This window comes from Furipterus horrens, unplaced genomic scaffold, assembly GCF_987537825.1.
Source record: "Furipterus horrens unplaced genomic scaffold, mFurHor1.1.pri manual_scaffold_13, whole genome shotgun sequence".
NCBI classification, from domain to species: Eukaryota; Metazoa; Chordata; class Mammalia; order Chiroptera; family Furipteridae; genus Furipterus; species Furipterus horrens.
The window spans coordinates 1,568,988-1,704,335 of NW_028327183.1; the positions used below are offsets into that span (position 1 = coordinate 1,568,988).

The following is a 135,348-nucleotide window of genomic DNA, read 5'->3' on the forward strand; positions in this document are numbered from 1 at the left end:
TCCTGCCCAGGAGCCCATCTCCGTTTGTCCGCCCGGGTGGACCAGAGCTACCGTTTTTACCCCATGTCTGTTCAGTGTCTCCCGGCCTCAGCCAGGTCTCACTGAGTCACAGAACAAAAGCAACTTGGCACATGGGCACCTGGGGCCGACCCACGAGGGGCTCAAGGTGGGAGGAAGCTCCTTGGAGAGGGGAACCGCCATGATTTACCAGGGGCTCTGCCACAGAAAATATTGATTACCATAAATTGCACTTACCCATCAGGACTTACCCTTTACAGGCAAATGATTTAAGAGCTGCCCGTGGCAACACTGTAATTTAAAGAAAATACCGATTTCCAGAAACGCAGAATTCCGACGATTTTGTACATAAGACCGTCTCGTTCCATCATGGCCAATAAGACCCTACAAGGTGACAGCTTGCCAAACGGTCGATAAATCAGTGTTCACCTCAAGCACGCGCTCAGCCAGTGCGACCTCACATTTGTCAGGCTCTGACTTCTACAGCTTGGGAAATGGAAATGCTTTTAGCGCCATCCTTTTGCATGGAGAATGCCAAACATAAATCAATCACCTCTAGGACATTTTGCAAGTGACCAGCATTAAAAGTTCACTCCTTTTTGAGGCAAGAGCACCTCTGTCTGCAAAGGGAGAACTCACTCGTCAGGAGGTCATGGGCAGCAGAACAGCATAGCATGGGGGTTCAGAATCATTTTTATCGGAAAACCACATGAAACCGCCTTTGTTGAGGCCAGAACCATGACATCACCGTGTGAAAAATATGATCACTCACTTCATATACATATGACACACTTAAAATGGCCATTTCTCTGAGTATCTCAGATTTTTTACAGAATGAGATAAACACCAAGTTGAACATAAGTTTATATGCTCATTCACCCTCCCTTTTATGGACCCATACACAGACCAAAGCGTTGTGAGGAGGAACACGAGAACAGACAAGCCCTCCACGTTGAGAGCGTCACAAACCCACGAAGTGAAATGCCCGCGTCAGGCCTTCACGGGACAGATGTCCTCCAGGAGCCAGACATGAGGCAACCCCAGCAGTGACTGGGGTCAGACCGTGCTCCAACATCATGGCCATGGGCTGCACCCAGCTTCACTTTGCATGTGTCATGTTCCCCAAGCAGACTTCCTCAGGGTGGGCGAGTCTGTGCGGGGGCACTGAGGGAGACGGGCCAAGGGGAGCCTCCCTCTCGGGGCCCCAGGAGACAGGCATGGCCATGCCCGAAGCTCTTCCCCAAAATTTTGTAAAGTGTGAGCTTCAGGAAGCAGGCAGTTAACACCGAGAACTCGGCATAGCCGCATCACAGTGGACGTACACCTTAAATGACCAGACATGGCTCATGAAACCAGCTGTCTCAAAGACACCGTCACCTTTATTAAAAAAGACAGACGTAGCAGCACTTAGAAACGACAGTTCATAAAAGGAAATGGACACAGTCAAAGGTAACAAGGAAGGCAGGCCCTGTGCCCACACCGGCCCACGCAGCACCGCGCACCATGACACCCGCAGGAGGCCGCAACCCTGCCCACGCCCCAGCTCCCAGCCCCGTGCCCCAGGTGGCTGTGGGTCAGGTCAAGCAGCACCCTCCGTAGCAGCATCGGGAGCACTCATTGGTGTCTGGAGGTGGCTGGTGTACTTGACCCACTCAGGACCCAATCTAAGTGTCCTGTGGAAACGCTCCTCCCACCCGAGACGTCCACAGAACACCCGTGCTCCGGAAGAGAGCACCCTCCCGTGGCACGTCTGGCAGCTGAGGTGGCTCCGGGGCGCGGACCCGCAGGGACTGGAGCAAGCACGTGGGCCCGGCTGTCTTTGGTGGAGGCTGGAGTGTCAGGCTGTTCCCTTCTTGCCGGTCCGCTTCTTAACGCTCTGCGGAGGGGTGAGGAGCCCCGACGGGAGAGGAGAGGCCCTGTTTTGTTCAGACAGCGTGGCTTTCTTTGCTTGGGCTTGGTCCTGTCGGTAAGAAGAGGTGAGGCGTGTTACCACAGAAGAACATGTCCCGTGGGCGCAGCTTACTGCGTGCTTTTCTCCACGGAGGGGAGTGAGGGGACATAGCAAGAACAATCTAGAAGTCTACGCTGCGCCGCACCACGCTTAGACATGCATCTACCGAGCACAACGTTCCCTCCTTAAGGAGTGAAAGGGGGCAGAGCCCGACGTGAGGGAGCTGCAGCATCGCGTGCGGGACACGGCAGAGGACTGACCAGCAGGTCCAAGCTCTTCGAATGGGTCTGGATGTTGTGGGCGTCTTCAGTAGGAACGCCGCGGAACTGTATCAGCTTTGAACTTCCCGTCTCCCTGATGACGACGGCGAAGGGGACCATCCACTTCACGCACTTCTCTATGTCGCCCCACTGGTAGCCTGCAACGGACGTGCACTTCAGGCTCCGGCTGAGGCCACCCCGTCCGGGAGCCCGGCACCCTGTGACGCACCGGCACACAGACGTACCTGAGACCTTTTGCATCAGCTCGGACGAAGAGAAATGGTACAGCGCAGAGGCAGCAAGGACGCCGTAGGAGAACTCTAGGCAGCCGACATCCAGGACGCAGAGATCCAAAAGCTGCAGAGAAGAAAGGACGCTGAGCAGACGGCCGACACACACCGTGCCCGGCGACAGACTGGCAGGGCAGGCACCCCCAGGCTCGGGCACTGACCTGCATGATCTGGACGAAGACGTCCGGGGGATACTGAGGCAAGAGCACTTCGTACAGGTTATTCAGGTAGGCCACCTGCATGTACACGTTCAGCCAGGACACAATGGTCAAGGGACTTAAACGCCACTTGAGAGCCTGAGGGAAACAGAGAAAAGAGACCCGCGGTTGAGGAAGGAAAGACGTTTCCAGAGCAGCTGACGACAGCCCGAGCCAGGCCACAGTGTCCCACGGGCCGCACCCAGCCAGGGACGCCCCGCAGGGGGGCGGGGGGGCACACAGCTGAGACGGCAGCTCGGCCTACCTTCATGATGATCAGCTCCATGGTGAGGATGTCGTCGCCCGAACACGCCCCGTCCGTGACGTACGCAAACTGGTGCAGCTTGGGAGGGTAGATCTCCTGCAGGGAGGAAGCGGGAGCGCTGACCTGCAGAGTCCGCCTCTGCCGCTGGGACCTGCGGGAGCCCCTGACGTTCCTCTTCACGTGCCGGCACGGAGGGCGGGGGGCACACGGACGATGGACGAGCCCCAGGGCTGCCCCAGCGGTGCCCACGGGGCCAAGTGGGAAGAGGGAAACCGCCGCCCTCTCCAGGCAGCCACGCACACTCTGACTTGTGGGGAACAGTGCGAAATTTTCATCTTGCCCAAGGCCTTTGGCAACATCTTTGAAAGCTGGGCCCTTGTAATGACACCAAACTGTGCCTCTGAGGTCACGGCATAAGTTTTGCTTCAAGTGACTGCAGTCACCTAAGCATTTTATATGCTCACTGCTTTCCACTCCTGGTTAATTTTTAGCATTTTGTGTCTGTGTGTGTGTGTATATCCGTGTGTCTTTAGAAGGCATCCCAAGGAGGAAACCGTGGGGCACACAGGAGAAACAAAGAGCTGACTTCCCCCCGACCCCCGCGGAGCCTGAGGAGCAGCATGCGCCGCGTCGCCACTTGCCTCGAGCTTGGCGGCAATGAACAACGACGAGATGCCCACGAGCTGTAGGAGCGTCTTCACGATGTCCTGCTGGGTCGCCATGTACCGATCGAAGAAGTCCTGCGCCAGGTAAAACGTCTCCCTGTGAAGTTTGTAGACTTCGCACACCTGCAAAAGCACCGAGCGTGCGTCAGAACAGCTGCTTGAGGAATAAAGAAAGAGAAAGGCTTGCCCTGCGTCTGGTAAAGAACAGTATTAATCAATCGAGTTGGCTTTGCGCAAAGACACTCACGTTGCTGGTCGCTGAGCACAGGCCCCGTGAAAACGGACTCGGACAGACTGTGCACCGCGCTCGGTAGCGACCCGGCAGACACAGCATTTTCACGGAAAAGCTAGGATTTTCTCGGAGTGCTGCCCCCCGGCAGTTTCATCCTGCCGAGGACATCGCTACCGCGCGCCCTCGCAGCTGGGCAACACCAGTAACGAGGGGAAGCCGGAGCACGCCTACAGAAGGACCACAGCACACCCCAACTCTCCACCAGCACAGGCAAAGCTTTCTAAAGAGCAGAGGCTGCGGCTCGGGCTGTCACGTGGACAGAGGCTACGGGGCGGCAAGCCCGGGACAGTGCCAGCCTCGCGTCCTCCCAGGGCGGCCCAGTCCTGAGTGTGTGCATGGACCTGCTGCTCCCGAACAGGCCGTCAACCTGTACGGGCGCCTCCCGGGGTTCACCCATGTAGGAGGCGCCCAGAGCAAGTGAAACGGCACAGGCGGTGTGGGCGTTTTCCGGGGCGAGTGAAGAAAAGCCAATGGAGCAGATAAGCCAGCCGCCTTTTCTTGCCTGCTGCAGAAGCTGTGTTCCCCACACTACTCCCAATCCACACAATCCACGCAAGGAAAAGACTGCGGGGAGAGGTCACGGGTGAGGAAAGGAAGGCCTGCAGCGGAGGGCCCGGCCTGACACAGTGGGGTCACTGAAAGTGTGAGCAGTACGCTTTGTTAGGACAGGCTTCTGTGGGGAAGGAGAAATGGGTCCCAAGGTGTGACAGAGAAACAACGTACGGTTTCTGACCGTTAAAAGCCTGTTCATAGTTTTAAAACCGTGGCAGAGGCTATCACGCGGCTGTTACCTGCGTCGCACGGGACACGCCTGGAAGTAAGTTCACCAGCAAAGACAAAACAGCAGCGTTTACAGTGAACTGAAGAAGAGCGTCTTTGGGGCTGTTGGAACCTTGATGCCAAAAACTGGACGCCCGTTACACTGGATGCCAAATACAGAAACGAGGCAGGAGGCAAGACCCCGACCATGACAGTGCCCGGGGCCAGGCGACCCAGCGCTCGTCACAGGCAGGCCACACGGCTCGTGCCTCCACTCTCCTGCCCTTCCCTCCGTGTTTGGGAAAACTCGGCCTCAGCTCCGGTCCCATGGTCATGTGTCACCGCATCCCCTGCGGCCAACAGGACAATGACAGCACTGAGACTTCCTAGGAACGAGCCTTCCTAGCGCTGAGACCACACTTTCCGACCAAAAGCCTGGTCATCGACGCTCCCTCTGATTGATTTATAGCCAAGAGGGGGAACTGTGGGCGAAACAGGGGTTTACAGAAAGCAGGCTCGGGGGCGGTCTGATCGTCGCCCCTGACTGCAGGTGGCGGTGGGCGGCCTCGCCCAGGCTCGTCACTGCCGCAGTGAAGGGTGACCAGCCGGCCCTGCCCCTGTCTCTGTGCATCCGGGTGAACAGCCCCGGGAAACGCCGGAAGCAGCACCCCTCAGAGTGGGGTGGGGTGTTAATCTGCCCAAGGGCCCCTCATCTCGGCCCCCGCGACCACAGCCCTCCTGGCTTCCTCCTGCCCTGTGCGATCTTCCTCCCACTCACTCCTTGACTCCAAATGCATAAAAGCTGCAAAGCTGTAAAGAGACTTCAGAAATTCCTATAAGGAAGCACGCCGGCCAACGAGAAGAGAGCGAGACCACGGCAGTGAGGGAGCGCCCAGCAGAGACTGAGACCGCGCGGACGGGACCAGCCCACGGAGGTCGGGGAGGCTCGGAGGCTCGAGAAAGGGCTGTGCTGCCAGCAGCCGGGGGCCCAGCTCACCTCCATCAGCCAGTCCAGGAGAATCGCCCGCATTCTCGGCTGCAGGAGAGGGTGCTGCTGCAGAAAGTGCTTGTCCCTCAAGTACATCTTCTCCTTGTTCAACATGATTTTCCAGACCTCCTCTCCACTTGCCCAGCTACGGAAAATGGCAACAAGACAACAGACAGGGGTCAGGGTGCGCCCGCGGCCGCCGGGCTGCAGCGGTGCGGGTGGGTGGCACTCACTTCAGGACAGGCAGGGGCGATGCTCTGGCCGGCCTGGGGACAGGGGCCTTGTGCGCGGAGCTCGGGCTCCCCGGCGCATCCTCGTCTTTGTCCGGGGTGGGCATCAGGGAGCACGGGTTCTCGACGGCTGCACGGCCGTCGCAAGGCTGCAAAGGGAAAACACGGTTTTCCATGTTGATGGAAACCAGCTACTTTTACATTCAGTGATTTGTAGAAGAGCCAGTAATTCGAAACATGTCTTCACCCGGGAGAGCAGTCTCCAGGCCGGAGCCAGGATGGAGACACACAGCCGCAGGAGTGACCCCGAGCTGCCATTCCACTGCGGTCCCAGCTCCGGAGTCCAGGGGAGAGAAGTGAGCGCGCTCAGCAGCACTTCCCCCTCCACTCGGGGTTCTCACAGGAGAGGCGGGCGGCACCGCGGGGCAGGAGGGTGAGGCACTGCCCACAGCGACGGCTCTCACATCATCACCAAACCCAGAGCACAGGTCGTGGGCAGCTTGGCACCATGCTGCGCACCACGACTGCAGTGCATTGTGGGATGATGGCTCGGTCACGATTTGTTTTTTAACAAGTACGCCGCAGCTGCAAACATTTCTTAAAAGCGGAAGGCAGAATTCCCAATAGAAGTACTTACATTCTCAAGTATGAAAGATCAAAAGCACACATCGCCATCTGTAACTGTCTCCACATCTTAAAACACAGTGTCACATCTAATGTGACATCTTCCTTGGGCCGCAGACCGGCCAGATATATTACGTAATGGGGACCTCCTGTTTTCCCTAACTCGGAACAGAAAGAATATCTGCCCAGGTGGAACCAAATCGACCCGTGGCCACAGCTTAGGCTAGAAAGTCTGTGGGGACAGATGAGCCCAGGTCCCATGACCTTTGACTCCTGTCCTGAAGCCTTGCACTGCAGAGCTAGACGCAAATAACTCATAAGTGAATACACCGTCATTAAACACCCAAAGCAGGAGGCTTACCTTTGAAAGGCCCCAGATACTTAATCGCGTTCAATCTGCAGTATCTGGAAACACTAAGCTCGCTCTGCCATTTAGGGAGTTTTCTTTTTAAAGCTGCTGTTTATTGCCCTACTCTGAAAAGAAGCCCACAAGTGATTTTCAAAAAGCGTTCCTCCGCCCACCCCCTTCCCCTCTGGTACCACCACTGTGCTGTCTGTAGAGGACTCATTTTTTAAATTCTTAAGATGGTGGTTCTGTTGGCAATATGGCAGGTGACCGTCTGCTGGCACAGAAGCCTATGGGAGTCTCATACTGTGGCACTGTTTTAGAAATTCAAGGTCATCAGCATTGCCCAGAGAAGGCAAGAGACAACTGAGATGACATAAATGAACCTGGAGCTGGGGCTCTAGGTCACCTGTCACAGCTCCAAGCGGCTTCCGGAGGAGCCCGGGCACCCTGGGGCACCATGGGGAGCAAGGCAGACAGAGCCAGGCTGCCCCGGGCACAGAACCGGGCATGCAAATGGCCCGGCAGCTCTCACGACACCTGCCAGAGGGCAGCCTCCTCTCCCCGTCCTGGTCTAGCTCCTCGACTCAAATCAGGTTTAGTTGCTGTTCAGGAACGGACCCCAGTCTGAAGGCGAGGGCTGGGAGCCGCCGAGGCTGCGGGGCTGGGACGGCCCAGGGCAGGCCTTCGGACACAAACTGGCCACAGTTCCCGATCTGCGGCTCTGAACTGGGTGACAAGCAGACATGCGGTCCCCAAGGTGGGCCTTTTAGGGGCCCTGTAACTTCAGTGCACACCCAGCTTCAGAGGAAGCAAGGCCAGCCTGACATGAGCAAGAAACGGGACAGGAGCAGCAACAGACCGTCTCCTACGCCACTTTTAGTGGAGAACAGAGCTACCTCGGACAAAGTTACGACCTGAGAAATAACAAAACTCCGGGGTTCCACTTCTAGAAAGAGGGAAGCTGCGTCACACACAACAACGGGGACATGCTGAGCAGCATGCGGTCCCACGGGAGCAGCTGCACAGGGTCAGCATGACGGCTCTGGTGCCAAGCGGGGCAACTTGTAATTCTGTGTCATTCACAGGCTGAAGAGTCCCGTGTCACCCCAAAGTTCTAGCTTCATGAATCGACACAGAGAAATAGCAAGGCACCGACTGCTCCATAAAGAGCTGGATAGCAGCCTAGCTGTCCAGGCCACGAAACGTACGCAAACGTGTCATCATTGACCTCTGGGCGGCCATGACAGTGCCTTCTGCGGGGCGTCGGAGGGGTAACAGGGCTATTCCCATATGACAACTCTTGACTGTCCGCGGTGCGGGATGTCACCCTAGGCAACGCTCCAGTGATCCTTCTACACAGAAATCCCTCCGAACGCCGAGAAGTCAGTATGGACACCTCTGCTGCATCCTCAGTTGGAAATTCAATTCAAGCACAGCCGGGAAAATAACCACACTTGAGTTTCACAGAGCAGAGCTACATTTGTAATAACCGCAAAAACCCACTTGCGTGGTTTGAAGATTTGTTTTAAGGAGAGAAAAAGAACAGAAAGGAGAGAACTTGGGATGCACCGTCTTATTTCCTGATCTCAAGTGAAACAGTTTTTGCAGCAGAGAAGGAAGCCACCGTCCCCTGTTCACCATTCAGTGGCACTGGCCCAGAAACGCTAACTCCCAGGGTCCCTGGGCAGGGACGCTGACTGCACACGGTGTGGCCCGCTGCTCTGAGGCCCTCTGCTCGCCCACACCCAGCGGCCATGGCTAGTCTCACGGCCCCAGAGCAGCGCGCTGCCCACTGCGCCGCTGGCCCGGCTCAGACAGCCTTCCTGCTCAGGGCTGTCGGGGAGGGGGCCAGGCCGGCCAGCCACGGGTAGGCAGCTTCCCGCTGCAGCCGTAACTACCGTCTGCAGCCATTCCTGGAGGTTGGGAGATAGTGCCAGCTTTCCTGCCATGGACTCCTGATGTTACAGTGGCAACAGGGGCACACGGGGGTTTGGCAGGGGGTCCGCGAAGGAGGGGCGACAGGGCCGGCTGGTCAGCAGAAAGTGTGTGACACACACGTATCATTACACAGCGCACGCAGCGGCCGAGTCCGGGGCAGTGGTCACGGGGGGCAGCTGCCAGGTGGGCTGGAAGGACTTCCAGAAGCGGGGGGTTCAAGGTTTAAGCATGACCTGAAGACCGGAGAAGGGGTGAGGAGAGCCTTAAGCTTCTGTGAGCGGGGGCGGCCGCTGTGAACGCACACAGCCCCGTTATTAGTCACCCGAGGAGCCATGCGTCCCAGCCCTCCCCCAGGGCACCGGCCCAGGATGAGGCTGGAGGCTGGAGGCCGGACTCCGCCCCTGGCCACTGAGTCCCTTCCTCCGAGGCTCAGTTTCCTCAAGGGCAAAGGGAAAGGACTGAGTTACTTCACGGCCACTCCGGTTCTCCACGACCCTGCACATGTTTGGGACACACGACCTTCCTGGGGACCGGAGGCTGGCAGAGGTCCGCGTCCTAGGACAGGGCAGCGCTTGGCCATGGGACGCGGCCGCCGAGAAAGAGCCTTCGGCAAGGGGCAACACAGCGCGGGACCCCATGCCCCCCCCCCCGACTTAGGCCTAATCAGCAAGTGAACCCACCTCGCTGCCACGCTGGCCTCCCACGGCCCCCTCGATTTTGGCAGCTTCTTCATCCGGATCCTGCAGAAACTAACGCACAACAGCCCCCAACATCACACGGACACACGGAGCAGCCCAAAGACAAAAAAGAGGAGAAAAAGCAAGGTGGTTAGGTGGTGAACAGACTTTCCGCAATCGCGCGCGGCCCCCTCACATGCCCCCCATCGAAGGTCGCTTGGGCAGACCCCAGCCTGGTACCCGGGTCCGGCGGGGGCCGTCCCCCCTCACCTGCCTCCTTTGTACTCACCACGGCCACGTTTGCCTTCCTCTTCCTGGAGTGAGCCGAGACATCGGGGCCGCTCTCCTCCTTGCCGCTGTCGGGCTCCTTGGCATCCCTGCGGGGCCAGGCCGGCACGGAGGTGAGGGTGAGCGCCCCGTGCGGGCCGCCCCTCCCCCACCGCGGCCCCCTCCCTCCCCGCAGGGGCGGGCCGCTCACCTCTCGTTCCTCTCCCTCGGCATGGCGTGGGGCGCGGGGTCACACCTGAGGCCTGGGGGCCGCGGAGCGGGAAACGGGGTGAGGACGGCACACGGAGGGGACCAGGGCCCGGCGGCCCGCCCCGGACACCCCTCCCCCTCCCGCGCGGCGGCGGCGGGAGCCTCCCGGGCCGGTCGGGAAAATGGCCGATGGGCCCGGGGTGGCTTGTCACCCGCGGCGCCGCCAACAGCTCGCGATACCGGGTCCGAACCCGGGGTGGGGGGGGCCCCGACGCCCCCCGAAAGCTCTGCCGGCCCATCGCCGTCCTCGGGGCCCGGGCTGCCTCAGTCTCCCCCTCAACACCTCTCCTGGCCCCCTCTGAGCCACCCCGCTCGGGCACCCCGCGCTGACGCCCCCGGGGACTCGGTGACCTGGGCTCGCCCCACCCCCACCCCACCCAACCCCGGCCGGCCGGACCCGGGAGTCCTCGCCCGCTGCGCCGTTCGCAGCCGCGCGGGGCCTCACCCGAAGCCGGGTCGCGACAGGCAGGCAGCACGCGCAGAGGCCGGAGGCAGGCGGGCGGCGGGGCGAGCGGGAGGCCGGGAGCGGGGAAGCGGTGGCGGCGAGCGCGCGGCGGTGGCGGGATCCGCGCCTGCCCCCTACACCGTGCTGGCGGTCGAGCCGGCTGCTCCTGCGCCCGGCGGAGAGCGGGACATTTAAAAATCTCAGCGCGCGGAACCGGCCCCCGGCCCGCCCCCGCGCCCTCCCGCCACCCTCGGCCCCGCCCCCGCTGGCCCTGGGACAGCCCCGCGCGGCGCTCAGGACCGCCCTCCGCGGCGCCGATTGGCCGAGACGCCGGACCGCTGGGGGCGGAGTCGCCTCAGGGCCGGACTGGGGGCGGGGCTATAGCCGTCGGGGCGGGGCTAGGCGCAGGCGTCAGCGCCGCAGGAGGGGCGGGGCCAGTGGGGTGGGAGGGGCTAAGTGACAGGGCCTGCGCGCCGGAGGGGCGGGGCCCGGTGACAGGGCCTGCGCGGGGCGGGACGCGGGATGCTGCCTGGCGCGCGCCGTGGAGGGCGGGGCCGCGCGGGGGAGAAGCGGTCGAAAGCCGCGTGGCCGGCGCTGGGGGAATGTAAACACGGCGGGCGCCGAGGGTCCGGGCCTGGTGGTGGTCCGGCCGCGACGGGCCATGGTTCGGCCCGAGGTCTGGTCTGGAGGACCCGCCGTCCGTCCCCCCTTTCCCTGCGCGCGCACTATCCCTCCTTGCACGTCCTCCCCGCCCCCGAGACGCAGGGTTCCGGGGCAGGGAGGTGCCCAAGGTCACGGCGCCAGGTCGCTGGGCCTAGCGCCAGGACCTCCAGCAGGCCGCTGGGTCTGGGGCCCCCCGTGGGTCAGCTGTTGTTTCTGGACACCCGTCCGCCAGCCCATGCCTGCGTTCATTCATTCACTGGACTAGCAGCCCAGCACCTTCCCCGCGTGCCCCTGCCCGCCAGCGCTGGGCATCGGAAGCCCTGATCACGCGGGGTTCCACGTGGCCGTTTCTAGCCTAAAGCACCGCGTGTCCCACCAGCCTTAGAAGGCCTCCACGACGCCACAGGGGCTGCCGCGCGACCCCTCTGAGACCTCCCCTTCAACGCCGTCCTCACAGCTCCAGCCACGCTCCGTCCTTTCTCTCCTCAGGGCCACGGAGCTTGTCACCTGTTCTGCCCCTGTTGGGGTCCCTTCCTTCCTGAGAACTTCAAGGTCTCCTTGAGCGTCTAATTACTCTGGAGCGCCCCTCTGCCCAATTCTCTGCCTCTCAAGGTCCTATTCCTGAACTCCCGACCCTGTGCCTTTAGTAATAATAACAGGTATCATAAAACGGATTCCCAAAGAGCTAAATCCTTCACAGCGCTGTCTCGTTTCAATGTCACCGTAATCCTGTAACATGGATGCCATGATGGGCCTATTTCAGATTCGCCATCTCCTTCCTAGGGTGGTTGGGAGGCTTAAGTGAGATAATGCAGATGAATCACTTAGCGCTGGGCCTGGCGCATAGTAAATGCTCAATAAATGACAGTTGCAACAAGGATACAGGACAGCGTTTTCGCAGCAATTTACACTCCCACAAGCAAAGAATGGAGTTCCAGGTGTTTCACATCCAGGCCGCATGCTCCTCCACGGCATCAGGGGGAAATAAGTGTGGCACATTCATCCCATGGCATAGTCCACAGGAATAAAAAGGGAAGCCACAGAAACGGGCACAGTGTGAATGGATCTCACAAACACAACGTTGAGCAAGAAGCCAGACACAGAAGCGTATTACCATGTGCTTCCATTTAATTGAAGATTCATAAAGGGCAAAACTGGGGTGACAGTAGTCGGAACTACCTCTGGGTGGGGATAACGACTGGCAGAGGACCAGGGAACCTTCTGGATACTTACAACACACATTCTCGTTCTTGATCCGATTGATGATGACATGGCTGTGTATAGACATAAAAATTCGTCACGTTATCCATATGTTAAACTTCGATAAACAAATCTTTTCCCCAGGAGAATAATTAAAACAGAGTAAAGCAACACTTCAGTAACCCCTGCCCACTGGGAGCGTCCAGTCTGGCAGGGAAAATTCTGGGGGATATGACTTCCCATGGAGCTGTGGGGGGCAGGAGGAGGCATCCAACCTACTCCTGGAGGCCAAGAAGGCTGCACGGAGGAAGTGGCATCTAGGCTGCAAGGATGAATGAGTTTTGTGGAAGCAAGAGAAATTATCTGTCCGGGGCAGCGGAAGGAGCCTGCTCAAAGGCTTGGCGTCTTCAGAAGTTACCAATGGCCTCCCGTTAGGGGCAGCTCACCTTTGGCTGTTTGGGTTCAGAGTGTCCCTGGCCGAGCCTTGGGAGGGGGCCTTGGGAGGCTGCAGGCTGGAACACGAGAGGGAGAGGGGCCACACTGGCTGCACCAGGGCGAGCTGCGAGGTGGGGGCCTGAGACCCCGAGTTCTGGAACCCTATGTGCACGGCCCCCAAACCGATGGGTGGTCCCGGCCCCGGCCAAACACCCTTTACCCTGGAGAGCAAGTCCAGTCGATATTCGCTCAGAGGCTGTGATCAATTTAAAAACCGCAGTGAGAACGAGAACCGACCTTTAAACTCGGAAGGTGACAAAGCAGGGGGCTGACATTTATGGACTGCACGCTCAGCTCAGGGCTGCCGGGCGCAGAGGCCGATGCAGACATTTCAAGGAGTGGGAGGTGCCACGGCGTTGGGGGGCAAGCCAGTCCCGCCACATGGGCTACGACACGGGAGGGGCCCAGCCTTCTCCCACATGTCCCTCTTGGGGGTTTCTGGAAGCAGGCACCGCTCCGAGACATGGACGGCGGGGTTGGGAGGTTCGCAGAGAGGGCGCCTTGGCACCGCCCTGCTGGTCGGGGACCCACAGCCGCCTTTGGGCACCACTCCGTGCTCTTTGACGGACAGGGGCTCTTGGCCAGTCAGAGCACCACATTCCTGACCCTGCCATTGGGTCAGGGGCGGCACATGACCCAGGCCGGACCAATGAAAATCCCCCGGTGTTGCTAAGCGGACAAGAAGGGGACCTGGGGCCAGGGGGCCATCTTGCCACTCAGGGTGACCCTCCTTGGAGGGAAGCTGGCTCCTGATTGGTTGAGTTGCTCTTCAACTCAGGACCTGATTCCTAGGAAGGTTCCAGATGCTGGAGCCCACGAGTTACTTCCACGTACTGATTTGGCCTGTTGGGGTTGGCAGGGGTCTCATCGCTTACACCCGAGAGAACCGTGGGTGACAGGGCGGTGAGCATCCGCCTTCGACCTCCACGCCCAGGCGCGCCCAGGCGCGCCCAGGCGGGGTCATCGGCTCCGTTGCCCCGAATCCCGACTTCCCCCAGCGACACTCCTCTGTCACGTGGGGAGGCACTCGTCAACCAGCCACGTCTTCGGGTGCGGCGGCTTCCATAGGCGTCAACCCGGCCACCCGCAGTCGGAGCCGGGGACCCGGCCTGGGCGCTCAGAGCGCCGAGGCCTGCAGCGCGGCCTACGGTTACGCAGCAGGAAGGAGGGGATGGCGGGGCGCGACCCGGGGCCCGGGGCCTGCGACCTCCCGCAGCGGCGCGCAGGGAGGGCCGCCGGGTCTGCCGGGTGAGTCGGCGGGTGGGTGGGTGGGTGCGGGGGGCCGAGGTGAGAGGCCCCGGAAGCCGCTCCCAGACGGCGGCCGGAAGCTGGGGGGCGGGGCGTGCGGTGGCGGGCGCAGCCCTTGGCCGAGGCGCATGCGGGCTGGTGCACGGGGCCGGAGCGGCCGGGCCCCGGAGCGTCGGAGCCTCGGAGCCTCGGAGCCTCGGAGCCCCGGGCCGGCCTTCCCCACCTCGCCCCCCTCTGCTCCGCCCGACAGCCTCTCCTTCAGCCTTTCGGGACAAACTGCGTGTCCCCTTCCACCTGTTGGTTTGAGACCCGAGCTGGGAAAGCGGCGTCACAGCCCCGATGGGAAGGGGAGCGTCGAGGTATGTGGCCGCCGACAGGACAGCCGGGACGGGCTGGAGCCAGGCCGGGCCCTTCCCGTCTGACCCCACTCTGACGGGCGCCCGGGACGGCCGAGTCCGTGGGGACACAAAGTGGATGGCCATAGTCAGTGCTGGGGGGGCCTTTTGGGGGGACCCCGTGCACGTGGCCCAGCGGGCAAGGCCGGCCGTCTTCCAGGCGTCTGTGCCCCTGGCTCTGATCAGGTCTCTGGGTCAGATCGAGGCCCCTGGCTCCGACTGAGGTCCCTGGGTCACGTCCTTCGTGGTGACGCGGCCGCGGCCCTGGGCCCACCAGGCGCCCTTCGCACAGGGGTGCCGCGCTGGGGGATGAAGTCCGCCCCCCGGGCCTGCAGCCGGGCCGGAGGTGCTGGGCTGGGCCCTCACCCTGTCCCCTGAGCCTACTGCCAGCAGGGTCGGGGCGACAGCTTCACCCCTGCATTGTTGAGTCCCCCACGGCCCCTCACCCGACCCCGTCACCCCTGGATGAGGGTTTCCTGGGTTTGCTTTGGGATCAGGGTTCACAAAGGGATGAGTGAGTCTCTGTGTCCTTCACCTTCCCGGCCGGAGGCCCGCGGGGCCAGGGTGCGGGTAGGGTGGGACAGGGTGGCGCCGTCCACCCTGCTGCGGGCCGGAGAGGCTGTGTTGTCTGTAAACAGCCGAAAACAAGGATCAAGTGGGCCAGAGGTCCTCAGCTCTGCGTCACGGCGCCCTGGGCGCTCTGCAGGGCGCGCCCGCCCACGGGCCCCTCTGCGGGGGGAGGCCCCTCAAAGAACGTTCCCGCGTCAGCTCGGGCTGTTTGGCGGGCTAACCGCTTAGTTCTCCGCTCTGAATTAAGCCCCGTGTTCCCATTGTGCCCAGTGCTGGGGACATTCCTCATTCTGCATTTGCCCACTGGGTTGGGGCCTGCGGAAGGAAGCTGCCCAGGGGCCCAGGCACTCAGACCCCGGCCAGAGAGTCCGAACCAGGGCCCCAGGGCGGGGGGCAGCAGCGGGCCGAGGTGGGGGACAGCAGAGCAGGGGGCCCTGGGCAGGGGCCCAGAGAAGCAGCCCCGGCTGTGCCTCCTGCGGAGCTGGACGCTGGCTCCCTGGCTGCTGTGCTTTCCTCGCCCTTGGCAAGTGCTTGGCGAGGGCCGCCGTGCGTTCTGTGTGAGGGTACACAGCAAACAGAGTGCATGGAAAGCTCGGTCCCTGCTTTCTGATACTAACACAAAAGCAGGAAGGCTCCAAGGCAGAGCATCTGCGGCTGGGCCCGGGACAGGGCCCGCGCCCACCATCTGCACCCCCACCCAGCCGTCCATCCCGCCCATCGTCACGGAACCCCTGCTGATGCCAGGACTGCCCCCTTGCCAGGGATCGGGGAACCCAGACAGGCGCAGGCGTGTCCCCGGGGTGGGCGAGGGCCCCGGACAGGAGCGAAGCAACACTCCCCGGAGAGGGGAGGGTGCTCTGCGGGTTGAGCCGTCTCAGGAAAGGAGCCGAGGGTGCCCTAGGCCGGAGCAGGGCAGAGCTTATCGCTGCAGATGAGGTTGCTGAGCCTTTAAGACCCAAAGCACGACAACCATCCGGCACTCGGGGCCGTAGGGAAAGTACCCGCAGCGCGTGCCAAGGCCCAGAGGGGCAGCGCAAACGCGCTCAGGGCTGGGAGGGCCGGGCGCCCGCCTGCGGGGGTCCTGCGGGCTCTGGCCGGGGGCTTGGGTTGTCCTCTGCTGCTGCTGGCTGCCCTTGGGGGGCTCGGGTTGGACAGTGACGGGTCGGGGCGTGTGGCTGTGGGAAGCGGGAGTGTCCTGCAGGAGGATGGGCCAGTGGCCCGAGCCGGGCAGGAGAGCGGCTTGGCCAGAGCTGAGGCCACGTGGGGAGTCACAGGGGTCAGGCGTGGTTGCAGATAAAGTGAGGGCAGCTGCCTGTCGCCTGCTAAGAATGCGGACCCCGGCCGGGCAGCGCCAGGCACGGGTGGCCGGGCAGAGCATGAACTGGACATACAGCTCCCCTACCCCACAGGCGAACTGCCCTGCCTGTGTCTTCCCACAGAAGGCCTAGTGTACCGTTCTCTCTCCTCCACGGTCATGAGTGCTGTGACATGTCCTGGACACGTGTCATTCTGCTCAGTGAAAGCCTGGAGAGGAGAAGTCACTGCCTGAGCCACACAGGGGCACCTCGGAGGACCCTTCTCCAGAGGCGGCGCCGTGCCCTGGGGTGCCGGCCGGCCTTCCCGGGCAGCCTGGTCGGGCTGCATTCCAGCCGGCCTGCGAGGGCCTGCGATGTCCGCCCTGGCAGGGAGCCCCAGGCACGCATAGCCCGCAGCAGCGGGGTCTGTTCGTTGGGAGTGCGCCTCTGCCTCCTCCAGGGATCCAGGCAAAGGGTCTCTGGAAGCAGAGCAGGCGCAGCAGTAGGGGGGGTGGGGGGGGCAGGCGTCACCGGTCACTGCAGAGGGCCACCCCAACAGGGCTGCTCTGTGACTGAGGTCACCAAGGAGACCAGCAGCCAGAGGCCGGGGCCGGCTCAGCCGCTGGGCCATGGGCGCCTCTTCTGTGGCTTCCTGGGTGGCGCGCGCCTGTGTGTCCGTCACCTTCACTCACCCAGGCAGGGCCAACTGTGCTGAAGCCACAGCTTCCTTTTCCTAAAGCAGGACTAGCCAGAGGTCCAAGGCCACCAGCCGTCAGGTGCGCGGCGCGGTGGGAACCCATGCAGACCCCAACATCAGCATGGACCGCAACCTACCCAGGGCCCGGATGTGCAGGGCACCCCGGCTGTCCTGCCCCGTGGAGTCCACAGGCAGGTGGGGCAGGGAGACGCCAACCCAGTGATGACACCCAGGAGCACGTCATGCACCCTCATTTCCTCTTTTGGGGCCTCAGAGGCACATTGGAGCGGGTGTGAAGCATAACCCCACTGTCCTCAGCTCCCCGGGGCCGCCGGCGCTGGCGCTGGCCTCGCCTCCATCATGATGCGGCCACGGAGAGGTCCCAGCAGCCGGCAAGCTCCCCAGCAAGGACGCCGCCACGTGGGCACGGGCTCTGGGGGCAGACAGAGCGCCTGGGAAGCTGGCCTGGGCTTGGGGGGCGGGCGGGAGGGGGCAGGAGCTGAGAGGGGAGAGGGACATGCTCCCCTTGGAGGTGAGGGGGCGTGAGGAAGGCCAGGCCAGGCAAGACACGGCTCGTTTGAGGAACCAGGAGGTGGGAGGGGGGGGGGGACTGGGAGGCTCCGGCTGTGGGGCTGGCCGCCCTGAGAGCCCCAGGAGGCAGTGGGGTGCATCCTGGAAAGAGTCCTCAGGCTCCACATGGCAGCCGGGCCCGCAGGGCCTTGAGGGGAGCAAAGCACTGGGGCTGTGCTGTCTGGAGGGAGGTTACCCTGGCAGGGGGGGCAGGCTCTGGGTGGCACCCAGAGACCCAGTGAGTTTCTGGACTACAGAGCTGGACTCCAATGACACCCTCAGCAGGGCGAAAACCCAGGGACTTCCTACGTCTTCAGAAGAACACTAAGGCAAAGTGACATATTTCTCTGTGTGTCAAACAGATCAGACGTCAGAAGAATAGTACCTGAACATCTAGAATCCCCAGCTGTTCATGTTGTGCTTTTTGCTTTTTCTTACTTCTTCCACACACACGCGCACACCCACACACACTTTCTGCTGTGTAATTGCACACATACTTCTGTATGTGTCCCCAAGAGTGAAGACATTCTCCTCAAACAGCACAGCGTTTCTGCAGGTAAAGATATTAACAATGATCCCATAAGGCCATCTGATAGCTAACCCATGTCAAGTCCCTCCAATTGTCCCCACATTTTTTCTTTTTGTTACAGGACCCACTCAAAGTCCCTGCTTCGGCTGCTGCTCTGTGGGCTCTTCCAAAGAGAGCCGCACCCCACCGCCCCTGACCCGTAACATGGCTTTGGGGCAAGTCCAGCCCCGTTATCTTGTGAGGCATCTTCTGCTCTGGGTTTGCCTGATAGTTGCAATTCTTTGGCTTTTTCTTCTGTTTTATAAACAGCTGCATTGAAACACAAGTTGCATACCAGAGAGTTTACCCATCCCAACTGAGCAATTTAATGACTGTTTAAAAAATATATGTTTATTGATGATTTGAGAGAAAGAGAAAGGGGGAAGGAGAGAGAGAAAGAGAAAAAGGGAGGCAGAGAAACATGTGAAACATCAGTTGGTTGCCTCCCATTCACGCCCCGACCGAGGGTTAAATCTGCAACCCCGGAATGCGCCCCGGCCTGGAATCGATCCCCCAGCCTCTTTACAGGACGACGCTCCAGCTGCCTGAGCCCCCGGCCAGGGCCCGTGCCTGCAGTGTGTTCACGGGTGTGCACAGCCCTCTCCACTGTCCCTTTAAAGCACTCCCACCGCCTCAGAAGGAGACATGTCAGCCCTCACTCACTACGCCTCCTAACTGCCCGAGCCATCGCTAATCTCTCCCGTCGCCCTGGCCTGGACTGTCGCACAAACGGAATCACGGAGCGCGGGGGGCCCCCTTCCCGCAGAGTCCGAGCAGCATTCCTTCCTGGGACAGAATAATATGCTGTGGTCTGGGTACAGCGAGCTCCGTTTCCCACCTGTCCGTGGGCGGGCGTTCGGGGGGGTCCCCACCCTGTGGCGGTGAGGAACGCTGCCGCTCTGAACATAAGGGTGTGTGTTTCGGTGGGGACATAGGTCTTCACTTCTCCCGGGTACATGCCTAGGAGTGGAATTGCTGGGTCCTGCGGGAGCTCCATGTTTAGTCACGCTCCCCGCTTGTTTGCTCACTGTCTCTGCCCACCCTCCCACACCCATGAGCCCATCAGCTGCGAGCCAGCAGGTCTTGCTACCTGCCCCGTCCTGGGCTGGCACAGGGCGCACCCCAAAGGCACCCGGTACAGTCATTAAATGGGTGAGCCCCAGGACCCTCCCCATGGACCCACATTTGGGAAGAACTCACAGCTCCTGGGTTCAGGGGGCTGGTACCAAACTGGAGGGGGTTCCACTAGGCCCAGTGGTCCTTTCCGCCCCATGTCTGCCCCAGAGCCCAAGCCTTCGGGTGGCCAAGGCTGGTCCGGAGAGATGAGAAATGGTTCATTCCAAGTCGGGCATTTCAAGCCCCAGTTCTCAGCTGACCACCAGTGACGCCAAAGCAGAAGAACCGGCAGGTGGCACTGGCAAGAGCTGAGCTCGCCGGGGTCCTGCCTGCCCTTTAGCTGACCTTCCACCTGCTCACAGCCCCCCCCCCCCCAACCACACCACCCTGCCTGTGTAGCCTTGGGCCTCCCGTTCCTTTCTGCTCTGCTCTCTCCCCCCTCCCCTGTCTCCTAGCACCTTCCCTGCCGCCGCACAGCAGGTGGCACACAGTAGGTGCGCAGCTGCTATGTGCTGGCTGGTTCGGTTTATAACATTTCCCCTGATTGGAAGGGAGATGGAGATGCCCCTCCTAGCCCTTTCCCATCATCTTCCTTCATCCCCACGGTCCCTGATGCAGGTGCCCGTCTGTCCCTTCTGTCTTACTTGGCTCATCTGTCTGTCCACCTGTCCACTCATACACTTATCCATCCAGCCAGCCACCCATTTATCAATCCACCCATCCATCTGCCCATTTATCAATCAATCCACCCACCCACCTATCCATCTACCTATCTATATCTATCCATCCAACCATCAGTCAGTTCATCCACCCACCCATTTGTCAATATGCCCATCCATTTACTCATCCATCTACCCATTTATCAATTAATCCATCTACCCACTCATCCATCCATCCTTCCATCCAGTGGGCATGGACTGGTCCTGGAGGTCTGACTCAGTAGACAGGGCAGGGCTGGAGGCATAAGACAAAGCCCACCCAGAGGTACTTCGAGGCAGGGACCACAGACGGAGGTGCTGGCATGAGAGAAGTGGGCTGAGTGTAGGACAGCGAGGCGTGGCGCCTGCACAGAAATACAGGCCGTTTTGTCCCATTCGGCTGGTACCAAACATCTCTTCAGCCTGCTCACGGCCTGCCGGCTGCCAGTCTGTGCATCTAATACAGAGCTGCTGGCAGGACGCTCGGCCGGGGGCGGCGCTCTCGTGTGGCTGGGGGTGCGAGGCACTACGTAGCACCTGCAAGAGGAGGAGATGCTTTCAGTGGGCCTGAAGGGTGAGAAGTCCACAAGCCCAGCACAAGGGGCTCTGCAGGGAGGGGGAGTGGCCTACTGTCACACATTTCTTGGCCAGTACTTCGTGGTTTTTGGATGCTCAGGGGCGCTTTACTCCCTGCCTTCCTCCTCCCCCGCCCTTCAACTCAAGGGCGAAGGACAGTACCTGCCCATCGTGCCTCTCCCGGCTCTCCAGGTGCCCAGGGGGATGCACAGGAGGCGCGTGCACAGATGGGGTCTCCTGGGCAGGGGACTTGCCTGTGTGTTCACGCCTGCGGCCTGCACCCCAGAGTGGGCGCTCAGTAAAGACCTGTTGAGTGAACATGTGACAGCAGAACGGCACCTACTGAGTGAGTGAGTCAGGTGGGCTGGGCTGCCCCGTCTCAGCCTGCAGTCGGGAAGGTGTGAGCAGGAACCAGCCTCTTTAAGGAATTATTAATTTTTAATTGCAGAGGCATGCATACCACATGCACCTGGCGAGAAGAATGCAAACATTACAGATAAGGCTGACGCCCCCTTCTCTCAGCTCCAGACCCCTCTCCTTCCGGGGCGGGCGTGGCTGGCAGTATGGAGTGCTCCCTTCCGTGGCCATCTCTGGGCATTTGACACAGCTGTGCGCGTGCGTGCGTGCACATGTGTGTGTGAGTGCGCCTGGTCACAGTATATAGCATGGTTTTGTGACATTAAAAACAAGTAGGTGGCATGACATCGTGTGTGTTGTTTTTCTCAGGAACAGCGGCTCCTGGAGCTCCATGCACGGGGGCTCACCTCATGCTCCGTCCTCACTGCTGTGTCGTGCCAGGTGCCCGGTGCCCGAGTCCCATTCAGCCACGCCTACCCGCTCTCCCTTCCCGATGTCCCTGAGTGTTTGTTCCCACAGAGAAAGTCTCAGTGAGCATTCCTGTGTCCACCACCTCATGTCCCCGTGCCACTGCCGGTTCAGCGATTGGGGTGACTACTTCCTGGACGACCCTGGGGAGGAAGCCGCCGTCCGTCCTGCCTCTGCCCGCGACCCGCCTATCCTCCGAGCCTCGTGTCAACGAGGCCAGGGGTCCGCACAGGGCCAGGCGTGGTGGGAGGGGCCCGCTCCCTGGAGGAGGCGTCCTCTGCCCAGCCTGGGCTCCGCCTTGGGGTCCTTCCCCAGCACCCACCATGCTCCCGGCCGGCCCTGCGCGAGGCACCGAGAGACGCTGGCAGCCTCGTTCCTGCTCCTGGGGCTCCCAGGTGGCCCCATGTTGGCGTTGGTACTGGGCTGCAGCCCCGAGGGAATGCTGGCTAAGTGGCTGCCACCCGGGATGGTGGCTGGAATGAGTGACTTCTTAGGAAGCGGAGACTGCAGGTGACGGTGACGAGGTGCGTGATCACCTGGCCCCCCCCGCCAGCACTGCAGAGCGCCTGGACAGCTGGGTCCGGCCCTCCCAAGCGCACCCTCTGCCCTCCGCCGCGCCTTCCCCCGGCGCTGGGAAGCGGCTCCGGTTCCGTGGGTGGGTGCCACAGTGCGCAGCGCCTCTCCCGCAGCCGGGCACCTGCAGAGCCCCCGTCGGAGCCCTGGGCGGCGAGGGCTGCGGCTGCGTGCGCTGCCCCGCATGGGCCACGTGCAGCCGGCGCGGCTTGCGAGGGCCACTGGGGACATTTCCAGCACAAAGACCGTGCGCCTGGGAGTGAGGGGAATCGCTCAGCAAACTTCAGAAGCGATCAAAACGTCCCTCCCACAAAGTCCTGGCTTGACAAACGTTAGCAGGTGCGCGCACAATAGCGGTCAGTTGGGGAGGGTTACTACAGAACACTTCCGCTCGTTCCAGACGAAAATTCAGAGCGTAATTTTCTGGAAATTGTCATTCTTGTTGGGTAAGGAAAGCTCATTTTTCCCGCACGTGGAAACAAACACCGCCGCCATCCTGAACGCTGCTCCCTGGAACCCAGCCTGCTGGCGTGCCCACCTCCCTGCAGGGACACCTGGGTGGCTGAGGCCAGCGGCTGCAGGAGGCATTTTATTCCCGGGGGGCCAGGGGCCAGTGATGAGAGGGCTCTGGGGAAGGAAAGGCACTCAATCCCAGGAGCGGGGCCTTCCCTGGAGGGTGGGCAGAGGTGAGGGTGGCCGCTCTGGATGAGGTGCCGGTAACAGGAGGGGTGGAAGGTCATGGCTAGGCCTGGGAGCTGTACTCATTCATCCACTCAGTCATTGATTCAACAAGTGTTTATCAAGTGCCCAGGGTGTGGGGCCCTTTGCAGACCCTGTGGTCACAGTGGCATTAAAATCTTCTGTTCCCATGGGGAGAAGTAAGTGATAAACCGGGGGCAGAGGGAAGGCAGGCACCACGGTGACTGAGGGGCTGGGGGAAGGCCCCGGGGAGGTCGCTTTTGCTCTGAGCAACAGGAAGAGGCGCCGCTGGGAGGAGCCCATGGGCGAGCTGGGCGAGTGGCATTCCCGTTGAGCTAAGTGAGAGGCCAGGAGGTGAAGCCAGCCAGCTCCTTTCTAGATAAGAGCACCGGCCCGAGAGGCTGCAGGCGGGGCAGGAGGGGAGAGAGGCCAGGCCCGGGCGGGCACCACCTCAGGGCACGGGAAGACACTGGGTGCTTTAGAGCAAGGGACAGACGTGACAGGTCCTTATGAGATCCCCGCTGGACCTCTGCTCCTGACTGTAGTCTGCCGGGTGCCTCCGAGGTGGGGGCAGGGCGGCTCTGGGCCAGCTGCCACCTCCTCTCCAGATGGAACTCCAGGTCGGCCCCTCCAGTGTGGGAGCCGCCCTGCCTACCACCCTGAGGTCCGGAGGATGCTCGCTTGTTCTAGAAGGAGCTACATTCGCCAGATTCATGCAGACAAAGGGGACAGAAACCCAAGTTGACAGCCTCAAGTGAACCCCGTAATAGCACGAACCAACCATTGGCTCTTGCTATAAAAACATCCAGGGGCTTCAGGCCTGACTGTATCCAGGGGCTGGAACAAGGTCGACAGGAGTTTTTCTCTGTCTCTGCTTTGCTTTGTGTTGACTTCATTCTCAGGCAGATGGTCCCCAAGTGGGGTCCCCTCTGAGCTCACCCTGGTCTCCACAGTGTGAAGGGGCAGCAAGCAGCAGGCAAAGGGGGTGACCCTCTTCCCAAGACTATACACATGAGGTACAAGGGGGGAGACTGGAACCCAACCTCATACATGTAAACATGCTTTAAACATCATGCTTGTGAGCCCCATGCAGCTCACGCTGGCGGGTGGGGAGCCTGAGGCTCGTGTCCCCACCTGCCGCGGAGCTCAGGGCAGGGCCCCCCTGGCCCTGGGCCGTGGCCACCGCGCAGGACTGTGGGACAGGGCCAGCGGCGGGCCCGCCCGCCCGCATGCAAGGAGCCAGAGCTCCTACCTTGCCCCTGGAATGTCTGGAATCTGGGGCAGAGGCACAGAGGCGGTCCCTCCAGCGGACGGCTTTCTCCTTCCCATCTGCAAAATGGGGGCGGCGGGCTCCCCATGAGCACCCTGACGCCGCAGCTGGCCCCGTGCCCAAGGCAGCCACGGTGTCATTACCGTCATTACGGACCACAACACGCGACCAGTGAAGGCCAGGCTGCAGGCCAGGGGGCGCCCCCTTCCCGGGGAGACATCGGGCCCCTTAGGAGTCGTTTAGAGCCTCAGACCCAGCTGAGGGGACGGGCTCCACAGAGCCTTCGGGAGCAGAGCCGCGCGGGGCCAGGAAGCCTTTGATTACCTACATCTGTTTTTGTGGAAACTTCTGGGAGGCTCGGGAGGGAAAGGGAGGATGAACAGCCAGGCCGGGTGGGGAAGGGCTGCGGCTGCCGGTGCCCCGCAGCTGGGCCCTCGGTGCTCGGCAGGAGCTGGTCAGCGGGACGAGCACCGGGTGGGTCGGGACATGGGCGGAATCAGGATTTTATGCCCCTCGGTTCTGCACAGTAAAAGGAACTACCCCTTAGTGAGCATTAATTGGCTCCTGTAATTGGCGCCTGGTGCTGCCTCTGGCCTCTTGTTGGGGGTGGGGTGAGGCCTGTTCCCTGGCGGCAGAAGCCTGAGGCCACGAGCAGGTGGGCGTCCACGCAGCCCACCTGGCTGACGGATGGCCCCCCGCACCCCCCTTCAGCCCGCGTGCAGTTCTCTGGCCCCCAGCTGTGGGGCTACCCCCTCATTCCTGGTTGCATCTGCTACGGGAGGCTGGGTCCCGGTCAGGCAGATGGGACACCCTGTTCTTCAGCTCCAGATAAACAAGGGCTGGCAGGTCCGCACGGCCCGGCCCTAACGTCCTGGTCAGAGTGCGGCCCCATCCGGCCGAAGCCACTCCTCACTCCATCCACCACGCGGTGAGCCGGACCGCTGGCGACCCAGCTGTTTGAACTGGAGGACGAGGCCTTTAAAATGCTGTTATAAGCACATCAACTAGCTTAGGGGGAAAGACGGGCAAAAGTGGGGGAAAGAGGAGGCCTTTCATGAGACGTTAATTTGCACCCGCATGTAATCACGGGTCAGGCACCTCGGGCCTGTTTTAGGCTCCCTGCTGGGTCCTGGGGCTCAGCACAGAGGCCAGCCTGGGGGCGGGGCCGTGTCCCAGGAGGGGGCGTGTGGGCAGAGGGAGCAGCCGGACCTGGGCTGGGCGGGGGTGGAGCCGGGGTGGTGGTGGGGTGCTGGGACCCCCTGAGAAGCCAGAGCTTAGCGAGCCAGCGGGCAGGAGGCCGGGGTCCTGCGGGGCCCTGCGGGCTGTGCTGGGGCCACAGGGACCCCCAAGGAGCGCTCAGAAAGCCACTCGCCACCGAGCGAGCTGCTGGCCGTGCCCACGTGTGTTTTCTGAGGCTCCTGACAAACGACCACAACCTGGTGGCTCAGAACAACAGAGACGTGTCCTCTGGGGCCCAGAGGCCGGCAATCCTCAGGGCAGCGCTGCCCTGAAGGCTCCAGGGGACATCCTTCCCAGGCTCTGCCACTCGCTCCCGGTGGCTCCTGGCTGGTCTCTGCCTCTGTCTGCACGTGGTGATCTGCTGCGTGACGTCCCCTCTTCTGTCTCTTAGGAGGCCGTGTATCCGGGTCTTTAGGGCGCACCGCGGTGAAGCAGGATCAGCGCCTCCTCCCGAGAGCCTTGCCTTGATCACATCTGCCCAGGCCGTTTGGACAAACAGAGTCACAGGGTCTGGAACCCGTTCCTGTCCTTTGGGGGCACCACCATCCCGCTCCCCGCAGGGCCGACAGTCGGGGCCCCCACGTGCTTGGGTGGGGCCAGAGCTCCAGGCAGCAGCAGGCCAGCCCTTGCCCCCGAGCTCTTCGGGCCCAGGTCAGCCGGCCATGGTCCCCAGGGAGGCGGGCCGGCCGCTCGTGGCTGCCAGAGCTTTGGGGTGCCGTTGTCCAGACAGGGAGCACCCTAGGTCTTGAACTGCAATCTCCAGTTTTCCATACGTGAACTTGGAACTGTTTTAAAACACCAAATAACCCCTGCATGGGCCAGCTCTGACTCCTGGGTCCCCAAACTGCCCTCTCTGTTCTGTGTGGGGCCTGATGTCACAGCCCCCCACCGCGTCCCCTGCGCCTGCACGCCGCTCAGGCTCAGCTCCCACAAAGCACTGCCATCCACGCATTTGGGGACCTCACGCCAGCCCTGCTGGAGCGCCTTGTCCTCATTTCTCAGCCATCACAGTGGATGCTCAGAGGGGAGGTCACCTGTCCAAGGTCGGGTCAGGTGGAGCTGGGATTTGAACTTCCGCTGGTGGGAATTCCTTGGCCACTTCCTTCCTGGGCCGTGTGCTTGGTCTGCGCTGCGCCCTGACCCACCTCCTTTCAGCCCTGAGACCGCTGGCCCTCTACTCCCCCCATCTGAGCCTCAGTGTGTCCATCTGCAGGGTGGGGCGAACGCTCATCATCCTGCCCCCCTTAGGGTGCTCTCTGGGGCCTGAGAGAGCCCCCTGAAAATGGCCCTGTGCTGTGCCCGGAGAGGGAGGCCCCCTTCGCGTGCATTTAGGGGGAGTCGGTTCCCACTGCACCTGTTACGAACCCGGGGAGCCGGAGGAGCCCCAATGCTGCTCTTTCCTCATCCGCCCTGATTTTCTCAAACGTCGGGCCTGCGGGGGAAAACCTGCGTTTCCCAATGCAGATTTTTCTCTGAACCACGGAAGCTTTAAAACCACCACGTGAAGTAGAGAAAGCGCCTGACGACGTCTGAGAGCCGGTCCTTCCCTGGGCTAGCACGTCCCGCGTGAGCACCGGCGTGTGTGGCGTGTGTTCGGTCCCGCTGCCACGAGCAGCAGGTCGCCAAATGCCGCTCTCCGAGGTGTTGGTAAAACAGCGTGCGTGCGAGGCCTGGCTTTCCCTGCCATCTGCACCGTGCGACACTGTTTTCCGTACCAGCTTAGTGCCTGCCTTGCACACACATGCTTCCGGGAGACTCTGTGGCTGTAGATGCTGCAGTTGCTCTGGTATTTGTGTTAAAATAGCATCTTCAAACTCTAAAGCACTGCTGTTCATTCCACCCGCGATTCTCTGCCACTTGACAAGCTCGGGGCCAGCGTCTGTCTCCTGAGAACCAAGTTTTCGAGAGTGGTTCTCCGGGCTGGGGGGTGGGGCTGCGGGCTGGGGCCAGGTGCGCCCGGAGCGCACGGGACGGGGTCGAGCTGGGCACGTGTAAGACGCCCACTCATGAACACTGTGGGGCAGACCTGCAGATTATTCAGGGTTATTTTTAACTCCCAGTGAAGAAAAACAAAGACAGTATGGCGGGTGTTCATGAAGCTGAATTTGCTCAGTGTAAAGACCGTTAACTCTGGCCTCTTTCTTTTTTAATCTCAAACTTTCTGTTCTTCAGTGACTGAAGGGGACCATGGGTGAGAGGATTGTTTTCTCCTAAACAGGCTGCTTCTCTTTCTCCCTGTTCTCTTTTAGAAAGAAAACTCATGTTGCCACAGTATGGGGTAGCCAGTGAAGGCACGTCTATCTTGAACGTGTTAGCAAAACAGCCTCCAGTCTGCGCGCTGCGCACAGACTTCTGTAGAGCGGCAGAAGGCTCCATCGACACGCCAGCCGGCTGCCGCGTGGGCACAGCCACGGCGCCCCTGCACCGTGAGGACCCCCATCCAGACCTCACCCCAGCCCCAGCCTCCGCCTCTGCAGAGTGCGGGATCGGCAGCAGGGATCGGCACCCCCAGCTTTGCACAGTGGGCCCCAGATTTGTGGATTTTGCAGGCCAGTAAAACTACCCCTCCTCCAAAACACTCAAGTGAAGAGCCTACGAAGATGCTCAGGGCCGGCCCCAGAGCAGCCCTGGGCGGGGCACCCCCTGATAGTCAATGGCAGCACTGCAGCCCGCCTGGGCCGCACCTGGTGAGGAAGGGCCTCAGAGTGGGGCCAGGTGGAGAGGTGGGCACTTCAGGGTCAGCCCGGGCTGCCCACTGCGGGCCGAAGCCCCCGACGAGCTCCGCCCCGAGCTCCCTGGGGGTGAGAGCCAGTGGCGCCTGCTAACCCGGGCCGGGCTAGGACGAGGGCCCTCAGGGTGGCTTTCTAGTTTACTGACGCGGTCCCTGGACCATTCCGCAGAGATTCCAGAGCTCTGGTATCTGTGAAAGCCTCCCCACCCACGCCCTGCAGGCAGCCCTGGTGGGAGGGCGCCCCGCTGGCGGCCCAGGGAACTGACTGGTCTGGCCCAGCCGGGTTCCTGCCCCTCCCGGCTGCAGGCCTTTTGGGAACGGGGCCTCGCTCTCCTTGTCTGTGAGCTGGGCACAATGATCTCAGAGATGGGTGCTTGTGTGTGGGACGCAGATTCCAGGGGTCCCTGTCCCCAGGGTGACCCGATGACGTGTCAGGCTGGTCTGGAAAGGACAGGCTTTACCTGTGGGCACGGTGGGGAGAAGGGGCCACATGAGGGTGGGAAGGATTCCGTGGGAGGCGGTCTGGACACCACAGAGCCCCCCCTGCCCCCCACGGGGTCGCACTGCACCCACTGTCTCCCTCACGTGCCCCACAAAGGTCAGTGTGGGTGGGTTTGTCAAATGCTGGACTCTGGCTCTAACCCAGAAGCCTCCCTGCACCCAGGGAGTTGCTGGTACAGGTGGGTTCCACCAGCACCCGCTGAATGAGCAGTGCCTCTCAGGAGTCCTGGCCCAGCCCGTGCCCTCAGGGCCCTGCAGGGCCCACCCTGACCCCGCCAGGTCTCGGGTCCTCCTCCCCGGGAGCCAGGGGCTGCGTCCTGCCGCTGCCTTGGTGGGTAGGACGTGGATGCCAAGTTGTAACTGACAAACCTCAGGCACTGGAGTTCTACCTGGTGGGTGGGGGCAGGGGGGCTTGCCCACACTCTCAGCCACCCTCCCCTTACCCTGCACTGTCCCACTTATGCGCAAGGACCCCCGTGTGTTTCCAGAGCTGGCTTTCATGACCAGGACCCACCTGCAGGGCAGAGTGGGGCCTGGCAAACCCACGCATGGAGCATTGCCCCATCCTGGCTGCTCCCCACCGCCCGCTGCCCGCTCTGTGCAGCGCTGTGCCAGCCATGGGGTGCAGACCACTGACGGCACCAGATTTGGGAGAACACAAGAAGTAGGACCAGGCACACACGGACTACGAGGTGGCTGACACCAGCGTGCTCGGGGCTCCAGGGGGTCGGGGGGAGCTCAGCCCAGAGGGAGCTGGTGGTGCCTTATGTGAGTGAGGCCCGCGGCCATGGCTGCGGAGCTCGGGACCCACTCCCTGGAGCCTGGCCCAGCGGCCCCCGACTCCTACTGGAAGTGGCTGTTGGGCACACTGGCTGCGGGAGTGTCATGCCTCCCCAGGAGGTGACAGGAGGCAGGTGTGGCCCTCCCTTCTCTCAGAGGACTGGCCGCTGAGGTGGGCAGGGACCTGCAGGGACACCGCATCCAGGCCCTGGCCTTGTGCTCCAGGGCGACCGAAATCCTGGGGGGACAGCAGGCCTCCTGGGAGGGTGACCCAACTCTGGTTCCTTTGTCCCTGCAAATGGGACATTCGCTGGGGTGTCTGGGCCACCCTCCCACAGTGAGGTCCCCAAGTCCCCTTCCTGTTTCATTGCTGGCTGAGTCAACAAGACCTTCAGTGACCCCTGTCCCCTGTGGGGACTGGCTGGTCCTGAGAATATGCCGGAAGGGAAAAGTGGAGTCACAGCACTGAGTCCAGGGTCCCTCCCAGCACTCCAGGACCGCAGGAAGTCCTGAGACCTGAGTGTGCAGATAAGGAAGGTCCACAGAGCAGGTCTAAAAACTCACAGTTCTCTCCCAGGACCGGGAGGATCCTTGCACGTTAGAGCTGGGCTGGATTATCCTTGGTTAAAACACCTCCATTCAACCAAGAGACACTGAGTGAGAGTGCTGGCCCCTAATGTCCCCAGGGGTTCCCTGAGAGACTGTGCAAGGGTCAGCCATGAATGAAGGGCGGAGGGGCTGGAAAGGGATGTGTCCCAGCCTTGGCTCCAGCTGAGGCAGGAAGAGGCTCCTCTGTGATTTTACTTCCCAGCCCGGCCAGGTGGGGGCACTCCAACCCCACGACCCCGGGCAGAGCCTGCCTGGCCAGCCCTCCCAAGGCTTGTGGTTTCCTGGAAGTCAGCCCCCGGCTTCCCAGCAGCTGGGATGGCAGTAAACAGTCTCCTACCCCAGAGAGTCATTCTGACTTCCTTGTTCCAAAGGTCGATTCCATCCACAGGTAGGCCAGTCCTTGGAATGTTCGGTTTCATTTACTCTCTGGTTGTCACCTTTCAGCTTCACCCTGTCCTGTGAGTGGCAGTGGGTGGCCTGTCCACAGGGTGGCTTTGGAGGCCGGGGTGTGGATTAGTAGCAGGGCGCTGACCTAGGGCCACCATGTCTGAGGGCCTGCAGGGTCCCCGCTCTCCCGGCGCGTGCGTCCAGTCTCCTTACCCCTGCAGACCCCAGCCTGCGGGTGGCTAATCCACCTCCCAGGCAGGAACCTGACACCTGCTGGGGGTCCCAGGGCGGGCAAGGCGGGAGTGAGGCCAGCACAGTGGTCAAGCCCTGGGTTTCCCCCTCCCTGGCTTGGCCTGAGCCCAGATGCCCTGTCACCCGAGAGAACACAGGCTGGGACTTCCCGCACTCTGCCCGGCTTCGCCTCACTCGTAATGAACACAGTCACTTCTTACTCTTTCCCTAATGGGTAGTAATTCAGACAGCAGAGAAGTGGTTCCGCCCACTCTGCTATTTCTGTTTGCTTATTAACTAACCACAGCCCTGCTTTCTCGGTGACAGAGAACTTGTCACATGAGTGGGTGCTGTCCGGACGGCACACAGCGGAGTTACGGTGCTCTCTGGAAATAAGGATCCATCCTCAAAACTCTAGGAAGAGTAACTTTTGGGTGGAAATACTCTGACACTCTTAAAACTCTCCCCTGAAAGGCTATCTCCACAGCCTGCCACCATGCCTGTCGCGGTGAAAGACGTCATGACGCTGCTCTGCTCCATTTCGGAGAAGAAGGAAATGAGAGCGGTTGTCAAACACTCAAAGAGGAGCACCCTGGTCACTGGTGCTGGGGCCCTTATTGGTGGCTTGGTCGGTGGCTCAATGGGACTAGCTGTAGGTAAGTGCAGGTGCCTCGCAGGGGCAGGTGTCCTGCTGGGTGCGGGACAAAGGCCTCAGGTCCACAGACACCCCCGAGCAGTCTGCGTCCTGCGTGAGGAGGGTCCCAGTGAGGTCGCTGCTGTGAAATGACCTCTGTGCGCAGACCGGGTTCCCGTGAAAACAGGCTGCTGTGTCTGTCTCAGACACTCAGGGTCCTCGGGAAATGGCATCTGTGTCTCAGACCTGGAGGACGCCCTGCCCCAGGGGTGTGTCCTGCAGTCTGAAGACTTCAGGGTGTCCCTTGGGTCCCCCGCACCCCCTGTCAGTTCACATGAGCTGCTCAGAGAGGGTGCCCGTTCCCAAGTCACACACTTGACACGGGAGAAGCAGCAGCTCCCGCCCACAGCGTCAGCTCCCCGCTTTGACCACCTGCTTCCACGTGGGAACCGGCTCTGGCATTGGGTGAAGTGGGCTGCTTTTCCCACGGTCCCTCGGAGGGAGGGTGACGTTGCTTCCCCTGGACTAGGAACAGGGAGGGTTCCCGGGGTGCCCCAAGCACGGGCTGTGACCTGAACCTCAGGCTGTGACTCAGTGTGGGCTTGGTGGGGGGGGTGATCTGGCCTGACTTGGGGAGGGGCCCACGATACTCGTTGCCGTCCCGGGCACCTGTGAGCGAACTGGCTGGCACAGGGACTCAGCAGAGCTCGGGCCCTCTCTCTAGATGCTGGGGAGGCGACCACTGTCTGCCCGGGGGCTCCTGATGCCAGGCTCACTGGCCAGCTTCCTGCTCTGCTGTCCCCGTGTTTGCAGGGGTGACATCCTAAGACACTTCACCAAGCTGAGGACACGGTGGAGAGGAAGCAGTGGGCGGAGCCTCGGGCCTTCACTCTCTACGTTTTCTTTCCAGACTCTGAGTGAGGGAGTCCAGACTTCAGCCGTCAGGATGTGGCCGGCGAGGGAGGCCCCACGGCCACGCCTCTGCCTCACGGCCCTCTGCCTCCGGGCCCTGCTCTGATGTGCTCTGGTCAGGGCGGTCCGGCACCCTCGGCCGGGTCGCTGTGCCCAGATGCCATTTGAGGCGCACGTTTTACCAGACTGAGTAGAAGCTGGGGGAGCACAGGAGAACTGGTCATGGGCGGGAGCATCACTGACCCAGAAAACAAAGAATTTTCTCCTCTCCACAGAGTGAGTCGTTGCCGGTCAATGTTCCTGGCGACTCTTCGCATCAAGTGCTGCCCTAAGTCGTGCCCAGGGTCTCCCGGGGGTCAGGCGCCGAGGGGAGCAGGTCCCGGGGGCTGGCCACGCGGCGCCAGGGTCTCGGGGGAACTTCTGGGACACTGGGTTTCATCCGCAGAAGGAAACCTTCCTTCCAGGCAGCAGGGTGCCCGTACAAGGGCCGGGTGCAGCCCCCAGACGTGAGGCTGGCCTCTCCCAACCGAGGACAGGGTGGGGCGCGTCCCGGTGCCTCCCGAGTGGCGCCAGGTTTCGTGCGAGCCTGAGGCCAGCCAGCCCTCGGGCCCTCGCTGCATTCTTGCAGATAAACTTTTTCCCTTTGAACAGTGAGCTTGGTGGGGACGTTACAGAGACAGTGGACAGAACTCCCTCACACCCTGGTTCCGGTGTCCCTGACACTCCTGTCTTATGCTAGCAGGCGCGTTTGTCAAAACCGGGAACTGTCACCGCCACGTCGCTGTTCCCCAGACGTTCTTTGCATGTGGGTTTTGCTGGCTTTTGCGTCGCTGATCCTTTTCTGTCCCAGGACCCAGCTCACGTTACCACGTGGGCTTTCACACCACGTGGGTTCCGGTCTGTGACGGCTTCTCAGGCCTCGTGGGCGCAGAGCGGCAGCGGCCAGGGCTCTGTGGGACGCCTCTGCCTCCGGCTTCTCATCACAGGGCCGGGTGACAGTCCTCGGGCAGGAAACCCACAGAAGTGAGCTCCCTGCCCAGAGCTCCACTTCGGGGACATGTGACGTCCGCAGCACCTCTGTGGCAGTGGTCCCCTGGGTCACCTGGTTAGGGCCGTGTGTCCCCACCATGAAGTCAGGGCCACGCCTCCTGTGCGCTGCTCTCTCCAGGGTCACTCCCACCAGGCTGCCGCTCCAAGGCCATCGTCTGGGATCGGGGCCGCACTCACGGAGCCTTCCTTGTCTCCTAGGAGACGCCGTGGGCAGGCTCCGGGGGCCAGGCTGCAGAGGGACCCCTTTACACCCGCCCACGAGACCCTGACGGGGCTGTTGCGCTCTGAGCAGCAGAAACTGCTCTGCAGAGTTGAGACCCCCCCTCCGGAACCTGGGCTGGGTGAGCGTCGTGGGGCTGCTGGGGCTGGTCATGGGCAGCGAGAAGCTGCAGCACCAGCTCGTGGGCATGCTGGTGGGTTTCTTCAAGGAGGAGCTTCAGGCGGACGTGTAGTTCAGCAAGTAGGCCTGGGAGGGCCGCACGTCGCCTCAGAGCCGCCCTGGCCCCCTGCCTGCACGCGCGCACTGCCTGGTCGGGGTGGTTGGTTCTGGGGCGCACCAGAAAATAAATCAACATGTGCCAATCTGACGATCAAAACAGGTCTCCCTTTCATTCACCGCACACTGGACATCTACTGTGTGGGCTGTTGTCACTGCTTTGTTTGACCATTTAAGGAAAAAGATGTCAGTGCCTCTGACTCAGTAGTCAGGTGTCACACATCTCAAAAATCTTCATGGCGCAGAGGGTGACATCACTGCCGGAAGCCACCGAGAGCCTCCCGTGGGTGGTGGTGCCGGCCCGTGTTCTGGAAATGACTGATGACCACGTCGTGGGGCGTGGCCCCATGGGGCCCGTTTCTGAGTCCACCCTCCTGACACGGAGCCGGGAGGAGGGTCACTCTGTTCAGCTGCTCATCTTCGAAGGTGACTTCTGCCCAAGGCACGTGTTGCAGGACTGGGCACCCCTCTGGGCCCAGGGGCCCGGGACCTGGCAGCCAGCCCACTGGAACCATGGTGACCTCCTGAGTGTGCCCCCCAGCCCCCTCCAGGTGGCCTCTGGGAGGGAAAGGATATCCTCCCCTGCGATGTCCCGCCGGGGTCCTGCTTTGTAAGTGAACTGCATTCAACAAAAGGTGCCCTGCCTGGGTCGGATCACAAACCGTCTCTAGGAAGTTTGCCCCTCAAGTGCCACATGCTGTTTCCCTGCCTCTAGGCCCCCAACGGCACTGTCCTCAGATAGGACACATTTTCTGCACAGTCTCTCTCCCCCACACTTCCTGTTCAGCGTCTCTAACATGGGGGGTCGTCCCCTCCCAAAGTTAGGGGGCAGTGGGGTCTGTGGCTTGTTTTAAAGAAAGATTATTTATTCATTTTTAGAGAAAGGGGAACAGATGGAGAGAGAGAGGGAAAGAAACATCCATGTGTGGTTGCCTCTCATACGTGACCCATCAGGGAGCCAAACCCGCAACCCAGGCCTGTGCCCTGACTGGGAATCTGACCTGTGACCTTTTGCTTTGCAGACGACTCTGAGCCCACTGAGCCGCTGGGGCCAGGGCTCTGGCTGATTGGGGGTCTTTAGGATCAATCCCTGCGAGTGAAATTCTGGGTTAAGAAGTTAGGTATTTTTAAGGCTGTAGTTATACTGGGTGAGGACGCCTTCCCGAGGGCAGGACTGTCCCTCCGTCTCCCAGGGCTCAGGCCGCATCCTGGCCCGGAAGGAGGCAACAGCCCCTGAAGCGGCTCAGGGATCTCGGAGGGGGCTGCGCCCCTTGGAGAAGAGGGTTTGGGCTTCAGTGCCAGCCCTCTGTCTGCGCGTGGACGCAGCTCCTGAGGTCCCGGCCACGTTCTGGACACTGGCCTTTGCCAGGAGAGCTGCGCGGAGTGCAGAGACCGGGTAGCCATTCGTGGGCGGCCGCTGACGCGGGTGCAGGCGTGCAGGTGGCACTCAATAAAGGCTTGCGCTCGGCATTGACACAGGTGACACCAAGGCCCTTGGCTACACGTGGCCTCTGTGACAACGACACCCGAGCACCTCCCAGGGCGTCTGTCTCTGCGCCTGCTGGGCGGCGGGCAGGCGGGTGTCTGAGAACAATCAGGCAGCCGGGGTGCGGCCGGACAGGGCAGACCCTGGACTCCATAGCGAAGGGCCCGGAACAGTGGGCAGGGCCTGGGGCCCCTCACCCGAGCAGGCGAGCACTGCCCGCCTCCCTCTGCCAGACTGCCCGGGCGCCCCTGCTTCCGCCTCACACACGGACACGCTCCGCGGTTCTGCTCCGCCCGGGAAACTTGCAGAGTCGACAGAAAGACATACGTTTCCTCCCGAACACCCATCTGCCTCGCCGAGGACCTGCCCGATCTGAAAGCCGGAGCTCGAGAGGCGGCCAGGTAAGTCAAGCACCTCCCGTCTCCCAAAGGGGCCTGCAGACGCTGGTTTCACCCCACGCCCACGTCTCCGCTTCCACCCACTCGTCCACTTTAAAAGCAATGCCTTGCCCGTGCGTAACGGCACCCCCCAGCGGAGAGCCGTGTGCGCCTGCAAACCCGCGCCTTTCAAAGGCTCCCCCTTCTGCACCCATGACGTAGACGGGTGGAGAGCAAGTTTGTTATTTAATAGGTCTATTCTTTTAAACTGAGCCGATAACCATTACTGTTGACGATTTGGCTTGGGGGGAGGAGGGAGTTCTTATTAATTTATCTGATTTATTTCCACAGCAGATATTTACGTAAAAGGATTCCTCTGGAAACGGGGTTGAATGTGACTTACGGGCTCTGCAGGGTCCCTCGTAACTGGCCCCCAGGGGACCCGCAGGGCGCTCACAGGAGCCAGAAGGGCCTCGGGCGGGAGCGGTGGCCGAGCGAGGAGGCTCTGGGAGCCCACATTTGGACGAAACTTCTCCTACAGGCCAGAATAAGGGGGCACAAATCACACCACTGGAGGGATTAGAAAAGGAAAGGAGGGGGCTGGGAGGAGAGAAAGGAAGGAAGGAAGGAAGGAAGGATGAATCTCAAGAACACCCCCGGATGTTTGGGCCAATTGCAGATGGAAGAGAGTCTGCTCACCGGCCGGCCGTGTAAGCGGGCTCGCTTTTGTGAATCTTGTCTGTGGCTCCGAATGGTGTCGGAGGGAACGCAGACAGGCCCAGCTGGCGCAGACGAGGGGGAGAAATGCTGAATTTTTAGCAGTTCAGGTTTATTTTTAGGCACTTGAGGGTATCTTTAGCTTCGCAGTAAATGAGTCCATCAGAAGGCCATATGTGAAATATTCAGAATGTAAAAATTCAGGAGAGAAATCTGAGGCCCCCTGTTCAAACAGGGCAACACTGGCCCCCCCCTTCCCCCCTCCCCAGCGGCCGGGGCACATGGGGCCCTGGGCTTGCTGCTCACTGTCCTCTAGGGTCTGCCCTGTCTCTGTCCTTGCTTGAGGGGCACTGACCCAGGCCTGGAGGTCGGAGAGCGTGGAGATGGCCCGGAAGGCATGGTCAGCACTGGGCCTTGCTTCGTAGGAAGGAGGGGAGCCTTTGGACTCTGAGGGCCCGAGGCACTGGCCAGCAGAGGCCCTGAGGCCGGGGTCAGAGGCAAGTCATTTCCGGGGCCAGGGTGACGGCCCAGCGCACCCACTCACACAGAGCTTCCGTTTATTCCAGGTACCAGGTTAGACAAGGCAGACCTGCCCCTCACTGTGACATTCCCGAAATGCTGACAAACCCTGTATCAAAGACTTAACCAGTTACGCAGGCGACGGGCTCCATGCCAGCTTTGGGTTGATGTGCCTTTTTCAAACCGTGCTCAGGACCTGCCCTCACCGTGGGCTCCACGTCCCGTGGGAGACAGACAGACTGATGGTGACAAGTGGGAACATGTGTGCCACCAGCTAGCGCTGTCAGGTGCTGGGGAGGCCGGAGCCCTTGGAAGCATCCCCCACCCTTTCTCCTGAGCCCCTGGGGCTGGGCACAGGGTGGGTGGGTCCACGTGTCTCTGAGTGCTGAGTGACAGGCCCAGGGAGGCAGGCAGGGTGAAGAGTGGTGTCCTGTGTCACAGATGTGCAAATGGGGGCATGTCCCCCAAAGGGTATGCACGCCAAGCACTTAAGACACTTGGGCCCTGGCTGGTGGGCTCAGTGGATTGAGCACCAGCCTGAGAACCAGAGGGTCGTCAGTTCGATTCCCAGTCAGGGCACCTGCCTGGGTTGCAGCCCAGGTCCCCAGGTGGGGATGCACAAGGGGCAACCACACATTGATGTCTCTCTCCTTCTCTTTCTTTCCCCCACTTTCTAAAATTTGAGACTCCATGCCACCACAGGGGACAGCTAGAGGATAATGGCATCAGAGCAGAAAGAGCAAAGACGTGGGTCATTTCCAACGGGCAGCGCTCACGGCGGTGGGGGGCGGGGGGCGCGCAGCGGGATGAATGCTCTGTTTGTTGGGCTAAAGACAGGGACCTCCGCTGGCAACGGTCCTGGATTTCCTGACCTCTAGCACCCTCTAGTGTTCCCTGTGACACACGTCCCGAGCTCAGCCGTAGCGCCTGAGATTCCGCCTGGGGAAAACCAGGGTCCTAGCAAAGTGGCTGCAGAAGAGCGTCCTTCCGCTGCCTTTTCTCCAAGGGGACGTCATGGGCAGGTGTTGGAACCTTTGCAGGGTAAGTCTGTGCACCTGTGAATTTAGACTCGCGCATCGTCCTTTTTTAGGCTTCGTGTGTCCTCCAGCAAATAATTGTGGAGCACGCACATGGCCCGTGACGGACGTGTGCAGAGTGCGAGGTTCCCACGGGACGCACATTGATTCCCACAGGTGAACCGGGGAAGGAGGCCGTGAGACCCGCGTCCAGCAGGCGTGAGCCTCAGCCCCACGCCAGGGTCCATCGCCCTGCCCGGCTCAGAGACAGACCCCGGGAGCAGACGCTCTGTGTGTAGTCTGCCCCACGACCGACTTCCGGCCCCTGTGCGGCGTGACATGAACTCTCCACGCGCCTCCTGCCATAAAAGGTGCTGTTGCCCTGATTGGTTTGGTTTTGTGGAGCTTTAGCCCCCTGGGGCGGCAGCTCTGGTGCACGCGGGGTAGTTCGTATGCATGAGAAGACTTCGTTTGGGGTGAAGTTCTGAAAGGAAGCGGTGAGGGCAAAATCTGGATTTCAAGTGAGGAGGAGAGAGGGAAGGTGTGAATTTAGCACCAGACTGCAGAGGATGGAAGAAGTTGTTACATTTTTGTCTGAGACATTGCAAATCGCTCCAGAGCATCCTCGGAACATCCCGCTCAGCCTGCCTGTCCCCAGCGTGGCTGGGGCGCTGTCCCCCGCCCGCCCCTCTGAGAAGCCCTCTCCAGAGCAGACGGTCGCAGAAAGCCCCTCGCCTCCCGCATGGACGACCCGCTGTCCTGTCACGGTGGCGCATCCCACACCAACGGACCTGGAAAGAGACTCACTCAAGACAGGTTTGTTTTCTCAAGATGACATTTCCTTTGTCTTGCAGGCACGTCTGTATATCTCTACAGCAACGATGAGAAACTGCTATTAAATAAAAAACAAACAGCACACGTGCACAAGCACACAGGCGCCCTGGGGACTGTGCCATAATTCACGTTGGAACGGGAGTGACCAGAGCAGACCTGGACGCTCACTGCTTCCCTTCCCAGAGGAGAAGGGGGCGCCTGCCTGGACCCCCATCTGCTCAGGCCTGCATGAATGAGCCTCTCACTGACACTCGCTATGGGAAGGGGGGTCCAGGAAAAGTGGGGGTGGGAGGAGTCAAAGCTGGCCCAGCAGGAAGAGAGAAGCAAGAAGCCGCATAAAGTGGGGCAAACCCGGCTGGGCCCCAGTAGCCCTCCAGAACCGGGGTGTCCCCATGAGTGTTCCTTCTCAGGCCACTGCATGGGTCGTGCTCTGACATCAAACCCTCCCTGGGTCTGGGGCACCCGCCACGGTGGCTTAGGGATGCTCTGGGGATGTCCCAGGGAGGCCTAGAGTTCCCCTGCCTGGGGCCAGGCACACTGAACAGAGGGCCGCTGAGGGGGGAGGCTGGCAGGGGGCCAGGAGGAGTCACGCGTGGGGACCGCGCCTGCGGACGCGGAATCTCACCACCGTATGCGCACTGCCGGACCCAGTGTTCTCCATGAGAGGAAAGGCGGACTTGATGGTAGGTACGTAAGACGAAAACCTGGCCATAATTCTTTTGTTTTTTTAAAGGTCAATGTCATGGTTTTTTTTTTAAATAATTAATTTGTTTATTTATTTATATTTTTAGAGAGAGGGGAAAAGAGAAAGAGAGGGAGAGAAACATCACTGTGTGGTTGCCTCTCACTCACCCTCCAGCTGGGGACCTGACGTGCAACCCAGGCCTATGCCCTGACTGGGAATTGAACCAGCGACACTTGGTTCGCAGGCCGACGCTCAATCCACTGAGCCGCACCAGCCGGGGCTTCATAATTCTTTTTTTGTTGCTGTTGAAATGGCCTGCACAACACTGGCTGAAATGCAGCAGGAAGCAGCGTGTGAAAACCCCGGCCGCGTGGCTGAAACCGCCACAGGCGGGGCTGGGCCTCTGGCTGGCTGGCCGGCTCCGCGGGCTTACCTCCCACCACCCGGGCCCGAGCATTGCCCGAGGTCCCCGCACGGACGGGCACTGATGGGCACACGGGGAGTCTCTGCTTTCCTAGCAGAAAGGTGGCCCAGCAAAGGCAGTCCCTGTCCCCACTGGCTTCCACCCTGAAGCAGGACTGCGCTCCCTCAGAGCCTTGAAGTTTGCAGTGGACGGCTGTGCTTGGGGAGGGCACGGGGCAGGGACAAGGTGGGGCCTGAGACCCCCGCCCCCGAAGGCGCCGGGCCTCCAAAGGAGGCTCTTCCGGGAACCCCAACTGTCCGCTCATGCTTCGTGTTGGAAGCGCCCCGAGCACTGTCCTCTCTGATCATCTGCACACTTAGAGCACACGCACACACGTGTGTGCGTGCCACCCTCACACCCTCCCTGCCTCCACAGCTCCCCCTACCCCCCACCTCGACAGTACCCTCTAGGTCTCCCCCCACCAGCGAGTGTGCTGCGGGCAGAACCTCTTCTGATTCTGCTCCTGACGGCGCAGCCACGGGAAGTCCCTCCCTCCGTCTGGTTCTTGGGGAGCCTAGGAAGCCGCTGGGAGGCGGGCGGTGGGAGAGGGTGCGAGCTCCGTCTGCTGAGAGGCTGTGACTGGGGGCCCTCTGCTCTCCCAGTGCCCAGGACGTGTCCTGCCGCCGGCGGCTCCGGACTCCCAGCTGGGCGTGTATTTGACCAGGGACAGGCGGAAGCAACAGCCCGTCTCACAGCGGGGCTTCTGGCGGCGCCCGCTCCTGCGGGCGGACAGTGGCCGGCATTTCCTGGCCCTTCAGTCCTTCTGACGGGGCCTCCCGCTGGGCCTCACTCCAGGATTGCGGGCGCAGCCGCCGCCCGAGGCGGGGCTGCCCTGAACCGTGGAACTGGACTCACGACATTGGGTGTGGCCCGTGCCAGGCGGGGCTCTGAGGCCCGTGCGTCAACCAAGAGCAACACCAGCCCCCACCCACCCCTACCCCAGGGCGCTACCATCCCAAACAGGGCATCACCTAGTCAGACTGTGCTTGAAGGTTCAAGTTCTCTGTCGTCCCTCTCGCTACTATTATTTATTCCTTCTTGAAATGAAGATCATTGCCTTCAGTGACTACTGGGCCCCTGGGACTGTCTTCAGCAGCAATAAGTTATGCAGCGCTATGGACTGAATTATGCACCCCCCAAGTTCACGTGCTGAAGCCTTAGCTTCTCTGTGCCCACACACACACAGAGAAGACGCGGCAGTGCCCGCGGACGGAGCCCGCCACTGCCGGCACCTTGACCTTGGACGCCTAGCCTCCAGGGCTGCGGGAAATAAAGGTCTGCTGTTTGAGCCCCGTCTGCGGTTTTTGTTACGGCCGCTGAGCAGGCTCACGCCTGCAGATATGGAGAGAGAGCAATGTAGACGGACATGTTAAAGTTTTGCTTGCACCACATGCTAGTAACACGTGAACACACACGGAGAGGGATGGCTCCACCACAGGATGTATGAAGCAAAGGCAACACTGTCATTGAGCAAAATCTCAGACCAAAGTTCAACAACACCCCTCAAAAAACCCCACCAAAACCCCAAAGTGGCGTTAAACTAATAACTACTTGGAAGAAAGAATTTCCAGCCTATGAGCAATTTGAAATAAAAACTTCAGAATCATAAAAGTGACGCTCCCATAATTTTCTGTAATAAAACATCTATTATACTGATATGGCAATACAATAAAAGTCCCATTGTTCCAGAAAGTGTTATGACGGAAACAGGATAATTATAGAAATACTTGCATGAGAATTACATGTTCAACAGAACCACAGAAAATCATTCTTCTCAGACTGGAAATAAGTCTTCTAGGTGCAGGGAGCTCGTCAGCAAGACCCGAAATAGAAGGCAAGGTGGGTTTTTTCCTTTTTTAAAAACAGTTTTATAGCAGCCTGGCCTCGCGGGACCCTCGGGGCCACCTGCCGCCTGGCTCCGGGGCCCGCCCCACTCTGAGCCCCACACTTCATTTGGAACACAGCGGCCCCTCTCTACATCGCGGCCCCCTTATCGCAGCCTCACTGTATTGTGGGGTTTTAAAAAATATTATATTTAATCATTTATCGCGGATTTTTTGCTCTATCGCGGGATTTTGCGGCACGGTACAGTCAATACTAAAATAAAGGTAAGGTTCCTCCTCGGCGGATCTTCACCTATCGCGGGGCGTCCAGAACGTAACACCCGCCATAAGTGAGGGGTCACGGCGCGCGAATCTAACAGCAGGTTTTGAAGCAGGTGTCACTATGTTCTCCCGGCAAACGGACTTAGGGTGGATCTCAGGTCTATCAGGCTCCTTCTCTACAGTCGAGCTTAGAACGTCTAGCTTTCCGGACGGCCGGCCTGGCACCCGGGGGAAGCCCAGTCCCAGTCGCTGGCACGAGGGTGCAGCGCACCTGCCCTGAGGGCCCCAGGGGCGCTCCCCTCCCTCTTCCTCGCTGGGTCCTCGCCCGGGGCCAGGCTGCGGAGGCCTAGGACTGGCCCCCGCGCTGCGGTTGGCGACTCCGAGGCCTGTCTGTGGGGCGGCAGGGGCCAGGGCCGGTCTGGACGCCGCACGTGCAGAGAACACACCGATCTCACGGCCTGCGTAGAGATGTGGCTTTGGGGAAACGGACGGAAATTACAGAGGGGCCGGGGGCCCGAGGGCCTGCGAGCCACCGCTCATCCCCACTGCTGACTCGGAATGTCCCATCCCGGGGACCGGGAGGATGCTCGGCAGCCCCGCAGGCGGCCAAGAGGAAACGATGTATAATGTCAACGAGGAGGCTGCCCCCCGCCCCAGCCCAGCAAACACGCAGCGTGGGGCTAAGTGACGCCTAAAGGGACATGAGAACCGTCTGCAAATATTTGGTGGACGTAAACACCAAGGAAGGAGGGAAATTAATCATTCAAAGCCACCTTGTCCCTCAACACCCGTTTCAGAACTGCTCTCCGCAGATGGGAGACAGGCGGTGGCCGGTCCCCTGCACCCAGCGCCCCGCAAGGCCGCTCAGATGTTCATCCCCGCAAGCGGCACCTGGGGTCCCTGGGTCACGGGTAGAAGCGTGTGGTCCCAGAAGCCACAATGAAGCCCTGACCCCAGGTGCTTGTGACCTTGTGACATTAGTTGGAAGGCGGGTCTTTGCAGATGTGTTTGAGGGGAGGCCGTGGGGGGCCCTTATTGCCATGTGACTATGTCCTTGTAAAAAGAGGGGCCTTTGGGCCCAGACACAGACCCTCAGGACACAATGACGAGGCTGACACCAGCTGCAAGCCCAGGAGGGCCGACCCCCAGGCGTTGGGAGAGGCAGGTCAGGGCTCTCCCGACAGGCCCCACCGACGCCTGGGACATCCAGTCTCCAGAGCTGCAGGATGTCAAGCTGCTTTATGCGCCCCGTTTGGGTACCCTGTTATGGGGCGCCAGCAAACTAACACCCCTGCTATGTGCCCCAAGGAGTGCTGAGCACATGGCAGATGAAAGAAATGGCATGTGTGTGTGTGGGGGGGGGTGACTGGGGACGAGGGGGGCCTCCTCCGCCTTGGGATATGATGGGCTCAGAGGCCCTTTGGAAGGGTGTCCTGGGCTCAGTGCATGGGCTAGGAGCCTCTCCTGACCCCAAACCCCGGCTCTGTGGGTGCCCGGCTGCCAGACTAGGTCATGGTTCCGGGAATCCCTGCACGGTTCCTCCTTAGAGGTGACTTAAAATGAAAAGAACAGTGGCCATCACATTCCAGGTTTCAAAATGATGTTTGCTCGTGTGCTCTTGTTAGGAGGCTGTGTGTGGGTGTGTGTGTGTGTGTGTGCATGTGTGTGCACTGGCCTATGCGTACGCTCGCCCAGCCCGGGTCTGGGTGTGTGTCCTCTGAAGAGCAGCATCAGGCAGGAGCTGGCTCACTCGGTCTCTGGGAAATCGGGGGGGGGGGGGGGGCGGGGGGGGCGGGGCTGCTGGCCTCAGAGGACCCGACTGAGTTCTGGCTGCGGCCGCCTCTGTGAGCACACCCCAGCACTCGGGGTGCTGGGCCCATCGGGAATGCAGTGCGCTGTGAGGGATGAGGGGCGCTGGGTTCCTGGTCCCCTGGGCACGCGAGGCTCATGTGTGGGACTTCACAGCCGCTGGTCATGTTCATGCCTGATGACATGAACAGGAGTCATTTCAATTTCTGCCGGTCACCTCCTGTCTTCAGAGCAGCCCTAGGACACACCAGCGAGGATGGTCATTTCCCAAAGGGGTAGCCCGAGGCACAGAGAGACCCAGCAGAGCCTCCTTAGCCCTGTGAGTGTGACGGCAGCACTGGCTGTGTGCTGGGGACCCCACAGGGCGCCCCGTCCGGGAACCCCGCCCAGGAGACCCCACCTCCACTTGGGGGGCGTGGTGCCAGGCACTGCATGGTTGCGCTTCAAGCTTCAACGTGGGGCGCACTTGGTGACTTCAGACCCGACGGGCGGAAGGTCTGTGTGGCTTCTCACAGCCAGCCTCCTCCAGAGGCCCACCTGGGCGGCTCTGTCCCTCCTCCTGCACCTTCGCCTCGGCTGAGAAGCAGCCTCTCCCATCCCCAAGCCTGGGACACCAGGGGAGGGGGCGGCACGCCCTGGATGGCAGGGCAACGGGCAGGGCTGTCCCAGTGCAGCAGGGCCCGGGGGAGGGTTTGGGCCTCGTCACCAGGGGACAAGGGAAACAAGGAACAAGTGACAGCCAAGAGCCCCAGCATCAGCTCGCAGATCGCACAGCACCCCGCCTGCAGCGACGCTACTGCTCGGTGAACTCAAGCCGACCCAGCGGGTAAACCTCTGTGTCCTTCCCACGCACACACTCGGTAACAACACAAAGGGGCAGGCGGACGCTTGCGGCGGGGACAGGTGTGTCTAAGGCTGGACAGCGGTGATGAGTCCCCAGGTGCGCACCCGTCCCAAGATGAATCGGCTTGCATACACTAAATATAGAGCCAAGTGGTTAAAAACTACATACATGTATATGCGCCGTCAGGCGACCCGGACGACGGGGATACGTCCCTAGAGACGCGTTGTTGGGCAGGAGCACGGCCACTCCTGGTTAGCGTTACCCCACAGTCCTCAGGCCCCGACATCAGCTCCGTCCTGGAACCCTAGAAGGAAAGCCTGCACTTGGTCCCCCCATCCCCCCAAAGCCAGAGGCCCTGTCCCGCTGGGGGAGGGGTGCCCTTGGCCTCTGGCCTGTACCGTCACCAAACACTAGATGAGCCCCTCACTTCCCAGCCCTGCGCTCCCTGGCGTGGGGCTAAGGGAGGAGTGGGCCCCAGGCCGGAGCGTCCACGGGACCAGAGGGAGACAGGGGCTCCGTGGGGGGGGGGGGGTGGCCTTGGGTGACCGGATAGATCCAAACGCCACTCGGGGCCGGTCGGCGGGGCGCGCGCCCTGTCCCGATCCTCCGGCGAGGCGGGCGGCCAGGAGCCGGAGCGCACTGGCGACGCCCCGAGGCCCCGGTTCCGCTGGGTCCCGCTCGGTGACGACCCGGAAGGTCCCCGCGCGGAGCCGGAAGGCGGGGGGGCGGGGCCGACGCTCAGGGCGCCGCCGGGACCGGGTGACTCTCCGGCGGGCGGCGGGCGGCGGGCGGCCCCAGTGTCCCCGGGGGACCGCGGGCGGCGCAGCGGCGGGCGGCCTCCGGCAGGTGAGCGCGGGCGCGGGCGCGGGCGGACCCGGCGGCTCACTCCTTCCCGGATGAAGACGTGGAGCGCGGAGCGCGGGTGGGCCCGGAGGAAGCGGAAGCGGGAGTGGGTGGGACCCGGCGGCGGGCCCTGCCCTGCCCGCGGCGCCCCGCTCACCTGGGGCCCGCACCGCCACCCCCGCAGCAGCCTGGCTGCCGTGCGTGGGCCCTCACCCTCCACTCACCTGTGCGTCCGGCAGTCACACACCTGCGCGTGTTGGGGCGGGGCCGGGGGCCCCTCCGGCAGTCACCCACCTGTGCGTGTCCCCCCGCGGTAGCCCGCGCGCGTCCGTGCAGGGCAGCGACCTGCCGGCCAGGCGAGCCCCAGCGGGACTCCTGGGAAGCGAGCGCACCTGGCCGCGCCCGGGGGCGGGGACCGCAGGTGCCGCTGTGCCGAGGGGGGCGGGGAGGGCAGGCCACCACTTAGGAGGGGAAATGAGCTTTGGGGGGGGCTCCCTTAGCCTTTGAAAAGACACTTTTAGAGGGGCGAGGTGACCTGCCAGGTGGGCAGGAGGCAGGAGCGCCGGCAGGGCCGTGCAGGCCGGTGTGGCTGGGCCTTCAGATGTTTCTAGAGAGACGGCATCTCGGCGGCCCGAGGCCTCTCCTGGGTCTGAGACACCGGCGGCTCTGAGCCTCAGGCGGCCTTTCAGAGTGGCGGCAGCCGGTGTTCTGGGAGCCCGCAGGGCGGCGGCGGGGGCGCAGGGGGCCTGGAAGGGTGTTCTGCTCAGAGACGAGGGCAGGGCTGTTCACAGACGGGAGGGCCAGTTCCATGCAAAGCAGGAAGGCCGTCTCCTGCTGCAGATACCATGACGCACTGACCCTGATTCTCAGCAGGGTTTAAACAGTGGAGTCCCCTCGTCTTCAGTCCGGTTCATAATGCCAGGTTTCTTGTCACTCACAAATAGTTCTTTAGGAAGAAGGTGGCAGGTCATTTCGTTTGCTTCGCTTCCCAGAGGAAGTCAGTTATGCCCTCTTCCCCCATCCAGGGAGGCTTCTGCCACGTGCCATCCTATTATTGTGACATTTGTGTGTCGACAAGTCTTACCCCTAGAGATCTGAAGGGACCCCCTTCCGGGGAGGAGGCGGGGCACGTGCTCTGTCTGCCCATGGTCATCGCTGGGGAGCAGAGGGACCTGCACGCCAGGGGCTGTTTGGGAGAACCAGGACACCTGCGCATCAGAGCGGGGACAGGCACTGAGTCCAGGGTCCGCCCCCTCTGCCCCGCCGCTCCGGGACCGCAGGGAGTCCTGAGACCTGAGTGTGCAGATAAGGAAGGTCCACAGAGCAGGTCTAAAAACTCACTGTTCTCTCCCAGGACCGGGAGGATCCTTGCACGTTAGAGCTGGGCTGGATTATCTTTGTTTAAAAAGCACCCTCGTCCAACCAAGAGACATTGAGCAAGAGTGCTGGCCCCTAATGTCCCCAGGGGTTCCCTGAGAGACTGTGCAAGGGTCAGCCATGAATGAAGGGCGGAGGGGCTGGAAAGGGATGTGTCCCAGCCTTGGCTCCAGCTGAGGCAGGAAGAGGCTCCTCTGTGATTTTACTTCCCAGCCCGGCCAGGTGGGGGCACTCCAACCCCACGACCCCGGGCAGAGCCTGCCTGGCCAGCCCTCCCAAGGCTTGTGGTTTCCTGGAAGTCAGCCCCCGGCTTCCCAGCAGCTGGGATGGCAGTAAACAGTCTCCTACCCCAGAGAGTCATTCTGACTTCCTTGTTCCAAAGGTCGATTCCATCCACAGGTAGGCCAGTCCTTGGAATGTTCGGTTTCGTTTACTCTCTGGTTGTCACCTTGCAGCCTCACCCTGTCCTGTGAGTAGCAGTGGGTGGCCTGTCCACAGGGTGGCTTTGGAGGCCGGGGTGTGGATTAGTAGCAGGGCGCTGACCTAGGGCCACCATGTCTGAGGGCCTGCAGGGTCCCCGCTCTCCCGGCGCGTGCGTCCGATCTCCTTACCCCTGCAGACCCCAGCCTGCGGGCGGCTAATCCACCTCCCAGGCAGGAACCTGACACCTGCTGGGGGTCCCAGGGTGGGCAAGGCGGGAGTGAGGCCAGCACAGTGGTCAAGCCCTGGGTTTCCCCCTCCCTGGCTTGGCCTGAGCCCAGATGCCCTGTCACCCGAGAGAACACAAGCTGGGACTTCCCGCACTCTGCCCGGCTTCGCCTCACTCGTAATGAACACAGTCACTTCTTACTCTGTCCCAGGACAGACGGCATTCAGGTGCCATCTGCTCTGCTGATTCTGTTTGCTTACTAAGCAACTGCAGCCCCACTTTCTCAGTGACAGAGAACTTGTCACATGACTGGGTGCTGTCTGTCCTGCACACAGCGGAACTGCGGTGCTCTCCGGAAATGAGGATCCATTCTTAAAAGTCTAGGATGGGTAACTTTTGGGAGGAAATACTCTAACTCTCTTGAAACCCCCCTGAAAGGCTCCTCCACACCTGCCACCATGCCCGTCTCAGTGCAAGACGTCATGAGGCTGCTGTGCTCCATTTCGGAGAAGAAGGAAATGAAAGCGGCTGTCAAACACTCAGGGAGGGGAGCCCTGGTCACTGGTGCTGTGGCCTTCGTTGGTGGCTTGGTCGGTGGCCCACCAGGACTAGCCATTGGTAAGTGCAGGTGCCTCGCAGGGGCAGGTGTCCTGGTGGGTGCGGGACAAAGGCCTCAGGTCCACAGACACCCCTGAGCAGTCTGCGTCCTGCGTGAGGAGGGTCCCAGTGAGGTCGCTGCTGTGAAATGACCTCTGTGTGCAGACCGGATCCCCGTGAAAACAGGCTGCTGTGTCTGTCTCAGACACTCAGGGTCCTCGGGAAATGGCATCTGTCTCTCGGACCTGGAGGACGCCCTGCCACAGGGGTGTGTCCTGCAGTCTGAAGACCTCAGGGTATCCCTTGGGGGCCCCCTTCCCCCATCATCATCACAGGTCACCTCAGGAGGGCACCCACTTGGAGCATGTACTGTCTGGCTGGTTCACATGAGCTGCTCAGAGAGGGTCCCCGTTCCCAAGTCACACACTTGGCGCAGGAGAAGCAGCAGCTCCTGCCCACAGCGTCACCTCCCCCGCTTTGACCACCTGCTTCCACGTGGGAACCGGCTCTCCCATTGGATGAAGTGGGCTGCTTTTCCCACGGTCCCTCGGAGGGAGGGTGACGTTGCTTCCCCTGGAGTAGGAACAGGGGCCCCAAGCACGGGCTGTGACCTGAACCGTCGCAGAGCTGAGCTGGCTGTGACCGCTCGTGAATGTCCTCACTCTTCATGACAAGGACGAGCTGTCACTGAACTTTCCTTGTCTTCTAGGGGGTGCTGTCGGGGGGCTGTTAGGGGCCTGGATGACGAGTGGCCAGTTTAAGCCTGTCCCTCAGATCCTGATGGAGCTGCCGCCAGCTGAGCAGCAGAAGCTATTCAGTGAGTTCATGGTCATCGTCAGGAACGTGGACTGGACGGACGCCGTGCAGCTGACCGCGCTGGTCATGGGCAGTGAGGCTCTGCAGCAGCGTGTGCTCACCATGCTGGTCGGCTACGTCACCAAGGAGCTGGGGGCCCAGGTGCAGTACGGGGAGTAGCCCCTCAGGCCCAGGGTCTCCCAGGAGGTCACGGGAACGGGGGTGCCCCACACCACCCTGTGTGACCTGAAGTGGTCCAGAGCCTCCCGTGGGTGGTGGTGCCGGCCCGTGTTCTGGAAATGACTGATGACCACGTCGTGGGGCGTGGCCCCATGGGGCCCGTTTTGAGCCCACCCTCCTGACACGGAGCCGGGAGGAGGGTCACTTTGTTCAGCTGCTCATCTTCGAGGGTGACTTCTGCCCGAGGCAGATGTTTCAGGACTGGGCGCCCCTCTGGGCTCAGGGGCTCGGGACCTGGCAGCCAGCCCACTGGAACCATGGTGACCTCCTGAGTGTGCCCCCCAGCCCCCTCCAGGTGGCCTCTGGGAGGGAAAGGATATCCTCCCCTCCGATGTCCCACCGGGGTCCTGCTTTGTAAGTGAACTGCATTCAACAAAAGGTGCCCTGCCTGGGTCGGATCACAAACCGTCTCTAGGAAGTTTGCCCCTCAAGTGCCACATGCTGTTTCCCTGCCTCTAGGCCCCCAACGGCACTGTCCTCAGATAGGACATATTTTCTGCACAGTCTCTCTCCCCCACACTTCCTGTTCAGCGTCTCTAACATGGGGGGTCGTCCCCTCCCAAAGTTAGGGGGCAACCGGGAAGGCACGGTCGGGTGGCCTTTAAGTGTGAAAGGGGGCTCCTGACGCACCCTGACAACCGCTTTTCCTGGCTGCTTCCCTGAGGGTGTGCAGGGGACCCTCCTGCCCAGGCGGGTTGGGCCGGCATCTGTGTGTGTGTAAAGTACACTGGGCGGTGGATTAGAACCTGCGATGCTGAGGAGGGTCCCGCCCGCATCTCAGAGAGAAAGGGCCCTGCAGCCGCCTCACCTGGCCCGGGCCGCACTCCCCGATTGACCGCTGCCTTGATCATGTCTGTGCTGCCGGGGGATGGGCAGGGTGGCCCCTGAGATGGCCCTCCTAACTCAGAGAAGGTGACCGCGAGTTACTCATACGCAGGTCATACTGTCCTGGTCTCAGGGGTCCCAGGGTCCAGCCCAGAGGTCCCGCAGCCACGGCCACTGCAGCCCCTCCTGCGGCCGGCCCGTCCTTCCCTCTGGGAAAGCCCAGGGAGGAAGTGACCCCACGCCTGACCCGTCTGGGCTGCACGTGGCTGGACTTGCGCGAGTCCCCTTGACTGGCGGGGTCCTGGGGTCACTCACAGTGGACTTGGGGCCCGAGAGCCGCCCGGACCTCGGGTCCCCACTCCCTCGGGCTGAAGGCCCTCTCCTTGCTCCTCCGTCAGAGGCCCGCTCAGCCCTGCGCTGTCAGTGTTTGTATTCCAGCGTTTCCTGGTAAAAAACCTTCACTTATTTATTTCTGACGAGTCCACACCAGCCCGGCACAAAGTCAGGCACAGACGTGAAAGGGCTTCTCCCGCCCCCACCCGCGCCCGTGGCCCTCCGCCCACGCAGCCCCTCTGAGCCGTGTTCTGCAGTCACTGTTTTCAAAAAGCCTTCGAAAGGGATTCATTTCCTTTTATTGTCAACGTCACTGCTGAAAACTTAGATAAACCCAGAGGAGTGGAATAAAATAAAAACGGCTACGGATTCCAGCGCTCAGACCACCCTGGTCAAACTTGGCCGATTTCGTGCAAATCCTTCAATGCCGTGCGTGCGTATGTGCAGCGTGTTCGCATCCGAGCCGTTCCGGCCTCGCTGGGGCCTTTCACGGGTCCCGCTGGTGACGTAACTGAGTTGTCGTAGGCGCGCGGCTGAAACATTGTTGCGCGCGGCTGAAACATTGTTGCGCGCGGAGCTGAAACATTGTTGCGCTCGCCTTTGAAGGGCGTTCCTATCCGGCCGCCCGTGAACGTTTTTGTGTTACTGCTCTGCTGTAGTTGGCTTATTATGATGGATGGTCTTTAGGATCCATCCCTCTGAGGGAAATTCTGGGTTAGGAAGTAGCAGGATTTTGGGCTGTAGTTATACTGGGTGAGGACGCCCTCCCGAGGGCGGGACTGTCCCTCCATCTCCCAGGGCTCAGGCCGCTCTGTGCATCCTGGCCCGGAAGGAGGAGGAAAGTGTCTTAGCTTTCTTTTTCGGCGGGTGGTTACCAAGGCCGGGTCTGATTTGCTTTTCTTTGGTTATGCCTTGCCTGGCTCCTAGCCACCACCAGACAGTGCCAGGATGGTCCCGCGCCCACGCAGTCGGGCCCTATTGAAGAGAACGGCATCTACCACCCAACAGCCACAAATCACAGGGTGGGGGGCACTGCTCCTCTCCCCCCACACTCTCTGAGTTCTGCAGGAATACTGCGCCCTGCCAGGCCTGCCTGTCAGTCAGTCCCCAGATGCCCTGAGGTCCCCTCTGTGACTCCCCTTCCCACCTGGGGCACCTTGTCTGGGCTGATTCCAGCAAGGGCGCTTCAGGTGATTGGGGGGGGGGGCAGTGCCCCTCAGGGGCGTGGGCCTGGTCCTCAGACCCTGCCCTTGCCCATCTGTACCTCCCCCTGCACGGGCAAAGCTGCTCCCCACCCCGGGGGCTCACAGCCTCTGCAGGGATGCACAGGCCCTGGCTAGTGGGGCGGGAAGCGGCCTGGGTGTGGACGGGGCACCCGGCTGGCAGGCAGTTGGCTCTCGTGTCCTTGCCAGGCCTTGTGTGCTGATCCCCAGGCGGGTGTGAGGGGCTGGACTCCGGCCAGCGGACCCAGCCACATGGCCAGGCCTCCAGCTTCCTGCTGGGGCAGGGGACATCTGCAGAGGGCAGAGGCAGGGACCCAGTCTGAGGACACCTGGCCTCCAGGGGCTGGAGCAGCGTGGAGGCCTTGGCTCAGGGCAGCTGCAGAGCGGCACTGCTGGGAGGACAGGGCCTGGAAGCAGCCCCTCCGAGGACACACAGGCGGGGGTCAGGGGAAGCAGGGCCTGGCCTGAGCCCTGACCCGAGCTGCTGCTGAGGTCTCTGCAGGGCAGCAAGCCCCACTGTGAGGAGTCAGAGGACTCTCCTGGGCCGCGCCTCCCCCTCCTGGCCCCCACCTCTGTCTGTGCCGTTGGCTGAGGCCCTGCTTCCTGGTGCCCCTTGGCCAGCATCGGACATTTCCCAGAAGAGCCGAGGCAGCCCTGTGAGTGCGGCAGAGGGCAGCAGGCTTGGATCCGCCACCCCTGCCTGGGGCCCTGCACACAGCCGTCAGCACAAGCTCTTCCCAGCAGGGCAGACAGTGCCGTGGGGAAGGTCCCGTGGCCAGACCCCTGCGCGGACGGGTTCTGTGCAGAAGGCCCGCGGCTGGCCTGCCGGGCAGCGGCCCTGCCCCTGAACACACGGTGCCCCTCCTCAGGTCCTGTGCTCTGTCTGGGAGGCCATGTCCCCTGTAGAGTGCTGCCTCACCCCACCCCACGCCACCGTCAGCGCCACCACCAGAGCACGCGCCAGGGCCAACGCCCGCGCTCCGTGCCCCTGACTCCCACTGGGCTGTCAGCTCCTGCAGAGCGGGGACCATGGGCACCTCACCCCCAGCTGTGTCCCTAGCACCTGGCACAGCATCCTGCAAGGTCGGCTCCTGGAGCCCTGGGGTCCTTCCTGACACCCGGGGCCTAGGGAAGCAGCAGCCTTGGTGGGGAAGAGGGGAGCAGGGCCCAGGGTCCCAGGCTGAGGACGAGGCAGCCCGCGGGGTCCTGTGCTTGTGCCCCCTGGCAGGCATCGGCAGGAAAGGCTGGCAGTGCCCGGACTGGCCACGGGCGGTCCTCTCCGCTGCCCTCTGCTGGGCAAGGGGCTGTGACCAAGAGCCCAGTGACCAGCTCCATCCCTGGGGTGAAGGGAGCGGCCGCTGGGCCTCGGTTCTGGGAGGGCACCCTATCTCTCTTGAGGAAGTGGCCCCTCACCCCGCGATCTGTCCCCTCGAGCCCTCTGCTCAGGCAGAACCGCCTGGACCAGTTTGCGTGGCCCAGGGTGGCCAAGGCTGGTAAACAGCCAGTCATTCCTGGAGGCACCTCTGCCCCTGCAGAAGGCCTGAGGCAGGCCTGTGGGCCTCACTCCTCACCCCCCAACCTCTGCCCCTCCCCCACCCGGGGGCCCGCTCCCTGTCAACAGCAGGCTGGAGACTTGCCGCCCCTAGAACCAGACCTGACCCGAAGTCACTCCTTCCCATGGGCAGTGACCCCTGCTCTGCCAAGGCCAGCCAGGGGACGGGCAGACTGCAGAGGCGAACGCCGGAGACTGTCGTCCAGGGCCTACGACTCTGGCCAGCTGTGAGCAGCCCCAGCCTCAACACACTCGCGGCGCCGGCCCCGGGCCCCAGCATGGCTGGGCACACAGCTCCTCCCTCCCTTCACTCACTGCCCACCTGCTCAGAGAACTCGCGGCCAGGTGACAGGTGCGGGGTGGGGGGCATGGTCACGCTGTGGCGCATGCCTGAGCCCCGTGCTGCCCGCGTCCCCAGGAGCACCTGGCCTGGTGGACAGGTGTTGACATCCAGCCCAGCCTGCTGTCAGCCTCTGAGCAAGCGGCGTCTGAAGGGTGCCTGGATTTTTCAACCTCAACAGTCAACAAACTTTCTTTTTATTATTAAGTCAGTCTGGATAAGGGTTCTGTTACTTTAAATTAAAGAGTCCTAACAGAAAACGCTGCTTTCCCAGCCACAGGGAGAGGGGAGGCCTGAGAGAGGCCTCGGCCCCCTGGACGCCTGGAGAGAGGTGAGGCGGGGCGAGAGGCCTCGGCAGGCCGCAGCCCGAGCCTGTGGGCGCCCAGCGTGTGGCCGTCGCTTGCTGGCTCTGGGCGAGCCCGCGGGCATAGCTGACTGGGCAGGCAGGCATCAGCAGGGTGCTCGAAGCCACGGTGTGCCCTGGGGGTGTCCTTGCCTGCGGTTGAAGGCCTCAGAGAAGAGAGGGCCTCACTCCGGGCCTGACTTCCCCCCGGTCCCTAAAGGTGCCTGGGTGGCGCCAGCTCAGGGAGCCGCAGCTCACAGGCCTGAGCAGAGGCCTCTGTTCCCAAGAGCCCTGTTTTGTGCTGGCTAAACGGGAAGATCGTTACCTGGGGTGGAAACAGAAAGATGCCCACGTGCAGAAGAGGCGCTGGGGGTGCAGGGGGTGAGAGCGAGTCCTGCGCACGGGCCACCTGTGGGGGCGGGGCGCCGGCGAGCTGCGGGAACCCGTCCCAGGCTGTGAGAGGAGGAGGCGGAGCCGAGGAGTGGCACCCCCCAGGGCGCGGCGGGGGGTCAGCTGTGGAATGAGGACCAGGAGACGCCTGAGTCGTAGAACCTCACGTGGCCCGGCCAGTCGCCATCCCCGCTGCCCTCCTTGTCCTCGTCCGAGTCGTCTTCGTCCCCGCTGGACGCTCCGCAGCCGGCCCTGGCGGGGGACCCCGTGCGCTGGCCCCCCTCCTCCTCCTCCTCCCTGCGCTTCTGGGCGGCCAGCGCGCGGTAGCAGAGGTTGCAGACGCGCAGCGGCTTGGGCGACAGGCGCGGCAGCAGGAAGCGCGCGCGGGAGCACTCGGCGCAGACGACGAAGCCGCACTGGCGGCAGTGGTGGCGCCGCGTGAGCGCGGAGAAGCGCGTCTGCGTGCAGCGCATGCAGATGTCCGTGGCCTTGTCCGGGACCCAGGGCGCCGCGTGCTCCGTGCTGGGCGGGCGGCCCGTGGCCAGCAGCTGCCGCCGCACGCACTCCTCGATGTGGCTGATCCACTCCTGGCGCTCGGTGGCGGAGGCGGCCGACACCACGAAGGACTTCTTGGCCGTCCGGATCATCCAGCGGTTCTGGGCCTGCAGCGTCTCCGGCAGCGGCTCCAGCGTCACCTCCTCCAGCGGGATGATGTGCTGGCTGCGGTACTTGCGCTTGCTGAGCACGATGCTGCCGTAGACCAGGATGTCGCTGAACAGGAAGAAGACGCGCGGCTTGGCCTTCTTGCGGCACTCCTTGGTCAGCACGCCCTCGCCCAGCAGCACGCGGCCCGGCAGCGCCAGCGGCTGCCCCGACGCCCCGAAGCAGCTCTCCACCTCCGCGATGCGCTGGCTGTTGAGCTCGGTGTTGGCCAGGTGCTCCACCATCTTCTGCGGCTGGGGGTGGGGGGGCGCACACAGGCGTCAGCCCGACGCCGGGGCCACACCACCCTGCCCGCCCCCAGTTCACCCGGCCAAGGAGCTCCTGGAGGTGGGGGTGTCCCCAGGGGGGGGGGGTGTGGAGCCAGCCAGGGACGGAGGGCAGCAGCAAAGACATGTAACAGTACAAGGTCACTGTGGGCGGCAGGAACAACCCCTGGGGAGCCTTGGAAGGTGGGGTAGAACTCACCCCAACGCTGTCCACCCAAGGGAAAAGGATGCTGAGCCCCAACTCCCATCAGGGGCTCCCAGGAGCATTAACTCCCCCTGCACGGTGGCCTGTCCCAGGTGGACGTACCAGGCAATAGGGTGCCCGCACCATCCTCTGGGCCGAACCCTCCCAGACCCTACAGCCCTCACTCAGCCCGAGAGCCCAGCAGCGACCACCGTTGCCTGACACACCACGGGCCAGCTGCTTCCTCCCCACCAAGCACCGCACACCGCACGGAGGTGTCACTCCAGGCCCAGTGGGGAGAAGCCCCTGGACAGGAGGGCAACTCGGGCGCTGCTAGGAAGTCGGGGGCCCGGAGCTTGTGCCTGGGACACGGCACTGTCACGCCTTTGCCCACAAGGATGAAGCCCACGCTGTCCTCCTCGGTCAAGCGTGAGGTGCTGGGGGCCCCGGACCTCACCCAGGCCTGCCTGCCGTGACCACACACACGCGCCCTGACCCAGCTCTGAAGACCACCCGACTGCGGCCGCCTCCCCAGTCCTGGCTCCCACCCTGGGCTGCAGGCATGGATGTCGCCTGCTGATGTGCTCTGCCACCTGCTCACCCGACACTCAGTGTGTCTGGCGGTTCTTTTCCGTGAATGGAACCACCATCCACCCGGCTGTCCAAGCCCCAAACCCAGGACTCAGCCTTGACTCTCCTGTTTCCCGTGCCCCCAACGTCCACCCACGCGAGCGCCACGATCTCCGTCTCACATCCAGCCCAAGTCGGCTGGCGTCCTGCCACGGCCTCCCCATGGGATCCACAGCCCAGTGCCACCTGCCGCGCCTGCATCGGGCTGCGCTCTGTCCCAGAACCAGGCTCAGTTCTCCTGTCCCGCTTGGAGGGCATCAGGCAGCCGCCCCACACGTGGGGCCAATGCGCACGCAATGGCCAGGGGGCGAACCTCGCCTGCAGCCTGCTTTCGGAGATGAAGTTTCACCGGAACACAGCATGCACATGTATGTGCAACGGCCTGCGGCCACTTCCGTGCTGCGGCGCAGAGCTGGGGGTGGCAGCAGAGGCCACAGGGCCACCAGCCCATGGCATTTACTGCCTGGCCCTTCACAGAAGTCTGCCGATCGCTCCTAGGACGTCACACCATTTTATCGTCAGGTGTGGCCTCGTCTGCCCCTGCTTATTTGTGCGTTTGGTCTCCCTCACTCAGATCTCAACTCCGGGAGAGCAGGAGCCTATTCTTGGTCACTGCGGTAGCCCCGGCCCTTGGAGCAGGGCCAGGCACACAGTAGGTGCTTCATAAGTGGCCCGTTGTGACCCTTCCAAAGCTCCCAAGGGCCTGCTGTGCGTGACTCAGCTGTGGCCTGTCAGGGGGCGTGGGTGAGAGCCACCGCCCCTCATGCACAGGCGCACCGCAGCCTGCCAGCGCATCCCACGCGCAGGGCTTCTGGGTCAGCCAGGCCCCCTGAGGGGAGCGGGCCGTGCAGGGCGGGTGACTGCACAGGCGGGGACCCAGCCCCAGCCACAGCCCTTGCCTCCCCCAGACCATGTGGCCCCCTGAGCAGTGCCGCCCACGCCACCGTGCCTACCGGCTACTCCGTTTTGGTTGCTGACCCCGGCTGCGTGCTGCCAGGACCCGTCACGGGTCCCTGCCGTGGACAATCTGGCAGCATTCCAGAGGCCACCGCAGGACCCTTGGGCTAAGTGCTGGGACCCTGGGGTGGGCAGAGGGCGAGACAGAGGGGCCACTCACAGAGCGGAGTCGCGCCTGCTGTCACTGCTGCGCCCAGCCTGCGTGGGCGCGCGAGGACCACAGGGTACCGGATGCTGGGAGGGAAGCAGCCCCGTGCGTGGGCGCCACGGGTGGAGAAACGGTGACATTTAAAAAGGGCTGGAGACCCCTACCCGTGAATGGAGGTGGCGAGGGCGGAACCCCGCCCCTGCGGCGGGGGTGCTACTCCCAGAAGCAGGAAATGACTAGTCCTGGCAGGGGCGTGGGGAGGTGGGAACCCTCGCGCACTGTTGCTGGGGATTAACTTGCAACAGCCGCTCTGGAAAACAGCGTGGAGGTTCCTCAAAAAGGAAAAAAGAAAGAAAGAGAAACCCAACTCTCGTAGGATCCAGCAATCCCACTCCCAAAGAACTAAAAGTGGGGCCTCACAGAGCATCGTCCACAAGAGCCGAGAGAAGGAAGCTGAGGGGCCCTTGGTGCCCGGGCGGCGGAATGCGCTCCATCTGCACAGGGGACTGTCACTCAGCCACAGAACGGAAGGAAACCCTCGCGCAGGCTGCAGCGTGCATGGACCTTGGAGATATTACACTCCGTGAAATAAGCCACCAGAAAAAGAGAAATACTGTATGGTCCCCCCAGTAGGAGGTCTCTGAGGCAGTCAGATTCATAAAGCAGAGCTTAGAAGGCAGGTCTCCGGGGCGGGGGTGGGGCAGGGAGGAAGGCCAGCTCTTAATGAAGGGACTGTCAGGGCCTTCAGGTCTGCGGGACAAAAAGCATCCATTCCGGGGGCCTGTTTCACAGCGGCGGGAAAACCGCACTTCCGAACGGCGGCGGGCTTCCAAAGGTTCAGCTGGTTGATGGCACCGATCAAAGCCAGGAGAAAGTGGCCTGGGGAGGTGACCTGCGTGGATCCCAGAGGGGGGTGCAAGCCGGACTCCTCCTCCAGTGTCGTATTTATAAAAGGCAGCCTCAAACGTGAAGCGCCCCACCACCTGGTTCCGGGAGGTGGGAACACGGGCCGCCTGTTCTTTCTCTTCTAAATGGAAAGTCTCACAAAGAAGCCTCAGAGCCCTGCCTGGTGCGGCTCAGGGGACTGAGCACCGGCCTGCAGACCGTAAGGTTGATAGCTCAGTTCCCAAACAGGGCGCATGCCTGGGTTGTGGGCCGGATCCCCAGTCGGGGGGCATGTGAGAGGCAACCAATGTATCTCTCGCGTATCAGTGTTTCTCTTTCCTTTCTCCTCTCTCTGAAAATAAATAAAATCTTTAAAAAAAAAAAAAGCCTCACAGGACAATGTCCGTGCCAAGAGCTCTGAGCCCTGCTGCTGGGAGTGGGGACACCCTGCAGGCCTGGCATGGCCACTGGTGGGGGGGCTGGGGCCACCTCACAAGCCAGGCGCCCTGAGGGAGGATGGCCACTTTTGTCCCCCTGCACCCTGTGGGTTAGGGGCCTGGCAGACCTGCACGGGGACCCCAGGCTGCGGTCAGAGGCTGAGGCCCAGCTCTGCAGCTGTGGAGGGCAGACTCAGGACTGAGAAGAGCGGGACTAGGCAGCCCCCAAGCCCCAGGGGGTCAGGAGCTCTGGTGGCCAGCTTGCCGGATGCATCTCTGAGAGGATGACAGGGGGAGGGGGGAGGGACAGAGGGACAGAGGGGAGATGCACACCCGGGAGGAGAGCCTTCCGGGCAGGGGTATGGCCTTCAACACCCTCTCCCCATCCCCAGAGGGGCAACCAGGCCAGCCCACATGAGACCCCCATGCTCCTTGGCCCCCAGTCAGTGATTTACAGACTTCCTCCAGGCCTTGGTGGCCCCTGTTCAGCTGCAGGTGGCAGAATGTGGCTCAGGAAGGGTGGAGGGCATCCCTGTTGGTGATGAAAGAGGTCTGGACTCCCAGCTGAACTCAGGCACTGATTGGGGTGTCCAGGGCCTGCGCCCCTCTGCTCCACGGGCCCATAGTGGGTCCCAGGATGGGTGAGGGGCTGGGCAGACAACTTCCTCAGTGGCTCCCTTGATACCTGCCCCCCAACCCCCAACATGACCATAAGTTCACACCCTGGCTGACTTGACCTGAGGTTTTTCTCGGTAAATACAGCTGCCCCCCCCACCCCCCGCCCACCTCCTGCAGCAGATGCAGAAGCCTCTTTTCCACTGTTCTCACCAGAGAAGGGAATCTTCTCCCTCCCTCAGCTCAGGGGAGGACAGAGCTGAGTCACCCCACAACTCTTGGGGCCAGTCTGGGACCCCAATGTGGTCCCAGGGCGCTGACTCCCCAAGGCCAGCATCTGGGAGTGGAGACATGAATGGCCCCACTCTTTGCTGCAGGCCCCTGGGCTCGCCCCCCTGAACCACGTGATCCTGCCACCGGAGCTGGGCCAAAGGGGCCACACCACGAGGGTAGCTGGGCTCCGAGTGGCAGCTGAGGTGTCACACGTGACCTCCAGCAAGTCTGGCCACCGCTGGCTTTTCTCGGTGCCACCGCTGACACGCAACCGCAAGCGCCAGGGACTGCCCGGCAAAGCCAACTGTGCTTCCTGTTGGGCCCTCGGCAGAAGCCTGCTGCCGGCTCGTCTGCGGTCCCACACGCTGTCCACTGCCTGAGGATGCTCCTACCCCAGGGACACACCTGACACCAGGCTGTGTGCTGACGGAACCGCTCGCTCCTCTCCTCCACTCACACGCAGCCTTTGGGGTTCCAGAGACATGTCTGGGACCCTATCCTGGGAGCCTGGAAAGTAGGAGATGAAGGGAGCTCAGGTCCCGCCATCCGTCAGGGGACACCGCTGATCAGAGAGAGCGGTACCTGGCCAGGGTCACAGAGGGAGGGGGTCAGGACTAGCTCCCGACTGGGGCGGGCTGAATTATCATCTGCCCCTCCAGCTCCAGCCAGGCCCATGCTGCCTCCATACCTGCCCGATTCTACCTTCCAAACAGCTCCTGGAGTCCTACTGTGTGCCAGGCACTGCCCTACTGTGCTCCACCCTGAGTTTCAGCAGGGACCTAGGGACAAGGTCAGTCAGTAACAGGGTTCCTGGCAGGAGGAGTTTACTAGCAAGTGCATCAGGCAGGTAATCTCTGAGGGCGAGTGGAATGCCATGAAGAAGGCTGATGTGCTGGGCAGGGCGGGGGTGGGGGTTGGGTTGGTCAGGCAAGACCCGGTGACATAGTGACCCGGCACCAACCTGGATGCTATGCAGGAGCCAGCCATGCCAAGGCCACAGCGAAGAGTGTTCCAGGCCTAGGGAACAGCTCAGAGCCTGACCCTGGGAGGCTGCAGAGGAAGGAGGGACAGGTTAGGTCCAATGGGCTGGCGGAGGCCAGGGTGGCAGGCCCCTAACCACGGTGAGGATTTGAGTTTTTCTCCAAGTGCGTGGGGGGAAGGGCTCTCTCCCCGCAGAGGAGCTGCCTCTCAGCCCCGTCCAGCCCTGTGCCCCCGGGGAAGGCTCTCTGACGTGAAAAGAGTAGGAATATGAGAAACAAACCAGAAGCGCCACCAGCTGAGAGCCTGTAGCTCACCAGGCAAGCACAGCACAGCACAGGTGGGAGCACACTTAGCCCTCCCAGAAGCCCCCTTGGGGAAGTCACCCTTCCATCCTCAAAGTCCCTGCCCATGGTCCCAGCTGACTGACCAGAAGCCCTGAGCTGCCCTTGGCCAAAGACAGAATCAGAAATCCAGGAGGCAGCCCCTTCACCCGCTCTCCCCCCTCCCCCCAGCCAAACGCCTGATCTCCACGCCCCTCCCCTCAGGGCAGCCTGGGCAGGTCCCTTAGCTCAGCTGGGCCACCTGCACGCCTTGGCAGCCCCGAGGGCTGACGTGTGCAGGGACACAGGCCCAAGTCAGTCATCTCTTGGCCTGAGTAGATCCGAGTGGAAATTATGCACCAAGAACACCTCAACTCTAAGTGGAAATTATGCGGCAGGAACGATCGGAGCAGTGAGCCCCCTCCTCTTTCCTGTGGCGGCACAAGAGCTTGTGCAGACTGAGTTTTAGGGGTACCACCATGCCCCCACCTGAGAAGGGCTGCTCACACCTCTCCCCTGCGCAGCTGGCTCTGGCCGAGCTCAGGGAGGAAGGGAAGGGTTTGCCCGGGATACCGGGCTGGGAAGGAACAGCCAGTCTGGGCCCGCGTCGGTTACTTCTGCGACCCGGCAGCCTGGCCCTGTTCCCTTTGACAACTCCCCCCAAAAGTCCCAAACTCAACTGTTTCAGGACCCAGCGGTTCCGACAAGAGAGGCCAGGCTGGCCAAGGCCGCCGGCAAAGCGTGGCCACCCCCAGGGGCGGCTGTCCCAACGCACTTCTCCAGACCCCGCAGACTGGGACCGAGGAATGAGGCCCCGCGAACCATCCCCGACTCCGGGCGCGCTGAGATCCCAGCGGCCCACGGGCGCCTCCGGACGCTCCTCCGCTCGCACGTCGCGCGCCCCGCGGACCCTGCCTCTGCCCGGTGCCCGCTTGCCTGTCCCCAGCCGCTCCCCCCGGAGCCACTGCAGCCGCCTCCAGCCCCGCCGGCCAGTAATAAGCGCCCTTCTCCGCGCCTCCGCTGCGAGCCGGAGTCCGACCCGCCCTGGCCGCGCGCCGGTCCCGCCCGAGCCCAGCGGCGCGGGCAGGGTGGGCGGCCGGCGGAGGGCCCGCCTGCTCCGCGCGCCCCAGCCCGCCCGGGGGTCCCTTACCTTCTCGGCCCCCTAGGGGCCAGCGCACCCGCACTCCGCGCTGCGTCCCACCCGCCTGCCACTGCCCAAACCGAACCGCCCCGCGCGCGATCCAACTCTCCCGGACACGCCCCTCGAGGCGGCTCCGCCAATCGCGGCCCCGGGGCGCGGGTGGGGGCGGGGCCTGGGCGCCCGGCTCCTGGAGCCCGAGTGCCCTAGAGATGCCCGTGGGCGGCGCGCGCGCGCAGCGGGCCCGGCGGCTGGCTGGCAGGCTCCCGGGCAGGTTCCCGGGTCTAAACAACCGTGGCAGGTTCCCTTTGCGCCGCCGCACTCGGCACACTGGCCGCTCTCGTCCCGCCTGGAGATGGGTCCTGGACCCCGGCCTGGCTGCGGGGGCTGCGGGCCAGGGGACGCGGCGGGCGGCGGTGGGACTGCGGGACCTTGCTGCCTCTGGCGGGCCTCCCTGCCCCGCTCAGCAACCCAGGTGCTAATCATCATAATAAAAGCCAGCAGCGTTTTATCTATTTTAAACTTTTTATAGTGGAAACTGTCAAACAGACACAGGAGAGACCAGTTTAATGGACTCCGCGCGCCCATCATCCGTCCCACCACCGCGGCGGGTAGTGCCCCCCACCCTTCTCGCGCCGCTTGGGATGCAAACTCCAAGCCCCACCACCCCGCAAGGCCTGCCCCGGCCTCCCGCTGCCTCCCCCAGCACTTCATCCCACCCTGGCGTCTTCCTGTTCCTCCAAACCGCGACGCTGTTCCCATCTCTGGGACTGCCCTTCCCTTGCCCCCAGGTCTTCCCATGGCTGCATTTTTGGCAGCTGTGGGTCAGTTCAAACTGTCACCTCCTCAGAGAGTTCCCTGCCTCCACCCATCACCTCACCCTGTTTTATTGTTTTGTGACGCATGTCTCCCACCCAGAAATGATCTTGTTCCTCTCTTGTTACGAACTCCTGGCTCGTGTCCCCCACTTCGGCTGGGAGCCCACCTGGACCGTAGCCATCCTATCCATCCTTCGTCCCCAGAGCTGAGACCTGCGTTCAGCACGTAGGCCCTGTCTGTTGTACAGGTGGTGGTTTGTCCCACCAAGTAGGAAGGGCTAGCTCAGTCACTTCAGAGCCTGAGGGGCCAGGAGCAGGCAAGGGACGCAGCAGGAAGGGGAGCCAAGGGGGCAGGGTGGGGCCGAGGGGGGAGGCAGGAGGGAGAGGCAGCCGTGGAGGTGGTGGTGAGTGGGAGACCCCCCTCTGCGGTCTTGGAGCCCCACACCCCAGCAGTGACACCTCCCCACCCCCACCACATCCCTGCTGTTACCTCATTGCCAGGGGCAGACAGCATTTACTCAGCAGCCAGCAGAAACCACAGCCTCACAAAGGCATTTAAACCTTTCTTCATAAAATGCGTTGTTGCCAGCATCTCGTAGAAATCAAGACTCCCAGCAGAGCTGTCCCCTGTAGATGGGGCGCGTCTTCCCCCAGCCACCACAGTCCCCACTGCTCTCTGCATGTCCCTCTATCTCAGTTTTCCTGCTTACGTCCCTGCAGTTGAAGGACCATGTGAATTCCAAAGTCCTGATGAGACCGCCAGGCCTCTACACCACACAGAGGAACAGGCCCTGTGAGCCCAGAGGCTGAGCTACACCGCAGAGGTCAGTTGGGGACATTGAGACTCTGGGAAATGCCACCCCAAGTGGACACATTTTTTGTCACCTGGGGGGTTAGAGGGGACTCTCAGCTGAGCCTTCAGGACCATGTTCCATGACGGCCTCAGTGCCAGAGCCCCCGCCCCCCCACAGGAGGGGCCTCCTTGGGGCAGGTCAGTCCTGCCTTGGGTGAGTGGCCCTGGTCAGGAAGCTGGAAAGCCCTGAGGTCCGCACAGCACCCTGGCACCCACCGCTCTGCCTGGATCAGAGCCGGTGTCCAGGAAAAGGAGGCCTTTTTGTGATTCTGAAAAGCTGGAGAGCGACCGTTGGCCCTGAGGGATCCCAACCAGCCTTGTCTCCCTGCTGACCTGGGGCCCACTCGGGCCTCCGTCCCTTCTTCTGCCCTTGCTTCCAGCTCTGGGCTTGCAGCGCCAGGAAAGGCCCTGGAGGCAGCCACGCTGGATCCTGCAGCTGCTCTGCCGTCCGCACAGGGACCCGCGTGGCTGGAGGAAACCTGGGCGGAGGGCCATGCTCCTCCGAGGAAAGGAAAAACTCGTGACTAGGGACAGGCAGGAGCTGAGTCAGCCAAGCCACAGGCTGTGGAAAAAGTGAGGTCTCCCCGAGGCTCTTTTGCTCCTTGGGTAAGAAGCCCTTTCGGAGGAAAAGCTGCCTCCCAGACTGTGTGAAGGGGGGGCTCAGGGTGGTCAGGATTTGGAAAACAAAAGGAAAGTGGGGAAAAACAAATAAAGGAAAGAGAGTCATCCTGTTTATAACTAGCAGACCTTGAACTTGCCCCCAGATTGGTTGCTTCCGGTGGTTCTCCGCGCTGCGCCCTTTGTCAGGACTGCGCTGGCGGGGAGGTGGGACGTTTGGGGAGGTTTCTGTTCCAGGGGTGACGAAGGTCGTTACAGGGGAGACCCTGAGGTGTGTGCATAGTGTGATTTCAAAAGGGGTTCTCTCGAGCTGTTTGGACTTCAGAGCGCTCAGGTTTGCAAGGGGCTCCGTCCATTCTGCGGCACGGCCCCACCCCACGCCCTGCTTCCATGTGTCAATATTTATTCCTGTCCACGTGTCTGTCTGCCTGTTTGTCATTCCACGGCTGGGCATCCTTGGCATGTTTGCGGGCACCGCGGTGCCGGCTTCCTGTCCCGGGTCTCCCCGCGGTGCTGTGACCAGGCCAAAGGGGGAAACGAGGACAATGGGGACGGAAGCAGTGGCCTTGGAACATGCTGAGGGCGGGGCAATGAGTGCCGCCTGTCAGTGTAGCCTCCGGAGCAAGTGAGGCTCGCCTTGTGCTTCACAGGCCGGGAGCCGGGGCGGTGGCGGCCGCTCCTGGGCTGCGGAGAGCGCACACGGGCCGTCTCTGGGAAACCACGGGCCGCGTCCGCCGGAGCTCAGCAGCCGCTGCCCTGTGCCTGGAAACGCCGCACTGAGGAGCCACCCAAGACCCACGGCCACCAAAATAAATGTGCGACGTGCACGGCAGTCCTAAAAACAGGGCTCAAATGTCCGTCACCAGTGCAGCCACGGGGACCAGGCGGAGGCGTGCCCACGCAGCCGGACTCTCCAGGCCTCTCTGTGACTGGACTTCCCGATCTGTGGGTGGGGACAGTGCCACCGCTGACCTCCTGGGGTGACCAGCGAGTGCTTCGTGAGTGATGCACACCTGTGAGCATGTGTGTCTTCTTAGAAATTACATGTATGTAAACATCTCCACCTCATAGACTTTTTTTTTAAATTTATTTTTCAGAGGGGGGAAGGGAGGGGCCCAACGCAAAGCAAACTTTGCGTTTTGTCCCGTCGCAGCTCGTTGCCCTGGCCCATGGCAGCCGGCCCCAGCCGGGCCCCACCTCCTTGGCGCATCTGCTGGGATTCAGCGACCATCTCGGGGCCCAGCCCTGTGTCCTCCTCTGCCTTCCTCCTCATCACCCCGCGCCTCCCCCGGGAACTCAGGCTAAGGCACCGGGTACAAAGGGGCGGGTCTGCACTCGGGGACTGCGGTGCAGCATCGTCTGTGGGCAAAGCTGACCAGGACACAGGGTGGTTGGACCCCGCTGGGGACGCCAGCTCCCTCACTCCAGCCCGTCTCTGCATCTGTGTCCTTAGCGACGCTCGCCCTTCACAGCTCAGGAAAAATTGCCAAGAATGTTATTGACTCTTAATTTAAATTTGTCTACCCCTCTTGTTAATGATGTCTATTTAAGACATCCATTAAAGGCCCATGAGGTTAATTAAATGGACAATTCCAATACAGTTCTATTAGAACCCCCTTGATTAAATTAATATTATAGACATTTAACAGATGTCCTAATTAGGCATTATAGCTAAGAAATGCAAACTAAATTAGAACTAACGCCGTTGTCCAGAAAGAGAGCTTTTTATTGTTAATTTATGGCGCTTTGAGGGATATTCTTGTTTACTCTTCAGAGCCTGAGAGATAAGCCACGTGACGGTCTCCCCAGCACCCAGATGCCACCCTGAGCGTCCCCATCTGACCCCTCTGCCCAAGCGGCAGAGCTGGAAGGGACGTTAGACACCGTCTGGAGTCGGTGGTCTCCAAGCCTCAGAGATTACAGGGACCAGCTGGGGTCTCAGGGGAACACGCCACCTGGGCCACCTCTGGGGCTGATGGCAGCCCAGGGCCTGGTGGTTGTCATGTGTCCCCTGATGGTTCCAGGACACCCTGATCCAGTCTCATGGCTCCACTGCACAGAGATGACATCAAAGCCCCCGGACTGCAGGACAGGTGAGGGTCCATCGAAATCCCACATCCTGGCCCGTGGATCAGCGCTTCTCCAGCAGCTGCGGAGAGCTCTCCTGCCCACCAAGGGGGCTTGGGACTGGAAGCCAGAGCCCACGCCCTCCCACCTCCCCTCCTCAATGGCCCTGAGTCCTGGTGTGACCACCATGTTCAAGTCCCACAGCTGCTTGGATCCAGAGCCCCTCCTCCAGGAAGTCTCCCCTGCCCACCCATGGGAGCATCTCCCCCCAACCAGGCCATCCCTGGCCCCAGAGGGAGGAGGAGCCCAGCTATCTGCAGAAATGAGGGCAACCTGGCAGTCCCCGGGCTCCTGGTACTGCAGGGAGCAGCTGCGCCTCAGCTTCAGTCTGAGTGGGTCATGGATCCCGTGCTGATGGGGCTCAGGGTCCAGCAGCCGGACTGGGGGACTGGCTGAGGGCGTGTGTGCCCTGAACTGGGGCCGCAGGAGGCCTGACTCACACAGCCCTGCCCGGCCCGCCCGCCCGTGCGCAGCGGGAACCACAGGCTCTGACCCGGAGCCCGAGTCTACACACGTGTTTTATTCTCACATCAGCAACCAGCCTGTCACAGAGCCTGAGACACAGAGTAAGAAATAAAAACCCGGCACCTCACTCTTCAGGCCACGCTGACCCGGGGTTTTCTGTGGGTCTCCTCTCTCCTCGGGAACAATACAAACCCAGGTCCCCGGTCACCACCCCGCTCCCCGACCTCGCTCGGCACAGGTGCTTCCTCCTGGATGGTGAACAGCCGGACGCCCGGGTACTGCTGGCGGGGGTGGCTCCGGCAGGCGTGGCCTGCGCGTCCCTCATGGAGAGCCGGAGGCACGGGGTCTGCGTCCCTGTCCTCAGTGACCACCCGGGGCACTTGGTGCTCACAGGTCGATGGTTCCCTTGGCCTTGAACTTCTTCGCAGACCGCTCGCTGGACCGCAGCTGGAACTTGCTCCCGTAAATGTAGGAGAGGAAGCCGTCGGTTTCCACGGAGAACACGCAGTTGAGTTTGGGGATGACTGAGTGGAAGCAGGAGAGCAAGGGTGAGAAAATCCGGCAGTGAGTCCCTCTCACGCAGATATTACTCCCACGGGGCTCGTCAGAAACGGGCCGAGCGGAGGCTGGGCCACGGGGCTCCAGGGGGCGCTCCGCCCACTCGTCCGCCTGCTGGCGTCCACTCTCCCCCAAGCAGCGCCCGCAGGGCAGTGCCAGTCAGGCCTCTCCGCTGCATTTGCAGAGCGGCTCACAGCCTCAGCCCAGGGGCCGACCCTGCGACCACTTTCCGAGGTTAGAAGCAGAGCCGAAGAACCTACAGGGAAATGGACGGGGCAGCAGGAGGACCCGCTCGGACAAGAAAGGACCAAGCCTGCCAGCGTGGCGGTGCGCTCCGCGGATCCACACGCTGCGCACACGGCCGCTAGAGCACGGCCCCCCTGAACGCACAGGGTCACAGCCCAGGGCACACGCTGGGACCCTCAGGGGCTGGCACTGCCCAGGCCGCCTCCCTGTCCATGCTCAGCTGCGTTCCCCTGGGAGGCGGCAGCTGGGCCCCAGGGCTTTGGGTGTGGCCTCTGCAGGCCCTAAGCCCCTGCAAGAGGACGAGGACGAGGGCAAGGACATGGCCGGGGCCGGGGCCACAGCGCCGACACAGCTACGCACCTTTCAGGCGGTCTTCCTTGGTGATGATTTTGAAAACGTGCTTGGTTTCCTGGAGGAGGATTCCGGTGACGCCCACGTAGGAGGGGCACTTGGACTTGCTGACTGTGGAGGGAAGGCGGTGCTGGGGCACCACAGCCAGGCGGGGTCGGGGACAGGGACCCAGCTGCAAAGGAGCCCGAGCTCCCAGCCCGCCGCCCGGAGCCCAGCAGGCTGCTGAGGTTGGCCCCGGCCGGCAGAGCTGGGAGGGGCCTTCAGAGCACGGCCGGGTCAGCAGTGAGTCAGCAGGGAGACCAGCAGCCTCCGCGTGGTCCAGGGGACGGTGATGGCTCAGACTCAGCGCTAGCAGGTGTGGGGGTGGGGGTGGGGGCGGGGCGGGGCGGGTGGAGGAGACATGGGGGCACCCCAGGCTTTGGCCCGAACAGCCAGCGTAGATGCCAGTTCAGAGCTGACAGCCAAAACCATGGGCCTGGACCGAAGGGGCTTTCTGTTCAAGACGCCAGGCCGTGGGCGAGTGCGGGGAAGGCACACAGACCTGCGCGAGGGCTCAGCGAGGGGCCTGCCTGGCCAGGGTGGCTGCATCGTCTCCGCCCTAGTGCTGACCTGGGGATGAGTGCTCTTAGGCCCCTTACCTGAAACAATGGCGCCGTGAAGATCTGCCTTTAGGAGCTTGGCCTGGATCATCTGCGGCTGCCTGCGAGGCAAACAGAGCCCTCAGTGTGGACGGGCCCCGCCCCTCGAGGTGGGCGGCTGGCGGCACGGAAGCCGGCTGCTCGGCCCTGTGGGTGGTGACCACGAGGCGCGGGGTCTGCCCCAAAGGACAAGGCTGCAGGGATGCCACTCACGTGTCTGGCTTGAGGCCGTTGCACAGGTCCCGGATGTACTGTTTCCAGAGCTCATGCAGCGGGAGAAAGAGATGGTATCTGTGGCCGAGTCAGGAAAAGGTGAAAAGTGAGGCATGAGCTGGGGATTATGATGTCCCCAGTGCGGAGCCTGGCTTCGTGCCAAGGATGGACAGCCTGTATCAGGCCGGGTGCGTCCACCTCTCCAACCTGTCTCCTCACTGTAGAGCCTTCCTGAGGCTGTGTCTCTGCCAAGGAGAGGAGGAGGCACCCTTCCTTTGCTCCTCTTCCTCCCTGCCGGCTGGACGCAGCTGTGACAGCTGGAGCTCAGGCAGCCATTTGAGACCATGAGGCAATATCTAAAGATGCTGGTTCGACAAGGCCACACCGAGGGCCACACTGCCTGGGGCCCCAATGGCTCCTGCCGCACCAGCCCAGCACGCTGCCCATCTGGACCTCTCCTCCTGAGAAACAGACTTCAATCCTGCTTAAGCCACTGTTTCTTTGAGGCTCTGCCTCGCAGGAAGCCGAACTGGGTCAGCCCCCATTCAACGGGAGACGCTGGCTGTCATGCGGGCCCCCCCCCCCCCGGGTAAGGGAACAGGCCTGCCTGGAAGGTGACTGCGTGAGTGGTGGGACCAAGGGGAGGGAGTGGACGAGGGGACCCTAAGGCCTTCTTCTGGGGCCACCAACATGTGTCCCAGAGCCTCGCGGGGAGTCCACATACATAGAACTGTGGGGTGGAGAAATGAGAACCGTGAGCTCCAACCTGAAGGGGGCTCTGCAGGAGGGGGCACCACGAGGCACACCTGGGGCCGGGAGCAGCCCCTCGTGCACCTAAAGCCCAGCTGGTTTCTCGAGGGCCCATGGACAAAGTGACAGACTTTGCCAGTGCACGTGGGAGGCTATTTGGTACAGATCTGGCACGCACTTCCAGAGCCGAGGCCAAGGAGGGTGGAGTGTCAGCAGGCAGAAGGGAAGCGACCTGCCTCCAAGGGCAACCTGTCCCTATCGGGAGCTTCCGAGACATGCGGGCAGCACACTCCTTGGCAGTGAAACCCCAGGGAGTGATTCTGCCTAGCGCTATTAAAAGATATAAAGAGATATATTAAGAAACCCCAGTTCCTCTTTTCCTCAAAAAGCTAAAAGACAAACAGCCTGTTGCCATGGGCAGCAGACTCACTCCAGGCGTGGGCCTTGTGAGTTAGGGCTGGGACAGAAGCCAGCCGGTCTCACCAGCCTCGGTGCCAAAAGCCGAACCCAGCCCCGGCCGTTCGGTGGCTCCCTGGGTTAGAGCGCCGCCGGTTACACCGGAAGGTCACGGGTCAGCTCCCAGCCAGGGCACGTGCGGAGGCTGCAGATTCGGTTCAGGTTGGGGCAACCTGAGAGGCAATCGATCGACGTTTAGCTCCCTCTCTCTCTCCCTCCCGTCCCTTCTACCTAAAATCAAAGCCGATAAATCAAAACCAACAAGCACGCCTTGGGTGAGGGTTAAAAAACAATTACAGAACAGCGGCGCAGCCCAGCGGGGATGGTGAAGGGAGGCTGCCCTCTGGTGGCGGCAGCGGGAGCGGGCCCGCAGCGCAGGCCGGGCAGGGGCTCCCCAGGTCACTCCCAGACCAGGGCACGAGCGCCCCGGGAGAAGGCAGGGGGGCCTGGTACCTCTGCTGCTCCGGTTTAATGTCGAAGAGCCGCAGCGCCCTCCTCTGCCTGGCGGAGAGGCCCCGGGACTTCTTCCTCGTCTCCTTCCGCGGCCGGCGAGGGAAGTACTCCAGAACCACGGCCTTGCGCTGCAGCTGGTCCTCGCGGGCGCCCGCGCTCATGCGGGGCGTGCTGCGCTTCAGGAAGGCCCTCACGAAGGCCTCGGCGCGCTGGGCTCCCACGTGCTGCGTGGGGACAAGGCGGTGTGGGGCTCACTGCTCCGTGAGGCATAGCCTGGGGCCCTCCCACAGGCAGGCTGCCTGCGCCGAAGGGGGCTCACAGCCGCTACCAGGCTGCGTGTCCCCCACCCACAGCTGTCCAAGGCAAGTCACCTTCAAATGCCCGCCCATAGCTGTCACACAAGACAGCCGGGTCAAACTCCAGCTGCCTACCCTGCTCCTCTGAGGCTATTCTGATAACAACAAAAAGTCTCTCTACTTGGAAGAGAAGACTTCCCTGATCTTTGGCAGGGAGACTGGAAAGGTATGGTGATGACATTTAATCTGGAACGACGGACGCAGGCAGGCTCAGAGTGGCAGCCAGCCGTGGTCTCGTGGCAGGTGGTCCGCACACTCGGGACAGCGGTGTGACCAGGGGCTCCGGGCAGCCCGGCCCCAGGGCGTCGGGCCTCCTCAATGCACCACGTCGCGATGCTCTTTACTTGGGCCGCCGGCCGTGTTGGCGCATCGTGGTTCCTCCCCACGTCTGCTCCCACACCGCTCGGGAAGGAACTGTCAGCATGTCTCAGCAGCCCCCCCAAACATACAGCAGAGCGTCACGTGACCGTGACTGAGCACAGGCTCCCAGAGAGGACATCCGGGCGGAGTAACGGTCACACTTGTGTGTAATTCTGCAAAGAACGCCAACCAGCACCACCTCTCAAGCTGCAGCCCCCGCGGCTGCCCCCCCACCCCGCAGGTGCCTCTGCCCCGGCCTGCCCCAGCCCGCAGCACAGTCCGCTGACTCCTGCCATGTCCGGGGCCCCTGCTGCCCTAAGCAGGCTGTGGGCACCCCGGGGCCAGTGCGTCTGTGGTGAAGATGAGCTCTGCACAATCTTCAAGCAGCTCCCAGTAAGGTGAGCTAAAAGTCTCTTACTGCCACGAGTGTCCCCGTGAGAGAACGACTGCTGCGCTGCCTCAGACACCCGAGTGGCCCCTCCACGGAGGAGCCAAAGAAAGGCCTCTCAGTCCTTCAAAGACTCGATGTCCAGGTCTCTCCCGCCTCAGCGGGAGAGTCAGTCACCAGCGCAGTTCTGCGGCCGCAGCACCCAGACACAGCCTGTGCCTCTCGCGCAATGTGACTGCCTGCCCTCTTTGGGAGGGAAGGGGGCAGAGGCACCAGGTCAAGTGTCCACAGGGCAGGTTCCAGGTGGACAGAGCCTGATGTCCCCTACACAGTGGGAGATGGCACGGATCAGGGAGTCCCAGTTAACCAAGCCTGCCTTGGGCACAATGGGAGAGGAGACCAGCACTGGAGACAGGCCTCCAGAACAGACCTGGATGGAGCCCAACACGTCAGGGGACGATGAGGAATGAGACGGGAAAGGACGCCTCAGGCAACACTAGAGGCCGTGAAGCCACCGAGCCATCTTTGTCATCAGCCCCAGTGCTCCCAGACTGCCTGCTGAGCACCTTACCTGAACATCAAGCTCCTTGGCCTCTTTGTGCGAGAGGGCGTGGTAGATTACACCTGGGGGGTTACAAACACAGACAGAAGTGATTCCTGCTGCGCGTGAGACCCAGGGCTTCTTAAACTATGCAAATAACAATGCTTCTCAGAGACAGAAGACGGGGTGGTACAAGAGTAGTTTTGAAGCTTTCTAGGAAGCCCCTTATCCCGTTCCCGCTTATCCTTTGGGACCCATCGTGGGACTCCCAAAGGCTGGGCTTCCCAAACATCAGCGTGCGTGTGAGCCTCTGGGACTTATCACAACGCCTGTCAGCCCCCGCCCACACCCTGCATGCTTAGGAGGTTCTCAGATGGAGCCGCAGGGCAGCGGACCACACTTGGAGTTGCTCTAGTTTAAAACAGCACAGCTCAGGAGCCCGAGGAGTTGCTCAATTTGCAAAGAGGTGACTCATTTAAAAGTTACGTGGAGCAGATGGCTGGACGACATTTGGTTAACTGGAAGATGTTTAAAAAGATTTTTCACAGTTTAGTGGCCATAAAGTTGGAATGTATCACATAACGGATGTTGTCCTCAACTGATACAACACAGCAGGCAGGGCTTTCTGCAAGCTCAATATATAAATATTGACCCAAACGATTTTAACCTCTAAATAAAAACTTCCACACTCCTGTTTCTTCCTTAATTTGTCTGAAGAAGAAACTGGTGGCAGCGGGGACAGGTATGGACACGAACGACATGGGAATAAGACAGAGACCTGGGTTAAGGGCCAGGAGGTTAGGAAATGCAGTTCGCACTCCTCTCTGTACATTTCGTCCCGGGTCCCTCGTGGGTCCCTGCACGCCTCAGCTGTGAGACGGGGTGACAGTGTTTCCAGAGAGCAACTCGCAAGGCCCAGAACCCCAGGAGCGACCGCCTCGCCGGCCACCGGGGCCTGGACTCGGAAGTCTTTTCCGCACCGACTCACATCTAGCGGCTCCTGAGCGCTCGGGACCCGCATGTGCCTATTTACACGTTGCACATATCTTATCTCCTTGGACCTTCTGAACAACCCTTTGTCGTGGTTATTACTCCCACTGCGCACGGTAAGAAGACGGAAGCTCAGGGACGCTGAGACGCTCGCCTGGTCGGTCACACAGGCAGGGACCGGCCGGGGCGGCACTCTGATCCCCACGCAAAGCCCGGCGCCCCGGGGGCTCGCTCCCCGCCCGGCACCTCCGCCCCGCTCCCGCCAGTGCGGTGGGTTGGCGGCGTCGCTGCCCCAAAGGCTCCCAGCGCGCCACACCGCACTCGGGTCGTTCACGGAGCAGCGGGCTGGGCAGGCCTTGACCACGCTCACCCCGGGAGGTCGCGGCCAAGCCGGGCGAAGGCCCCGGGCCGTGCTCCCGCACACACACCGCCGAGCAGCCGCGGAGAGCCGGCCTCCCGCTCTGACATCAACCCCCGGCGCGCACACTGGGGCGGGCCAGCCGCGCCTCTGCACCTCGGCTTCCCCGACGGAAGGCGGGCGATTCCCAGAGCGGCTCCCTGCGCGCCCCGCAGCGACCCTCCTCACCCACCGCCCCCAGCGCCCGACCCTTTGCACCCAGTCCCCGGGGCCCCCAGCCCCGCTTACGCTTCATTCTGGGGCCGCTTCCGGCGCGCGCTGATGACGTCAGCACCGGCCGCGCTCACGCGTCGCCGCTCGCCGGTTTCGTCAGCAGCCCGCGACCACCATGGCCTCTGTCCTGAGAGTCGGCGATGGGAGGCTCCTTGTGCCCGAGCCCGAGCCGCACGCGGAGTCCGCAGAGAGAGACTCTCGCACTGGCAGGTAGGGTCGCAGGCGCTCGGGGCTCCTGGGTGGCGCCGCTCGTGACGTCACGGCGCGCGCCGACGCGGGGGCGCATGCGCCGCTGGAGCGGGCGCCGCTGCGGGGCGAGGCGGGGCGGCCCGGGTGCGCGTCTGCGCGGTGCGCTTTCCCCGCTGCGTGTGCCGTCGGCGGGAGAGGCTGGGCGCGGCCGGGATGCTCCAGTGTTTCTCTCTTCATAGCTGCGAAGATGCACTTCAAACGTGCGCTCGGGGGCTCCCCCGCTCACGGGTTTGTCTGCGTTCCCCGGCGGTCGGCGGCGTGGCCGGTGACCCCCCCCCCACGTGTGCGGGGAAACGGAAGGACCCCGTGGTGCCCAGCGTGTGCGCCCTGAGGTCCCGCGGCCAGCGTGGCCCTGCGTGCGGCGTCGCGCCCGGCGGCTGCTCTGAGACACCAGGCGCCTCGGCGGAGCACTCGGGAGGCTTCGTAGACGAGCTCGGAAGGGCTGAGCCTCCGCCGTTAACGAAGTGCATTTCGGTGCAACGCGGGCCCTTCGAGGGGACGTCCTGCCGTTCCTTTAAGCTGAGAAAAGGCCGTGGCCCGGAGAAATGCCAGCAAGCCTGCAATGGGAGCCTGGGAGGCTTCGCGTCAGTGCAAGCTGTCCCCCTCCGGGTTAGCGGTGTGTGACTGTGTATGTCCCGCGTGTGCATGTATGCGTGCACACACTTACACGCCTGTGTCTGCACGGAGGTCTGCATGTGCACACGGAGAACTTTTCCTCCCGAGTTTATTGTCACTGGCTAACCCGGTGTGTTTGAGAGGCGAGGCCTGCGCCGCTTCTCCACGGCAGGACGGCCCTGCCCGCCCGCGGACGTGACATTGGTGTCTGCTTCCTGCGGGGGCTCGGCGCGCCCCGCGCGATGCCGCTGCGTTAGAGCGGGGCCTGGCGGGGAGCGCCGCCGCCGTCGAATCGTCCCCGAGGCTCAAGACGAGGACTGCCCGGGCCCCGCCTGGCCCCTGAGCTGCAGCTGGTGCAGACGCGGCACAGCGACAAGCAGGGCTGGGGCGGCGCTGGGGGCGGGGGGCGGAGAGGCCTGGACCCAGCAGCCCAGGGGTCATGGCTCGGGCTCAGTGATGCCGCTGCCCGTCCTCATAGAGAGGAGACTGGGCTGCAAGGTGCCGGCGCTAATGTGGGACGGGCCTGCCAGGCTCCCCCTCTGCTGGGGGTGACTGGGTGCTTCGGCTGCAAGAACCAAAGGACCAGCCTTGGCTGGTGTTGCTCGGTGGACCGAGCACCGGCCTGTGAACTGAAGGGTCGCCGGTTCGATTCCCAGTCAGGGCACAGGCCTGGGTTGCGGGCCAGGTCCCCAGTTGGGGGTGCATGAGAGCCAACCACACAGTGATGTTTCTTTCCCTCTCTCCCTCCCTTCCTTTCTCTCTAGAAATAAATAGATAAAACTAAAAAAAAAAAAAAAAAAAGATTCAAAGGGCTGGTACTTTCAGGAGGGCAGCCTAGCAGTGCTGCTCAAGAGGCAGCCCTGGGCTCTAATTAGCTGGAGCCCGGCCCTTTGGAATTCCGAACGGCAGGGCTCGAACACCTGACACCTGTGGCCAGGCCCCACTTCTGAAATCCAGGTGTCTTGTCTTTCAGCCCCCACCCGTGCACGCTTGGAGGCTTTCCTGGCCCCAAGTATCTGAAACACAACTGTAATGGATTCCTCTAGTTCCCCAAAGAGGTTTGACTCTGAGTGGAGCCCACGGAGGAAAGCTTGGTTTTAGTTTCATGATGCAGTGACTGAGTGAACAGGACACTCTGGGCTCCTGAGAGATTTCCTTCCCTGGGTGTTTGCGGCAGCTGCCGAGGACCAGGAAGGGTTTGCAGGGAGGTCACCGCAGGCAGCATAGGCACGCGTGCATGCAACGCACACGCCCCTAGCCTCTTCTTAGCGTGCTCAGTTTCGGGGCAGCAGCCGGTGGTCCGGGGTGAGAGCCGCATGCTCGTGTGTGTATGAGTCCATTCAGGTCCACAGCGTGGGAAAGTGGGAGGGATTAAGGAGCAGACAGAAGTCACCCCACCCTGATATTGGGGCAGGGCTGGACAGCAGAGGGACCTGGCTTGGTGGTGTTTGACCCCCAAAGCCCCGCGGGAGGTAAGGGACAGATATTTGAAGCCGGGGATGGGGGGAACTTGGAACTACGGAAAAGCCTGATTCAGGGAAGAGGTCAGGCCTCAGCCTCGCGGCCTGACAGGGAAAGGTGCACTCTTCTGGGAGGTGGAGACGCATTTCAGTTGTCCCCGTCTCTCCTTTCCTGTTCGACAGCCCACAGAACACTAAAGGTCACCGTATGTGAGGCACGAAGGGGCGGGGACTGTGACCCGTAATCAAGGGAAAAGAACGGTCACCAGAGCCGGACCGCTGGCGACCCAGCTGTTTGAACTGGAGGACGAGGCCTTTAAAATGCTGTTATAAGCACATCAACTAGCTTAGGGGAAAGACGGGCAAAAGTGGGGGAAAGAGGAGGCCTTTCATGAGACGTTAATTTGCACCCGCATGTAATCACGGGTCAGGCACCTCGGGCCTCTTTTAGGCTCCCTGCTGGGTCCTGGGGCTCAGCACAGAGGCCAGCCTGGGGGCGGGGCCGTGTCCCAGGAGGGGGCGTGTGGGCAGAGGGAGCAGCCGGACCTGGGCTGGGCGGGGGTGGAGCCGGGGTGGTGGTGGGGTGCTGGGACCCCCTGAGAAGCCAGAGCTTAGCGAGCCAGCGGGCAGGAGGCCGGGGTCCTGCGGGGCCCTGCGGGCTGTGCTGGGGCCACAGGGACCCCCAAGGAGCGCTCAGAAAGCCACTCGCCACCGAGCGAGCTGCTGGCCGTGCCCACATGTGTTTTCTGAGGCTCCTGACAAACGACCACAACCTGGTGGCTCAGAACAACAGAGACGTGTCCTCTGGGGCCCAGAGGCTGGCAATCCTCAGGGCAGCGCTGCCCTGAAGGCTCCAGGGGACGTCCTTCCCAGGCTCTGCCACTCGCTCCCGGTGGCTCCTGGCTGGTCTCTGCCTCTGTCTGCACGTGGTGATCTGCTGCGTGAAGTCCCCTCTTCTGTCTCTTAGGAGGCCGTGTATCCGGGGCTTTAGGGCGCACCGCGGTGAAGCAGGATCAGCGCCTCCTCCCGAGAGCCTTGCCTTGATCACATCTGCCCAGGCTGTTTGGACAAACAGAGTCACAGGGTCTGGAACCCGTTCCTGTCCTTTGGGGGCACCACCATCCCGCTCCCCGCAGGGCCGACAGTCGGGGCCCCCACGTGCTTGGGTGGGGCCAGAGCTCCAGGCAGCAGCAGGCCAGCCCTTGCCCCCGAGCTCTTCGGGCCCAGGTCAGCCGGCCATGGTCCCCAGGGAGGCGGGCCGGCCGCTCGTGGCTGCCAGAGCTTTGGGGTGCCGTTGTCCAGACAGGAAGCACCCTAGGTCTTGAACTGCAATCTCCAGTTTTCCATACGTGAACTTGGAACTGTTTTAAAACACCAAATAACCCCTGCATGGGCCAGCTCTGACTCCTGGGTCCCCAGACTGCCCTCTCTGTTCTATGTGGGGCCTGATGTCACAGCCCCCCAGGGTGACCCCGATCACATGTCAGGCTGGTCTGGAAAGGACAGGCTTTACCTGTGGGCACGGTGGGGAGAAGGGGCCACATGAGGGTGGGAAGGATTCCGTGGGAGGCGGTCTGGACACCACAGAGCCCCCCCTGCCCCCCACGGGGTCGCACTGCACCCACTGTCTCCCTCACGTGCCCCACAAAGGTCAGTGTGGGTGGGTTTGTCAAATGCTGGACTCTGGCTCTAACCCAGAAGCCTCTCTGCACCCAGGGAGTTGCTGGTACAGGTGGGTTCCACCAGCACCCGCTGAATGAGCAGTGCCTCTCGGGGGTCCCGGCCCAGCCCGTGCCCTCAGGGCCCTGCAGGGCCCACCCTGACCCCGCCAGGTCTCGGGTCCTCCTCCCCGGGAGCCAGGGGCTGCGTCCTGCCGCTGCCTTGGTGGGTAGGACGTGGATGCCAAGTTGTACCTGACAGACCTCAGGCACTGGAGTTCTACCTGGTCGGTGGGGGCAGGGGCAGTGCTGTGACTCCACTGTTCCCTTCTGGCATATTCTCAGGACCAGCCAGTCCCCACAGGGGACAGGGGTCACTGAAGGTCTTCTTGACTCAGCCAGCAATGAAACAGGAAGGGGACATGGGGTTCTTGCCATGGGAGGGTGGCCCAGACACCCCGGTGAATGTCCAATTTGCAGGGACAAAGGAACCAGAGTTGGGTCACCCTCCCAGGAGGGTCCCTCCCAGCACTCCAGGACCGCAGGGAGTCCTGAGACCTGAGTGTGCAGATAAGGAAGGTCCACAGAGCAGGTCTAAAAACTCACAGTTCTCTCCCAGGACCGGGAGGATCCTTGCACGTTAGAGCTGGGCTGGATTATCTTTGGTTAAAAAGCACCCTCGTCCAACCAAGAGACACTGAGTGAGAGTGCTGGCCCCTAATGTCCCCAGGGGTTCCCTGAGAGACTGTGCAAGGGTCAGCCATGAATGAAGGGCGGAGGGGCTGGAAAGGGATGTGTCCCAGCCTTGGCTCCAGCTGAGGCAGGAAGAGGCTCCTCTGTGATTTTACTTCCCAGCCCGGCCAGGTGGGGGCACTCCAACCCCACGACCCCGGGCAGAGCCTGCCTGGCCAGCCCTCCCAAGGCTTGTGGTTTCCTGGAAGTCAGCCCCCGGCTTCCCAGCAGCTGGGATGGCAGTAAACAGTCTCCTACCCCAGAGAGTCATTCTGACTTCCTTGTTCCAAAGGTCGATTCCATCCACAGGTAGGCCAGTCCTTGGAATGTTCGGTTTCGTTTACTCTCTGGTTGTCACCCTCAGCTTCACCCTGTCCTGTGAGTGGCAGTGGGTGGCCTGTCCACAGGGTGGCTTTGGAGGCCGGGGTGTGGATTAGTAGCAGGGCGCTGACCTAGGGCCACCATGTCTGAGGGTCTGCAGGGTCCCTGCTCTCCCGGCGCGTGCGTCCGATCTCCTTACCCCTGCAGACCCCAGCCTGTGGGTGGCTAATCCACCTCCCAGGGAGGAACCTGACACCTATTCGGGGTCCCAGGGCGGGCAAGGCGGGAGTGAGGCCAGCACAGTGGTCAAGCCCTGGGTTTCCCCCTCCCTGGCTTGGCCTGAGCCCAGATGCCCTGTCACCCGAGAGAACACAGGCTGGGACTTCCCGCACTCTGCCCGGCTTCGCCTCACTCGTAATGAACACAGTCACTTCTTACTCTTTCCCTAATGGGTAGTAATTCAGACAGCAGAGAAGTGGTTCCGCCCACTCTGCTTTTTCTGTTTGCTTATTAACTAACCACAGCCCTGCTTTCTCGGTGACAGAGAACTTGTCACATGAGTGGGTGCTGTCCGGACGGCACACAGCGGAGTTACGGTGCTCTCTGGAAATAAGGATCCATCCTCAAAACTCTAGGAAGAGTAACTTTTGGGTGGAAATACTCTGACACTCTTAAAACTCTCCCCTGAAAGGCTATCTCCACAGCCTGCCACCATGCCTGTCGCGGTGAAAGACGTCATGACGCTGCTCTGCTCCATTTCGGAGAAGAAGGAAATGAAAGTGGCCGTCAGACACACAGGGAGGGCAGCACTGGTCACTGGTGCTGGGGCCTTCATTGGTGGCTTGGTCGGTGGCTCAATGGGACTAGCTGTAGGTAAGTGCAGGTGCCTCGCAGGGGCAGGTGTCCTGCTGGGTGCGGGACAAAGGCCTCAGGTCCACAGACACCCCCGAGCAGTCTGTGTCCTGCGTGAGGAGGGTCCCAGTGAGGTCGCTGCTGTGAAATGACCTCTGTGCGCAGACCGGGTCCCCGTGAAAACAGGCTGCTGTGTCTGTCTCAGACACTCAGGGTCCTCGGGAAATGGCATCTGTGTCTCTCAGACCTGGAGGACGCCCTGCCCCAGGGGTGTGTCCTGCAGTCTGAAGACCTCAGGGTGTCCCTTGGGGGCCCCCCGCCCCCCGTCAGTTCACATCAGCTGCTCAGAGAGGGTCCCCGTTCCCAAGTCACACACTTGACACGGGAGAAGCAGCAGCTCCCGCCCACAGCGTCACCTCCCCGCTTTGACCACCTGCTTCCACGTGGGAACTGGCTCTGGCATTGGGTGAAGTGGGCTGCTTTTCCCACGGTCCCTCGGAGGGAGGGTGACGTTGCTTCCCCTGGACTAGGAACAGGGAGGGTTCCCGGGGTGCCCCAAGCACGGGCTGTGACCTGAACCGTCACAGAGCTGAGCCGGCTGTGACCGAGCTGTCACTGAACTTTCCTTGTCTTCTAGGGGGTGCTGCCGGGGGGCTGTTAGGGGCCTGGATGACGAGTGGCCAGTTTAAGCCTGTCCCTCAGATCCTGATGGAGCTGCCGCCAGCTGAGCAGCAGAAGCTATTCAGTGAGTTCATGGTCATCGTCAAGAATCTGAAATGGACGGACGCCGTGCAGCTGACCGTGCTGGTCATGGGCAGTGAGGCTCTGCAGCAGCGTGTGCTCACCATGCTGGTCGGCTACGTCACCAAGGAGCTGGGGGCCAAGGTGCAGTACGGGGAGTAGCCCCTCGGGCCCAGGGTCTCCCAGGAGGTCATGGAGTCCGGAGGAGGGTCACTCTGTTCAGCTGCTCATCTTCGAGGGTGACTTCTGCCCGAGGCAGATGTTGCAGGACTGGGCACCCCTCTGGGCCCAGGGGCTCGGGACCTGGCAGCCAGCCCACTGGAACCATGGTGACCTCCTGAGTGTGCCCCCCAGCCCCCTCCAGGTGGCCTCTGGGAGGAAAAGGATATCCTCCCCTGCGATGTCCCGCCGGGGTCCTGCTTTGTAAGTGAACTGCATTCAATAAAAGGTGCCCTGCCTGGGTTGGATCACAAACCGTCTCTAGGAAGTTTGCCCCTCAAGTGCCACATGCTGTTTCCCTGCCTCTAGGCCCCCAGCGGCACTGTCCTCAGATAGGACATATTTTCTGCACAGTCTCTCTCCCCCACACTTCCTGTTCAGCGTCTCTAACATGGGGGGTCGTCCCCTCCCAAAGTTAGGGGGCAACCGGGAAGGCACGGTCGGGTGGCCTTTAAGTGTGAAAGGGGGCTCCTGACGCACCCTGACAACCGCTTTTCCTGGCTGCTTCCCTGAGGGTGTGCAGGGGACCCTCCTGCCCAGGCGGGTTGGGCCGGCATCTGTGTGTGTGTAAAGTACACTGGGCGGTGGATTAGAACCTGCGATGCTGAGGAGGGTCCCGCCCGCATCTCAGAGAGAAAGGGCCCTGCAGCCGCCTCACCTGGCCCGGGCCGCACTCCCCGATTGACCGCTGCCTTGATCATGTCTGTGCTGCCGGGGGATGGGCAGGGTGGCCCCTGAGATGGCCCTCCTAACTCAGAGAAGGTGACCGCGAGTTACTCATACGCAGGTCATACTGTCCCGGTCTCAGGGGTCCCAGGGTCCAGCCCAGAGGTCCCGCAGCCACGGCCACTGCAGCCCCTCCTGCGGCCGGCCCGTCCTTCCCTCTGGGAAAGCCCAGGGAGGAAGTGACCCCACGCTTGACCCGTCTGGGCTGCACGTGGCTGGACTTGCGCGAGTCCCCTTGACTGGTGGGGTCCTGGGGTCACTCACAGTGGACTTGGGGCCCGAGAGCCGCCCGGACCTCGGGTCCCCGCTCCCTCGGGCTGAAGGCCCTCTCCTTGCTCCTCCGTCAGAGGCCCGCTCAGCCCTGCGCTGTCAGTGTTTGTATTCCAGCGTTTCCTGGTAAAAAACCTTCACTTATTTATTTCTGACGAGTCCACACCAGCCCGGCACAAAGTCAGGCACAGACGTGAAAGGGCTTCTCTCGCCCCCACCCGCGCCCGCGGCCCTCCGCCCACGCAGCCCCTCGGAGCCGTGTCGCTGTTCTCAAAAAGCCTTCGAAAGGGATTCATTTCCTTTTATTGTCAACGTCACTGCTGAAAACTTAGATGAACCCAGAGGAGTGGAATAAAATAAAAACGGCTACGGATTCCAGCGCTCAGACCACCCTGGTCAAACTTGGCCGATTTCGGGCAAATCCTTCAATGCCGTGCGTGCGTATGTGCAGCGTGTTCGCATCCGAGCCGTTCCGGCCTCGCTGGGGCCTTTCACGGGTCCCGCTGGTGACGTAACCGAGTTGTCGTAGGCGCGCGGCTGAAACATTGTTGCGCGCGGAGCTGAAACATTGTTGCGCTCGCCTTTGAAGGGCGTTCCTATCCGGCCCCCCGTGAACGTTTTTGTGTTACTGCTCTGCTGTAGTTGGCTTATTATGATGGATGGTCTTTAGGTTCCATCCCTCTGAGGGAAATTCTGGGTTAGGAAGTAGCAGGATTTTAGTCTGTAGTTATCCTGGATGAGGACGCCTTCCCGAGGGCGGGACTGTCCCTCCATCTCCCAGGGCTCAGGCCGCTCTGTGCATCCTGGCCCTGAAGGAGGAGGAAAGCGTCTTAGCTTTCTTTTTCGGCGGGTGGTTACCAAGGCCGGGTCTGATTTGCTTTTCTTTGGTTATGAGTGGGCCTGGCTCTGGGTAAAGGTGGCTGAGAGGTGCCGTCCAGTGGGCGAGTGGGCCCGTTGTCCAACCTGTGTCCCCGGGCACCAGCCGGGCCGGGACATGGCCCCACAGGGGCAGGTCTGTGAGTTTTCGTGGGCAGCGCTGGGCTTTCCTGAGGGGTCAGTAGGCCTGGGCAGAGCGTCCGCCGTGTCTGCCGCAGCCTCTGCCTGTAAAGCAGGCTGTGTCCTGGCCCCGAGCCACCGGCACAGAGCAGCTGAGACGTGCCAGGGCCGGGAGACCCCATGAGCACAGGACGGCCGATGGCTTCCAGTTCAGGAGGACATGACTCATCGGCCTGTTTTTTCTCAGCCTAACATGCCCCTCTCTGCCCACAGCAATTTCCTGTCCCCAGTTTGCGAGCCTCCAGGGTCCCCTCCCCTGACCCAGGAAGTAGAGGAACAGTTTCAGCCCCGGGCCAAGCCATCACTTGCTAGAATCTCTAGGCCTGGGCTGCAGCTGGTCCCGGAGAGCAGGGGCCCAGGCAGAGGTGCCTGGTGACAGAGAGGGGGCCAGAGGGAGATTCACACCGCCCTGGGCAGGGCCGGGGGCAGGTCATCACCCAGGAGAAGCCCAGGCTCCGCACCCTCCTGCACGAATGCTGCGCCCTCACCCAGTGTTCCCACAGCCGTGCCACCTGTGGTTGGAATGAGCTGGGGGAGAGGCAGCGGGCACTGGGCCCACCCGTGAGTGGCCACACCCTGCTGTTCTCGGGTGTGAGGTGACAGGACACACACACACATCAGTCTCTGCCTCGGGCTCCTGGCCCTGAGCCGCCCAAACCCTTGGCGTCCTGGGTGGCAGGAGCGCCTCCTGCCCTCATGAGGCCACGGCTCGCTCGCACCAGAAGGACCAAGCCAGGATCAGAAGCAGGAAACCTTCCAGGGCACCCTGTCCTCCCGAACTGGGGCAGGGCTGGAGCCCGGGTGGGTGACCAGTCATGGTGAACGAGAAAAAGCATTTCCTCTCGCAAAGGAGGGATTGTGACCAGGGCGGAGACCCAGGCAGCGGCCTGAGCTGAGCTGCGAGGGGAGCGAAGGCCCGTGAAGAGCAGCACCTGCAGCTGTGTCCCCCGGTCCTCCCTCCATGGCCCATCGTGTAGATGCAGGGGGGCATCGTCAAATGGGTGGGCTCCTTGCAGGTGCAGACTGCACACGGCCCGGTCGCCGTAGGAGGAGGCAGTGTGTGTCAGGGGCCCAGGGTGTTTGTCGTCCTGCCCTGGGCACAGGTGGCCACAGGTGAGCACCTTCACCTGGGTCCACGACCGGGGTCACGACACTCCCTCCCGGCCTCCAGCTGCACTTCAGGTGGCCTCTCAGTCAAGCTTACTTCACTTACCTCCTCCCTTGTCCGGGCCATCAAGTCCCACAGGTGCAGGGTTCAGAGAGCTCTCGGGTCGCTAGACACCTGTCAAGGGCGTGGAGGCCCCACCCCCTCCCCGCACACCCATGAGGGCTGCAGGGGTCTACAGCCACCCCCAACCTGAGCAAGAAGGGTGTGGTCCTGCGTCATGTGACAGGGGTGCCCCCCAGCTCTCGGGAGGGTCCAGGGAAAGGGACCTGTGATGACCTTGGGACCAGATTCACCCCCAGAGCGAGGCCATCACCACGGCACTGCTGGGTCCCTGCGCTGCATTCCGTGTGCCCACCCCGTGTGCCCACCCCGTGAGTGCTGTGGCCCAGCCGCCCAACCCAGAATCGCTCCCCTTTTCTGCATCGCAAGCAGCTGGGCTGTGAATGGCTCCATCTTTTTTCCGTGTGGATTATTTTACTCTAAGGTTTTTCCCTGAAGGGAAATCTATTGGCTGGAAAGAATATAGTTTTTTGGTTCTTACAACTTTTTTTCTTTAAATCAACCTCCTAAAAGTCTATCTCCAGTGTATGTGTGTGTACGTGTATGTATGTGTGTGCACATATATGTATGTGTGTGTGTGTGCACATGGTGTATGCGTGTGTATATCTGTATATGTATACATGTGTATATTTATGTATGTGTGGGTAGAGTGATCTAGGTTGTAGGTCCTTGCTTTTCATCACCTTGAATACTTCTTGCCAGTCCCTTCTTGCCTGCAAATTTCTTTTGAGAAATCAGCTGATAGTCTTATAGGCACCCCTTTGTAGGTAGCTCTCTGCTTTTCTCTTGCTGCTTTTAAGATTCTCTCTTTATCTTGATCCTTTGGCATTTTAAAGATGATGTGTCTTGGTGTGGTCCTCTTTGGGTCCAACTTGTTTGGGACTCTCGGTGCTTCCTGGACTTGTATGTCTATTTTCTTAGTCAAATTTGGGAGGTTTTCCTTCATTATTTTTTCAAATAAGTTTTCAATTTCTTGCTTTTCCTCTTCTCCTTATGATTTGGATGTTGGCACTTTTGGAGATGTCCCAGAATCTTCCTGTTCTCTCCTGTTTTTTCGAATTCTTGTTTCTTCTTTCTGTTTTCTTTGAAAGTTTATTTCTTCCTTATGTTGCAATTTGTTGATCTGAATGTCAGCTTCCTCCCCTCCACTGATGGTTCCCTGTATATTTTTCTTTTATTTCCCTTAGTGTAATCTTCATTTCTTCTCTTATGCTTTTGCCACACTCAACAAGTTCTCTGAGCATCCTAATCACCAGTGTTTTGAATTCTGCACCTGATAGGTTGCTTATCTCCATTTTGTTTAGTTGTTTTTCTGGGGTTTTGTTCTGTTCTTTCATTTGGGTCATATTTCTTTGTCTCCTCAATTTGGCAGCCTCCTTACGTTTGTTTCTGTGTGTTAAGTTGAGCTGCTTTGACTCCCTGTGTTAGTGCACCTGTTAAGCTGTATGGGGTGGAGCCTTAGGTATTTGCCAGGGCAGGGCAATCCGCTTCACCGCTTTGTGGCTCTGTGTGAGGTGAGGGCTTGGAGAGGGAACAATGCTGCTGCCTGGCTTCTGGAGGTTTGCCTGGCACTCGCCCCATTTCCAGTCACTTCTCCCACTTCCTGTATGTAAATGTCACTCCTACAGTGCTGCTCTGGTGATGGTTCCCAGGGTGGGTGGGTTTGGGTAGCTTCCAGGTCTGTGCAGTCCCTGTAAATGCACTCCTGAGAGATGGGCCATTTCTTTTGCTGCCTGATCCCCTCTGGTTTTCACAGCCAGTATTTAGGAGGCTTTATCTTCCCGGTGCTGGAACCCTGGGCTGTGCGGTCCGGCCTGGGGCTGAGATCACTCGCTCACAGGGTAACCCTCCCAATTTTTATCCAGCACACGTGAATATGAGACCACCCACTCTGCCGCTGCCACACTGCGTCCTCTCCACCCCGGCTCCCTGCCTCTGCCCCATCTACCCATCTGGATGAATATTTCTTCTCTAAATCCTTGGTTGTCGGACTTCCCTACAATTCGATTTTCTGGAAGTTCTGGGTGTTTTTGTTTTGAGGTCAGTTGTGATCCTCCTTACGGACGTGCGAGGAGGTGAAGCATGTCTGCCTACGCCTCTATCTTGATTGGAAGTACCCAGCTTCAGCATTAATTGGAATGTTTGACTATGACAGGTTCCATTGGCATTTATTATTTATTGGCTCACTCTCATCCCCAGGGAGGTGCTCACCCGTCCAGCAGGAAAGCCTTGGGCCTTCCGAAGCAGGAAGCCCGAGGCTGCCAGCAGGTGGTGCCCTGACACCAGGGCTGAATGGGCGGCCACGCCTGCTCCCACATCTGAAAGCCATTCCCAGCCACTTCCAGGAATCGCAGCCCCGGGAACCGGAACCCAGGCCCTCGGGGAGCCAGGCCAGTTCTCTATAAACAGCGTACCCGGGTTTTGATGAACACCTTCCCTGCCAGAAGGAAGTTATGGAGCCGAATAGTTTAAATAAGACAGAGGAAGATGGAGGTTAAAGGAAGAGCGATTGTGAGAACCTGAGGAAGGGGCGTGAGTGTCGGTGACCTTCAGAAGTTGACAGCGCATCACCATCACCGGGCAGAGGAGAGGGGGACCGGCAGGTGGCCTGTGGCCTGTGGCAGGCGGGGCTACTTCTAGGAAGGTGGAGGGTGGATTCCACTGCTGCCTGGTTTGTTTGCTTTTCGAGGCGCCTTTTCCCTTTTACTGTGAAATGATTTTCTGCCCAGTGACCTTGTTATGTCACCAGGGAAAGAGACAGCCATCCCCGCCGAGTAAATAATTCAATGTTGGGCAATGAAGTATTGACACGGGCTCATGAATTTCATGTGACAAGTGTCCTTTTCTGTGTTTACAGAGGTAGGAGCTGAGACCGTGGAAGCTGAAGTTACTTAGCAAAATTGCTACCAATTAAGCTGTGTTTATTTTTTGATGTTAGAGAGTATCTGGTGACACTTATTCGTGACATCAGGGTCAGGAGCCACTTGATTGCCATTCTCCCTCCTCTTTATCAAGGGACAGCAGAGCTTGGGGTGGAGAGGCCGCGGCAGCCGGCGAGGACCGCTGTCATCACAGCACCGCCTGTCCCACTCCACACCCCCGTGTGGGTGCCCGGGCACGCAGGCACGGACATCTGAAACCACTGGGAGCCACAGAGGGGCTGCCTCATGCTGGGGCAGGAGAGGTGGCCCCCTAAGCAGTGCCCCTCCAGAGTCACCACAGCAGCCCCATGTCCTGTCCCCAGCCTGTAGCCTCTGGCCAGCTCCCCCCGCCAGGGGACCAAGGTGCCTGGAATTCCAACAAAGAGAGTCATTCTTTCAGTGGGAGGTTGCTTTGTCCAGTTTCACTTTCAAATGCAAACACCCCGGTTGAGGGTCAGAAAGAAACCCTGCCAGGTGACAGGTGAGCACACCCTTGTCAGGCAGCCATGACCCAAGGGTGGAGGGGTGGGTGGGGGGCGCACAGAAGGGGAAGACAGGACCAACCACACATTGGATTGATTTCACCCGTTGCCTTCACAGTGAAAACCTGGACTTATAATTTGGTCTGACGTGGACAGAGTCCTGGGTGTACCTGGGCAGGAGGAAGTTGTTTTCCCTTTGCTCACTCCCTGGTCTCCCCTCGGCTGAGAGAGCAATTTCCTAGTCAGGGGCCGATGGGGGTCAGGGTCAGGGGGATCTCTGCTCATCCCCTCTAACAGGCACCAAGTTCTGTCTGCTCCCCCAATCCTACCTATCACCCCCACCCCCACCCCCGGGCTGGGTGCTTCAGGAGGACCCTTATTTCCCCTCCCTCCTGCAGACACAGAAGCCTCCTGCCCCGCCCACCCTCCTCTCTCCTTGTGCTTGGAAGGTTGTCTGTTATTAGTGCAAAATCCTGAGCAGGGACCAGCCCTGAGAGACACAAGTGCCCACAGGAAACACGTAAATCCACTCTGGAGCCAGGAGGCCCTTTCTTTCTTTCTTTATTTTCCCCTTTAATTAGGTAATTAATCAGCAACACAGGTCAGGAAAAATGATGCCTGGTTGGCCATGTTCTCGGATGAAGATCAATGATGTTAATTTTCCAGCATCCAACATGATTAAAAACCCTCAGTAAACTAGAAGTGGGAAGATTTTCCCCACTTGATGCAGTTTCTAGTCTGATAACATCATACGTGCTGGTGAGAACTGAGCTGCTTTTGCCACGAAATCAGAAACAACAGTTACCAGCTCTGTTCTCCTCCATGTTGGAGTGGTAGTTAGTGCAGTAAGACATGACAAGAAAAAAAAAAGACAGCATACAGTTAGTAAAGGAATAAGCAAAACCATTTTTATTTGCTAGCAGCATCTTCATGTAGGAAAATCCTAGAATCTGCAAAAAAGCGACAGGACTTATCAAAGAATTGAGTAAGGTTGTAAGAAAAAGATCAATATGCCTAACGACATTGTGTTTCTATATACTGGCAACAATCATAAGTTTCATGTGAAATAAAGCAGCTGACCTTGGCATCAGAAAATTGGAATACCTAGAGATAAGTTTGGCAAAAGATGCGCAAGTCCCATAGAGGGAAACCTGCCAAACAGTGCCGAGAGAAATTAAAGAAACCTAGGTAAATGGGGAGAGGTGGACCATGTTCATGGATCTGAAGGCTCGGTATTATGAAGATGTCAGTTCTCTTTAACTTGATCTGTAGATTCAACACAAAACCCTCAGAAGTTTATTTTATGTAGAAACTGACACACTAATTGTAAAATGTGTGTGGAAGTGCGAAGGTTCTAGAAGAACTGAAGGAATTTGAAAAGGAAGAACAAGGTTGGAGGATGCATATAAGTTGGCCCAGGTGCCTGGGATTTTATAGCCAGGCCTGGCCTGGCAAACCTCCTTCCTCAGCTTCCCTCTGGGGAGCACTGTTCTCCCACCCTTGGTCCATAGGTCTGGTGCCAGGCTCATGACTCATGCCAGCCAGTGGCGCTGCCATGTCTCCCTGGCCACAACCCAAGCTGGACCAGTAAGAGGTGAGTCTAGGACTTCGCTGGAGTTTTAAGGAAGGAGGTGGTTGCTTTTCACTGGTTGACAGACTGGAGGGACAGACGCTGGGAGGGCGCCACAGTCAGGCATGAAAGCGCACACAATCCCACCTGTCCTGGGGACATCAGCTTCTTACACCCTGGTACGCCCCCTTCCAAATCTGTGCGTGTGTGTGCGCGCGTGTGTGTTTCTCTTCCTCTGTGTAATAAATTTGGGACTCAAATCCTATTTCAAACATGCTACAGGAGCTTGCTACTTAAAAGAATTCAAAATACTTCCTTTTGGGATGTGAATAATCCCCCTGAGATTTATTTGTGCTACTGGCTCAGGGAAAATCTGGAAGTCACAAAGTGTTTATGGCTGGGTGGGTGTGATCTGACAGCCTTTGAAAATTCCTCTCCCTGTCTCGGAGTCCATGTCCATCCATCCATCCATCCCTGCTGCTGTCACCTAGCAGCCTATCATATGTCTCCTATTCAGTGTTGCGAGCAGGACAGGGAGAGACAGGCAGGGAAGCCCGGGCCGCCTGGATCGAGTGCCCACTTATTTACGGTGGTCCCCAGGATGGGGTTATAGGCACGAGGGAACGCCCCTGCCGCACAAATGGGAAGTGCTCTATTAGTGCAGCTGGAGCAGCCCAGCTGAAGACCAGCACCGTCTCTTTGAACATCGTAATTGAATGTCTCTCAGCCTGAGCATTCCGCTGTATTGATCTGAATTAATCATCTGTGCATCTGTAATCTGGCTTCTCCTGCCCAGGAGTGCCCCGCATTGACACGCTGCCTGGTCACCGCTTCCCCAGCGGCCACCCCTGGCCTGGAAGCCCTTTGCAGTTCTAAAGGCAGCCAATCGCTCAGGTGGAATCAGGTCTTGCTGCTAAAGGAGAGACTTCCCTGTGAAGCCGACGGTCCATGTAATGGGCGTTAACGTTCTGGAAAGCGACCGCGGTCTGCTTCAGCGCGAGCTCGCGGTCCCTGGGACCCAGGGCAGCTGTGGGAGGTGGCAGCGGCAGGATCGAACTTTGACCGGTGGGGGTCGCTGCGCTGGGGGGCTAGGACGTCAATAACACGCCTTTTGGTGTTTAGGGGGCAGGGATGCGTTCAGCGGCAAAGCACCCGAGTGTGTTGGTAGAACGTGTTGTAGGCACACTGCAAATTGCCAGAGCAAAATGGAAAATTTTGAATGCTATAACTTACTGAAGAAGAAACCCACACACAGAAAGAAAAAAAAAATCAACATTGCAAGAAAAACAGAACTCAGGTTATCTACAATCCAATTTAACTTCTGTGTTCTTAAATCGAAAACTGGACACGTGTTATTTGGAACGTCGATTACCAGCTTGGGGATGGGAGCCTGGTGCGCGTGCCCCTGCTCCGCCGCCCTCTGCGCTCTGATTGGCGGGGCCTCCTGCAAGGTCAGAGGCTGTGGGGGCGGGGCGGGACGGAGACAGACCCGCCCCGAGTGCTGGTGGGTTTGCCCTGCCCGCAGGTGCTCACAGACTGTGTACCTGCGCGAGGAGGGGCGGCGGGGACCAGGAGTGGTCGGCTTGTCAGGAGGCATGGAGTCTGCACTCTCTGGGGCCAGCTGCTGTGTGCTGCCTGAAAGACCCACGTGGGTCAGCCACACGAAGGGCCGCCCACCGGAAGGGACTGCACCCTGCAGGGCCCTTCCCGTGGGGTGCCTGGCTTACTCCCCAGCACGCTGAGCTCGCCTCCCTCTCGCTCTCGTTGGGCCTGCGGCTGGGGTGGCGTGGGCCCGCGTCATCTCCCCACGCCCCTCCTGCCCCCTGGCTTTGGTGTTGGTGGCAATGCTGATCCACAGCCAGCGGGCCGTCCTCACAGGCTGGGACTGGAGCTTCTGAGCCGCCCACTGTGCACTGCTTTGTCCTTGAACTTCTCTCTGCTGTGGGCCTGGGCCGAGAATAAAATCCAGAGGAAAACGCGCTTTGGGTGGTTAGTTGGAGTCCGTGGCTTTGTTTGTGGGGGGTGCTTGTCCCTCCTGATTTGTGTGCCCCTGACACTCCATGCAGGCTCCCCACTCTTTGTCCTTAACTTGGCGTGCCGCATGGGGGACCCCAGGGAGCATGCGCCCAGGTGCCCAGAAGCCCGCGTGTGGAACCGCAGGTGCGCACCTGGCTGCTTCCTCCTTCAAGTCCACGGCACTGAACCAGCAGGAACGCTGGTCCGTGGGGGTCAGAGGGCTTTGCTGTGGCCTCCTGTGGACCCTAATTGTCCCCGGCCTCAGTCTGACTTCCATGCACTTCTGTTTGAGGGAGTCAAGATCCCACTTAAGGGAACGTGACCAGCCTCATCCACGATTTCCTTCCCGAAATCCCTGGTCCCTAGGAGGAGACCTCAGGATCCGTTCCTCTGTCTGCGCAGAGCCAGGGGCAGCTGGAGAGCCGCACAACACAGCACACCTGCCTCCTCTCCCGGTGGGCGGTGCACCAGGCCCGTGGCTCCTCCCCCCGTGGGCGGTGCACCAGGCCCGTGGCTCCTCCCCCCCGTGGGCGGTGCACCAGGCCCGTGGCTCCTCCCCCCGTGGGCGGTGCACCAGGCCCGTGGCTCCTCCCCCCGTGGGCGGTGCAACGGGGTCCGTGGCTCCTCCCCTCTGTGGGCGGTGCACTGGGGTCTGTGGCTCCTCCCCCCTGTGGGCGGTGCTCCGGGGTCCGTGGCTCCTTCCCCCGTGGGCGGTACACAGGGGCCCATGGCTCCTACCCTGTGGGCGGTGCTCCGGGGTCTGTGGCTCCTCCCTCCCATGGGCGGTGCAACGGGGTCCGTGGCTCCTCCCCTCTGTGGGCGGTACACAGGTGCCCATGGCTCCTCCCCCGTGGGCGGTGCACCGGGTCCCGTGGCTCCTCCCCCCGTGGGCGGTGCACCGGGTCCCATGGCTCCTCCCCCGTGGGCGGTGCACCGCGTCCCGTGGCTCCTCCCCCGTGGGCGGTACACTGAGGTCTGTGGCTCCTCCCACCGTGGGCGGTGCTCCGGGGCCTGTGGCTCCTCCCCCCTGTGGGCGGTGCACCGGGTCCCGTGGCTCCTCCCCCGTGGGCGGTACACAGGGGCCCATGGCTCCTCCCCCGTGGGCGGTGCACCGGGTCCCGTGGCTCCTCCCCCCGTGGGCGGTGCACCGCGTCCCGTGGCTCCTGCCCACCTGAGCAGAGTACCAGCCCGTCGCTCCCGGGCAGAAGCCTGGCTGACCGGCCCGGCTTGTATGAAGGGAAATGGCTCCCCAGCCCCGTCCCTGGCGTGGTCTGGCACAAGGCCAGCCCATCACTGGCACGTGGTCTCCACGCCACCTGGCACCGGTGAAGAGCCTTATTCATTTCAAGCGCAGAGGGCGTGTATTCAACTTGACGTTAGCCCACAGCTGTATTGAGTTAACTATAAAAAGAGATGACCCTTCTGGACAGACCCACCATCACCAGACGAAATGATTAAATTTACAGCTCGATTGGAGCTGATCGATGGAAATGAAACGTGAGACACCGTAATGTGTCCGCCAGAAACAGCCGCCCCGCCGTCAGCTCCACACTGGGGGCCTCTGCGCAGGCGGCACGGTCCAGAGGCACCTGTCTTTTCTCTTTCCCCAGGGGAGTACCGCGGTCCTCGCCGGAGCAGGCAGGCGGGCAGGATTGCGATACTGAGCGGCACCAGGTGCAGCCGCCCCGGGCGCAGCGGATCCCGCAGCCCAGGCGGGTGTGTGCGCGCGCGCCCCGGTGGTGCTGCAGTTCCGGCGCTGGTCAGCAGGGGAGGCTCTGTGCGCCGTGGAAGCGGGACTCGGGCCGCCCAATCCTTACAGCGGTGAACGTTGCTTGTCGCCTGGTCCTATCAGAGAACAAGGAAGCCTGGGTCTTGCACTGGCAGCCAAACGCCTGGACTGGAGTCCCGCCTGCCCATTCTGTGCACAGCTGACGGGCCAGAGCCGACACACGGGCGCCGGGAGGCGCAGTCCTAACCCGGAGCCGGCCCAGGAGGCACGGGTGTTGGAGAGCAAAGCTCAATGACAGGCAGGCGGGTTTCCAAACTCGCTGGCTTTGGAACCAACCCACGGGATCTGGCTATGGAATGCGGCCCTGTCAGGGGATGAAGACTGACAGCCCCCAAGGCGTGTCTGTCCCTTTCAGACGCGTGGCCTGCCCCAAGCACACGCGTTTCAGAGGCTGGAGCAATCTCTAGACGCACCATGTCGGCCCCAAATTTCCCCTCCAGCCAGCCGTGACGTTAGTAACAGTAAATAAATACACCTGATGGAAAACCTCCCCTCGGGCAAATGGGTGGGCTCATTAAAGCGGAAGGGGAAAGGCTCACTCCACTAACATCACCCCTCTTCCCAGCAAACCCTCTCCTTCAGGACCCTGGCTGGGGGTCCTGTCACTCTTGGCTCGCTGAGGTCCCCTGTCCCTAGGGGAGGCCCGGAGCACTCCTGTCTGCAGTGTGGCCTCAGCCAGGTGCCCTGGACTGGCCTCAAGGAAAAGGACGCCCCGAGGCTTACCATCCATGCATGCCTGTGGGAAGCTTATTTCAAAGTCGTTTTTTATTCAACTGTTGTTCAGCAATATACAATACAGTGTATAAACAAGTGTCTGACCTTGTTTCCAATGTTTATTTAAAAATAAATATTATTGACAGTGAATTTTAATTATGATAAGATGTATCTTTTTTTAATCAAAATGTTTCAAAAGAAATAATTTACTTAATAAAAAAGGTAAGCCTTCAAAGACAAAAGGAAATGAAAAGAAATTCCTAAACACAATAATCTACTGAAAATATTTTGCTTTGTCAGAAAGGTTGTGACCCAACATTTTTATGTCGTACCCTAAAGGTAGTGGCTCAACTGTTCGTGCAAAATGAAGACCTGGAGGCGAAGTTGGGAAAAGAAAAGTACGCAGAAGCGGAGACGCGTTGACCCTGGGCTCAGGCGGCGCGGGCCGACCTCCCCCTCCTTTGGAAACTGGATGCATTACTTCAGCTGTTCTACATTTGCATAACTTCCCCCGAAATATGGTTTATTTGTTTTCCACGTGGACTCGGTCATGCTTCTCTGTCTCTCTGCGTCCATCTGGCGACACTGTCCTCGCCCGGGGTGCAGGCAGGCAGTGCGGCCCCGCGGAGGTGCGCACGCTCAGGACGCAGGGCCGGTCAGTGTCCCACCAGCTGGCCGAGGAGCTTATGCAGAACTAACAGGAGCAGGGACAGGAGCGGGTCTGTGGCGTAGGTGGGCCCGGTGCCTGCGGGGACCAGAGAACGGCAGGGTGAGCTAACGCCTGACTCACGAGAACCCGGCAGCCCGCATGTGGGAAGCGGGGCGCGAGGGAGCGGACAGGTGGGGGTCCCTCGGGGCTGGGCGCGGCCCCCGGGCAGCTGGCTCCCGGGGCTGCAGGCAAGCCCCCGGGTGGCCCGTGTCCACCGAGGTCGTGGCTGAGCACGGTGCCCTGGGACTGCAGGCTCTTCCAGTGCTGGATGCTCTTCCTGACCCCACCCCGGGGACAGGGTGCCTGGTCTGTCCCCACACTCCCTCCTGGCCTCCAGGCCTGGCTCATGCTGTCCCCTGGCTAGATGCCCCCTTTGCCCCAGGCCCACCCCTGCCACATCGAGACTCCCCTGGGCAGAGGCCTGTCCGAGGACCTCCAGACCAAGTTCTGTTTCCGGGCCAAATTGGAGCTGCCCTGTGTGTGTCTCCCCTTTGACCCGTGTCTTCCCCGGGGGGTAAGCACAGGAGGGCCCGCATCCCTGCCCCCAAGCTCCCTGCCTGCACCCCGCAATGCTCCGAAACACCTGCAAAATGAGCGGGTGTGAGCCTAGCTCCCACGTCCCCAGGGAGGGCACCGGGCGTCACAGATGAAGCTGATCCCAGATACGAGCCAGCTGTGGGCCCATCGCTGTCACAGCGATGTCACCTTTCACTGTCTCAGACCCTGCGCACACGTCTCCGCATCTAAGCTCTCAAACACATCCCACTATTCCACTTCCATTTCCCCTTCTTGCCCATTTCTTCCCTAAAAAGGCTTGTTTTATTGAGCACGTGCTGCTCTTAAACCATGTCAGATTCTTCCCTCAGAAAGTGGCTTCATATGTATCTTTTTTTAAAAAATAAAAATGTCGTTAGATGCTTTAGGTACTTTGTATACTTAGATATATTTGTATATATATACATATCTAGACTCTTATCGGTTGCTTTTGAATCCAGTGAAGCAGTACAAGCCCCTTTTCAAGCTAACCGCTGCCTGGAACCCCCATATTTGAAACCACTCGGAACAGAAGTGCCCCGTGTGAAGCTGGGGGTGGGGCTGGGGGCCCAGGGTTCCAAAATGCCTCGTTTGGGAACCACTCACAGGAGGCTGTCCAGGGCCTGTTCTGGATCTGAAACTCATGGACCAGGGGGCACTACAGTGCCAGGGTGCCCATCTCACAGACTTTCAAATGCAGGCACCCTGCTCCTCCGTGATAGGCCCATTGATATTCAACTCACCCCCTTACTGGCCTCTGTGTCCCTCAAAGTAAGACGTGCCCCAGATCTCTCCAGTTAGGCAAACAGGGGGCATCACTCAGTGCCTGCTCCATGGAGGCAGCTGGGCGCGCGGTCCAGGCCTCAGGCTGCCGTCCTGCTCGGCAGATCTGCTACCCACCAAGCCTGGTAGGAAAGACAGCCGGAGGCCCGAGGCCCAGGGAGGAATGGCTAGGGTCCCGGCAACCAGCGACCAGCACGCAGCAGCTCTTCTGCCTGGAGGGTGCCTGGATCTTTCTTTCTGTTCCGCACCAAGGACTTGTCTTTAGAAACACAATGTAACTCAAAAGGTGAACATATTTTAATTGCCCAGGGATACTGCTATGATAATTCCATAACATGTGCTCATTAAATAGAATTAGCGCCCAGGAGCATCCTAGGACCAGCCACGCATGACACCGTGACTCTGCAGACTGGGCAGCATTATGAATTATTATTGCCTTGTGTATTCTGGCTACATTAGTCCTTAATGCGAATACAGTGATTCATCTGCCCACCTGGAGACTTAATTTGTTACATGCTTGGAAAAGTGTATCCACACGAACTTTAACACGGATAATCATCATCCAATCTCGGCCCGGCTGCAGTCGCCAGAGTACCCGGTGTCCAGCAGAGAAAGGGGGCCCCTGCTCCCACCCGCACCAGGAGGGATGGGGGGGCCACTGCAAGGCAGGGTAGGGGGTACTTCTGGGGTGAGCCACAGGCCAGGACCTTCCCCCGGGCCTTCTTCCCGGGAGACCTGGGCTGAGCGAGCAGCACACCTGCAGGACCCAGTGCGCACGTCCCACCCCCGTTCCAGCTGCATCCAGCTCACCCTTCTTCTACCCCGTCACCCCTCCCCCACCCGGCCCTCTCAGCCGTCCAATCTCCTCTCCATCCCTTCTCTCACCCGCAGCTATGGATGGATTCTCCTACCCGCCCATCTAGCCAAACAGCGTGCCCATCCTGCCAGCTCTAGGCTGGGGCACTGTCTCTAACTCGAACTCCCCGCAGCCCCTCCCCTCTGGCCCCCTCTCCAATCTCAGCACCACAGCCAAGGGGCCCTCCTCCCCACGGCCACGGCCCCTGCAGAAGGCAGCCCGCTCAGCAGTGCAGGTGACCAGGCCCCACACAGGTACACGCACAGCCAGGCCCACGAGTAGGGTGGTGTTGTTTGCAGGTGGGACACGAGGAGCCAGGACGAACTTGTCCTTGCTCACTGAGTGCCCGACTCATGGCAAACAGCCACCTCCAGGCAAGGACAGGCTGTGGCATCTTCCCCACTTGTTACCCTCCCCCTTGAAATGGCACAGAGAGCCCTGGCCAGTGTGGTCAGTGGGTTGGGCATCGTCCTGCAAAGCAAAAGGCCGCAGGTTCGATTCCTGGGCACGGCACATGCCTGGGTTGCAGGCCCGGTCCCCTGGTTGAGGCACGTGCGGGAGGCAGCTGAGCAATGTCTCTCTCTCTCTCTCTGTCCCTCCCTCCCCCCTCTGTAAAAATGAATACATAAAACCGTAAAGAAGAAATGGCTCAGGGGTGCCCAGCCTTTTGCAGCCTGACATCACTTTCTCTCGGGGAGGCCATCACTTCCTTCCGTGTCCTCATGCTCCACGCTCACAGCACGTGTGGAGCGAGGTCTCAGTGCGACGTCTCAGGCTGAAGCATCGGGAGCGGCCCCCAGCCCCATGAGTGATGCCCACGACGAGAGCCGGCATCTAGTGAGTGTCTCCTGGGCGCCAGGCCCTGTGCAGAGCTCAGCTCCCTCTGTGGCCTGCCTGGTCCTGCCACTTACTCTCTGGTGTGGGCACTGGTGACATTCAGGTGACAACAGATGCAGGAGCTGGTGAAGGGTCAGAGGTCAAATCCGGTTGGATGGTGTGGGAGGTGAGCGGCGTGGTGCCCAGGAAGTCACGGACTGGGTATGATTCTGGGCGGCCGGAGCTCCTGGAAGGCCCAGACGGGGAAGTTCGTTGGCGTTCGGGGCCGGTTCGCTGAGCAGCAAGGAGGACTGGAAACGCCGGGAGGAGAGCGAGCTGGTCGGAAGGGCGGGGAGCCGAGCTCCCTCCCAGACTGTCCTCGGCGTCCCTGGGGTTTGTGCTCTGTCTCCCCCATGCAGTCGGCAGCCCCTGGGAGGACTGGCCTTTCAGGGTTGCTCCCCTGGGCCTCGCCCTTCACTGGGTGCTCTCAGGGGAGACCCTGCAGACAGCTGACCTTCGTAGACATGCCAGCCCTTCTGGCTGAGCGGTCACATCTGAGCTGCATGGGGCAGGGCCCACGGGCCAGCGGATGGTGGGGGAAAGCGCTGAGACCTGCAGGCTCAGGTTCGCACCCTCGCTGGATGGCTGCGCACCCCCCCGGGAGCTACTTCCACGGCTCACTGCCCAGCGGCAGCAAAACCCTAACCCAGAAGAGGCCACATTGGGTCATGTGCCCTGGCATGACTGCAGGCTTCCCAGGAGTGCCGGCGCCGAGGGTTAGCAGGACGAGTGGGGACTGGCAGTTCCTGGTGCTGGCCCGTTTGCCTGTCACCTCACCCTGCCTGCAGCCCTTATGTAAGACAAGGGGAAGCTTCTCGCTGCTTTGGATAAGTTTCCAAGACAAGTCAGCAAGGCACTGGGGACAGAAAAGACACTTTTTCCCTCTGGGCTGCAAAGGTGTTTTAAAGCAAGCCTGCGTCTCCCGTAAAGCTCAGGCGTTTGGGCCACAGCCGAGCCTTTGCCTCTGTCCACACGGGGCAGAACCAATCAATATCGCATTACAGAGGTGCCTGACTACGGCTGTCCCCACGGAGGCCTGGGAAGCCTCCACATTCAGAGCTTTAAAAAGTGCACCTGGCGGGTTTAATGAGACGCTTCTTGCTGGGTCTGGCTCCTGGTGACATTTAGAAAGGCTGGCTCTCCACTCATCTGGTGGGGGCTGCCACCCCGCCAGAAGGGCTCTGAGACCCGGGAGGGCGCTGTGTGATGAACAGGGCAAGAGGGATCAGGTAGGACTGCAGAGAGAGGGAAACTTGCACAGGGCACTCACTAAGTGCTCAGTAAAAGGCAACTTCCGTATCATTATTTATCAGTTACAGTCCATAGAGCAACTGTTTTGTCCTTAATTTGGGGTCTCCCTGCTGCTGAGAGAATGGCTTCGCCGTGACCTGACCACTCAGAGATGGACAAAGGCCACTGTATTTGGTGTGACTTTCTCATTCCATGGGGTACAGGGTTGAGGGGAAGAGGTGAGGCTTTCAGAAACGTTCCCAGGACTGACCTGAGCAGGAAGACAAAGATCCCTGAAATCACACCACCTATAGGAAGCCTCCTCCGATTGCCTCAGCTGGTTAGGGGCTGACACAGATGGCTCTGTCCTGGGTCTGTGGCTGCCGTTCATGGCAGCCCAGATGAGGAGATGGCATGTGGCTGGTAGTCACCCCTGTTGGCTGTTGTCAGGGCTGAGGGCGGCACCTCTCTCCGGTTGTGTGGCCTGGCCGTTTTCTGTATAAAATTATTTCCTTGTTTCCCTCAGGGGCTCTCTTTTCTCGGGCAATTCCTGACAGATTTACTTTCTCTTTAACCACGATCCTCCAATGACATCAGAGTTTGAGGGAAGAACGACTGTTTATTTAAGGCGGTGATTTTCAGGTCCTTGCGGGTCCGGGGAGATGGGGAGGGCAGGTGGCTGTCTGTGCCTGGCGCACTGTACAACGTCCGCTGGGGGCAAGGGTCAGAGTGAGGGCCTTCACCTCGATCGGAGCCCCCTGGGCGCATGGTTTACGGTTGCCATGGTGATGCCCAAGGAGGCTCTCCTTGATGACTCCCACAGTAACAGCTCCTCTAATGCCAGCACCCCCGTGGCCTTGGCCGTCTTTCTCTCATTGTTAATTGAAATACTGAGAACCCATCTCCGTGTGGCACCAGGCAGCCGGTGCCCCATCCAGCGGGCTCCCTGCGGGGGCCCGGGGGCCTCTCCTTGGAGCCAGAGCCCAAGGCTAATTAGAGGTTCGCAAGCCACAGATCTGATCCCAAGCGCCCTGCAGAGGGGGGCGCCTCTTGCCAACACACAGGCCCTTCGGTGGCAAACGGTGTTCTCAGAGGCCGATCTTGGCTTCATCTTGGTGCCTTTCTGGGTTTAAAGGGTTTGTCTGGATGGTACCCTGTTTTGTGTTTTCTCTTTTTTTCCTAGAAATGGTAACCAGCAACAAATTGCTCATGAAAAATAGGTCAGCCTTCAGATTAATTAGGAGCCAGATTTATAGATGCGGAGAAGAAGGGGCCCCATCTCCCGCGCTCGCTCTGCTGTGCTCATCCAGCTCATGTTATTTTTAAGCACAAACATCAAAATGTCTCTTGACAATTGAGATGTGAAATGAATGAGTTTTTGCATATAAACTTTTAGTGCAAAATATGCGCCTAGCTGCTTTTGGCACATTTGGGGCAGAGGAAGGGTTTTCTGGCAGAGCTGAGCAATAGCTGAAGGGTGGGGCCTCATGAAAGCGCCCCCCACCCCAACCCCTGACCCGGCATTACTGAAGCAGCTCACTTGAAAAGCGGAGCAGCAACATAGCCTGGTCCGGGACTTCTGACTTCCTCCCAGGAGCCATCGCTTAACAGGTGACATCTGGGGAGATGGGCTGGGGCTGGCGCGTCCACCTGGCCCAGGCCTGCAACCACCTTGTTCATTAGGAGCTCAGCTCTGGGTTTGGCCCAGAGTTGGGGTGGGATGGAATCTGCCCTCCTTGCTCTGGGAGCTGGGGTGTTCCCTGGTGCTCCCCAGATCCACCATTCACTGTCTTCTATTCCGCCCTGAGCCCTGGGGGCGCCTCCACCACCCAGGTGCCCTTGCCCACAGCTCCCAGAGGGAGGCCAGACAGGGGCAGGAGGGCAGGAGCAGAGTGAGGCCTTCGCTGGGCTGCAGAGGGCTGGCTGTGTCCCTCCACAAGGCCATAGCTCCCAGCAGGCCAGCCTCTCTGGGTTCTGCTACCTCCTTCCTCCCCTTGCTCCCAGCAACAGCTAGCTGCTGGCCGTGGGTGCGCACGCACCTTTTCTGGCCTGTCCTAACTTCGGCCACACCTTTAAAAATGATGCTCATCACCTCTCCCCTGTGACCCTGTTTGAACGTGCCGTCTGCTTGGACGGGTACTCTCTGCAAACACTCTTGTGTGTAAACCAAGTGGCAATGGTCGCCCCTGGTCCTGTCCCCTCTGCACTGCTCAGACCTGGGGCTGGGAGAGGCAAGCCTCCCTGAGCCCCCTCTCTGGCCCAGGGATGCTCAGCAGGACTGGGGCTGCTCACCGACATGGCCCCCTGGAAGGCTTATCAGTGTCACCTGGACGCGGTCTGCAGGCTTCACGCATCAACAGCCCCCAGCCCCGGGCGCCTTTGGGGGCGGGGTGAAACGGGATGCTGAAGAAGGCATTGTTCCTTCCTTGGGTCATGGCCATTCGGGAATGTTTACAGATTAGAAGTCATCAGACCCACTTCTGCACACCCACGGTGGGACGCAGAGGTGCCTCCCAGCACAGTGGCTACCCCAAGGGTGCCACCCAGGAAGCAGAGGGCACAGGCTTTCTGCTCGCCCAGCACAGGGCCTGCCCTCCTGGGCTCCCAGCGGGAGCTGGAGGAAAACCTGGGCTTCTCTCTGAGACAGGTCTGTATGGGTTCTGGCCTATTTAGGAGCTGGAAAGGGTTTTGGGGTGATAGAGACCTTAGAGGCCAGCAAACCCCTCTACCACTGCCCAGTCAGCCCTGGTGACTGGGCAGCTTGCTGCACTTGCTGGAAGGAAGTGAATATGATGTCCCCATTCCAGGGAAGGGCTGGGGCTCTGATCTATGTGTGCAGGAAGGTGCCGCAGCTGCTGGGGGGTCATAGGCCCTGCAGTGTCAGAACTGAGCTACCCTGAGGGATCCCAAGGTCTCTCAGAATGACAGACACTGTCCTGGCCACCCTCCATGGGTGGGATCCCTGTCTCAGGAATGAGCTGCCCCGTGGCCAGCCTGGAGACGGAGATCTGGCCAGCCATGCCAGGGGGCTGGGTCGGTGTGGCTGGGCTCGGGGCTCAAGCTCTGGTTGGAGGAGGGGAGACGCAGCAGGAAGGAGTCCTGACTTTGGCCTCAGGAACACTTTCGTGAGCACCACCAAGTTCCCTCCCCAAGGTCTCTCCATCCCAGAGCACTTCCTTGGTGAAAGCCTTTCTCAGCCCCAGCTGCCGCCACGGCCTGGCCTCCCCTGCCAACCACTCAGCCATATTTCCTTCCCCTGCCCTCTGCCAGCGCAGGCAGTGACCGTGGTGCCAGTAATGCACACTCACACAGCCGCTGCCACCCTGAGCTCCCCACAAGGGCAGGTTCCAGGTGGAGAAGCCCAGTCGGAGACGCGAAGCCACGTGCCCACCGTCACACAGCTGGGAAGGGGTGGAGGCCGCGCTCGCACACCTGCCCTCCAAAGCCTCTGCGTTGCCCACAGGAATGTTCCAGCTGAGGGGCACGTGCGTTTACCTGCTGGGGCCCAAGGGGCCGGCACAGAGGGGCCTGTCCTTCACCAGGCAGCACCAAGTCTGCTAACCACCCTGCCTGTCTCTTAGCACTTTCCAGTGCACCTACTGCGTGCTAAGACGAGATGGCTAACCTCCCCGAAGAGTCACGCTACCTTTTCACCATGACCAGGCGAGGACTACATTTCCCAGCCGGCCTTGCAGCCGCGCAGGCCAAGGTGACTGTGTCCTGGTCAACGAACTAGGGTGGAAGTCACACTGACCACTTTTCAGCCTGGGCCTTAAAAACTCGCCTCACCGTTCACTCATTCTCTGCACCAGCTTTTCCCAGAGGGAGCTGCAGTCCTCCCAGGATGACGGGAGTCGCTGTTCTCTGTCTTCCAAGAATGACACAGGCTTGGAACGCTTCTGAATGTGTAAGAAAGAAATCGACGAACTGTATTCAATGTGGCCTCTCTTCCCCTATCTGTTGGCTGCATGGCGGTGCCCAGAGTGGCCGTGGGAGCCACTTGTTGGAGATGGTAGAGTCTCTGTCAGCCTCCGTCCCTGAATGCCTGCCTGGAACGGAGCCACTGCACCCCCCTGTCCAGAGCAGGAACTTCATTTGTGTTCCGCTACTGGCATTTTGGGGCTTGTTAGTGACGGCAGCTAGTGTTACCTTACGTGAACATGGAGGCTAGAAACTTCCCAGTCGGCTGGGGGAGCCGGGCCCGCACAGACCCCACCGACCCCCGTGGAGCACAGCCTGCGTCTGAGACCCTCGCGCATGCCCACAGAGACAGCAGAGGCCCCCCAGCAGGACCCCTCCATGCTGCTCGGACAGTCTGTTCTGCTGAGTCGGGCAGCAACCAGACACACACCTCCCGCCTCCAGAGACCGCTCGGCACACGCCACCTCCCGCGCCCAGAAACGCAGCTCGTGAATGCGCCTAGCAGCCAAGAGTCAAGGCCGGAAAACAGCGAAGAGAGCCGCAGGGAGGCTGCCGGACACGCGTCTGGGGCACCCAAGCTACCAACTACCACGAGGACGCAGGCGAAGGTGACCGAGCCCAGCCTCCCCGCCCCCCGCAGCGTCATCCCGCATCCACGCCAGCGCGTCTCCTCTCCGCGCCCCCCTTACCGGAGCCGTGCCTCTGGCGCAGAAGGACCGCCTGGCCCGGAGGCAGCGATGCTGACGAAGCAGCAGCGGCAGCGCCCACGGGGGTGGTGGCTGTGTGGGCCGTGGGGGCTGTGGGGGCAGCGGCGGGGCCGCGGGCGGCAGGAGGGCTCTCTGGAGACTGGCTTCTGTCGCCGTGGCTGGGCTCGGAGGTGGTGCGGCCCGCAGAGGAGCGGGTGGCGCCCATGTGGTTGGCGCTGGAGGCGCTGGCGGGGCCGTGGCGACGGGGGCCGCTGCTCTGAATGTGGGACACGGCCTCGGCAGCCTGCAGGTTGGGCGGCGCGAAGCGCGAGAGGACGCGCAGCAGCGCCTGCGCCGCGTGCTCCTGCGTGTCGTCGTCGCCATAGTCGGCCACGCGGCACTCGTACACGCCCTCGTCCTGCTGCCGCACGGCGGAGAGCCGCAGCCGGTGCGAGATGTCATTGCCCTGGACGCGCACGGTCTGCGAGAGAGCGGGCTGGGGTCGGAGGCCGCGAGGCGCAGGCCGCCCACGACCCCCATTGCGCCCCTGCGCCCCTCCGCCTGCCCCGCCGAGCTGTGCCCGGCAACGGGACCCAGCTTTCCTTCCGCCCCTGTATCCCCAGGGGCATGGGGCTCCCAACCGTGACTGGACCCAGGGTGGCCCTTCCCACTGCGTTGTGTCCCGCGTCCCCCGCCATCCTAACGAAGGCCTCACGGGCGGGAACAGAGAGCACGGTCCATCTCCACATGTACACACACTGACAGTCCTTCCTTCTAGAGCCTGGAGCGCCTGAGTGGCGTCCGCAGGTAGCCACCACCGTGCCCTCGGAGGGCGCAGGTTTACCTGCCCGCATCCCCTAGCCCTATATAGCTAACCCTCCACCCTCCCAAGAGGGTAGGGACCCGGGGCTGCAGCTGGCTCCCCCGGCCCTCTGCTACTTATGAACCTGCCCTTGGCGGGGTCAGCCTGATGCTCCCAATCACAAAGTACTCACCCCCGACCTCCCTGGCCTGGGGGAGGGGGGTGCATGGGGAAGCACCCGATTTGTGGCCCTCACCTTGCACCCGGGGAACCCTCACCTCTGAACCTAGCTCAGGAGGGGGCTCTGGAAGTCTCCAGGCCCTGATAATTGCACACGTCCTCTGGGAAAGCTTGGGCGTGTCTCCTCCCTGAAGTACAACCCCCACAACCCCAGCTCTGTGAAGCCTGGCAAGACTGCCTCTGCCCACCCCCCGTGAGCCCCCACAGCACCTGGCACTTCCACCTGAGGCCTGCAACCCCCGCGGGCGAGGGTACTGGGTGTGTGGGGGTTGGGGGCCCAGCCCACCAGCCAGAGCAGGGACCCCACCAGGGAGCAGGTGCCCCAGTTGCGGGGAGAAGTGCCAGAAGAGGGGATGCAGGCAGACAGGCAGGGCCTGAGCGCACCTGGAAGAAGGGGAGTTGTACAGGTGAGTGCAGAGGGGAGGAAGGAGATGCAAGCTAGGGACCCTCGATTTACACAAAAGAGAAACTAATCCCGCTACTGGCAACAGATGGCGCCCGTACACACCAAGCAGCCACCATTGTGAGCAAGAAAGTCCCCACAGAGGTCGGCGCTGAGCCGCTCCAACAGGGAGGACGCTGCGGGGCGCGAGGCGGCCAGCAGGGGTCTCCCGCAGCCCACGCTGGGCTCCACACTTACGCTGATTTTAGTTGCGTCCTTATTCGTTACCTGAAATGCAAAGAGGGAGAGAGGGAGACGTCAGGCTCTCGGCCTTCAGGCTCAGGGAGCTCAGGTGCGCCTCTGGCAAGGGGACCCTCCGCGGGTGGGCTGGGACTTGAAACCACTTGGATGTGGCAGGATTGTTGCGTGCACGGAAGACATCAGGGTTTCCAGGAGAGTTACTGGAAGGAAGCTGGGCGTGCACCGAAGGATGGTGCCTGGCCCAGGAAGGGTTGCCCTAGCGCACCTGCGGGCCGAAGAGGGGAGGCTGGAGCACCACCGTGTGTGTGTGTGTGTGTGTGTGTGTGTGTGTGCGCGCGCGCGCGCGTGCGTGCATCCCCCCGCTATGGCTTTCTAACCCTATGAGAAACAGGATGGAAGGGCTGGCATATCTGGACAGGACTCAGTGGGAGATGTGAGCAGTAACTCCAGGTGGGTAGAGGGGGAAGTGTGTGTGTATGCGTGTGCATGCGTGTGCTAGGGTGTACCTAAGAGACTGTAGGTTACAAGGCACAGTGGCTGTGCCCCCCCCCCCCCGGAGGTGACCTGGGGGCTTTCCTGTACATGGTGCTCTGTTGGCCTCTGGAATCCTGACCCAGAGGAGCATAACCATTTGGCCTGGCACTCTGGGGACCTCAGAGTGGCAGAGGGCAGGGAAAGCCATCTTCCTCCAGCACCCAGCACCCATCAGACTCTGGGCGCGCAGTCAGCCAGCAAGAGCAGACGAGCTGGATGAGGTGTGGCTTTTCAGGGGCTAGGTGTGGACTTCCGGAGTGGTTTTGGAGAAGTGAATGAATGAACAGGATTTTGGGGGTGGCAACTGCTGTTGTTGAAGAGGCCACGGGAATGGAGGTGGGGAGGGTGAGATATGGGCTGCCCCGCAGGGCGTTGTTCTGCTTTCCTGCCCAGGGCCCTGGGGAGCCCGGGTACCTTGCTCCGGGCGCGGGGCACGCTGAGCGCCAGCTCCTGCAGCAGCTCCCGGGGTGGCTCCTTCAGGTACCACCACTGAATCTCCAGCGAATACGAGGTGGCTCCGCTAGCCCGGAATGCACAGGGCATTTCGATGTCGTCTCCCTCCCGTACTGTCACATCTTTGGGGACTTCCGTAAATGTAGCTGGGGGCGGGGGGGGGGGGAGAGGCGTGACCAACTCCGGGGCGGGGGCCTGGGGCAACCCGAAGCGAAAGGCTTGGCTCCAGCTCGAAGGCCTTGTGCTTCCCATCCTGCGGCTTCACGCGTGGCCCAGGCGCCCGCAAAGTTCGCTAGAGCTCTGCCGGGCGGCCGCAGAGACTGGCTACCGCCGCAGGCTGCTTTCCTCCGGGTCGGCTGGGACGCCACCAGCGGCTCATGCTAATCCCCCGCGCCCGCCGCACTACTCGAGCTGGGCTGGGGCGGGCCACCTCCCGCGCCCTGCACGTCGCCTCTCCGCAGTTGGAGTCCTGATCTCGCTCCGAATGACCCGTGCGCACCACGGTGGTGACCCCTCGCCGCTCTCTTCCCCCTACCCTTTCGGCCCGGGCTGCACGCCGGGATGGCTGGAGACCGTGAAGACTTCCCCTTCTCTTCCCCCTCCTGCGCCCTGGAGACCCGTGCGGGCTGGCTCTGGTGACCCTGGCCAGAAACCCGCGCCCCCTCTCCCCCTGCCCCCGAGCCCCCAAGCAGCAAAGTTCCCGCGCTCACCATCGGCCACGAAGAGCAGCAGCAGCGGCGGCAGGTATCCGAGGGCGCCGAGCTGGTTCCGCTGTTCCATCTCCCGCGCGGGGCGCGGCGGCGGGGCCCCGGGCGCGGAGAGGCGGTGACGGCAGCGGGGGCTTGGATCGGGCTGGGGCTTCGGCTAGGACGCCTCGGAACCTGCCATGGCCCCGCGCGGCGCCCCCTTCCCCGGCCGCCAGCGGCCGCCAATCAGCCCCGATCCCTAGCTGGCCTGCCCGGCGCGGTTCCGGCTGGGGGCGTTGCGCTGGGAGCGCAGAACGCGAGGTCCCGCCTGGGTCTACTGGCAATCAGTCCGTGCCTCCCTCTATCGCGGCGTCCAGAGGACGGTGGAGAATCGCAGGTTAGTCTTTGCCGGGCGGGCCGGGCAGGGACTGGGCCGCGCCGGGACCCATCCCTGGCTAAGGGAGCGTGCGCCTCGGAGCCGCGAGCAGAATTCCGCCTCCCAGTCTCCTGGTTTGGCTCCCGCCTGCCACCTCCTCCGGCTCCCGCCGAGCTCTCCCGTCGCCGCCCCCGCTGGTTCCTCCGCGGCTGTTTCCGCCAGGCGAGTGGGCGCTCAGCCGCGGCGCACAGACCTGGTGTCCGACCCAGCGCAGCGCGGTAGAGCGAGCGGGTCCGGCGTGGCGGACCAGAGCCGGAGAGAGGCGGGGAGAGGGGAGGGGGAGGGGGAGGGGCGGGGGCGGTCAGTGGCTCGGTGCCGAGCCGCCTCCACCGCTGCATCACCCCGCCCTCCCCTCCCCTTTCACAGCCAGCACCGCCCCCGCCCCGGGGCGCCCCCTCACCCCCGCGGGGGTCGCTTGCTGAAACCACAGTCCCTCCAGCTGGAGCGCAGCCCCGCCCCGCACCCGCTTAGGCTGGGGGTCCTCCCACCCAAACTCTCCCTGGCTCCTTCCCCATCTCCACCGCCTGAGACGGCCGCTTGTCCCTGCACACCGCGTGTCCCGAGGCCCTCTCTGCAGACCCCCGCCCTTAACTCCTTACCCCGGTTTGGGCAGCGAGCGACACCGCTCTTTGTCCCAGGCCCAGGCCATGGCGGGTGGGTGGGCGCCCGGGTCCCGGCCCGGGGAGAAAGGCGGATCGCTCTGCCGGGCCCGGGACGAGGCCGAGTGACAGCGGCGACGCCGGGAGTCTGCAGTGTGCAAGCGAGAAGGGAGCGCAGGGCGCCGGGCAAGCAGGTGCCCGTGGCGCGGAGAGCGCACGAGTGAGCCGGCGAGCAGAGGCCGTGAGTGACGGCAGAGACAGCCGGGTGGGGTGAAGTGGGGAGCGCCCCGCACGTCTCGGGGCCCCGGAGGTTTCCGGGTGGGGGCGGGATTCCTGCACGCCAGTCTTGGCCCCCGCTAACCGGGTGTAAAGGGGATTCCCGAGGCGAGAGGTCGCTTCCACAGACAGGTCCCGGAGCCCATCCCCCACCCCCGGCGCCCCGGAGCCTTTCCCAGCCCTCACCCAGAGCCGTCCCCGCCCCAGCCCTCTGCAGGAGCGAGGTCTGGGGCCCGAAGGGAAACGTGCCGCGGGCTTGAGGTTCCGATGCGCACGCAGTCGTAAGGGCGAGTCCCAGCGCTCCGCCTGAGTCCCGCTTGCGTCGGTTCCCCATGGGAGTCCTCAGCCAGCGCGTTTCCGCTTCTCTGTCCCTGATCCCCTGCGCCTAAGCTCTCAGCTTTGACCCGAGGCTACGGTGAAAAGACACCCCCCCCCCACCGTGGATTCGCGTGTCTGTTTGCACACTCTCCAGTCTTCCAGAGGCACCGCGGGAGGGCCCCTGAGAGCCGGCCCATGAGAAGGAGACCTGGAGGGCAGACGCTGCCCAGCAGCCCACCTGGTCCAGGCTGCCCGGGCACAGCCTCAGAGCGCAGGCAGCCGCAGGCAGATGCTCTCCCAGCTTCTGCCTCCCCCACGGGGGTGGCCCTGCACAGCGCCCTTTGCGCACCCGCCCCCAAGCCTGGGTTTCAGTTTTCTCCCCGTGAGCAGGTGTCACCCCCCAGCCCCTCAGGCCGTCTCCTGAGCCCTGTCTGCCCAGGTCTCTGGCCTGATGGGAAGGCTGTCCAGAGCCTTCCTCCTCTCCCGCCGTCTCTCTCCAGGGGCCAGCTGCCCTCCTTGATTTCATCCCTCTTCCCTCAGGAAACACTTTGGACAGTGACTGGAAGACCTGCCGGGACCCATTGCTGTCCTCTGCTTCTTGGGGTGGGGGTGGGGGTGGTGGCAGACCTGCACTGTGCTGCCCAGATTTAGGCCCTCAGGGGAGTCTAGCAGATGCATATGGGGACAGGTTCCAAGCAGGGTGCTGGTGGCAGCAGCTGGCCCACTGTGGCCTCCTGTGGTGACAGCAGATCTGAACTAGGGTCGATGGGCCCTAAGAGGGGTGCCCAGGGTTCCTGCACTAGAGGGAGCCCTGCTCACCTTTAAGGCCTGTGAGTCCCCCAAAGCCGAGTTGCACTGCTGGGGGGAGGGGGGAGTTCTCACCTGCTGCAGGGTCCGTGTGGTCATGAGCAGGAGTGACGGGCAGGCTTCTCCACGTGTTGGTCCTAGCGTGACCATGGAGAGAGCCTGCCCACGCAGAATCAGATCCCTCTTCCTCTGCCAAGGGCCTCGCAGTGACTCCCTGCACTCAGGACAAATGCCGGTGGCCTTGCAGTGGCTGACAAGGTCAGACCCTCTGCGTCCCCGCCACCTGCCCTGTCCTCATTGGCGCTTTTGGTCCCGTCTGTGCCCACACTCCTCTGGCCGCCCTGGCCGCCTTCCTGCGCGGGCCACAGCTGTGCCCCCAGTGCAGAGCCTCTGCAGCTGCTGCATCACCTGCCTGGACCCTTATGTCCATCCTGTGCCTCAGCGAGGCCCACGGGACCACCCAGCTGCATGTGCAGGCTGCCCTGCTGCAGCGCAGGCACCCATGCCCTGCAGGCCTGTTCCCCTTCCCTTAGCCCAACCCTCTCTTAACACACGGAACAGCCTCGGGTGTCGGCCTTTCTGTCTGCGGGCCGGGCTCTCGGACTGCTCTGCTCCCCGCGGGTGCATCTCTGGCACCTAGGGCAGGGTCGGGCATGGAGTGGGAACTGCAGTAAATATTCGTGGAGAGAAGGAATGAGCTCATTCGGCCCCACGACAACCCTGTGCGGCGGACGCGGTGATTTTGCCCCATGCTAGAGGGGAGGTGGCTGAAGCTCAGAGAGTGTGGGGACCTTGCCCAGGGCCCAGAGCTAGCTGGTCAGCCTTCACACAGGTCTGTCCTGCTCTTGGGTTCTGTTTCTTAACCCAAACACCCTAGTTTCCCTTACTCCAGGCGAGACTCTGGCCCCTGTGTCTGGGGTGGTCTAGAGAGTGAGGCTCCTCTCCCCTCGAGGGATGGACGGACGGGCGGACCGCAGCCTGCTGCAGCCTGAGCTGGCCTTGTAGGGTCTTCCCTGACTGTTAGCTGGTATCGCAGCAGCTCTGTAGGGACAGGGTCTGTTTGCTCTTCTGTCCCCCCTGGTGGACTGTGAGGGCAGCGGATGCTCCGAATTTCTTCTCTGAGTCTTTTAACGCCCTGCTGGGCCTGACCCATGCTTAGGGCTGAGCACTTTGGGGGGCACGTAGAAAGGGGCTCTTTGCCTCTCTGTTGCTGGGTTTTCCTGGTGGGTGCAGCAGGGACTTCTGCCTCATTGACCTAGCCCTTTGGCCAGTTGGAGGATCAGTGAGCTGATGAAACCAGGCTGCAGTCCCTGCCTGTCCTTGCCAGTGCCTGGCCGGCCCCCTCCTGCAGGGTCCCCATGTCCTGGTGGGGCACGGGTTCGGCGGCAGGTGCCTGTGATGGATCATGTGTGTGGCTTCCCCAAAGGGACACTTCTCTCTGGGGAGATAGCCACTCGGCCCTACACACTGCCTGTGTCACTTGGGCTCCCACAATGGTGGCATATTTAGACTGACGCCAGTTTCCTGCTGGTGGACCTGTGGGAACATTTCAGGACTGGGGGAGTCTCCAGCCCCTAGTGCTCAGCAGAGGTAGTTCAGACAAACCTTTGGGCTGTAAGGTCTCCCCTCCCTCTCTCCATCTAGACTCTGAAATGCCTGTGGGATTGCTGAGCACAGAGACCTGGAGGGGAACCTCTGTAACGTGGTCACCAGCTGCAGGCGACCTGACCCACCCACTCGGCTGCGCTGCCCTTGGCCCTCTCTCCTGCCTGCCGTCACTCCACACCATCGTGATCCGGCTGCGACTGGGGTCTGCACCGCTTGGCAATACCATTTTGTGGGCGGATTCACTGAGCAAAGGCACCTCCAAAGATGCCACTTAGAAAGACCGCCCAGCCTCTTGAGAAAGCACCCTTCAGTGACAGCCCTCAGAACTCACTTCCTAAATTTATTTCTTGTGACGCTGAGGCCTGCTCGGAGTGCCAGCTTCAATCCTCTTTTCTCGGCCCACCTTTCCTGTCCTCTTTGTACCACTTATGGCAACATTGATTTCAGGTAATGTATTTTGATTTTAAGATGCAACCCGTCCATAAACTTTTCTATCAATAATCCTGGCACAGCCTGTGTACCTGACAGCTTAAAGGAAAATACCCGACTTATGAGGTCTTTTATTTTTGGCCAGTTAGTCAGTCCTTCCCTAGCCTCTGTGTCAGGGGATAAAGGTCTGAAGCCGGCCCCAGGAAGACTCCCCTCCAAGGGCCCACACCAGGTAGCTGATCCAGATCGGGGGTGGGGGGTGGCAGAGGCGCGGCCCTGTGTATGCCCTGGATGATGGGGACTGACAAATGGCTGAATGCCCCTAAGCCGTGAGGGAGGCAAGTGGAAAAGCTCACAGATTGGCTTCCTGCTGCCCTCCTCTGCCCTGCCTTCCCTCCGAGGACGACAGCGGACTCCTGCCCCCAAACTGCAGGAGGCAAGAGTGGGCCCCTGTCTCAGGGCGGCCAGGGAGGCCGGCCACCCCCGTGTGTGCACCCCACAGAACAGGCCTGGGTGGCAGCAGTTAGGAACCCGCAGTTGTCGAGCGCAGAGTCTGCCCATCACTGCCGTGTGTGTATGTGTGTGTGTCAGCAGGCCGGTCCCCTGAGCCGGGGGCTGGTCGTTTGCTTGTCGGAGACGGGAGTGATGGGAGACCGTCTGCAGAGCGGGAGACACCGCAGGCAGAGCCCTTTGCACCTCAGACGGTGACTCAGACAGCACATCGCGGGGACCCGCGCGCTCATTGCCCAGCACACACCTGCGGGCCCGATCCGGTGCGCCTGGCGCCGGGGACCGCAGCGGCCCGCGCGCGGCGCACCTGCCTTTCAGCCCGCAGAGGCGGGCACCCCTGTGCAGGCCAAGCAGCCCGAGCCCGGGCGTCTTAGCGCCGCTAACGAGCAGCACGCACACGCATGCGCACACAGACACACGGACTCGCAGATGCGCACAGACGCGCACGTGCCACAGGCCCATGCACACAGACGCACGCGCACAGCACGTGCACACGTGCACGCAGACGCACGCCCACGCACCGATGCGCATGCGCAGCAAAGACGCGCGTGCGCACGGCGCAGGTAGTGGCGTCCCGGGGGCCAGGGGCAGACCTGGGAGAGCCAGCGCGCGTCGGGGCGAAGGCCAAGGCCAGGGTGAGTTCGGCGGCGCTTCGGAGGGAAGAAGGGGGAGCGCGTCCGGAGGGGGGGCTCACGGAGGGGCCAGGGGCCGGGCGGCAGCGAGGGCACGCGGGGCCTCATGGCCGCCGAGGGTTTCCGCGCGCGGAAGAGGGGGCCCCCAGCTGGTCGTGGGGCTCGGAGCCTAAGGGCGGAGCGACCGGGCCCTGGTCAGGCCCTTCAGGGAGACTCCGTCCACGCGGGGCCCGTCAGCGCCGCCCTGAGGACAGAGCGGCGGGGTCCGCAGTGCCCGGGGGGCCGGGGCGGGTGCGCTCGCGTCCCGGGTCAGCGGCTGCCCGTGCGCCCGTGTGCGGGCAGGAGGGTGGGGACTGCGCCCGGTCACAGAGGGGAGTCCAGAGGGGCAGGGCCGCCAAGGGAGCTCGGGGACAGCAAGGGCTGAGGCTTTGCACTTGGGGGTGGCGAGGGGGAGGCCTGACCCTGACGGCAGCGGGGGGCGGGTGGGAGCAGGGGACCTGCGGGTCCGTGGAGGGGCGTGGGCGGGCGCTGGGAGCAGGAGCCAGGCCGTGGCGGCGCGCGCTCCTTATCTGGACCTTCGCGGAGTCCTCGCCTCGGCCTCTCTTCTGTCCACTCAACTTGCCTGTGACCTTGGCTCTGACAATCAGCAGCGCACTCGGCGCAGGGAAAGGGGGAGGGTTTGGGGGCCGGCCCTGTGGAGCCCAAGTCCCAGGGGCAAAGTCCCTCGTGCCGCCCTTCCCGTGTCCCCACCTGCCTGCGGTGCTCGGACTTCTGGGCTCGGCTGGGGAAGCTCTGAGCCTTAGTTTCTCCAACTGCGATGCGGAGTTTGAGTTCCTGCCCTGCCCCCTCCCGTCCCCACCTCCCATGGAGATGCTCAGGGACGCCGAGCCAGGGTTGGCCAAAGCGGCAGATGGGCCCGATACCGTCCCCAATGAGCCTCATAGAGCGAGGTCCTGCCTCGCGTCTCATCTGTGACCCCGAGGACGGGAAGCTCTGCAGAGCCGGGGGTGTCGGGGGCTGTGAGGTCAGATGGGCTTTGGTTCAGACCCCGGTCTCGCCTTGGCCTCTGGAAGCCTCAGGCTCGGCATCTGTGAACAGGGTACCGGCTGCGCCGATGCAGAGGGTGAGGGGAGGCTTGGTCTGGAGGTCCCCTGGGGCAGCCAGGTGCGAACACGGACGCCTTACTGGCCTCGCTGCCGTGAGGGTGGGCGAGGGTGCTGTCGGGCCAGCGTCCCTGAGCCTGAGGGCCTGGGCGGGGCGGTGTTATTCGGGGGGAGGTGACCCGTGGAGCTGAGCGCCCCCGAACGGGTTTTATTACCACCTCTGTGTGTGTTATTTATTTAATCATTTGCCAGAGAAAATCCTACAGACCCACGGAGGGTTTATTTTTTAATTTTTAATATCCTCAGTTCACTCGGGGTTTTACTTCCCACTAGATCTATTTGTTTAATTTAGTAGAGGACAGACTGTATACTTAACCAAAAATTGCTTTGACATTATGGAGAATTAAGAGGCTGGCGCCAGACGGGTCGGAGGGGATCGATCCGCTGGAGATGAAACGCTGTCATGTCCCCTGTGCTTTCCTCACCGTGACATTGGGGATGGTGATTAGGAAACCCGGCTGGCTGAGAACGACAGGGTCAGCCGGGGGTCCGGGTTCTCGCCCTCGTGCCACCCCCAGACACCAGAGAGGCCCCCCCCGATGAGGTGTCATTTGATGGCCCCAGTGGAGATGCTGTGGGGGGCAGAGGCCTCTGTGACTAACGAGTCTTCTGATGAGCTACCTCATTCATGGGGACCGAGGCACCAGGTCTGGGGGTGGTGGAGGTCCTCTGTCAGAGGACACCGGGACCCCACTTCCCGGGGCTGATGTGGGGTCCCATGAGCTGCTGCCCGGGAAGCAGCTTTGTGAATTCTTTCTGGGTGAACTTATACCAGAGGTCCTGGTCCCCTGCATTTCTAGGTCCCAGGAGCCACTTGGAAATGCTGGCAGGGCTGACGGATGGCTCCGGGCCTAGGCCCCAGGATTTGCCACCCTTCCACATCTTCCTGGGCCACCCTGAGGAGCTTCTGAGCAGAGCAGCCCTGCGGGGGCTGGGGCTGGGGGTGGCACTGTGTGTAGGCACCGGTGGCAGGCAGCCGAGGCCCCTGCGGAGTTTCGGGCTGCTTTCTGAGGACCTCTGTCTCTCCTGTTTCATCCTGGATGTTGACCTGTCCCCACTGTGGGGCTACAGTAGGTACAGCATGAGGGGAAGGGGACAGGCTCAACCCCAGGTCTAACATCTCCTTCGCCTTTGAAGCCCAGAGCGCCCGGGAGGTGCTGGAGGTTAGCTTGTCCCCGCGCTGGGGTGGCCCTGGGCATGAGGATGGGCGGGGCTGTAACCCTGGCCTGAGTGATGGGCCCCGGCTGCTAGGCCGCTGCCCCTGGGTGCTCGTGCTGGTCCTGGGGCGGCTCCTGGCATTTCTGTGACCTTCATGCCTCGCCTGCCCCTTTGGACTTCCTGCCGGTAGACTGGCAGCTGCCAGCGCCGCTCAGTCTGTGAAATGTCAGTGGTTTAATATCAATTCTGGAGGCTTGATGGCCTCCCTCCCCCCTTTCCAGTGGGATTTGATCCAATCAAGGCTGCTCCAAGTGACGGTAGATTCGTGTTTCCGTCCGAAGTTAGCAGAAGGTCACTGTGCCCGGGGAGCCGGGGGCTGCCACGGCTTTGCACGCGTGTGCTCACTCAGCCGCCTCCTGGGCCCCGGGTCAGGCCACGCTTTCCCCAGGACCGCAGTTCCAGGTGGGTGTGGGGGCCTCCGGGCTGGGCGGAGGTGCCCGGGGCTAAACTGGGCCATGCCAGCCACAAAAGGCCCTGGTTTTGTTTGCAAAATGTCGCTTAGGCTTCAGAGATAAGTTAATTTTTCACAGTAGTGTTTCAAAATGGTTTCAAAGTGTCATTTCTCCCTTAAAACAAAAAAGCTGTTGAATGAGATTGTGTGCTTGGAAGGGCCCAGGCAGCAGCCACCCTGGGCTGCGCCCCCTCGTCCTTGTCCTCCCTGGGCAGCCGAGGGTGGAGCCTGGCGGCACGGAGCTCTGTTGGGGTTCCATCTTCCCGCTTGGCTTTTAAAGGGGTGACACGCAGAGACTCAGCCCAGCTTGGCGAGCCTCAGGGGTGCCTGCGACCAAGCCTGGACAGAGAGGCGGCTCTAGTGAGTGGGGCAGGAGCTCCCTGGTTGGGGGCCAGTGGGAAGACTGAGCCGAGGAAGGAGGGGCCTGGGGTGCAGCCGTGGCTTCCAGAGCCCACCCAGCTGAGGACGGGTGGAGGGAGACCACGCGGCCAGGTGAGGGGTGGCACCTTTGTGGAAGGTGACAGAGCTGGGCGGTGCTTCGTGGACAGAGAGTGGCAGGTGCACCTGCATAAGTCTGGAGGGTGACGAAGGGGTGCGCCCCCCACCTGCCTGCCGTCGCTGGGCCGGGGGCTCCTTTGCCGCGCCAGCCCTGCTGGTCGCCTGTGTGCGTTGTCTCCTCGGAGACAGCCTGGTGCGGGCACCTGTTCCCACGGTCCCGCCTCCTACTCTGAACCGGTCTTCCCGGGGCTGGAGCTCCAGAGGTGAGCCCTCAGGACACGGAGGGAGGGCATGATGGAGCGTGTTCAGCGCATGTGCAGGGAGGATGTGCACACACATGTACAGGCCATGTACCCATGTGCAGATGGCATGACTACCATGTGTGTGCAAGGCAGCATGTCCATGAGTGTGTGTGCATGAACAGTGGGTGACAGCGGTGAGAGCAGAGGGCAGAGGTGTGTTAACACGTGTGTGCATGGCTGGCATGCCTGCAAGTGGCACCTGCGTGTCCAGGAGCGGATGTACACGCAGAGACAGGAGGCAGCCCTGAGCCTCTTACGGGCAAATGGGAAAGAGGAGACTGCTGTCCCCTGCTTCACTTCCTCCTCCTCCTCCTCACAGTCATCATCGCCGTTTCCCAAGCGCTGACTGTGCCCAGCAGGGAGTGACCCACAGGAACTGTTGCTGGAACCAGTGAGTGAATGGAGGTGTGAACACGTCTGTGCCCCGCAGAGACAGACGTATCCCTCCCACCTTGTGGGGAGAAGTCTGAGTGTGGGAGCGATTTGGTGCTGGTTCTGGGTGCAGCCAAGGCCAGCGAGGTCACCGGCCAGAGATGTCCGGGGTCCCCGCTGAGTTCCTTGTGCCCTGTCCCCTCCATCATCTTCCTCTCTGGGATTTCCCCTCCTGGGGTCTCAAGTTGGAGGCTGGGGAGACACAGGCAGTGGTTGGTCAGCGAAGACTTTGCTGAGCAAATGGCTAATTATTTCCAAAAATATTGACTTGTAACGTAGAGAAAGGTCCTCTCCGCGCTGCCCGGCAGCAGGAAATTGCCTTTGGTATTAACATTCCATCAGCTGCATAATGTGAATGGATGTAAATGCGTCATTATAAATAATAGCCTGAGAGAGCGCACTCTTGTTTATAAAATCGGGCTTGTTAAATTAAAACGAGAGCTAATGACTTGCATCTCACTGCTTCAGCGTATCTGAACGTGTCTGAGGCTCAGCCGCCCTGCTCTGCAGGGGGCGGGGTCACCCTGGGAGGGGACACGGAGGAGAAGACGCGTGGACACCACCTGTCCAAACGGGGGCTCTCTCATTCCTCGAACGGGCTGCTCAGAACAACATCATCATCATGTGACAAGTGACAGCCCCTGGAGAAAGGGGTCTGGGCAGGTTTCCTCAGCCCCTGGTCTTCTTCCAGCATGGAGCTGGCCTTCAGCCCCTCCCCAGTCCTGGGGACGTGGTGGGAAGGTGCCGGGAGTGCCCCGTGTGAGGGATGCGGGCGTGGGTTTGCCGAGGGTCCTGAGAGCAGAAGCCTCGTTGTCGTCCTCACCGTCACAGGCGCCCGTTCAGCTTCACTGCCGCTCGCCTGCCCCGCACCAGCTGCGTGGGGACGCGCAGGCGAGGCTTCTGATCTCTCGGACCTCAACCTCTAAGCGGGAGGAGCAGACTGTACACATTTTTATTATGGTTGCAAGTGAGAGAAAACCAAAAAGGGACAAAGAGGAAAGAAATCCGACTCACGGTGGCGGCGCAGGTTTCAGGCATAGCTTGATCCAGGGACTCCAGTGACTCAATCAGGACTCTTGTTCTGTCTGTCTTTTTCCCTGGGCTCATTCTCTCCACTCCCGCAGCTTGTGCTCCCCACTCCCAGCCCCCCACTCCCATCATGGGGAAGGCGGGTACAGGCGTGCTGTTCCCATCACAGTGAATGGCTGATTTTTAAAGGAAAAGCTTGCAGCTCTCTGGAAATGGACATGACCCTCCCCCCCACACCATGTCCCTATTTCCAGCTTCGGAGATGGACATTTGGCCCGGACCTTGCCAATCAGGATGCTCTGGCCACCGCAGTAGGTCCAGGGGTGCCCAGGGCCCTGACTGGACATGGTGTCTGGGGCACAGTGAGGAGCCCGGCCTGAGTCACTGGCCGCACTGCGCTGCTTGGTCCCCGCATGATGGCTGTGAGGATGGCCAGGGTTGTGATGGCACTGTCTGGGGAGGGGCCAGCGCTGACAGAGAGAGGACCCTGCAGGTGCCTCAGTACAGCCAGTCCCATGGGGAGGTGCCCTCAGGCTCCCCAGCTCCATGGCCTGTGCTCACGTTTTTACTCTCCAGCTGGAGCCCAGTTTTCTGCCGGCTACATCTGGCCGGGTCCCCCGACTCACAGCCTCTTGCAGGGAGCAGCCATCACTGTCTCCGACGAGGCTCAGCCTGCCTGCGCCTCCTCCAGGGAGCCCGCGCTGACCTGCTCATGCTCTCCTCTTCCAGCCCTGCTGGCACATCCTCAGCAACACAGACTACGCCCTGCTGGGGGGCGGAGCCCTGAGCTCTGGGGCCACCCTGTCTTCATCCAGTCCTGAACCTGCAGAGACGCCCAGACATAGGGAGGGCCTGTCCCGCGTCCCGGAGCAGGGGAGGGTCTGGGATAGAGATACATGGGTCTCTCATTTCCGGAGAATAAGGTGCAAGGTTAATGATAAGGCCCTGGGGAGTGGAGACATAAAACAGGACCTTCTTTGGGTATTTTTAGTCCATTTTGGGGGGGCTTCAGGGCTCCCCTATTCTGTGATGATGCATTTGGGCTTCAGGAGCAGGAGGCTCTTGACCCCACCTTCAGCGCCTCCTCTTGGGGGCCACATCATTCCCTGGACCCTGCTTGTCCTCCTTGCAGGCTGACACGGGTCTGCGTGGGGCTATCCCCACCCTCAGCGGCTGTCCTGCTTCCTCTTCTGTGAGGTCCCAGCTTCCTGGGGAGTGGCTCACGCCTGTCCGTGTCTGGGTCTTCGGGGACATTCTCCCACGCCCCCTGGTCTGTGAAACCTGAGGCCAGAGCGGGGAAGGACTGGCCCAGGGCGGCCCAGGGGTCATGGGTGAGGCCGGTCTGGGGCTGCACCGGGGCAGGGCGTCCTCCCCTCCTGCCCCTCCTGCCCCTCCTGTCCCTCCCGCCCCTCCCCTTGTGCTCCTCCCCAGGGACACGGGCTCCCTTCTCACGGGGAAGAAAGCTGACTGCTGGTCTCCAGGAGCAGCTGGGCCTGTCCCTTCCGCTGTGGCCGGGCGCCCGCAGTGGGCGGGACAACCCTGTCTGTGTCCCGACTGACCAGGAGGCACCGGCAGCAGCTTGGCTGTGGCCCAGGAGCCACGTGTGTGTCTGTGGGGGCACGCGGGCCTGGGGGCGGCACCTCGGCTTTCTCACAGCCTCGCAGCCTGGGGCCTGGGCCGCCACAGGGGTCCCCTGGTGCTGAGTGAAGGCTGCGGGGAAGTGCCCACAGGGGCCCCTCACTGGCCTGCCTCCTCGCCCCAGGGGACCTGAGCGGTGGGCCCCTCCCCCTCCAGCGACCTCCCTGGAGCCCAGGCTCTGCAGTGGGGCAGGTTCCAGCCTGGTCTCAGTGGGGGCCTTTGTTTCTGGCTCCCACACCTTCAGCTCCAGGCCGGGGTGGCTCCTCTGGCTGGGCTGTCACCAGGGCAGGGTGGGGCCGTGGGTGGCCAGCACTGACTCCTCTCTCCCACCACGGCCCTGGCCCCGGACGCGCAGGGTCTGCTCTAAACCCACCCTGGCCAGTGTTCTGCAGACACAGCCTCACTCACCCAGGAGGCGGGCCCTGTGCCTGTCCTCTGTCCGAGTGACAGCTGCGTACGGAGTCCTTGCCCTGTGCTTGTTCACGGCCTCACAGCCGAGAGGGGGAGGCAGACACTAAACATGAGTGGAAAGAAGAAAAGCGGAGCCGACGGTGCTCACTGGCTGCAGGGAATCTTGGGAGGTGTGCCCCGGCCCCGATGCTGCTGGGGCGGGGCGGCTCTGAGGGCCTGGAGTCTGGACGCCCAGAGGTGGAGGTCAGGGAAGTCCTGCGGACCCGGAGAAGGGCTGTGCAGAGGCCCCGGGGGGCGCGGGGGTGGCCCAGAGCAACGGCGTGCTGGGGGCGTGGCTGCCGGGCGGCCGGAGCCGCAATATAGGGACACTGGGTGCTTCTGGGGGTGAGGGGAGCCACCGTGTGGCCTTGGCAGTGGACTGAGTTGTGCCATTTGGACCTCCGGTCATAGTCCCCTGCAAACCCGATACCAAAGCTGGAGGGCAGTCGCGGTGACTGGCAGACGTTTCCATGCAAGTGGCTGAAGGGCTGTCACAGGACGAGTGTCAGCTCGCCGTGCGTGGCCCGAGTGCAGAATCTGACCTCTCGCGGCAGACAGGCTTCAGGTGTGTTTCATGTTGTAGACACTCAGGGATTCGGAGAGGCACCTTGCGGGGTGGTGAGTTGCCCGTCACTGGCGGAGTCCGAGGGGGGCTAAGCTTGGAGTCAGATCTGGTGGGACAGCTGTCCTTTGGTACAAAGCAGGTGGGACTAGCTGACCCTGGGGTCTCCTTGGAGGTCTCTGGGGCTTGAGTGTGGAAGCGTGTCGTGCTGGAGAAAGATGGGTGCCCCCCAGATCCTGGCCTTGGACGTCTTGGCTCAGACGGCAGAGCTGGCTCTGAGCTCTGGGCGGGATGCCCCTGGTGCTCGATCAGTTTTGCAGCTTGATTAATTTCATTCTGGCCCTGCAGGGAAGTGAAGGGACGATTTCTTGATTTGAGAAGACCAAATTAGGAACAGATGTCTTGTCAAGCTATTAATAGGCGGTTGGGAGAACAATGAGCCTTATTTTGAAAGAAGCCCGCAGCCTGCCGGTCGCCGCTGTCCATTTGAATGCTTCATGCTGGAGTGTTTCACGTTCTTGGTGGCGGAGAGCCCTTTGCAGTGAATGCCTGAGACCCTCTGGTGCTCTGTCCAGGTCAGGAGACAGTGGGTCTCAGTTTAATCTTTTCCTAAATGTCCAGGAAAGGGCCCCAGAACCTGCCAGGATTCTGAGAAATGGGGACCAAGAATGACTCCCAGAGACAGGGCCGTGGGAGGCTTAAGGCATGCACAGGTGGTCCAAGCGATGTCTTGGTTCTTCAGTGTGGAAGTCAGGGGCTGAGATTTTAGGTGAATGAACACAGACCGCGTGGACGCTCTTAGTAGCGTCGTTTACGGTCACAGCTGTTGGAAGTCCAGGGAGTCCATCACTCTGCGTTTGCGTGTGCACCTGCGATTCAATCTCAATTTAAAAATTAATGCCACTTAGCTCATTAAAAATAATACTAGTGAGGAAAATGGCTTTTCTTTGAAAAACAGTCTCCCACGTTTGTGGTAATGGGCTCCTCTGGAGAAAGTTAATTATGCTGCCAACAAGGCGGCTGCGATTTTGCATGGAGGGTGGAGTCTATGTCTGCCCTGCAGGGAGGGGAGCTCTGTCTGGGGCACATGGCGATTGTGAGCAGCTGCCATCGGCCTGCGGGAGCCTGTGGTCCTAGAAGGTGATGTCCTGGTGAGCTCTCAGCTCCCCTTCTGTGGTCCTGTTCGACCCTACCTGGGAGACGTGACGCGGATCTGGGAGGAAGGGGACCGTGGCGGGGTGCACAGATGTCACTGATACCCAGGGAAGCTGGAGCGTAGAGCTGTGTGGGGCATGGCCTGGTAGGATGGCCCACGACAGTGTCAAGGACCACCGTGGCCTCGAACTCCCCTGGTTTCCGATATGCCCCTTGCTCCCCATTCACACACATCTTGTTGTGGGACCAGGTCCTGATGAGGGCTTTTGGTCACCATAGAGACAAGATGGACAGTGGTTGTCACAGTACCAGGCAGGAAGGGCTGCTGTTCAAGGCTCTGAAGTCTTCAGCGACTCCAGATCAGGAGTGGACACATCACAGCTGCCCACCTAGATGTCCCCGCCCCCCAGCCTGGCAGATGGCAGGTCAGGTGTTTCTCCGCTCCATTTGATGGGCTCTGATACGGTCAGGGAGGTGGAGCCCCCACCGGAGAGCAGTAGGTGAGGAAAAGCGATTCTCAGAAACAAAGCAGTGACTGCAGACGCGTTTTCCGTGGACCGACTAAGAGAAGCCACAGCCAGCTCGTGGGGACAGAACCGTGTGTCTGGTGTCTTCCAGCAAAAGCCCGGCAATGGAATGCCCCCGTTGGCCTCAGCCCCCTGCCCCCCAGGGCACTGGCCTGGAGAGCAGCCGCAGCCCTGGGGACCCACGGAGGGCACAGCTGGCAGTGTCCTACATGTGGAGGGGTCACTGAGCTCAGGCAGCTGCAGAGCCCGCACAGCTGGTCTCTGTCCACATAGAGGTGCCTCCAGCTCTGTCCCTGCCTGCTTTCCTTTCTCTTAAAGGACGAGGGGAGAAAGGACTGTAACAATGTACCCTGAGAGGGGGTGGGGCCTGGCCGCTCACCCACAGCTGGCCTGCCCGTGTCTGTGGGTGTGTGGGTGGGCCGAACCCTTAGTGGGGCTCCCTGGGCCCCTCAGCGGCGGGCACTTCCCTCCCGCCACCCCTGCTCAGGCTGCACAGCGCACTCCCGGGTGTGTGCCAGCTCAGTGCGGGCGCTGGGGCCGGGCCACGCCTGCTTCCTCCATCTCCGTCTCCGTGGTGGGAGGTGGGTTTGCCTGTGAATCTGCAGAAACTCTGAGAGAGGCGGGGGAGCCCCAGAAAGGCCCCTGCGGCTGGGTCCAGGGGCTGGGCTAGCCCTCGGGTTGGCTCCACAGGCCCCCGGCGGCAGCCATGGGAGCCACGCAGCGCCCTGCCTGGGATGCCCTGCCGGGGGCTGTGGCAGGCTTCGGGGGGTGGGAGACATGCCCGTGGGCTCTGGGCAGGTCCTCGCTGCCTTCCATCCTTAACCTGCACGTGACTGTGTGTCCTGTGGGCGCCTCTGTCCCCACAGGAGGCCCGCCGCTGCCCGCAGAAACAGGGCTTATTTGCTATGGGAAGTGACTGGAAGGCCAGGGGTGGAGGGACATGGAGGTGGAAAGCGTCCTACTCCCTGGGTCTCCCAGCCCGCGTCAGCCTCCTGCCTCCCCCGCGTCCCTTCTGCTCCCTTGTTTCCTTACCTGTGCAGCGGGGGCTCTGATGGTGACATGATCTGATTCGAGATAGCAGAGGCCAGGCCCCACTTCACGTCCGCGGGGAGCAGGGCTGGCTCCCCGGAGACGCCCGTTTTGTCAGTGACCGTGCCCTGGGTGTCCGGGGTCTGTCCTGGTGGGGCTGCTGGGCAGGACGGAGCCCTGAGGGCATTCTCTAGTAGCAGCTGGAGTCAGAGTCAGAAGCAGAGCAGCCCAGTCCCGTGTCACCACTGTTACCACTAGTGCACAACGGCAGCAGTTGGGAGTAATGACAGCTGCAGCAGCTGCCGGTCGCCGGGGGCTTCCTCTGCGTCAGCCACTGAGCCCCGTGTCCCCTAACCCACTGTTTCCTGTCATCCTCATAACGTCCCATTTTACACATGACTGGGCGGGGCCGCCTCTCTGTCCCTGCTGATGGCATCACTTGTAAGATACAGTCCAGGGCGTGTGGAGAGGCAGAGGCTTGGCAGCCCGAAGCCTCGGGGTTTAGGCTCAGTCGTGCCGCCGATGCTCCCAGGGACGCAGGCAAGTCATTTCCTGGGACGGTCACTGAGCACTGTCGCGCTTGTCAGCCGAGGTGTGAAAGCTCACAGGGAGCCTCACTGGAAACAGAGCCGGGGGACCTGCCGAGGGAGCTCTGGGCTCTGGGCCGCGTCCTCACGGCTGCGGCCCCAAACAGGACGCTGCCGGGGGTTCCAGCATCAGCTACTCTGGCCACGGAGCCCAACAGGAAGGGAGGAAGCCCTGCTCCCAGACAGAGGGCAGGGACTGTGCCGCCCCGGCAGGAGGAAGGCTTTCCCCGCGCCCAGCAACAGCCCCAGCCAACGAGAAGCCCTCGCCCGGCAAACTCTGACTTTCCTCCAGTGAGCTTCCAGGTTCCCTTGCTGAGGCCTCCTTGTCCCGCCCTCCCTCTGTGAAGGCCCCCCCATAGTGTACAACCTGGAGGTGGCCCTCAGCTGCCTGGAGGAGGTGCTGCCTGATTCACGGGTCGTTTAATAAGGACACAGCTTCCACTCACTTCGCTTTAGTTTCTTGGCGGGTGTTTTTCACATCACCAGGATGCTCTGTTCTGCTCCTTCTCCACCCAGCTTCTGTGACGCGGGACAACCGCAGGGCAGATCACCCCGAGTCTCTGTGGCTGAACGCAATACATGTGTCCTTGCAACGTCCGGAACAAGCTAATGTGGGGACTCCTCCCACTCACCGTACGGTGGCCCCTGAAGGCACGAGGCCTGTTCACATTCTCTTTCTGTTCTGTTGGCCACCACTCCCATGTCCCCCGTGCAGAGGACGGCCAGACAATGTTTGCTGAAGGAGAGTGACTTGAATGTCCGTATGGGAGACCCGTAAGGACAGCCAGAGGCAGGCAGTGCGGACTCTGTGCCTGGGGCCTGGGCGACGGGGCTGTCATTGTCTGGGAGCATGAGGAGCTGGGCCGCCTCCTGGGCTCTTGGCGGGGGGCCTGGACTCAGCACCGTGTGGTCCCTCCTTCTCCCCCAGTTCTTGGCATTCGGAGCCCCTGTCAGGAGGGAACGACACAGCCGCGGTCACCTTGGCCTTGATGGGCCCTGGGGAAGCCAGGGGGCGTTAGCAGCGGCCCCACTGCCCGTGTGTCCCGCTGTGGTCCTCAGAGCTCAGGCATAGCTCGGGGTTGGCCCCCCGCTGGTGGGAAATCCATTTGCATTGGATTCTCGGGGATGCTTCCATGCTGGTATCAGTGGGCCTGGTGACAGGGACATCCCAGCTCAGTCATGTTCTCCCAAACTGGGTGGTGACACTGAGTCCTAAACAAGTCCTGGGTGACAGTGGCTTCCCGGGCCCCAGACCCTGTTCGGTTAAAGGCTGTGGCTGTGTGGCTGTACCTGTGCCGCGTGGACAGAAGCAGGGTCACTACCCTGGCACGACGTGAGGCCCCTGGGCAGCTTGCCGGGGAAGCCTGGTCTGCTCAGGGTCCTGCTATGCCGGGCAAGCTCCATCCAGAGGCCACTTGCCCCCTTCCCCCCCAGAAGGAACTCAGCCCCCCAAATCCCAGTGCAACAGCATCCAGGGGACAGAAGCGGAGCAGCTGCCACTGCCTCAGCTCTTTTACCCGTGGGCGCTGACACCTGCCTCGGGGCCCCGTCGCACTTAGCCCTCGGAACCACCTCGCTCTAGTGGGGGCTGCCATTCTCTGTCACGCAGGGAGGAGCGCAGACAGGACTCTCTCGGGTGTTCAGAGCACCCAGGGACACACCCAGGACTCAAGGGCAGCGCTGTCCCACGGCAGGACCCTGAGCTCTGGCCCTTCTGCTGGGGAGGCAGCAGGCTGGAAGGCCGCTGCTGCTGGAAGAGCATTTGATTGCACTCAGAGGCTCTGCCCGTGGCCTTTCCTGCGTGGCTGTGGCTCCTGTGTCCCCCCACATCCTCAGAACCCGGCAGGTGCTAAGTACCCGGAGGCTGGGCACCCAGTCCCAGCCCAGCAGACCCCTCCGGCGCCCGAGGTGGAAGGGAAGCTTCCCGGCAGTCGGGCCTGCTCCTCGGAAGCCGGGACCGAGGGGACTGACAAACGGAGATCGGTGCTTCCCAGTGACTTCACCGGGCACCGGGATATGCCTTTTCTGAAGCTGAGATGAGTCTTGTTTTATCTCCAGAAACCAATATATTGCCATTAAAAAGAAAAAGTCCTCACTCGAGGATATGCGTATTGATTTTAGAGAGAGGAAGAAAGAGAGAGAAACATAACCCATCGCCTCCTGTACGCACCCTGTACGCACCCTGACTGGGGATTGAACCTGCAACCGAGGCATGTGCCCTGGCCGGGGATTGAACTCACAACCTTTTTGGTTTACAAGACAGTGTTCCACCCAGCTGAGCCATTGACCAGGACTCATCTACCCCATTTTTGTTTGAGCAGTTGAGTTAGTCTTTGGTCATGTGCCACCAAAATAGCTCGACTACTGGGACCTCTGGCAGGCGCTGTACTTGGCTGGAGCCTGGCGCAATCCTCCCAAGGCCACCCCCGGGTCCCGTGCCAGCCCTGGACTCGCTGCTTCCTCTCTGACCATGGAGTGGTGGTGATGCCCCCCCCCCCACCCCGGGCACAGGTGTACACCTGGCTCCAGGGGACAGCACAAGCTGGACTTGGCTGCAGCCATCAGCACCACGCTGAAGGGGCCATTTGTCCCCACACTGTCACCGACGCAGCAGTCCTGTGACCACTGTGGCCGTAAAAGATGAATCTGAAACTGTCATTAAATGACGCACGTGTCCACTGCGCCGGGCGATTAAGTCTTTGGCAAATCAATTCTTTATAGCCTTTTAATCGAGAGCAAATAAGTAAGGAGAAGCGGCTCGTGGCGCACCCCCGTGCTCCCCGCCACCGCCTCCGCACCTGCTGTGGCCTGTCTGGGCGCCCTGCTTTCTGCCTGGCTCCTCCTTCCTCACCTTCCCCATCTCAACTCAGCGTCACCACCTCAGAGAGGCCCTCCCGGACTACCTTGTCTGAAGGAGCCCCACCCTTCTCTAACCCCGTCCCCTGTCCCCTGCCTGACATGACCTAAAACCACGTGCATCTGTCTTCACCCACCTTGTTCACCCATGGGCTCCGTGAAGGCAGCCAGGGCACCTCCGGTGGGCCTCCACCTAACGAGGGTGAGAGGCCGAGGCTGCCATTGCCAGGAAGGTTGGGGTAGGGCCTCTGGAGTCAGGAGGAGGAAGAAGGCCCGCAGCATCGCAGAGGGCAGGGCCCAGAGGGCGTCGGGGCTGAGGGACCACGGCGCTGGCTTCGGAACAACTGGGCCCCACGTGGTGGCCGGGAAGCGGCTGGGGTTTGGGGCCCAGTGTTGCCTCAGTTGCTTTGTTTGCTTTCCTGGCTCTCTTCTGTCCGTCAGGTGAGCGTGTGCACGGGCCAGGCTCCTTTCTAGCGACATCGTCCCTGAGGAACAGGCTCTGTGTCCCCTACGGACTGTTTAAGAACCCGCAGTGTGGGCCGAGACCCAACTTATTGGTGGAGGTTCCCTTCCTTCTGCTTAAGGATTTTTTAAAAAAAAATTTAAGTATACCTAATTCAGGAAAACTTCCAGAGCAGGAGCCTGGGCACGACGGCCTGCAGTCCAGGTGCGGCCCCCGCCTGCGCTTGCACATAAAGTTTTCTTGGAACACAGTCACGCTCACACTCCCTGTCACACTGTCTGTGGCTGCTTCGGGGCGACAGGGCAGAGCTAAGCGGTTTCGACAGCAGACCGTATGGCCTTCAAAGGCAAAATATTTACTCTCTGATCCTTGCAGAAAAAGCAAATAGTTGGCAAGAATGAGTGATTGTTGAGGCTGAGAGAGCCCTCGAGTGGGTCCATGTGGGCGGAGCCTACAGCCTCTGCTCTGCCCACCTGCCCGTGGGCGCTCTGCCCCACGCCGTGCGTGCCGCCCCTGCTTCCACCCGAGGCCCCCTCTGGCCCCCACTCAAGGTCGGGTTGGAAATTGTGCTCGCTGCCCAGCCTGAGACAAGGGTAGGTTTGTCCTGTGGTTCAAGGCATGCAGGGTGGAGCTGGCCTCCCGCAAAGGGAACGGCAAAGAGACAAGGGACCCGTGGGCCCTGCGGAAGTGACCAGTGCTCACGTCCGGCCACCGTGCACTTTTCCACCTGGGCCTTTGGGGGGAGACGGAAGCTCAGTGGGCAAGTCGGTGATGAAACAAAATAACTTTGCAGGCACCGAGCGTGACCACACCTCAGAAAGCAAGTCCCTGGTCCCTGAGGGGAGAGTCCAGGGCAGGCCCGGAGTGAGGCGGCAGGGGGGGCACGGCCCCGGTAAGGCGGCTGGGGGGCCGCAGCCTGCGCACGGGTGGGAGTGGGGCACCGAGCACGGGTGACAGAATAGAGCTCCCAAACGGGCCCCATAGGACTGCCCTGGCACCCTGCGCGCACGAGTCACAGGCAGCGCACAGCAGTAATCAGATTTGAAATATTCCTTTAATAAGCTGTTCGCCAGATCAAAGATTAAAAATAGAAGGTGGGGAAGGAGCAGTCACCTCCCCAGTGGCATCAGATGAGTAAATGTGGCTTCATTAAGCTACCTGCGTGGTTCAAAGGGACGGACTGCAGGCCTGGCCGTGGTCCCCAACTGCCTGCTGTGATGAGGGGGCCCCTCCCGCTCCCTCCCCTCCCTGTGCTGCACAGGCCACCACGGCTCCTGCTGGTGGCCCAAGCCGGCCTGACATCTGCCCGAAGGACGCGTGTTTATTTATTTGGAGCAAAGCCTCCTCTGTGGCTCCCGTCCCAGGCAGCGCCAGGGAATTAATGATGATGGCATTTGACTTTCCTGAGACCTTCCCTGGGCGACACTCACCTCCATCCCTGGCATCTCTGTGAGATCTGGGGCAGGATGGGCAGGGAAGAGGCTCTGCCACCAGCCCAGGCCCAGGGTTTGCAAGAAGGTGGCTCCATGGGACCCCAGGCCCCTGCCAGCCCTGGGCTCCGACCACAAAGGGCCGGGCGAGCTCCCGACTAACTGGTGACGGTTAGCAGAGTGGGGAGAGGGTTGCGCTGCATCTGCATCTCTACCCCATTTCAGGCCACAAATGCTTACTGGTGGGTCCAAGTCTCCAGGCTGAGGAGCAGGCAGAAGAAATGCTTAAAGCTCCATCATCAGAAGCAATTCTTTGAACGTTAGTGAGATGCCCTGTGTAGACCCAGCAAAAAACTGCGAACATGCCAAGTTTCATGGGGAAGTTGCGTTTTACGTCAGGGACCGAGATCAGGAGCTCTCAGAGATGTGGGGTCTTCCTTGTGCCTGTCGGTGAGGCATCTCCACTGTCACGTGTGTGGAAACCAGGTGCCCGAGTTCATGAAGTCTGTCCTTTGCCAGGACGTGGACCTTGGTGGGTGGAGCTCAGATGGGCCCCCAGGTGGCCCCGTGGGAGCCGGTGAGGGCCCCTCACCAGGTGTGCCTGATGGCATGCAGGACACTCAGTTAAATTTGGGCCACAGGGCTGCTGGGTGGCCCTGTCACCCCCGCAAGGTCGTTTTGGTGTTTCTGTCCCCAGATCCCTGCCCCTCAGGGTGGCTCTTCGCTCCATACAGGAGCTGGGGTTTGAAAAGCAGCAACAGACGACGCTTGCTGGCCGAGCACAGCGGGACAAAGAGACCAGGTCCCAGACCTCAACACGGTGCGTGCCGCCCCGCTGGGGGCCCATGGAGGCCACCAAGACACACAGCATTCTGCTGCCGGAGACAGGGAGCGGGGGCGGCTTTCATGTGGGCTGTGGCCACGTGGGGACGGTGTCTGCCACGGTCTCTGTTGTTGGGGTGGCTGGCATCCTGAATCCACGGGGCTCCCCAGTCTCACGCTGTGTGTCCCGTCTGCGTGCACACACCTGTTACGTCTCTGTTCCCGCCGCCAGCAGTGAAGGGCACCACGAGTGTGCCGCATAAACAGTGTTCACCCCACCTCTCCCAGCCCGCCCCCACCTCTCCCAGCCCGTCCCCACCTCTCTTGGTTTGTGGTAGCACCTGCAAGAGATAAACCCGTGCCCGGGGGGGTCTCCAGGGTTTCCCTCGTGTCTCTGGTCTGCGGCTCCTGGTGGCTCGAGGAACCCTATCCCGCTGTCTACATGCCCAGCGGCCATGCCGGAGCCTCTAAGAGCTCTGGCAGGCGACCGAGTGCGTTTAAAGGCCATAGGTAGCGGTCCCCCCGTCAGACTCCCAGTCACTAGCTGTGCGGTTCATGGCTGGGCTTCTCTGGCTCGCTGCTTGGGCTGAAATCTGACATCTGCGTGTGCGGCTCAACAAGAGCCTTGCTTTAAAGAAGGAAGTCTCCATTTTAACTCAGTAAGTTGAGTTAATCCACGTGCAAGCAGGGAAGCAGGAAGGGTGTCTGAGGTGGGGGTGGGGGGGCCGCCTACTGGGTCCCAAGCCCTGAGGACGGAGACACAAATGGAGAAGGAGTGGCCCGCGGCCAGGAGCCACGTGCCGTGGAGGGGCGTGCCCGGCAGTGGGAGGAGTTTCCACACCTCGCGGAGCAGTATGGACGGGAATGGAGGGTAGGGTGCTCGGGGGTTCGAGCAGGGAGAGAGTCCTGTGGTGGCTTGTGACCAGGCACGGTGTGGAGGGGGTGGGGCACGTCTGGAAGCAGAGCGTGTCCTGGGTCAGGGGCTGGGACTCCGTCCTGAGCCACGGGCGGAGGCCCAGCTCAGCACTGCGGTGGGTGGACAAGTCTCATCTGTGCTCAGAGCCCTGGTGTAGAAAAACTGTCCCAATTTTCGCAGCCTGGACTGTCTGGCAGGTCCCGTGCATGTCCCCTGCGCGTCCCCTGTTTGTAGTGGGCAGGAGATTGAATGGGAGGCAGGGAGCCCAGCTGGAGGCTGTTGCAACCGTCCAGGGCACCGGGGTGGGTGGAGGGAGGGAAGGAGGAGGGGGCAGCGGGGGAGGTGGACTTCCCCTCCCGTCCGTCTGTCCGTTCGCACGTGTGCCTGGCGTGGCAGGAGCCTCACTGGGCAGAGGACGCGTGCACCTGACGCTGTGTTTTCTGTACAGAGGACTCCTGGGGCCGCGCGGAGGAGGCAGAATGGATCCCAGCGTCTGCTGGGGGTCCTCAGAGGTCGCTTTGACAGCAATTTTCACCTCCTGTGATGGCTTCAGTATCTAACCGCCACGGGAGACATAACTTTACTGTGTTCCGTGCACTGTCCTGGCGTTATCTGTGCAGAGCGAGAAAGGGCCGTGTCACGTCTGCAGGGCAGGCGGGGGCTGGGGGGGGAGAGGCTTCCTCAAACCCTCCCCACTCCCCCGCCTCGGCCCCCTCCCTGCCTGTGGGCAAACACAACCAGACCCGAATGCACGGCTGGCAGCCAGCTGGTGGAATTACTTAAATTTAGCTTGTCTTTGGTCATTAATCCTCTCAATGTGTCTGTCTGGAGGTGGCCGCAGTGACCAATTTGCTGCTCCTCCTAGCAGTCCCCAGGAGCAGGAAAGATCACCAAGCGGCCCCTGAGAAGACAGGCCTGGGAACTTCCACACTGTTCTCCATGGCATCGGGACGAGGCGTCGGCTGAGCCAGGGGCCTGGCCGGACTTGGGGCACCCAGGTGTCGAGTCGTGGGGGCAGGCACGTCCCTGACGATGAACTCTTAAGAGAATCGATTGTGTTTCAACATTTTATTTATTTTTTAAAGACACGGCTTCCCCGTGGGTAGAAGAGAGGATCAGATGAGATTGGGGGGGGTCCCCCGGTGCCAGCCTGTGGGCTGGGTCACCCCCGTTGTGAAACAGGGGAGCAGGGGCAGGCTGTGTGCAGGTGAAGAGAGCGAAGGACTTGCCTGGAGGGGGGGTGACAGTGGGCGGCAACCCACAAAGCCGCCTTTGATGAGCACACTAACGGGCGTGGACACCCGGACACCCGGCCCCGAGACCCTTGAGCCTCCTCTCCCCGCCCTGCGGCCCCGGTGGGCTCCACGGGGGTCCCAGGCATCGGAGCAGCTTACCTTTCCTGCGCAAACCGGCACTTCCGTGCATTTAAAAGTGGCGTGTTTCTGGGCAGTTCCCCACTGGTATGCTCTCCTGTGTAAGGCGAAGGGGCCTTCACATGCCCACATTCCTAATTTTCTCTTGTTTCCTCTTCCCACCCCTCCCCCACCCCAACCATCGCTCTGCTTCCCTCCAGAGAGACAGCGCCCATGGCTGGCAGAGCCCCAGGGTAACCAGGTCCATTACAGATGAAGGTAAGTTATTTTCAGCACGCATGTGTTGGGCCGGTCTGCCTCTTTCCCTGCTGTGTGACCTTAGGCAGGTCCCTGAGCCACTCTGAGCTTGGTTTCCTTGTTTGGAAGTGAGAACAATTGTAAGGCTATTGACGCAATGGGCGCGCGGTGCCCGGTGCGTAGCTGGTGCTTGGCGGGCGGACACCGTGTGTGTCCTGCGCCGTGAAGGACGTGGGTGGAGGGAGGTCCCAGCCGAGTGCTCTCTGGCCGCGGGGAAGGACCGCTGATGGAACGCGGCTGCTCCCCTCCCCCTCGCCTGCACCCTTAATCAGGGACCTCCGTGCAGCCCAGCTGTTGGCCGGGGCCTGTTGGGTTAGCGCCCTTGTTCTGCCTCCAGACTGAGGCCGGCGCTGGCTGTGGTGCTGACCGGCCCGTCCAGGGCGATCCACGGGGCGGGCAGAGCACACCCCCCCCTCCGACTGCGCTGGCCTCTGGGTCCCCCCTGTGAGCCCGGCCGGGCGGCTCTGCTGTGCTGAGCCACCAGGAGAACCTCCCTCCCAGCTCTGAAATGTCGTCACTGTCAACAGAGAGAAGAGCGTCACGATGGGCATCGGCTGCGCCGTGGGCGAGCGGAGTGAGAGTGGTTGGTTTTCCTCCACGGTTCCGTCGTCGCTGTCCTCTCCCCCACTCTTCGGGCGGTTAGTCCTGGCCCCCTGGCCCTCAGCCACCGTCAGACAAGCTCTGCTCCCAGGACAGGCAGGTGGAGGGCACTCCCGGGGAGAGCCATGGGCCCACCCGGCTGAGGGCGTGGGACCTGCCCGTCAGGGCCTGTTCAGACCACCGCCCCTGCCCCAGGACTTTCAGTCGGCCTTCCTGGCCTGCCTTGTCCCCCACGCCCTGACTCTTCGGCTGTGAGCTGAGCAAGAGCTGGCAGCCTGTCCCTGGAGTGCCCGGCCCCGACCCTGGGCCCAGGGAGGGATGAAGGGTACCTGCATGTCTGGTTGCCACTCTGCAAAGGAGACAGATGTATTCCAAGTGGCCGATCGTTGGGAAACCACTGAATTGCACCTGGTTAGAGGTGTTTCTGCAGGACCCTAAGCGCCCACGGGCCAGCCACCTTGTACTCGGTCGTTTAGCCTGGAGCAGGAGAAGTGAGTTCCCACAGAGGCTGGGCTGGGCACACGTGAGCGGCACAGGGTGCTCTCACGCCCCTGGCAGCTGCGGGGACTGTGCAGGCTGGGCTGCTGGAGGGCCGGCCCCCTCGGCCCGGGGGATGCAGCGTCGGGGCAGGGACTTAACTTTCTGAAAGACGTTGGAAATCAGACTTTGGATCTCCCCCAACTTCTAAATGTTGGGAGTTAGGTGTAAACATTGTGGAGGGAGTCAAATTGTTGGCTCGTGGGCCACCAGGCTGTTGTGACTGAGCTGAGGATGAGGAGGTGCGCACAGGAGGCGAGGGGGCTCCCGAGCCCCCGAGTCAGAATTCTCAGATGATTCTGGGCAATTGCCGGTCTCTTCCAGGAAAGGGACCGAGGCGTTCAGCTCCTGGCTCCGCGCTGGCCCCTGGGTGGTGGGACTGCCCCTCGCGTCCCCTCTCTCTGCTAGCTCATGACAGCAGGGACACTGTCCCATTCCACACCTGGCACAGAGTGAAGAGTCGCTTATCAGACACTGAAATACTGTCCCACGTGGCGCTGGACCTGGGGATTGCCTGGGTCAGCGCTCCGAGGTGGGTCATGGGAGGTCGTGCAGGGAGTTTATTCTGAACAAAGCAAAGGAGGCATCTGAGAAACGGCCCCAGGGTGGGGAGACCCAGCCAGAGCCTCCCGCACGCAACGTCGGAGCCCCCACGTTTGCAAAACCTGCGGTCCATTCCCCGAGGTGCCTTTGCGCAGGTTTCCTGGGCAGTACCTCTGGCACCTGGCGGTGGAGGCGATGTCTGCCTAGTGGACCTCCATGCTATTACCGCCATTCCTACAATTCACCCAATTTCCCCGCCCCCGCCTCCCGTCCTGCCTGCCCGGGCCCCCCCGCCTGTGCTGGCCGCAGAGCGCTGTCTCCTCCGGGGCCCCTTGGTTAATTCTTTGCAGGTTTCAATCGGCAATTATTATGCGTCCCATTAGCCATCTCTCCTCTGGGCCGCACAAGTGTGTTCTGATGGCGATGAGTCACGGGACGAAGTGCTCATGTGCGGGACGCGCCAGCTCCTTCAATCACTCGGTTTTTATAATAGCTCATTGCCGGTGTCCTCAGCAGCTCTCTGCTCTGAATGTTAAATCCAAAGCTCTAAAGAGGCGGGTCCGTCTCCCCCGCGCTCTGCCTCCTCCCACGCGTGAGGTCTCCAGGACCTAGTGTGGGGAGGGGGCTGGACCCGCCTGGTGCCCGAGCCAGGTGGGGGAGCAGATCCAGATTCACGGAGAGCTGACAAAAATGGGTCGTAATGACCCAATTTACATGGAAGAGACTCATTACCAAGCAAGTAACCAACCTGTTGGGTTGCTGGGTTGCTGCCAATAGGTTGGCTCTCCCGCAGCGAGCGTTTTTTTCACCAGCTTGGGGGAACTCTCTGCAGCTTGAAAATGCTTCAGGGACAGGATCTCTACCAGGAAAGAGACCAGGGAGCCTGGTCGTGCATGTGTCCATGTGGGGGTGGCCCACAGGGATGCTGAAGGTGCCCCCGACGCGGTCCCCACCGCGTGGACCCCGGTGTCTTGCAGCATCAACACTTCCCTGCTCTCGCTTTGTCCTTGGAGGGATTGAAGGGGGCAGGTTCCCCTGCATTTAGAGCAGTGCCTGGCTCAGAGCAAGCCCTCAATGACCATCCCCGTGAAGCCGGGGAAGAGGAAATCCTTGATGAAGTAATACCAATGATTACTTTTATTTTCAAAACGTGAACGCTTCAGAGCTGCTCAAAGCCCTCCAGGGGGGCCGCTCCACTCCGTGGGAGGAGACGCTGAAGGTGGAGGCAGGGAGAGGTGGGGACGTTCTTCCCTCCACAGGGCAGGGACCGTCGTCCTGGCCTGGAATCGCTCTCCCAGCCCATTTCGGGGCTCCCTCCGCCCCCAGGACCGGGGTCTCCTCATCTGTGCTGTGTGGAAGTGAGTGATGGCCCAGTGTCCCTGTGCTCCTGGGACACATGCCAGCTTGGTCCCAGCAGGTGGCTTTGGTGCCCACAGTCTCTGTCTTTGGCCACTCCTGGGACCTTCGGCCGTCAGCTATGTCGGGGTGTCAGGGCTGCCCAGCACAGAGACCCTGGGAAGGAGTCCCAGGAGGCCAGTCAGAGAGAGGAGGCCGGGCATGCGAGGAAGAGGCGAAGGAGGTGGCCGTCCAGTTCCCTGTGCTGGAACGTGAGGCCACTCAGCGCTTCCTGTGGGACAGAGCCTGTGAGCTTGTAAACAGGAAGTGGGCCCCGGGAAGCGTGCAACATAAACACACCTAACTCGTCCTTTGCAAGACATGCCAGGCACTGCCCCCCCGCCCCCCCACCCCCCCGTGCCTTAGGCCCTAGCAGGGGTCCAGGAACGCCATCATGCATCTAAATTAGTGGTTCCGTGTCCCCGTCCTTCTGAGCCTCTTGGCAGAGCGGGCGCACACCAGAGACAAAGGCTGCTGGACTGGTGTCAGTGACAAGGCCCCGCCCTGGCCTGCTGCAGGTCTCTCCCACTGGACTGAGACTCTTGTGGGTGAACCCTGCTTTCCTGGTCACTGCACCTCCCAGAGAATGGGAGCGGGCAGCCCCTCCCCATGCAGGAGCCCATCCCAGTGGCCTTTGCTCTCACCTCTGGGCTGCCTCGGGCTGGACTTGGACTTGGCTGGACTTGGACTTGGCTGCTCTCTGGGAGAAACTTCCCAGTTCACAGCAGACATTTGTCACTCCTGGGGACACTATTCAAACACAATATGTGCCCTTCAAGTGTTTGCCAGTAGAGTGGCGCCATGGGAGTTCTGATGGCCGATGCCACAAGCCATTGCTTGTTTGGAGAGAGATGCAGATGGGGACAGCTTCTAGGGTCACACCCTGGTTGGTCCTAGTTCATCCTCTCCAAAGTCAGCTTCGTCACCTGCAAGTGGGAGGGGGAGCACGATTTTCACCATGTCGGTCAAGGGCAGGTAGGAGGAATGAGCCGTGAGTGGAAACTGTGTTTTCTTCCTCCGATGCCCCAGCAGCGTGATCGGAGCCCCAGCCTGCTCCTGTCTCAGCGGCCCCCCTGGCTGTGTGAAGCTGGTCCCCCAGAGGGTCATGGGTGGAGAGGCTGGTGGGCGAGGCTCCTGGTTCTGAGAAGATCCCGGGCTCACTCCTTTGCCTTGTCCTCCTGTGTCTGAGCACTGACGTCCACCTGAGGTGACGAGTGAGGTGGCAGGGACCGTCCCTGTGGGTCCACGCACTAGCAGATGCCTCGTGTCAGAGAGGGATAGCCCTTTGCTCCTGCCGGGGGCCCCATGAGGTGGGGGGGCTCAGCTGGGCCCCCTCCCATAGGAGCCGGGATGCAGGCTCCCCGGCTGTGGACATCTATCTACGTATCCATCCATCCCTGTGAAGTCAGGGCTAGGTCGCTGTCTCTCTTCACCAGAATAAATGGAAAATACGGATACAAATGTAAGGAGGGCTGCAGACAGAAGGCATTTTAATGAAATCTGTAAAGTTCTTTTTTTTCACAAAAATTATTTTTAGCAAAATCGAGAGTGTGTTTTCTCTTGCTAATCATGGGTGGCAGGCACATGGTTGTTTATCCCATGATCCTGCTACAGTTGGGGTTTTGGAAGCTGAAGGAAAGGATG

General features: G+C 61.4%; 7 protein-coding genes and 1 long non-coding RNA gene across 12 annotated transcripts; 3 read left to right on the forward strand and 5 right to left on the reverse strand.

Moving 5' to 3' along the window:
• Window positions 1–1,379: 1,379 nt before the first annotated feature.
• On the reverse strand, window positions 1,380–10,671 carry CCNE1 (cyclin E1). The gene is made up of 12 exons (XM_090259349.1): window positions 10,486–10,671; window positions 9,982–10,040; window positions 9,793–9,880; window positions 9,507–9,575; window positions 5,919–6,064; window positions 5,695–5,830; window positions 3,623–3,769; window positions 2,982–3,077; window positions 2,681–2,815; window positions 2,475–2,586; window positions 2,230–2,387; window positions 1,380–1,978 (listed from the first exon to the last, which is right to left on the reverse strand). The coding sequence occupies exons 2-12, from the start codon at window positions 10,002–10,004 to the stop codon at window positions 1,856–1,858; spliced, it is 1,233 nt and encodes a 410-aa protein (XP_090115475.1). The 5' UTR covers window positions 10,005–10,040; window positions 10,486–10,671; the 3' UTR covers window positions 1,380–1,855.
• A 19,747-nt stretch (window positions 10,672–30,418) lies between these two features.
• Window positions 30,419–33,517, forward strand: LOC149993902 (protein C19orf12 homolog). Its single transcript, XM_090260914.1, has 3 exons — window positions 30,419–31,077; window positions 32,818–32,919; window positions 33,300–33,517. Exons 1-3 carry the CDS (start codon window positions 30,918–30,920, stop codon window positions 33,467–33,469), a joined length of 432 nt encoding a protein of 143 aa, XP_090117040.1. The 5' UTR covers window positions 30,419–30,917; the 3' UTR covers window positions 33,470–33,517.
• An 8,027-nt stretch (window positions 33,518–41,544) lies between these two features.
• On the reverse strand, window positions 41,545–45,603 carry LOC149993903 (uncharacterized). Its single transcript, XR_016507697.1, has 3 exons — window positions 45,506–45,603; window positions 44,537–44,672; window positions 41,545–42,189 (listed from the first exon to the last, which is right to left on the reverse strand). It is a non-coding gene; the product is annotated as an uncharacterized LOC149993903 (long non-coding RNA).
• A 1,604-nt stretch (window positions 45,604–47,207) lies between these two features.
• LOC149993904 (protein C19orf12 homolog) lies at window positions 47,208–50,428 on the forward strand. Its single transcript, XM_090260108.1, has 2 exons — window positions 47,208–47,855; window positions 48,544–50,428. The coding sequence occupies exons 1-2, from the start codon at window positions 47,696–47,698 to the stop codon at window positions 48,807–48,809; spliced, it is 426 nt and encodes a 141-aa protein (XP_090116234.1). The 5' UTR covers window positions 47,208–47,695; the 3' UTR covers window positions 48,810–50,428.
• A 3,552-nt stretch (window positions 50,429–53,980) lies between these two features.
• PLEKHF1 (pleckstrin homology and FYVE domain containing 1) lies at window positions 53,981–62,841 on the reverse strand. Of its 4 annotated transcripts, none has more exons than XM_090259803.1 (3): window positions 61,445–61,504; window positions 59,399–59,500; window positions 53,981–54,831 (listed from the first exon to the last, which is right to left on the reverse strand). In XM_090259803.1, exon 3 carries the CDS (start codon window positions 54,820–54,822, stop codon window positions 53,995–53,997), a length of 828 nt encoding a protein of 275 aa, XP_090115929.1. In that variant the 5' UTR covers window positions 54,823–54,831; window positions 59,399–59,500; window positions 61,445–61,504; the 3' UTR covers window positions 53,981–53,994. The 4 variants fall into 4 exon arrangements, with proteins under 4 accessions (XP_090115929.1, XP_090115930.1, XP_090115927.1 ...); XM_090259804.1 differs by having other exon boundaries at window positions 59,399–60,043; window positions 61,445–61,494; XM_090259801.1 differs by lacking the exons at window positions 59,399–59,500; window positions 61,445–61,504 and adding an exon at window positions 62,741–62,841.
• Window positions 62,842–66,634: 3,793 nt separating this feature from the next.
• Window positions 66,635–73,507, reverse strand: POP4 (POP4 ribonuclease P/MRP subunit). Its single transcript, XM_090259486.1, has 7 exons — window positions 73,260–73,507; window positions 71,654–71,706; window positions 69,979–70,202; window positions 68,320–68,397; window positions 68,107–68,168; window positions 67,478–67,579; window positions 66,635–66,837 (listed from the first exon to the last, which is right to left on the reverse strand). The coding sequence occupies exons 1-7, from the start codon at window positions 73,264–73,266 to the stop codon at window positions 66,701–66,703; spliced, it is 663 nt and encodes a 220-aa protein (XP_090115612.1). The 5' UTR covers window positions 73,267–73,507; the 3' UTR covers window positions 66,635–66,700.
• A 4,427-nt stretch (window positions 73,508–77,934) lies between these two features.
• On the forward strand, window positions 77,935–80,351 carry LOC149993907 (protein C19orf12 homolog). The gene is made up of 3 exons (XM_090259485.1): window positions 77,935–78,267; window positions 78,971–79,152; window positions 79,769–80,351. Exons 1-3 carry the CDS (start codon window positions 77,993–77,995, stop codon window positions 80,032–80,034), a joined length of 723 nt encoding a protein of 240 aa, XP_090115611.1. The 5' UTR covers window positions 77,935–77,992; the 3' UTR covers window positions 80,035–80,351.
• Window positions 80,352–92,928: 12,577 nt separating this feature from the next.
• On the reverse strand, window positions 92,929–106,448 carry VSTM2B (V-set and transmembrane domain containing 2B). Of its 2 annotated transcripts, XM_090259621.1 has the most exons (5): window positions 105,841–106,448; window positions 105,092–105,276; window positions 104,141–104,170; window positions 102,462–102,939; window positions 92,930–93,608 (listed from the first exon to the last, which is right to left on the reverse strand). In XM_090259621.1, the coding sequence occupies exons 1-5, from the start codon at window positions 105,908–105,910 to the stop codon at window positions 93,520–93,522; spliced, it is 852 nt and encodes a 283-aa protein (XP_090115747.1). In that variant the 5' UTR covers window positions 105,911–106,448; the 3' UTR covers window positions 92,930–93,519. The 2 variants fall into 2 exon arrangements, with proteins under 2 accessions (XP_090115748.1, XP_090115747.1); XM_090259622.1 differs by lacking the exon at window positions 104,141–104,170 and having other exon boundaries at window positions 92,929–93,608.
• Between the last annotated feature and the right edge of the window lie 28,900 nt (window positions 106,449–135,348).

Excerpts from the sequence above, each read along its gene's own strand:
- LOC149993907 (XM_090259485.1), top strand. The coding sequence starts at position 77,993 with ATGAAGGGCGGAGGGGCTGGAAAGGGATGTGTCCCAGCCTTGGCTCCA. Across the intron at positions 78,268-78,970 it reads AAGGTCGATTCCATCCACAG|GCTATCTCCACAGCCTGCCA; the intron begins GTAGGCCAGTCC and ends CTCCCCTGAAAG. Across the intron at positions 79,153-79,768 it reads CTCAATGGGACTAGCTGTAG|GGGGTGCTGCCGGGGGGCTG; the intron begins GTAAGTGCAGGT and ends CTTGTCTTCTAG.
- VSTM2B (XM_090259621.1), bottom strand. The coding sequence starts at position 105,910 with ATGGAACAGCGGAACCAGCTCGGCGCCCTCGGATACCTGCCGCCGCTG. Across the intron at positions 105,277-105,840 it reads GCTGCTCTTCGTGGCCGATG|CTACATTTACGGAAGTCCCC; the intron begins GTGAGCGCGGGA and ends CCCCGCCCCCAG. Across the intron at positions 93,609-102,461 it reads GCGCCAGAGGCACGGCTCCG|GCACCGGGCCCACCTACGCC; the intron begins GTAAGGGGGGCG and ends TGGTCCCCGCAG.
- LOC149993902 (XM_090260914.1), top strand. The coding sequence starts at position 30,918 with ATGCCTGTCGCGGTGAAAGACGTCATGACGCTGCTCTGCTCCATTTCG. Across the intron at positions 31,078-32,817 it reads CTCAATGGGACTAGCTGTAG|GACCCAGCTCACGTTACCAC; the intron begins GTAAGTGCAGGT and ends TTTCTGTCCCAG. Across the intron at positions 32,920-33,299 it reads GCGGCAGCGGCCAGGGCTCT|CTCTGAGCAGCAGAAACTGC; the intron begins GTGGGACGCCTC and ends GGGGCTGTTGCG.
- PLEKHF1 (XM_090259801.1), bottom strand. The coding sequence starts at position 62,764 with ATGCTGTCTGCCCCTGGCAATGAG. Across the intron at positions 54,832-62,740 it reads TGTCTGCCCCTGGCAATGAG|CCGCAGAAGATGGTGGAGCA; the intron begins GTAACAGCAGGG and ends CCCCACCCCCAG.
- CCNE1 (XM_090259349.1), bottom strand. The coding sequence starts at position 10,004 with ATGCCGAGGGAGAGGAACGAGAG. Across the intron at positions 3,078-3,622 it reads TCATTGCCGCCAAGCTCGAG|GAGATCTACCCTCCCAAGCT; the intron begins GCAAGTGGCGAC and ends TCCTCCCTGCAG. Across the intron at positions 2,388-2,474 it reads GCTGATGCAAAAGGTCTCAG|GCTACCAGTGGGGCGACATA; the intron begins GTACGTCTGTGT and ends CGTCCGTTGCAG.
- LOC149993904 (XM_090260108.1), top strand. The coding sequence starts at position 47,696 with ATGCCCGTCTCAGTGCAAGACGTCATGAGGCTGCTGTGCTCCATTTCG. Across the intron at positions 47,856-48,543 it reads CCCACCAGGACTAGCCATTG|GGGGTGCTGTCGGGGGGCTG; the intron begins GTAAGTGCAGGT and ends CTTGTCTTCTAG.
- POP4 (XM_090259486.1), bottom strand. Across the intron at positions 68,398-69,978 it reads ATTAAACCGGAGCAGCAGAG|ATACCATCTCTTTCTCCCGC; the intron begins GTACCAGGCCCC and ends ACTCGGCCACAG. Across the intron at positions 66,838-67,477 it reads CAAGGAAGACCGCCTGAAAG|TCATCCCCAAACTCAACTGC; the intron begins GTGCGTAGCTGT and ends GCTTCCACTCAG.